The 121,896-nt window shown below is 47.9% G+C and overlaps 1 protein-coding gene across 2 annotated transcripts; it reads right to left on the bottom strand.

Annotated features, from left to right (window-relative positions):
• Nucleotides 1-460: 460 nt before the first annotated feature.
• LOC143793286 (uncharacterized) lies at nt 461-105,686 on the bottom strand. 2 transcript variants are annotated; one of them, XM_077280134.1, is made up of 4 exons: nt 105,557-105,686; nt 79,346-79,717; nt 52,540-52,581; nt 461-1,228 (listed from the first exon to the last, which is right to left on the bottom strand). In XM_077280134.1, the coding sequence occupies exons 1-4, from the start codon at nt 105,603-105,605 to the stop codon at nt 1,014-1,016; spliced, it is 678 nt and encodes a 225-aa protein (XP_077136249.1). In that variant the 5' UTR covers nt 105,606-105,686; the 3' UTR covers nt 461-1,013. The 2 variants fall into 2 exon arrangements, with proteins under 2 accessions (XP_077136249.1, XP_077136257.1); XM_077280142.1 differs by lacking the exon at nt 52,540-52,581.
• Nucleotides 105,687-121,896: the final 16,210 nt, after the last annotated feature.

The raw sequence follows: 121,896 nt of genomic DNA, 5'->3' as shown, positions 1-121,896 counted from the left end.
TGTCCTTTGACAGCTCTTTGGTCTTCACCATAGTGGAGTTTGGAGTCAGACTGTTTGAGGGTGTGCACAGGTGTCTTTTTATACTGATAACAAGTTTAAACAGGTGCCATTACTACAGGTAATGAGTGGAGGACAGAAGAGCCTCTTAAAGAAGAAGTTACAGGTCTGTGAGAGCCAGAAATCTTGATTGTTAGTTTCTGACCAAATACTTATTTTCCACCATAATATGCAAATAAAATGTTAAAAAAACAGACAATGTGATTTTCTGGATTTTTTTTTCTCAGTTTGTCTCCCATAGTTGAGGTCTACCTATGATGTAAATTACAGACGCCTCTCATCTTTTTAAGTGGTGGAACTTGCACTATTGCTAACTGACTAAATATTTTTTTGCCCCACTGTATATATATATATATATATATATATATATATATATATATATATATGTACAGCTGGTATAACCTGGGCATCTCCTGTATATAATTATATATGTACAGCTGGTATAACCTGGGCATCTCCTGTGTGTATGTGTATGTATATATATATATATATATATATATATATATATATATATATATATATATATATATATATATATATATATATATATATATACACACACAGCTGGTATAACCTGGGCATCTCATCTCCTGTATATAATTATGGCTGTACAACCGGTATAACCTGGGCATCTCCTGTGTATAATTCTGTGTATAGCTGGTATAACCTGGGCATTGCTTGGTGTACTGCTCTTTATATAGTCTATATCTTCTCTGATGTTATTACATATTGTTTCGGCTCTGGTTTTTGTGTCTGGATCAGTTAGTTGACAGCTCGGAGAGCTGCAGTGACGGCTGTAGTAGATGGTGATATATAAATATTGTACAGAAATTTAGATTATTCCACTCATTCATCTCCTTCTGGCAGAGGAGACCTCATCGTTGGCTCCGGATGGACTGTCTTTTCCATTATAGGTCTCCATTGGTGGTCCACTCCATGTAGATGCGTTCAGGCTCTCACCACCGGTGCCGGTTTGTTGGTAACGTCCTCAATGTCCTTCTCTGTGACTGATTCCTGTTCTTAAAGTGGATCCCAAACAAAACAAGGAGAGCGAGGAGAATGGAGGAGACGCGGGAACTCAACAGGATCCAGGCGGACATGGGAACCGACGCAGAGCTGCTGTTACTGGAGCAAATGCACTGGCCCTCCTGGACTGCGGTGGGGGCCGGACCTAAGAAGCAAAAAAAGAGAATGAGAAAGCGGGAAGAAGAAAGCTAAAGTCTTGTATTATAGAAAAAACACCACAGAAATACCGGCAAGTCTGTTTACCTGTCTAGGCCTCAAGTCAAATGCACTGTCATGGAGTAAAGATGACGACTACACAGGTGCGGTAATACCAATGAGGCAGCCGGCCTGCAGTCAGGGATTGGCCGCTTGGCACACCGGTGCACACACAGAGTCTGCACAGCATCGGGCGCCCTGTAATGTGTCCCGTATGAACAGACAAAGCCATCAGGGCCCAACTGCACCTCAAAAAGTTACTAATAGGCTGTGATCCCGATGCTGTGCAGACTCGGTGTGAACACTGGTGTGCCAAGGGGGCAATCCCTGACTGCAGGCTCGCAGGTACGGACTGGGGCTGATGTTCAGTCCTGGCATTTGAAATCACCCAGGCCCATGTTGTCCCCGTCCCCATGAACCAGATGGGGTATATCACTAATATTACCCTGGATGGAGGAAAGGACGATTTACTACAAGACCAACATTTCTAATAACACCCGCGGCTGCTGGGGTCAGTGACGGAGTCAGCGCCTGTGTGCTCCATCACATCTCTTATCAGTATGGGGGTCTGGAGAACACCAATTCTGTTAAAAACATTACAGACAATGCAGCCCACGACCAGACAGGCCCTTCTGGCATTTCCCAGAATTGCCACATGGCCAGGCCGGCCCGGGCAGGCTGGCTGTCTGATTGGTATTACCCCACCTGTGTAGTCGCCATCTTTACTTGGGCCCGCTCCTCCATGATAATGCATTTGATTTGAGGCCTAGACAGTAGTGATGAGCGAGTAAACTCATTGCTCGGATTTCCCAGAGAACGCTCAGGTGATCTCCGAGTATTTATGACTGCTCGGAGATTTAATTTTCATCGCCTCAGCTGAATGATTTACAGCTGCAAGCCAGCCTGAGTACATGTGGGGGTTGCCTGGTGGCTAGGGAATCCCCACATGTAATCAAGCTGGCTAACAGATGTAAAGATGTAAGATGTAAGATGATGTAAAGATGTAACTCGGAGGTCACCCGAGCAACGAGTACACTCACTCATCACTACTATACAGGTAAGCACCTTTGCCTGTTTTTCTGTGGTGTCTTTTCTAGAATAGTGGAGGCTTTTTTCCTCCGTTTTTTCCCTCCTGTTGTGAGTCTTGTATCATAATAGTTATATTCTTGTACATAGGAGCAGTATTATAGTAGTTATATTCTTGTACATAGGGGCAGTATTATAGTAGTTATATTCTTGTACATAGGAGCAGTATTATAGTAGTTATATTCTTGTACATAGGAGCAGTATTATAGCAGTTATATTCTTGTACATAGGGGCAGTATTATAGTAGTTATATTCTTGTACATGGGGGCAGTATTATAGTAGTTATATTCTTGTACATGGGGGCAGTATTATAGTAGTTATATTCTTGTACATAAGAGCAGTATTATAGTAGTTATATTCTTGTACATAGGGGCAGTATTATAGTAGTTATATTCTTGTATATAGGAGGCAGTATTATAGTAGTTATATTCTTGTACATAGGGGCAGTATTATAGTAGTTATATTCTTGTACATAGGGGCAGTATTATAGTAGTTATATTCTTGTATATAGGAGGCAGTATTATAGTAGTTATATTCTTGTACATAGGGGCAGTATTATAGTAGTTATATTCTTGTACATAGGAGCAGTATTATAGTAGTTATATTCTTCTACATAGGAGCAGTATTATAGCAGTTATATTCTTGTACATAGGGGCAGTATTATAGTAGTTATATTCTTGTATATAGGAGGCAGTATTATAGTAGTTATATTCTTGTACATAGGGGCAGTATTATAGTAGTTATATTCTTGTACATAGGGGCAGTATTATAGTAGTTATATTCTTGTACATAGGAGCAGTATTATAGTAGTTATATTCTTGTACATAGGGGCAGTATTATAGTAGTTATATTCCTGTACATAGGAGCAGTATTATAGTAGTTATATTCTTGTACATAGGAGCAGTATTATAGCAGTTATATTCTTGTACATAGGGGGCAGTATTATAGTAGTTATATTCTTGTACATAGGAGCAGTATTATAGTAGTTATATTCTTGTACATAGGAGCAGTATTATAGCAGTTATATTCTTGTACATAGGGGCAGTATTATAGTAGTTATATTCTTGTACATAGGAGCAGTATTATAGTAGTTATATTCTTGTACATAGGGGCAGTATTATAGTAGTTATATTCTTGTACATAGGGGCAGTATTATAGTAGTTATATTCTTGTACATAGGGGCAGTATTATAGTAGTTTTATTCTTTGTAGCATGGCTAAAGGGTGTGTAGTCGATGGGAGGTATGTGCCACATAAGTGCCTTGTTGCTGTAATGTAGCCCGGAGTATTTCTTTGTTGTATATAACCATGTATATATGTGTGTTCCAGGACCTGTGGTGATGTCAGACCACATGGCTAATCATGTGATGGGTTACTGGGTGTGATTAGCTCTATATTAGACAGGCTAATGCTTAACACAGGGGATATGTGTGGAGGTGAAACCCTCCTGAGTGTGTTAAGGCTACAGAACTGGGCCTGGTGGACTGGACACTTTGTTTTTCTTTTCCTGAACTTAAGGCTATTTGTTTGCTGTTATTTTTCCATGGGGTTTATGACGTAATAAACCCTGTGAACTTTAAAGGAACGTGCCTCCTGAGTGTCAGCCGTCGCACCTGAGTGAGTGAAATCCCTACAATTGGTGGTAGACGTGCGGGCAGCGTTCCCAGCGGAGACGAAAAGTCTGTTATTGTATGTCCTGGGTCAAGTCTGTTGTAAGCCAGCCGGGGAAAATGGAGGACCTGCTGAAACACTTGGTCCAGTTGCAGTCACAGCAGCAAGAGACCAACAGGCAGTCGCAGTCACAGCAGCAAGAGGCTAACAGGCTGTTTATGCAGCAGTTGCAACAGAACCAGCAAGAGACCAACAAGCTTTTGATGCAGCAAATACAACAGAGTCAGCAGGAGCAAGGCAGAGCCAGCAGGAGCAACGGCAGCAGATGCAGCTTCTGGCAATCGCCATCCAGGGCAAGACGAGTGCCCCAACCCCAGGCCTGGCTGATGACACCCACGTCCGGAAGGCGGTAAGACGCGCATTGCAGAAAATGACCCCCGGGGATGATATTGAGGCCGTCCTGACGGTGTTTGAGAGGGTCGCTGAGAGGGAAAAACTCCCACCAGAGCAGTGGGCAGAGGTACTGGCGCCATACCTGACGGGAGAACCCCAGAAGGCGTACTATGATTTGACCTTGCAGGATGCCAAAGAGTATCACAAATTGAAAGCCGAGGTTCTCGCACGTTTGGGGGTGACACTGACTGTCAGGGCACAGCGAGTTCACAGCTGGGCCTATCACCGGGACAAACCGCCTCGCTCTCAAATGTTTGAGCCAGAAATGGCTGCAGCCAGAGTCATGTACACCTGCACAGATGGTGGAACGAGTGATGATGGATCGGTTTGTGCATTCCCTCCCGAGGTCCATACAGACTTGGGTTGCCCAGGGTGATCCCCAGAATGCCGACAAACTGATCGGACTGGTCGAGAGATACCAAAGGATGGAAGGCTCCTTTGGGAGGCAGCCCGTGCCGTACTGGGGGTCCCAGAAAGCTGCTGAGTCGCAAAAAGGGGTGGCGCGTCCAAGGTCACAAAGGGCGGGGGAGGTGGTGCCCAAGGTCCCTACGGGTGATATTATTTGCTGGAGGTGCCACGGGCCAGGACATATAGCTGCCCGTTGTTCCCAGACCACTGAGCAGATGGACTGCAGCATGGGACGCCGTTGTTCATACTATGCGTATCCAGCCTGCAGTGTGAACTCTCCGCCCAACGAGGGACCTCAAGCGTGTCCCGTAAAGGTGAACGGTCGAGCAGTAACGGCACTGTTAGACTCAGGGAGCCTAGTGACCCTGGTGAGGGCCACTTTTCCTCTCCACCTGCTCCCGGGAAGGAAGGTCGGAGTGCGGTGCATACATGGTGATGCAAAGGACTACCCTTTGGCCAGGGTGGACATTGGAACGGCATGTGGCACTGAGTCCCACATAGTCGGCGTCGTGCAGGACTTGTTGCACCCTATAATTATATTGGCCGGGATTTCTGTTTGTTTTGGGATTTGTGGGGAAAAGGTTCTGAGCTCCCTAGCAAGAGTAGGGAACCAATGAACCCTGGAAGGGTGTCGCCACACCCGGAGTCAGACAGGTTTCCTTTTTGTGTTCTGGTTGGGGATGAGGAGGAAGTGTCCCCTGCATCTGACATTCTGGAGTTAGAGGTAACCGGTGAAAATTTTGGGACTGCCCAACATAGGGACCCCACTCTGAGGGAAGCCTTTAATAATGTCACAGTTATTGACGGGGTGGAACAGGAGCCGGGGGCAGACACAAGATTTCCCCATTTTCTGATGAGTGGGGAGTTGTTGTACCGGGTCACGAAAATAAGGGAGGATGTTACGGAGCTGGTGGTTAGGAACACTTGGAATGACCAGATAGGTAAACCAGAAATATAGGACAAGCTCTGGGGACGTGGGAACTTTACTGACCGCAACTCTGATCCTATCACACACACTATAGGCAGCCGTGGAGCGTACCTAACTCTCCCTAGACGCCTCTTCACTGCCTGAGAGCTAGCTACCCCTAGAGAGAAACAAAAGCCTCACTTGCCTCAGAGAAATTTCCCCAAAGTAAAGTCAGCCCCCCACAAATGACGGTGAGTTAAGAGGAAAATACAAACATAGGAATGAAAACAGGTTTTAGCAAAAGAGGCCCACTAGTACTAAATAGTATGAAGATAGCAAGGGAACTGTGCGGTCAGTATAAAATACTACAAAATATCCACGCAGAGAATACAAAAAAGACCCTCACACCGACTCACGATGTGAGGGAGCAACTCTGCTCCCCAGAACTTCCAGCTAGCAAGAAAATAGCATATAAGCAAGCTGGACTGAACTTATCATATACTGAGAAACATTTTCCAAAAGCAATGAGCAAAAATGAACTAGCATGAACTTAGCTTCTCCAGGAGGAGACAGGTCACACGTGAAGTTCCAGAGCAATCTGAACCAATACTGAATACAACGACAGCTGGCAACAAGTAAAGGTCTAGGAGTTAAATAGGCAACCAGCACTGCAGAAAACGAGGCAGCTGGAGCCCAGCTAAAGACCAGCAGTATCACTCAAAGCCACCAGAGGGAGCCCACGAACAGAACTCAACAAAGTACCATTCACGACCACAGGAGGGAGCCCGAGAACGGAATTCACAACAGTACCCCCCCCCCTTGAGGAGGGGTCACCGAACCCTCACCAGAGCCCCCAGGCCGATCAGGACGAGCCAAATGAAAGGCACGAACCAAATCGGCAGCATGGACATCAGAGGCAACAACCCAGGAATTATCCTCCTGACCATAGCCCTTCCACTTAACCAAGTACTGAAGCTTCCGTCTCGAGACACGAGAATCCAAGATCTTCTCCACCACATACTCCAATTCTCCCTCGACCAACACCGGAGCAGGAGGATCAACAGAAGGAACCACAGGCACCACATACCTCCGCAACAATGACCTATGGAACACATTATGGATGGTAAAAGATGCTGGGAGGTCCAAACGAAATGACACAGGATTGAGGATTTCAGAAATCTTATAAGGACCGATGAAACGAGGCTTAAACTTAGGAGAGGAAACCTTCATAGGAACATAACGAGAAGACAACCAAACCAAATCCCCCACACGAAGTCGGGGACCCACACAGCGACGGCGATTAGCAAAGCGCTGAGCCTTCTCCTGTGACAGTGCCAAATTGTCCACTATGTGGTTCCAAATCTGCTGCAACCTGTCCACCACAGAATACACACCAGGACAGTCAGAAGGCTCAACCTGCCCTGAGGAAAAACGAGGATGAAAACCAGAATTACAAAAAAAAGGGGAAACCAAAGTAGCAGAACTAGCCCGATTATTGAGAGCAAACTCAGCCAATGGCAAAAAAGTCACCCAATCATCCTGATCAGCAGAAACAAAACATCTCAGATAAGTTTCCAAGGTCTGATTAGTTCTTTCGGTTTGGCCATTTGTCTGAGGATGGAAAGCCGAAGAAAAAGACAAATCAATGCCCATCTTAGCAAAAAAGGACCGCCAAAATCTGGACACAAACTGGGACCCTCTGTCAGACACAATGTTCTCCGGAATACCATGCAAACGAACCACATTCTGAAAGAACAGCGGAACCAAATCAGAGGAGGAAGGTAATTTAGACAAGGACACCAAATGGACCATCTTAGAAAAACGATCACAAACCACCCAGATGACAGACATCCTCTGAGAGACCGGAAGATCCGAAATAAAATCCATGGAAATATGCGTCCAGGGCCTCTTTGGGACAGGCAAAGGCAAAAGCAATCCACTGGCACGAGAACAGCAAGGCTTGGCCAGAGCACAAATCCCACAGGACTGCACAAAACAACGCACATCTCGCGACAAGGAAGGCCACCAAAAGGACCTAGCCACCAAATCTCTGGTACCAAAAATCCCAGGATGACCCGCCAACACTGAACAATGAACCTCGGAAATAACTCTACTGGTCCATCTATCAGGGACAAACAGCCTCTCCGGTGGACAACGGTCAGGTCTATCGACCTGAAACTCCTGCAGCACCCACCGCAAATCAGGGGAGATGGCAGACAGAATCACCCCCTCTCTGAGGATACCAGCCGGTTCAGGAACTCCCGGAGAGTCAGGCACAAAACTCCTAGAAAGGGCATCAGCCTTCACATTCTTAGAGCCTGGAAGGTACGAAACCACGAAATTGAAACTGGAGAAAAACAGCGACCATCGAGCCTGTCTAGGATTTAGCCACTTGGCAGACTCGAGATAAATCAAATTCTTGTGATCCGTCAAGACCATCACACGATGCTTGGCTCCCTCAAGCCAATGTCGCCACTCCTCAAATGCCCACTTCATTGCCAACAACTCCCGATTACCAACATCATAATTACGCTCGGCAGGCGAAAACTTTCTAGAAAAGAAAGCACATGGCTTCATCACAGAGCCATCAGAGCTTCTCTGAGACAAGACAGCCCCTGCTCCACTCTCAGAAGCAACAACCTCGACCTGAAAAGGGAGAGAAACATCCGGCTGATGCAAGACAGGAGCCGAAGAAAACCGACGTTTCAGCTCCTTAAAGGCCTCAACGGCCGCAGGAGACCAATTCGTCACATCAGCACCCTTTTTGGTCAGATCAGTCAAAGGCTTAACCACACTAGAAAAATTAGTAATGAAGCGACGGTAAAAATTAGCAAAGCCCAGGAACTTCTGAAGACTCTTCACAGATGTAGGTTGAGTCCAATCATAAATGGCCTGGACTTTAACTGGATCCATCTCGATAGTAGAAGGGGAAAAAATAAAGCCCAAAAAGGAGACCTTCTGGACTCCGAAGAGACATTTAGAGCCCTTCACAAACAAAGCATTAGCACGCAGGACCTGAAATACCATTCTGACCTGCTTCACATGAGATTCCCAATCATCAGAAAAGACCAGGATATCATCCAGGTATACAATCATGAATCTATCCAGATACTCTCGGAAGATGTCGTGCATAAAGGACTGAAACACAGAAGGGGCATTAGAAAGCCCAAATGGCATCACCAAGTACTCAAAATGGCCTTCGGGCGTATTAAATGCTGTTTTCCATTCATCGCCCTGTTTTATACGCACAAGATTATACGCTCCACGAAGATCTATCTTGGTGAACCAACTAGCCCCCTTAATCCGAGCAAACAGATCGGACAGCAGAGGCAAAGGGTACTGAAATTTGACCGTGATTTTATTAAGAAGGCGATAATCAATACAGGGTCTCAAAGAACCATCCTTCTTGGCCACAAAAAAGAACCCTGCTCCCAATGGTGACGAGGACGGGCGAATATGCCCTTTCTCCAAGGACTCCTTTATATAACTCCGCATAGCGGCATGCTCTGGCACAGACAAATTGAACAGTCAACCCTTAGGGAACTTACTACCAGGAATCAAATTTATAGCACAATCACAATCCCTATGAGGAGGTAGGGCACTGGATTTGGGCTCATCAAATACATCCTGGTAATCCGACAAAAATTCAGGGACTTCAGAAGGAGCAGAAGAGGCAATTGACACCAAAGGAACATCACCATGTACCCCTTGACAACCCCAACTAGACACAGACATTGATTTCCAACCCAATACTGGATTATGAACCTGCAGCCATGGCAAACCCAACACGACAACATCATGCAAATTATGTAACACCAGAAAGCGAATATCCTCCTGATGTGCAGGAGTCATGCACATGGTCACTTGAGTCCAGTACTGAGGCTTATTCTTGGCCAATGGCGTAGCATCAATTCCCCTTAGTGGAATAGGAAACTGCAAAGGCTCCAAGAAAAAACCACAGAGCCTGGCAAATTCCAAATCCATCAAATTCAGGGCAGCGCCTGAATCCACAAAAGCCATAACTGAGTAGGATGACAGAGAGCAAATCAAAGTAACAGACAAAATAAATTTAGGCTGTACAGTACCAATGGTGACAGACCTAGCGAACCTTTTAGTGCGCTTAGGACAAACAGAGATAGCATGAGTGGAGTCACCACAGTAAAAACACAACCCATTCTGACATCTGTGATTTTGCCGTTCAATTCTGGTCAGAATCCTATCGCATTGCATAGACTCAGGCTTCTGCTCAGAGAACACCGCCAGATGGTGCACAGGTTTGCACTCCCGTAAACGCCGATCAATCTGAATGGCCAAGGACATTGAATCATTCAGACCCGCAGGCGTGGGGAACCCCACCATAACATCCTTAAGGGCTTCAGAAAGACCCTTTCTGAAAATCGCTGCCAGGGCACACTCATTCCATTGAGTGAGCACAGACCACTTCCTAAACCTCTGGCAGTAAACCTCAGCTTCATCCTGACCCTGAGACAGAGCCAGCAAAGTCTTTTCTGCCTGGTCTACTGAATTAGGCTCCTCATAGAGCAATCCAAGTGCCAGAAAAAAACGCATCTACATTTAGCAATGCCGGATCTCCTGGCGCCAGGGAGAATGCCCAATCTTGAGGGTCGCCCCGTAACAAAGAAATAATAATTTTAATTTGCGGAGCAGGGTCACCAGAGGAGCGGGGTTTCAGAGCAAGAAACAATTTGCAATTGTTTTTGAAATTCAGAAACTTAGATCTATCTCCATAAAACAAATCAGGAATTGGTATTCTAGGCTCTAACATAGGATTCTGAACTACAAAATCCTGAATGCTTTGTACCCTTGCAGTGAGATGATCCAAACTAGAGGACAGACTTTGAATGTTCATATCTGCAGCTGAGTCCTGAACCACCCAGAGATTAAGGGGAGGAGAGAAGCAAAACACACTGCAGAGAAAAAAAAATGAGCTCAGAACTTCTCTTATCCCTCTTTTGCGATGCATTAACTCTTTGGCCAGCTGTACTGTTACGAAGCTGGTGGTTAGGAACACTTGGAATGACCAGATAGGTAAACCAGAAATATAGGACAAGCTCTGGGGACGTGGGAACTTTACTGACCGCAACTCTGATCCTATCACACACACTATAGGCAGCCGTGGAGCGTACCTAACTCTCCCTAGACGCCTCTTCACAGCCTGAGAGCTAGCTACCCCTAGAGAGAAACAAAAGCCTCACTTGCCTCAGAGAAATTTCCCCAAAGTAAAGTCAGCCCCCCACAAATAATGACGGTGAGTTAAGAGGAAAATACAAACATAGGAATGAAAACAGGTTTTAGCAAAAGAGGCCCACTAGTACTAAATAGTATGAAGATAGCAAGGGAACTGTGCGGTCAGTATAAAATACTACAAAATATCCATGCAGAGAATACAAAAAAGACCCTCACACCGACTCACGATGTGAGGGAGCAACTCTGCTCCCCAGAACTTCCAGCTAGCAAGAAAATAGCATATAAGCAAGCTGGACTGAACTTATCATATACTGAGAAACATTTTCCAAAAGCAATGAGCAAAAATGAACTAGCATGAACTTAGCTTCTCCAGGAGGAGACAGGTCACACGTGAAGTCCCAGAGCAATCTGAACCAATACTGAATACAACGACAGCTGGCAACAAGTAAAGATCTAGGTGGAGTTAAATAGGCAACCAGCACTGCAGAAAACGAGGCAGCTGGAGCCCAGCTAAGACCAGCAGTATCACTCAAAGCCACCAGAGGGAGCCCACGAACAGAACTCAACAAAGTACCATTCACGACCACAGGAGGGAGCCCGAGAACGGAATTCACAACAGGAGGAGTTGGTAGAGCAGTTGGTAGTGCCGAGTCCATATAGATGGAAGGTGTTGAACATGGCCCATTCACACATCTTGGGTGGACACCTAGGGGTGGAAAAAATGCAGGAACGGGTTGTGCAGAGGTTCTATTGGCCTGGGTGTCACCGGGAAATAGTGAACTACTGCAGGTCCTGCCCTACATGTCAGCTAACTGCTCCCACTCCTCATTTCCGGAACCCCCTTGTGCCCCTGCCCATTATTGAGGTGCCGTTCGAGAGAATTGCCATGGACTTGGTCGGTCCCTTAGTTAAATCAGCCCGGGGCCATCAGTATATATTAGTCATCCTGGTCTATGCCACACGTTATCCTGACGCAATTCCTCTGAGAAATTCTTCCTCGAAGAGTATAGTCCGCGAGTTGGTCCCTGTCATTTTCCGGACAGGTCTGCCGAAGGAGATCCTGACTGACCAGGGGACACCTTTCATGAGCAAAGTGATGAGGGAGTTGTGCAAAGCCCTGAAAATCTCCCAGTTGAGGACCTCGGTGTACCATCCCCAGTCAGATGGCCTTGTTGAGAGATTTAACAAGACACTGAAGAGCATGCTGAGAAAAGCTATAGAGAAAGATGGTAGAGACTGGGATTGTCTCTAACCCTACGTGATGTTTTCCATTCGTGAAGTTCCATAGGCCTCCACAGGATTCTCACCGTTTGAGCTTCTATATGGCCGACATCCGCGAGGACTCCTGGATATAGCCAAGGAAACCTGGGAAGCCGAAGTCACGACCCACAGAAGCGTCATTGAGCATGTGGCCCTGATGCAGCAGAGGATTGCAAAGGTGATGCCTATTGTGAAAGAACACCTCCTCCAGGCACAAGAAGCTCAGGCCAGAGTCTACAACCGGTCTGCAAGAGTGAGGCAGTTCAATCCGGGAGACCGAGTTCTTGTGTTAGTTCCGACGGTGGAGAGCAAGTTCTTGGCCAAATGGCAAGGGCCATATGAGGTTGTCGAGAAACTTGGTGAAGTAAATTATAAAATTCACCAACCAGGAAGACAGAAACCATTCCAAGTATACCATGTCAACCTCATCAAGCCGTGGCAAGATAGAGAGCCGACAGTAACTCCATCGTTGTTAAGCAACCCAGAAGGTGAGGTTGGAGCGGTTACTATAGCGGAGACGCTATCGAAGTCCCAGAAACAGCAGTGCCGGGAGTTACTCCAGAAAAACAGGGACCTGTTTTCAGAGTTGCCAGGACACACGAAGGTCATAGAGCACGAGCTCCTAACAGAGCCACATGTTCGGGTGAACGTGAAGCCCTATCGTATTCCTGAGGCTCGTCGAGAAGTTATCTCCAAGGAAGTGGAGCGTATGTTGAAGCTTGGAGTCATTGAGGAATCCAAGAGCGGTTGGTCGAGCCCAATTGTCCTGGTCCCAAAACCTGATGGAGAGTGGAGGTTTTGCAACGACTATCGGAAGTTGAATGAGGTCTCCAAGTTTGACGCTTATCCCATGCCCCGCGTTGATGAGCTCATCGAAAGGCTTGGGCACGCCAGATATATATCCACCTTGGATTTGACAAAGGGGTATTGGCAGATCCCCATGGCACAGGAAGCCAAGGAGAAGACGGCCTTTTCGACACCTGATGGATGCTTCCAGTATGTCCGGATGCCGTTTGGCCTACAGGGAGCTCCGGCGACCTTCCAGAGGGCAATGGATAGAGTCCTTGCACCCCATAAGGCCTACGCTGCTGCGTACCTAGATGATATTGTCATCTTTAGCCCGGACTGGGAGAGTCATCTGGAGAAAGTCCAAGTGGTGTTTGATGCTCTAAGAGAGGCGGGGTTTTACAATAAACCCGAAGAAGTGTGCCTTGGGTAAGGAAGAAGCTAAATACCTAGGCTATATAGTGGGTCGTGGAGAAATAAAGCCCCAAATCAGGAAAGTGGAGGCAATCCAAACATGGCCGAAACCACTCTCCAAAAAGCAAGTTAAAGCCTTTCTGGGAATCGTGGGATATTACAGGAGGTTCATCCCAAACTTCGCCACAGTGGCTGCGCCTCTGACTGATCTGCTAAAGGGGACAAAATCGGTGATGGTTAAATGGTCCGAAGAGACAGAGTCAGCCTTCCAAGAGTTGAAAGGGGCTCTATGTAAGCAGCCCGTTCTGATGGCCCCAGACTTTAATAAAGAATTTATTCTTCAGACAGATGCCTCAGATGTTGGGGTAGGAGCAGTCCTTTCCCAAGAGCTACATGGGGAGGAGCATCCTGTCCTCTATCTGAGTAGAAAGCTGTCCTCATCTGAGAAGAACTACTCAGTCGTAGAAAAAGAGTGTTTGGCCATAAAGTGGGCGGTGGACACGTTACGGTACTATCTGCTGGGTCGTAAATTCAGATTGATATCTGACCATGCCCCACTAAGATGGATGAGGGAAACAAAGGGTAGAAATGCTAGGGTCACCCGTTGGTTCTTAGCCCTGCAGGACTTCAGTTTCCATGTGGAACATAGGGCCGGAAAGCTGCACGGTAATGCGGATGCCCTATCAAGAATCCCTTGTTTAGTGGGGAAAAGTGCCAAGCCCCACGACTTTAGGCAGAGGGGGAAGGTATGTAGCATGGCTAAAGGGTGTGTAGTCGACGGGAGGTATGTGCCACATAAGTGCCTTGTTGCTGTAATGTAGCCCGGAGTATTTCTTTGTTGTATATAACCATGTATATATGTGTGTTCCAGGACCTGTGGTGATGTCAGACCACATGGCTAATCATGTGATGGGTTACTGGGTGTGGTTAGCTCTATATTAGACAGGCAAATGCTTAACACAGGGGATATGTGTGGAGGTGAAACCCTCCTGAGTGTGTTAAGGCTACAGGACTGAGCCTGGTGGACGGGACACTTTGTTTTTCTTTTCCTGAACTTAAGGCTATTTGTTTGCTGTTATTTTTCCATGGGGTTTATGACGTAATAAACCCTGTGAACTTTAAAGGAACGTGCCTCCTGAGTGTCAGCCGTCGCACCTGAGTGAGTGAGTGAAATCCCTACAATTGGTGGTAGACGTGCGGGCAGCGTTCCCAGCGGAGACGAAAAGTCTGTTATTGTATGTCCTGGGTCAAGTCTGTTGTAAGCCAGCCGGGGAAAATGGAGGACCTACATCTTGTGTAGGTCCTCCATCATGTTCTCATACACTTTATGCAGTTAATAGCCTCTGTGTCTGTACTGTTACATACTTAGGCAGTTAACTGGTTCATGCAGCTTTACATGAACACCCGAGCCTTACACTATGGCTGGTCCAAATAACTAAAGCAATTGTTACCATCCACCTCTTGTGTCTCCCCTTTTCCTCATAGATTGTAAGCTTGCGAGCAGCAGGGCCCTCATTCCTCCTGGTATCTGTTTTGAACTGTGATTTCTGTTATGCTGTAATGTCTGTTGTCTGTATAAGTCCCCTCTATAAGTTGTAAAGCGCTGCGGAATATGTTGGCGCTATATAAATAAAATTATTATTATTATTATTATCTTGTACACAGGAGCAGTATTATAGTAGTTATATTCTTGTACACAGGGGCAGTATTATAGTAGTTATATTCTTGTACATAGGGGCAGTATTATAGTAGTTATATTCTTGTATATAGGGGCAGTATTATAGTAGTTATATTCTTGTACACAGGGGCAGTATTATAGTAGTTATATTCTTGTACATAGGGGCAGTATTATAGTAGTTATATTCTTGTATATAGGGGCAGTATTATAGTAGTTATATTCTTGTACATAGGAGCAGTATTATAGTAGTTATATTCTTGTACATAGGGGCAGTATTATAGCAGTTATATTCTTGTACATAGGAGCAGTATTATAGTAGTTATATTCTTGTAAATAGGAGCAGCATTATAGTAGCTATATTCTTGTACATAGGGGCAGTATTATAGTAGCTATATTCTTGTATATAGGGGCAGTATTATAGTAGTTATATTCTTGTATACAGGAGCAGTATTATAGTAGTTATATTCTTGTACACAGGAGCAGTATTATAGTAGTTATATTCTTGTACACAGGGGCAGTATTATAGTAGTTATATTCGTGTACATAGGAGCAGTATTATAGTAGTTATATTCTTGTACATAGGAGCAGTATTATAGCAGTTATATTCTTGTACATAGGAGCAGTATTATAGTGGTTATATTCTTGTTTATAGGGGCAGTATTATAGTAGTTATATTCTTGTACATAGGGGCAGTATTACAGTAGTGATATTCTTGTACATAGGAGCAGTATTATAGTAGTTATATTCTTGTAAATAGGAGCAGCATTATAGTAGCTATATTCTTGTACATAGGGGCAGTATTATAGTAGCTATATTCTTGTATATAGGGGCAGTATTATAGTAGTTATATTCTTGTATACAGGAGCAGTATTATAGTAGTTATATTCTTGTACACAGGAGCAGTATTATAGTAGTTATATTCTTGTACACAGGGGCAGTATTATAGTAGTTATATTCGTGTACATAGGAGCAGTATTATAGTAGTTATATTCTTGTACATAGGAGCAGTATTATAGCAGTTATATTCTTGTACATAGGAGCAGTATTATAGTAGTTATATTCTTGTACATAGGGGCAGTATTATAGTGGTTATATTCTTGTTTATAGGGGCAGTATTATAGTAGTTATATTCTTGTACATAGGGGGCAGTATTATAGTAGTTATATTCTTGTACATAGGAGCAGTGTTATAGTACTTATATTCTTGTACATAGTAGCAGTATTATAGTAGTTATATTCTTGTATATAGGAGCAGTATTATAGTAGTTATATTCTTGTACATAGGGAGTAGTATTATAGTAGTTATATTCTTGTACATAGGAGCAGTATTATAGTAGTTATATTCTTGTACATAGGGGCAGTATTATAGTAGTTATATTCTCGTACATAGGAGGCAGTATTATAGTAGTTATATTCTCGTAGATAGGGGCAGTATTATAGTAGTTATATTCTTGTACATAGGGGCAGTATTATAGTAGTTATATTCTCGTACATAGGAGGCAGTATTATAGTAGTTATATTCTTGTACATAGGGGCAGTATTATAGTAGTTATATTCTCATACATAGGAGGCAGTATTATAGTAGTTATATTCTTGTACATAGGGGCAGTATTATAGTAGTTATATTCTTGTACATAGGGGCAGTATTATAGTAGTTATATTCTTGTACATAGAGGGCAGTATTATAGTAGTTATATTCTTGTACATAGGGGACAGTATTATAAAAGTTATATTCTTGTACTTAGGGGCAGTATTATAGTAGATATTTTCTTGTATATAGGAGCAGTATTATAGTAGTTATATTCTTTTACTTAGGGGCAGGCTCATGGGGTCCTTCTCTGATGCCACACAATCAACAGAGCGAGGGAAGTGTGAACAATCCCAAGACCTTTATTATAGGCAAAACTAAAACAAACAATCCACCACACTGAGGATACAATTGTCCAGAACACGAATGCAGTTCAGTAACCGGATAAATGTCCAAGGAGATGAGAGTCCAATAATCCAGCAGACAGAGGATAAAAATGGTCCATATACTTCCCTTTCTCTCTGACGTGCTGTGTTCACACCATCCTCACCACACGGGATCTGACTTCCAGCTCCTGTCCTCCCCAGCCCCCTCCATATGTCCTGGGTAGTTAGACAGGTTGGCGTGGTTTTCAGGCCTCCCAGACCTGACAAGGTGCCTCGGGGATTAAGGCACTACAGGGGGTTGATCAAGAGACACTGATACAGTCAGGCTGCAGACAGTAAGTATACAAATTCAATTAGCAGCCTTTTGGAAGGTAATTGAGACTCTAGACAATATGGCGAATACACGGAATGATACAGGGCAACAAGCAGGGCCGGACTGGCCATAGGGCAGTTCTGGCAAATGCCAGAAGGGCCGATGGCAGTAGTGGGCCGCTCGAGTGTGCCGCTGTCGGCACACTCCCCATGCTGTCGCGGCACACTCCCGGCCCCGCATTCAACTATACCGGCGTCATAGACGCCGGTACAGTTGAATGCAATGATGGAGGAGAGAGCGTCTGCTGACGCCCCCTCTCCCATCATTCCCCACTCTGCCTGCTGCTGACACTGCGGGTGCGCGATGACGTCATATCATCGCGCACATGCTGTGTGACCGGGCAGGCAGACTGCATCTGCTGAGACCGGAGCCAGGAGCAGCGCGGGGCATGAGGAGAGAGGTGAGTAGAGTGTTTGTTTTTTTTAATCAATGAGTGATGACTGGATTGTGGAGCTATTGGGGGGGGGGCTGCCTGCCTGCATTACTTTCTATGGGGGCTGCCTGCCTGCATTACTTTCTATGGGGGGCTGCCTGCCTGCATTACATTCTATGGGGGGCTGCCTGCCTGCATTACATTCTATGGGGGGCTGCCTGCCTGCATTACATTCTATGGGGGGCTGCCTGCCTGCATTACATTCTATGGGGGCTGCCTGCCTGCATTACATTCTATGGGGGCTGCCTGCCTGCATTACATTCTATGGGGGCTGCCTGCCTGCATTACATTCTATGGGGGCTGCCTGCCTGCATTACATTCTATGGGGGCTGCCTGCCTTCATTACATTCTATGGGGGCTGCCTGCCTGCATTACATTCTATGGGGGCTGCCTGCCTGCATTACATTCTATGGGGGCTGGCTGCATTTCATTCCATGGGCCTGTGCTGCATTATATTCTATTGGGCTGGCTGCATTCCATTACATGGGCCTGTGCTGCATTATATTCTATGGGGCTGGCTGCATTCCATTCCATGGGCCTGTGCTGCATTACATTCTATGGGGCTGTGCTGCATTACATTCTATGGGGCTGTGCTGCATTACATTCTATGGGGGCTGCCTGCATTACATTCTATGGGGGCTGCCTGCATTACATTCTATGGGGGCTGTGCTGCATTATATTGTATGGTGGCTGCCTGCATTACATTCTATGGGGGCTGGCTGCATTCCATTCCATGGGCCTGTGCTGCATTATATTCTATGGGGCTGGCTGCATTCCATTCTATGGGCCTGTGCTGCATTATATTCTATGGGGCTGGCTGCATTACATTGTATGGTGGCTGTGCTGCATTATATTGTATGATGGCTGTGCTGCATTATATTGTATGGGGCTGTGCTGCATTATATTCTATGGGGCTGTGCTGCATTATATTCTATGGGGCTGTGCTGTATTACATTCTATGGGGCTGTGCTGCATTTAATTCTATGGGGCTGGCTGCATTACATTCTGTGGGGGCTGTGCTGCATTACATTCTATGGGGACTGTGCTGCATTAAATTCTATGGGGCTGTTCTGTATTACATTCTATGGGGCTGGCTGCATTACATTCTATGGGGGCTGTGCTGTATTACATTCTATGGGGGCTGTGCTGTATTATAGTCTATGGGGGCTGTGCTGTATTATAGTCTATGGGGGCTGTGCTGTATTACATTCTATGGGGACTGAGCTGTAATGCTGGATACAGCTGTAATTATATGTTATATAGTCGTGTTACACTCCCCTCACTTCTTGTAACCTACAAGTGTACAAAGATATTATACAGTTACCATGCGACAAGTGGGCCTGTGTGACTTCAAATGCCAGGGCTGAATTTTAGTCCCAGTCCAGCCCTGGCAACAAGAGAACACTATGAAAATCAGTAAAATATAAATATACACAAAATGATCCCCACATAACATATCACATCATCACAACCTCTCCCCCCTCATAATAAGTGAGCACACCATGAGGTCTACACAGACCTCTGGCCTGCTCACTTTAGTCCACATTGCTCAATCGTTTATAGTTCCTAGAACAGGGGCAGGGGTGGGTCGGCCTGGGGAGCCTATGGTTTTTCTTGTTGAGACAGTCCATCGGCGTCCTGGTGTTGGCTTCCCCACTTGTATTGGATGCTGAAGCTGTAGGGTTGTAAGGACAAGCTCCCCCGCAGCAATTTTCCATTGTCTCCTGATACGCGGTTCAGCCATGTGAGGGGGTTGTGGTCTGTAACAATTGTAAAGTCTCTGCCATACAAGTATGGCTGCAGTTTTTTTAGTGCCCATACGATGGCAAGGCACACCTTTTCAATAGTGGCATAGGCAACTTCCCAATCCAGTAGTTTCCAACTGGCAAAAGCAACAGGATGTTCTTCTCCAGCGGTGTTCACTTGGATAAGTACTGCCCCAATCCCAAAGGTGGATGCATCTGTCTGCACGAGGAACCTGCGCTTATAATCAGGGGCAGCCAAGACAGGAGCAGTGATGAAGGCGGTCTTTAACGCTGAAAAGGCATCCTCGCATGCAGTCGTCCACGTCACATTCCTAGGCATGTTTTTGCGGGTCAGGTCGGTTAGGGGCTTGAAATTAGAAACAAATTTTCGATAGTAACCAGCAGTTCCTAAAAATGCAAGTACCTGCTTTTTAGTCTGGGGTCTACACCAGTTGCTGATGGCTATCACCTTTGCAAGCTCAGACCTTACGGTCCCACCCCCTACTCGATGCCCGAGGTACTGCACCTCAGCCATCCCTATTTGGTATTTATCATGTCGAATGGTCAGTCCTGCAGTAAGGATACAGTCTAGCACTATGCCCAAGTGTTTAAGATGTTCCTCCCAGGTTGTGCCAAAAATGGCAATGTCATCCAAGTAAGCCAGGCAAAGTCCTGACATTGTCCTAACAGTCGATCTACCAGTCTCTGGAAAGTAGCGGGGGCATTTTTCATCCCAAAGGGCATTCCCAGGAATTCAAAAAGTCCAAATGGAGCAATGAAGGCCGAGCACTCCCGAGCGTCCTCTGCTAGGGGTATCTGCCAGTAAAACTTGCTCAAGTCTAACGTGGTCACAAATTGGGCACAAAATGGGCACTGGTCAGACGATCCAATAGATCATCAGTCCTGTGCATGGGGTAAGCATCACTCTTGGTGGCATCATTTAATCATCTGTAATCAACGCAGAATCGTGTTGTATCATCCTTCTTGGGGACCAGGACGACAGGAGAGGACCAAGAACTGTGAGATGGCTGAACAACTCCCAGTCATTTCATCTCCTCCAGTTCATTCTTTATCATGCCATGAACAGCCTCTGGAACCCGGTAGGCAGCTTGCTGGATGGGGCATTGTCCGGGGGTTTCCACATGGTGGTTGATGAGAGTAGTCTTCCTTGGCTTTGAGGAGAAAGCAGCAGCCCTCGGCCTTTAGTACGGCGAGAATATTGTCCTTTTGTATATCTGATAAATGGGAGCCCAGGGGCACTTGTTCCAGTGATCCTCCCGCTTGGGCAACCAGGAGAAGATCGGGGAGATACTCGTTGTCGGCGGTATCACTAGGGGGGTGGCAGACGGCTAGAACAGGCAGTGATCGGTCGTGGTATTCTTTCAGCATGTTAATGTGGACGGTTTTCTGTCGTTGACCACTAGAGTCCAGGGCAATAACGTAGTTATTGTCATTAATTTTCTTGACAACCTGATAAGGGCCTTGCCACACTGCTTGAAGCTTGATGGCAGGGGAAGCAGTAATCATGAGCACTTGTTGTCCTTCCATAAATTCCAGGGTCCTGGCATTACTGTCATACCAGGTTATTTGTCTGGACTGGGCCATTCGCTGATGTTCTTTAGCCAAGGTAGCTAGCCGGGCGAGACGGTCTCTGAACTCTAGAAAATAGAGAATGATGGGCATTCCGGTGTCTGAGGTATCTCCCTCCAAATGTTCTTTCAGAAGAGTGAGAGGCCCACGGACCTTCTGGCTAAACAGTAGTTCGAAGGGAGAGAACCCTGTGGACTCTTTGGGAACCTCCCGATAGGCGAAGAGGAGATGTGTCAGGTATTTTTCCCAGTCCTTTTTAACATCAGCAAAAGCACTCAGCATATTTTTTAGGGTTCCATTAAAGAGTTCTCATAGTCCGTTGGTCTGTGGGTGGTATGGGGTGGTGCGAATGGCTCAGACACCACAGGTATGCCATAGGGACTGGGCCAAATCTGACATGAACTGAGTGCCTTGATCCGATAATATTTCACTAGAAAACCCTACTCGGGTAAAGATGGTAACAAGGGCCTCAGCTACCTTTAATGCTGTAATACTGGACAGGGCCACAGCTTCAGGATACCGAGTGGCATAGTCCACTACTGTCAGGATATATTTTTTCCCCGACCAGCTGGGGTGGGCCAGAGGACCTATGATGTTGACAGCTACATGTTGAAATGGTTCTTCAATTATGGGCAGGGATTGCAGGGGTACCTTTTCTCGAGCTCCTGGATACCGCATTCGCTAGCACACATCGTAGGTGCGGCAATAATGGGCTACTGACTGCGAGAAGCCAGACCAGTAAAAACTTTGGGTGAGTCTCTTTTCAGTCCTTTTCCTCCCTTGATACCCAGCCAAGGGGATGTCATGAGCCAGTTGGACTAGCTGTGCCCTGTACTTCTGAGGGACAATGAGTTGCCTGGTCGTTGCGTCAGGGTTGCCCTTGTCACTGACCTTGATTACATGATAATACAGTCTGTTTTCTCGAGTGAAGCCATCCCCATTATCTCCCATGTGCCCAGTTTCTGCCCTTAGCCTAAGGGCTGCTAAGGTAGTGTCACCCTCTATTTCTCTCCTAAACTCCTCTCTATCCCAAGACTCTCCCAATGTAGTAGCAGCAAACGTATTGCTTACCAACTCTCATGCGGTTCGTGGTGGTTGCTCCCCGGGGAGGTCCGGATGACATAGTCCCTGAAGAGCTTGTAATCGGGTGACTGCTCCCACAAATTGGCACTGTATCTCCCAGGGCCGGACTGGGACTAAAATTCAGCCCTGGCATTTGAAGTCACACAGGCCCACTTGTCGCATGGTAACTGTATAATATCTTTGTACACTTGTAGGTTACAAGAAGTGAGGGGAGTGTAACACGACTATATAACATATAATTACAGCTGTATCCAGCATTACAGCTCAGTCCCCATAGAATGTAATACAGCACAGCCCCCATAGACTATAATACAGCACAGCCCCCATAGACTATAATACAGCACAGCCCCCATAGAATGTAATACAGCACAGCCCCCATAGAATGTAATGCAGCCAGCCCCATAGAATGTAATACAGAACAGCCCCATAGAATTTAATGCAGCACAGTCCCCATAGAATGTAATGCAGCACAGCCCCCACAGAATGTAATGCAGCCAGCCCCATAGAATTAAATGCAGCACAGCCCCATAGAATGTAATACAGCACAGCCCCATAGAATATAATGCAGCACAGCCCCATAGAATATAATGCAGCACAGCCCCATACAATATAATGCAGCACAGCCACCATACAATATAATGCAGCACAGCCACCATACAATGTAATGCAGCCAGCCCCATAGAATATAATGCAGCACAGGCCCATAGAATGGAATGCAGCCAGCCCCATAGAATATAATGCAGCACAGGCCCATGGAATGGAATGCAGCCAGCCCCCATAGAATGTAATGCAGGCAGCCACCATACAATATAATGCAGCACAGCCCCCATAGAATGTAATGCAGGCAGCCCCCATAGAATGTAATGCAGGCAGCCCCCATAGAATGTAATGCAGGCAGCCCCCATAGAATGTAATGCAGCACAGCCCCATAGAATGTAATGCAGCACAGCCCCATAGAATGTAATGCAGCACAGACCCATGGAATGGAATGCAGCCAGCCCCATAGAATATAATGCAGCACAGGCCCATGTAATGGAATGCAGCCAGCCCCATAGAATATAATGCAGCACAGGCCCATGGAATGGAATGCAGCCAGCCCCCATAGAATGTAATGCAGGCAGGCAGCCCCCATAGAATGTAATGCAGGCAGGCAGCCCCCATAGAATGTAATGAAGGCAGGCAGCCCCCATAGAATGTAATGCAGGCAGGCAGCCCCCATAGAATGTAATGCAGGCAGGCAGCCCCCATAGAATGTAATGCAGGCAGGCAGCCCCCATAGAATGTAATGCAGGCAGGCAGCCCCCATAGAATGTAATGCAGGCAGGCAGCCCCCCATAGAATGTAATGCAGGCAGGCAGCCCCCCATAGAATGTAATGCAGGCAGGCAGCCCCCCATAGAATGTAATGCAGGCAGGCAGCCCCCCATAGAAAGTAATGCAGGCAGGCAGCCCCCATAGAAAGTAATGCAGGCAGGCAGCCCCCCCCCAATAGCTCCACAATCCAGTCATCACTCATTGATTAAAAAAAACAAACACTCTACTCACCTCTCTCCTCATGCCCCGCGCTGCTCCTGGCTCCGGTCTCAGCAGATGCAGTCTGCCCGCCCGGTCACACAGCATGTGCGCGATGATATGACGTCATCGCGCACCCGCAGTGTCAGCGGCAGGCAGAGTGGGGAATGATGGGAGAGGGGGTGTCAGCAGACGCACTCTCCTCCATCATTGCATTCAACTGTACCGGCGTCTATGACGCCGGTATAGTTGAATGCGGGGCCAGGAGTGTGCCGCGACAGCATGGGGAGTGTGCCGACAGCGGCACACTCGAGCGGCCCACTACTGCCATCGGCCCTTCTGGCATTTGCCAGAACTGCCCTATGGCCAGTCCGGCCCTGGTATCTCCCCAATGTCGTTCCCAAGGAGGATGTCTGCAGGTAGTCCTCCCATAACTCCAATCCAACAGTTTTTCTCCACAACCATAACCAAACGCACAGATGCTCCCTGTATATATTTGCATGCACCCCCCGCCAAGACAATGGGAATTCCTGGACCCTGGTGAATTGCCTCGAGTCAAACCACACGGGGGTCAGCGATAGTTAAGAATGCCCCCATGTCTCTAATTCCTGACACTTTGTATCCATCAATTAAGACATCCTGCAGGTGGCGTTGCCTTTGCTCTGGGTAGCTAAAGGACAAAGGCCGGAATCTGTACACTCCAGGAGGGGTATCTATGGTGCCGTGGTCGGTGATCCAGTCTGTTGGGGCTGGTGGTAGCTGTTCCTCAGGCGGGATGGAGTGCACAAGATGCATTGGACGAGGTGAGGCTCCGTGGGGCTCCCTCCGAATCCTTGAGGGACAGCCAGACTGCAAATGTCCCGGTTGCCCACACTCATAACATCTCCTCTCTGTGATACCCCCAGGTCGTGGTCGGAACTGTTGGGGCCCAGGATTGTGGAAGGGCACATATAATCGGAGGGGGACGGGGCGTGGGATCAGGCCGTGGTTTATTGTCCAGAAGCCTCCTCCATTGTGGTTGGATAGTAAGTAGTGTTGAGCATTCCGATACCGCAAGTATCGGGTATCGGCCGATACTTGCGGTATCGGAATTCCGATACCGAGATCCGATACTTTTGTGGTATCGGGAATCGGAAGTTCCCAGTGTATGATTCCCAGGGTCTGAAGGGAAGGAAACTCTCCTTCAGGCCCTGGGATCCATATGAATGTGTAAAATAAAGAATTAAAATAAAAAATATTGATATACTCACCTGTCCGGAGGCCCCTGCACCTTACCGCTGGTAACCGGCAGCCTTATTTAAAATGAGCGCGTTCAGCACCTTCCATGACGTCACGGCTTCTGATTGGTCGCGTGCCGCTCATGTGACCGCCACGCGACCAATCACAAGCCGCGACGTCATCCCTCAGGTCCTAAATTCCCTTCTAGGAATTTAGGACCTGAGGGATAACGTCACGGCTTCTGATTGGTCGCGTGGCGGTCACATGAGCGGCACGCGACCAATCAGAAGCTGTGACGTCATGGAAGGTGCTGAACGCGCTCATTTTAAACAAAGAAGGCTGCCGGTTCACAGCGGTAAGGTCCAGGCTGCGTCGGAGAGGTGAGTATATCAATATTTTTTATTTTAATTCTTTATTTTACACATTAATATGGATCCCAGGGCCTGAAGGAGAGTTTCCTCTCCTTCAGACCCTGGGAACCATCAGGGATACCTTCCAATACTTGAGTCCCATTGACTTGTATTGGTATCGGGTATCGGTATCGGATTAGATCCGATACTTTGCCGGTATCGGCCGATACTTTCCGATACCGATACTTTCAAGTATCGGACGGTATCGCTCAACACTAATAGTAAGGGCTTCATCAGCCAGGGCTGCAGCTTTATCCACGGTACACAGCGTGTGCTCCCGGACCCAATCCCGTACCTCTGCAGGGCACTTGGCAAGAAATTGTTCTATAAGGAATGCCTGTATAACATCTTCCACAGTAAAGGCGTTTTCTGCTTCCAGCCATCTCCGACATGCCTGGGACATCTTATGTGCATACATCCTAAATGATCCCCCCGTAGTGCATGGGAGGTCTCGGAACTTGGCCCTATATGAGTCTGGGGGTGATAGCATGGTAATCCAGGATAGTCTACTTTACAATATTATAATCCCAATTCCGCTGTGAGTCAGTGGTTCGGTAAGGCTCCGCCATGTGTCCGTTCAGGAGTCCCACTAACAAACGCATCCAGCCAGAGTGGGGCACCTCCATCACAGCACACTGCTGCTCAAATTCCTTGAAGAACCCCTCCACATCTCCGGAAGCCTCATCAAATGGCTTAAACTCAGTCCGGGTGATCCGTACAGGCTCCCAGATCGTTGGGTTTACACTCCACATTGCATTACTCCCTATTTCGATGTGCATTGCTTCTTGTCTCTGCTGTGCCCAGCAGGCAGACTCCTCCTTGTACTTCTGAGAGAAGCCTGGGCCCAGAACCACCATCTCTTCTTCGTACCACATCACCCACTGGCTTTTTGGGGTGGGGATCCCTATCTCCAGTGCTTGTCCTTCAGACATCTGAGAGGAGGTGGCCAGGCTAGCACCCACCAGTAGGTCAATTAAGGCTTCTTTAGTCAGTCCCTGGTAGTTCAGGCCCAGGTCTCTGGCTCTCTCCTGTAAACTGGATACAGTCCATATTCTGTACCCACTCTGTAGGTGGTTCTCCATTGAGTAACACTCTGTTGATCCCACTGCTGCCACCTGTTGTCAAGGGGGCCTTTTCCGATACCACACAATCAACAGAGCGAGGGAAGTGTGAACAATCCCAAGACCTTTATTATAGGCAAAACTAAAACAATCCACCACACTGAGGATACAATAGTCCAGAACATGAATACAGTTCAGTAAAAGGTTAAAAGTCCAAGGAGATGAGAGTCCAATAATCCAGCAGACAGAGGATAAAAATGGTCCATATGCTTCCCTTTCTCTCTGATGTGCTGTATTCATACCATTCTCACCACACGGGATCTGACTTCCATGTCATATCCTCCCTAGCCCCCTCCTTATGTCCAGGGGTAGTCAAACAAGTTGGGGCAGTTTTCAGGCCTCCCAGACCTGACAAAGGTGCCTCGGGGATTAAGGCACTACAGGGGGTTCATCAAGAGACATACAGTATAGACCAAAAGTTTGGACACACCTTCTCATTTAAAGATTTTTCTGTATTTTCATGACTATGAAAATTGTACATTCACACTGAAGACATCAAAACTATTAATTAACACATGTGGAATTGTATACTTAATTTCAGTTGTTTCACACTTTTTTGTTATGTCTTATATTCTAGGTTCTTCAAAGTAGCCACCTTTTGCTTTGATGACTGCTTTGCACACTCTTGGCATTCTCTTGATGAGCTTCAAGAGGTACCACATTTTTTGTTCTTGATTTCTTTTATTGTTTCTTAAAGCTATAAAGTTGCCATTTGAAATGACTTTAGTTTTGTGCCATGTCTGTGATCTGCTATTGAACATCCTCCAAGGCAGCTGATTCCATAATTTTTGCCAGGGGTTGTAGAATTTCCACTTCTCTTGCAATTTCTCTGCTCTTAGAATTTTTTTTCCCCATTTTCCAGTACAATACATGGTAAACCAATCATGTATTTCAAAAGTACAACTCATCCCGCAAAAAACAAGTCCTCACATGGCCATATTGACAGAAAAATAACAAAGCTATCAAGGTGGGAAGAAGGGGAGCAAAAACACGGAGACTCAACAACGAAATACCCTTGGTCCTTACGGGGTTAATCCAAGAAACGGGAATGTCTGTGACAGTAATTATTTTTATGCAAGTCCTCTCTTCAGAGAGAATGAACTCCAGCGCCTGCTACTGGAAGCAATCATCCTTTACAGCATGTGTGCCTGGCGTATTTGTCTGGTGGATTCTGCTGTGGAAACTGCATGAAGGACCCATCAGAAAACGCCCAGAAGAAGGAACTTGCAAATCTCTTGGTAAAACACTTGCCCTTGTCACGTCCAAGTTTTTAAACCTAAGTCAATATTGACTCTTTAAAAAAGCCACAAGACTTGTAATAAAACCAGACCGGTCCCTGTGCTCCTTATAAGGGTATGTGTCCACGTTCAGGATTGCATCAGGATTTGGTCAGGATTTTTCATCAGTATTTGTAAGCCAAAACCAGGAGTGGGTGATAAATGCAGAAGTGGTGCATATGTTTCTGTTATACTTTTCCTCTAATTGTTCCACTCCTGGTTTTGGCTTACAAAAACTGATGAAAAATCCTGACCAAATCCTGATGCAATCCTGAACGTGGACACATACCCTAATGATTCCTAGTGAAGACAATAAGTTGTTAAAAGTTCTGACTGGAGTGGGCACCTTCACCAAGATTAGAGGAAGAATCAAGTGAAGGGTTAATAGGTTGTGGGATTGAAATAGCTAGTGGAGGAAGTTCTGTCCTCTGAAACTTTTCATCCCTTCCCTTCTTGGACTCACATGGTGAGAGGATCCCACTGAGCACTGGAGCTGGAGGCATCTCTCACCGTGTAGTCAGCAGGAGCTCTGGAGCCAGTGGCGTCTCTCACCATATAGTCAGCAGGAGCTCTGGAGCTGGAGGCATCTCTCACCGTGTAGTCAGCAGGAGCTCTGGAGGTGGAGGTGTCTCTCACCATGTAGTCAGCAGGAGCTCTGGAGCCGGAGGCATCTCTCACCGTGTAGTCAGCAGGAGCTCTGGAGGTGGAGGTGTCTCTCACCGTGTAGTCAGCAGGAGCTGAAGAGCCAGTGGCGTCTCTCAACGTGTAGTCAGCAGGAGCTCTGGAGCCAGAGGTGTCTCTCACCATGTAGTCAGCAGGAGCTCTGAAGCCGGAGGCATCTCTCACCGTGTAGTCAGCAGGAGCTCTGGAGCCAGTGGCATCTCTCACCATGTCAGCAGGAGCTCTGGAGCCGGAGGCATCTCTCACCGTGTAGTCATCAGGAGCTCTGGAGCCAGAGGTGTCTCTCACCATGTAGTCAGCAGGAGCTCTGGAGCCGGAGGCATCTCTGTTGTGAATTCCGTTCTTGGGCTCCCTCCGGTGGTTGTAAATGGCACTTTTGTGAATTCTGCCCTTGGGCTCCCTCGGATGGTTTTAAGTGGAACTGCTGCTCCTTGGATTTAGCTTAGCAGCTGCTTCCACTGATCATCTCTCCTGCTCTGCTATTTAGCCTGGCTCTGACCTTCAGCCAGTGCCAGCTGTCAATGTTTCTTGGTTGGATTCAGATCTCTCCTTGATAGTCGGTCCAGTTCAGCAACGATAAGTCCTTGCATGTTCATTTGTTATCCACTTGCTGTGGACTTAATCGTTCAGCTCATTTTATGTTTGCTCTAGTCCAGCTTGTCAGTATTCTATATTCAGTTAAGCTGGAAGCTCTGGGGAAGCAGATTTGCCCTCCACACTGTTAGTCAGGTGTGGAGATTTTTTGTAAACTCTGTGATGGATTTTTCTAGCTTTTAATACTGACCGCACAGTATCCTTTTCTATTCTGTCTATCTAGTTAGAAGTGGCCTCCTTTGCTAAATCCTGGTTTCATTCTGTGTATGTCATTTCCCTCTCCACTCAGTCCATATTTGTGGGGGGCTGTCTGTCCTTTGGGAATTTTCTCTGAGGCAAGATAGCTTTCCTGTTTCCATCTTTAGGGGTAGTTAGTTCTCCGGCTGTGACGAGGTGTCTAGGGAGTGACAGGAACATCCCACGGCTACTTCTAGTGTTGTGTTAGGTTCAGGAACTGCGGTCAGTAAAGATACCATCTCCTCAGAGCTCATCCCATGTTGCTCCTTAACCACCAGGTCATAACAGTACAGCTGGCCAACAATGTATTGAATGTGGAGCGCCCCCACACCGCCGCAGGGCCGAGGGGTACCCGGAGCCGGGCCTCTAGGTCTCAGTCCTGGGGTTGTCACGGTGGCTAGACCCGGTCCGTGGCCCTGTCTGTCAGTGGGGGACGTCCGGTGCAATAAGTGATGTTGTAGCGGTGCAGTTGTGGGGTGCAGGGCGCGGTAAATAACGAGGACACCAGGTTGCAGTCTCTTTACCTCTTTACTGAAGCTCTCTGGGTCCTCAGTCCGGAATACGGCTCACCAGGCTGCGCAAGTCCGGCCGGTCCAATGGCACTTCCAGAGCTCTCCTTGCAGGTGGAAATCGGTGCCTTCCTTCTAGCGCTATGTGTTGCAGTCCTTCCCTGCTGTGCTTACGGAAAGTACCCCACAACTGTTGTGTCTGTTTCTCGTGTTCCCTCACAACAACTTAATTCGCAATGATCTTCCTCGTCCCTCCAGATACTATGGTAGGAACGCACCCGTATGACGGGGAGGCTCGGAGATCTTCCGGGACTCTATCTGCGCCCCTCTCCTGTTGGTACCCCCCTTTGCCTTCCTGGGTGATGCGTGAGACAGTCCGCCTCAAGCTAACTGCCCTGCCGTAGGTCTGAGGTATGGCTTGAAACTCTTTACCTCCTCGGCGTTCCGGCCACCGGTAGTGCGCCTCAGTAAGGTGCTGCCTCTTTCAGCACAACCCTCACTGGTATCTCCTTTCGCTTGATTTCGTTTCTCACTCAGCACAATCTATCTCGCTTCTTAGTCCTTCCTTGGGCACCGCCGCTATGCTGAGCAGGCACGGTCCCTTTACGTTCTTTCCATGCCAAGCCTCTGCCAGGATCCCACCCCTGGCAGAGACCCTACAGTCTCTCCCTTCACAACACCCTCTGCCACCAGGTGTTGCTCCGTTCAATCCCGTCAGCGTTCTCTCTAACTTCCTGCCTGACCCCCAGTTTACCCACTATGGTGGGGAGTGGCCTAATGAATAGCACCCTTAGCTCCCCCCGGAGGCCCAGCTGTGAAATGTATTGGTGACTGTGATACCTGCTCAGAGAACTCCTTCCGTGCCATCGAACGCAGCATGGCCCCCCTTAGTGGCTGAACCATGCTACTGCAACGACCAGGACTCTGGGGCGCTGCACTCCCCCCTGGTTAAACACAGTACTCCGGGACTGGGAAGAAAAACAACAATACAGGTTAGCAAAAAGACATACAATTTTGTTGAGTGCAAATAACAATAAGTATACTTAAGTAGGCTTCCCTTTATGGGAGGTGAGGACACTTGTAACGTTACAAACATAATTAACCTTATAATTTACAGAGTATAAATAACTTCTGTTACCCAACCGGGTATTCTATTTAGTGCAATTTTTGAAATAATAACTTAACATTGCCTTTAAGAAACTCACACTCTTAGTCTATCAAAGGCCTTCCTATAATCACATTATAAGGCATTTCAACTTTACATTCTCCTTCTTGTGAACCTGCAGGACCGCCTGTCCCTACGGCACCAGACCTACTGCCTCTCCTTTCTTCTACAGGACCGCCCTGTTCAGCCAGGGCCTACTGCCTTTCGCTACTATACACAGTATAGACATAACATTCCTTTCGGTTGAAGAACTCTGAGCCAGCTCTACTCGGCCCCTTTAAGGACTCACTCTCTAACCCCTACGGGTCCACTCTCTGTCCTTAGCAATAAAGTAACTTTTCAATGGGGACGCAGGGTTTACCTTCTATCCTCACCCTCATTATTACTTCTCTTACTTTCAACTATGCAGACCTCTACTTCTACCCCTACGGGCTCTCTGCATCTTTCCTGTCTTCAAAACATTATTCAAATTTCACATTTTAACAAATTCAACACATATAACTCGGCATGTAAAACAGTTACATTTTCTTTTTAAGGCATCATTACCACATTACTGTTCTGTAACAGTATCGCTTTCAAGTACAATTCTTCACATCCCCTTTAAGAGGGGACCAGGTCTCTCTGAGGTAGCTCGTCTTCTCAGCCTACCAGTCTCATGCAAAGTTCCGGTCCGGTATCTTCACAAAGTGTCTTTAACTAGGACCAGTAGGAACGGTTTCTTCGCAAAGTGTCTTTTGACTAAAACCAGTAGGGAGCACCTTTAAGAAAGTGCAAACTATTTACAAGGGAAAGTTTGAATCATGCGCAGTTCATGATTTCTGTAGTTCTCTTTTTTAAAACTGTATAAACTTCAGGAAAACAACAGTGACCCCGGGTCAACAAAGGGGTCACCTTTAACCCTAGACGGGTTTAGCAGCAAACAGGAACAGTTAAAGGAATGAACAGTTAACTATTTACATTTTCATGGTATCGAGGTTTATTCTCTGTTATGGTTACCCCAATGACCATGGGAAAAAGAATACAAAACGGACTAGCTCTCGGGTGATGGAAACTAAGGTCGACCGTGACCTGAACCTGACCCAACACTTACAGTAGCCGGGGGATGTACCTACGATGCCCTAGACACCACGCGCCAGCCGGAGATCTAACTACCCCTATAAGAGGAATATACAGGCCTGCCTTACCTCCAGTGAGGAACCCCAAAAGATGATAGTAGACCCCCACAGATATTGACGGTGAGTTCAGAGGAAATGACATACGTAGGATGAACAGCAGATTTAGCACAGTGAGGTCCGCTTACTAGATAGCAGAAGTACAGGAAAGAGTTACTTCACGGTCGACCTAAAAATCACTATTCAAAAACACCATCCAGAAATTACTTTAAACTCCAGTGACAACTCATGCCACTGGAGTAGTAATTTTCTGTCCACAAGAGCTTCCAGCACTGAAGAGTCACATTGCAGATAGCTGGACAAAAATAGCAAAACAAGAAACAAAATTCAACTTAGCTGAACTGGAACTTGAGGCAGGTGAATGCAACAGAATGCTACTAGCACATTGTTGGCCGGCATGTGACTAACAGCCAAGCAGCCTTAAATAGGAAACTCCCCAAGAGGGTGGCGACAGGTAATCAGAGATGGAGGAAGGCACATAAGAGACACTACCATAACAGACCACCGGGGGAGCCCACAAACCGAATTCACAACAGTACCCCCCCCTTAAGGAGGGGGCACCGAACCCTCACCAGAACCACCAGGGCGACCTGGATGAGCACTATGAAATGCACGAACCAAATCGGGAGCATGAACATCGGATGCTGTCACCCAAGAATTATCCTCCTGGCCATAACCTTTCCACTTAACCAGATACTGAAGTCTCCGTCTGGAAACACGGGAGTCCAAGATCTTTTCCACCACATACTCCAATTCACCCTCAACCAACACAGGAGCAGGTGGATCAGCAGAAGGAACAACCGGTACCTCATACCTCCGCAATAATGACCGATGGAAAACATTATGGATATTAAAAGATGCTGGGAGGTCCAAACGAAAGGACACAGGATTAAGAACCTCCAGAATCCTATAAGGGCCGATAAACCGAGGCTTAAACTTAGGAGACGAGACCTTCATAGGAACAAATCGAGAAGACAGCCACACCAGGTCCCCAACACCAAGACGAGGACCAATACGCCGATGACGATTAGTGAACTGTTGAGTCTTCTCCTGGGACAACTTCAGATTGTCCACAACCTGTCCCCAAATCTGATGCATCCTATCAACCACAGCATCCACTCCAGGACAATCCGAAGACTCCAATTGACCGGACGAAAACCGAGGGTGAAACCCTGAATTACAAAAAAATGGAGAAACCAAAGTGGCAGAACTAGCCCGATTGTTAAGGGCAAACTCTGCCAATGGCAAAAAGTCAAGCCAATCATCCTGATCAGCGGACACAAAACACCTCAAGTAAGTCTCCAAGGTCTGATTAGTACGCTCAGTCTGGCCATTAGTCTGAGGATGGAATGCAGACGAAAAAGACAAATCGATACCCATCCTGGCACAGAACGTCCGCCAAAATCTAGACACAAACTGAGTACCCCTGTCAGACACTATATTCTCAGGAATACCATGCAAACGCACCACATTCTGAAAAAATAGAGGAACCAACTCAGAGGAGGAGGGCAATTTGGGCAAAGGTACCAAATGAACCATCTTGGAAAAACGGTCACAAATCACCCAGATGACAGACATCCTACGAGAAACCGGAAGGTCAGAAATAAAGTCCATAGAAATGTGCGTCCAAGGCCTCTTAGGAATAGGCAAGGGCAACAACAACCCACTGGCCCTAGAACAGCAGGGCTTGGCCCGAGCACAAACATCACAAGACTGCACAAACATGCGCACATCTCGAGACAAAGAAGGCCACCAGAAGGACCTAGACACCAAATCCCTGGTGCCAAAAATTCCAGGATGACCTGTCAACGCGGAAGAATGAACCTCCGAGATAACTCTACTGGTCCAATCATCAGGGACAAACAGTCTACCAGGCGGACAGCGATCAGGCCTATCCACCTGAAACTCCTGCAAAGAACGCCGCAGGTCTGGGGAGACAGCTGACAATATCACCCCATCCTTCAGGATGCCGGTAGGTTCGGAATCACCAGGCGAGTCAGGCTCAAAACTCCTAGAGAGGGCATCCGCCTTCACATTCTTGGACCCAGGCAGATATGACACCACAAAGTTAAATCGGGAGAAAAACAACGACCAGCGCGCCTGTCTAGGATTCAGACGCCTGGCCGACTCAAGATAAATTAGATTCTTGTGGTCAGTGAGGACCACCACCTGGTGTCTAGCACCCTCAAGCCAATGACGCCACTCCTCAAACGCCCACTTCATGGCCAGAAGTTCCCGATTTCCCACATCATAATTTCGCTCAGCGGGCGAAAACTTTCGGGAGAAAAACGCACATGGTCTCATTACTGAGCAGTCAGGATCTTTCTGCGACAAAACTGCACCTGCTCCGATCTCCGAAGCATCCACCTCAACCTGGAACGGAAGTAACACATCAGGTTGGCGCAACACAGGGGCGGAAGAAAAGCGGCGCTTAAGCTCTTGAAAGGCCTCCACAGCCGCAGAGGACCAATTAGCAACATCAGCACCCTTTTTGGTCAAATCAGTCAAAGGTTTAGCAATGGCAGAAAAACCCGCTATAAATCGGCGATAGAAATTAGCAAAACCCAAGAACTTTTGCAGACTCTTCAAAGAAGTAGGTTGCATCCAATCACAAATAGCCTGGACCTTGACAGGGTCCATCTCCATAGATGAAGGGGAAAAAATATATCCCAAAAAGGAAATTCTCTGAACTCCAAAACTACACTTTGAGCCCTTTACAAAAAGAGAATTAGCTCGCAAAACCTGAAAAACTCTCCTGACCTGTTGAACGTGAGATTCCCAGTCCTCCGAAAAAACAAGAATATCATCCAAATACACAATCATAAACTTATCCAGATATTCACGGAAAATATCGTGCATAAAGGACTGAAAAACGGAAGGGGCATTTGCGAGACCGAAAGGCATTACCAAATACTCAAAATGGCCTTCAGGCGTATTAAATGCGGTCTTCCACTCATCCCCCTGCTTAATCCGCACCAAATTATACGCACCACGTAGATCGATCTTAGTGAACCACTTAGCCCCCTTTATACGAGCAAACAGATCAGTAAGTAAAGGTAACGGGTACTGGTATTTAACTGTAATCTTATTCAAAAGTCGATAGTCGATACAAGGTCTCAATGAACCATCCTTTTTACCTACAAAGAAAAATCCTGCCCCTAGTGGAGACAACGAGGGGCGAATATGACCCTTTTCCAAGGATTCTCTGATATACTCCCGCATAGCAGTATGTTCGGGCACAGACAAATTAAACAAGCGACCCTTAGGAAACTTACTACCGGGGATCAATTCAATAGCGCAGTCACACTCTCTGTGGGGAGGGAGAGAATCAACTTTAGGCTCTTGAAAGACATCATAAAAATCTGACAGAAATGCTGGGATCTCAGAGGGAGTAGATGAAGAAATAGGAACCAAAGGTGCATCCCCATGAATACCCCGACATCCCCAGCTCAACACAGACATAGATTTCCAGTCCAAGACGGGATTATGAATCTGTAACCATGGTAATCCAAGCACTAAGACATCATGTAGGTTATATAATACAAGGAAACGAATAATCTCCTGATGGTCTGGGGTAAGACGCATAGTCACTTGTGTCCAATATTGTGGTTTATTGCTAGCCAAAGGTGTAGAATCAATACCCTTCAGGGGAATAGAAACTTCCAACGGCTCCAAATCAAACCCACAACGCTTGGCAAAGGACCAATCCATGAGACTCAGAGCGGCGCCAGAATCCACATAAGCATTCACAGTCACAGATGATAAGGTACAAATCAATGTCACGGACAAAAGAAATTTTGACTGCAAGGTACCTGTAGAAAAAGATTTATCAACCTTTTTATCAACCTTATTTATACGTTTAGAGCATGCTGATATAACATGAGCTGGATCTCCACAGTAGAAGCACAATCCATTTTTGCGCCTGTAATTTTGACGTTCGCCTCTAGACAAAACACGATCGCATTGCATATGCTCTAATGCCTTTTCAGAGGTCACCGCCAAATGGTGCACAGGTCTTTGCTCAGAAGACACCGCCATATGGTGCACAGGTTTTTGCTCAGAAGATACCGCCATATGGTGCACAGATTCTTCCTCAGAAGACCCCGCCATATGGTGCACAGATTTGCGCTCCCGCAAACGCCGATCAATCTGGATAGCCAATTTCATGGCATCATTCAGACCTGTAGGCACAGGGAACCCCACCATGACATCCTTCACGGCATCAGAGAGACCTTCTCTGAAATTAGCTGCTAAAGCGCACTCATTCCATTTAGTAAGCACCGACCATTTACGGAATTTCTGGCAGTATATCTCAGCTTCATCTTGCCCTTGGGAAAGAGCTATCAAGGCTTTCTCAGCCAAAATCTCCAAATTAGGTTCTTCATAAAGCAACCCCAAAGCCTGAAAAAACGCATCTACATTTAACAACGCAGGATCCCCTGGCGATAATGCAAATGCCCAACTTTGTGGGTCGCCGCGCAGTAGAGAGATAACAATTTTAACTTGTTGAGTCTGATCACCAGCAGAGTGAGATCTCAGAGACAAAAACAATTTGCAATTTTCTCTGAAACTCAAAAACCGGGATCTGTCTCCGGTAAAGTATTCAGGCAGAGGAATCTTAGGTTCAGACATTGGAGCACGTATAACAAACTCTTGTAGGTTCTGTACTTTTGTCGCAAGGTTATTCAAACCTGCAACTAAACTCTGTGGATCCATGTTTCAAATGGGTGTAACCCAAGCATTCAGAGGTTAAGAGGAGAGGAGAGAAAAAAAAAGTCTGAAGACTGCAGTTTAAGCAAGGAATACAAATGATCAAACTAAGGTGCACTTTCAAACACAGAAAAAAAAAAAAAAAAAAACCTTTTCTTCTCCTTCCTACTTTAGTGCATATTTTAACACATAGATTTTTTATAGGCCGGCCAAACTGTTATGGTTACCCCAATGACCATGGGAAAAAGAATACAAAACGGACTAGCTCTCGGGTGATGGAAACTAAGGTCGACCGTGACCTGAACCTGACCCAACACTTACAGTAGCCGGGGGATGTACCTACGATGCCCTAGACACCACGCGCCAGCCGGAGATCTAACTACCCCTATAAGAGGAATATACAGGCCTGCCTTACCTCCAGTGAGGAACCCCAAAAGATGATAGTAGACCCCCACAGATATTGACGGTGAGTTCAGAGGAAATGACATACGTAGGATGAACAGCAGATTTAGCACAGTGAGGTCCGCTTACTAGATAGCAGAAGTACAGGAAAGAGTTACTTCACGGTCGACCTAAAAATCACTATTCAAAAACACCATCCAGAAATTACTTTAAACTCCAGTGACAACTCATGCCACTGGAGTAGTAATTTTCTGTCCACAAGAGCTTCCAGCACTGAAGAGTCACATTGCAGATAGCTGGACAAAAATAGCAAAACAAGAAACAAAATTCAACTTAGCTGAACTGGAACTTGAGGCAGGTGAATGCAACAGAATGCTACTAGCACATTGTTGGCCGGCATGTGACTAACAGCCAAGCAGCCTTAAATAGGAAACTCCCCAAGAGGGTGGCGACAGGTAATCAGAGATGGAGGAAGGCACATAAGAGACACTACCATAACAGACCACCGGGGGAGCCCACAAACCGAATTCACAACAATTCTCCTTCCGGTGGCTTTGGTTCCTGGACCCCGGCCACTGTGACACGGATTCCAGCGGCAAGCTCCACAGGGGCCACCAGGTCACTCGGCGTCTGGATTTGAAGACTAACCTGGCGGGCAAGCTCGGGAGCTACTACAAAGCGCACCGTGGAGATAGTAACGAGATCCGGCAATTCTGGATCACCCGTAATTGGGGCCACAGGTGAGACTCTCTCAGGCTCACATCGCCGCACCTTCCGGGCACGCCATCCTTGCGCATTCTGGTGGCGGGTGTACGTCACTTGATCTCCCTCCCGTAGCGGCTCGCCCTCCCGATCACAGCAGGGGGTGTCCACGTCGTAGCCAGCAACGAAGATGCCAGTAGGTAAACCTGATTCCCAAATGGAGCCCCACCCTTTCTTGGGGTAGAAGGCCGATACAATTCCTCGTCTTACTGCGTCCTTTCCACCATATATAAACTTCTTACTTTGCATCTCCTGTTTTTCAACTTCTTCGCGCTGCTTCCAGTGTTGGAGTATGCATTGTTTGTACTGTTCCCAGGTAAACACCGCAATAGTGAGACCATCCACTGGAACCCCGTCCTGCTCGACCCAGGGGGTATCCCATCGAAACATCACTCCTCCCGGGTCCATCTCTATGGGTTCCCCCCACTTGGTGGGTAATGATGGTAACAGTTTCCCCATCGCGCCAGGGGTGAGGATCGCCCGGTCAATTGTGAAGGAAGGGCTACTGTTGCGGGGGAAATCGGTCGCGGGAGCGGGATCGAGTGCGGGGGCAGGGGCGCCTTTCGTACCTGCTCCTAGTGTGGTCCCACCGTGGTCGATCCGGTCCGCCGACAAGGGCGCTGGAGTCGGCGGCAGCCCGGACCGTGGCTCCTCCAATGGGATTCTCGGATTCGGCTCCGCTTGCTGTGGTTCCTCCTCCTCCAACTCCGAGGTCGGGATTGGTGGAGGTAATTCCGCTGTCAGCTTCACAGGCTCCCGGTCCGTCGCTGGTGAAGGATGGTAGGCCGGGATCGCTTCTTCCTCGCTCAGGCACTTGCTGCTCGTCATCGCCGCCTGATAGTCGCCGGCAATGCATGCACCTAACTCCGCCATTTCTCCGAGGTCGGGCTTCTCCGTCGCCTGCTTCCCGCCGTTGCATCTCAGGGGATTGTCTTCTGTTTTGGGGCAGGTCATCTCTTTGCAGCCAGAAGTGCAGGGGGCGGTAGCCATTTCTCGCGCCACACTGGGAGTCTCCGCCCATAACACACCCTCCTTCTCCTGGGGTGTAGCAATGGCGGCGCCTTTTGGCGGGAACTTCTGGTGGCCAATGGCGCAGCACAATCTTGCAATAAAGTACAGTAAATCACAGTCTCTAGGCACACATGACCTGATTCTTCAGGCTTAAGTAGATCCTGTTCGTTATGCCAAGTTGGAGCGCCCCCACACCGCCGCAGGGCCGAGGGGTACCCGGAGCCGGGCCTCTAGGTCTCAGTCCTGGGGTTGTCACGGTGGCTAGACCCGGTCCGTGGCCCTGTCTGTCAGTGGGGGACGTCCGGTGCAATAAGTGATGTTGTAGCGGTGCAGTTGTGGGGTGCAGGGCGCGGTAAATAACGAGGACACCAGGTTGCAGTCTCTTTACCTCTTTACTGAAGCTCTCTGGGTCCTCAGTCCGGAATACGGCTCACCAGGCTGCGCAAGTCCGGCCGGTCCAATGGCACTTCCAGAGCTCTCCTTGCAGGTGGAAATCGGTGCCTTCCTTCTAGCGCTATGTGTTGCAGTCCTTCCCTGCTGTGCTTACGGAAAGTACCCCACAACTGTTGTGTCTGTTTCTCGTGTTCCCTCACAACAACTTAATTCGCAATGATCTTCCTCGTCCCTCCAGATACTATGGTAGGAACGCACCCGTATGACGGGGAGGCTCGGAGATCTTCCGGGACTCTATCTGCGCCCCTCTCCTGTTGGTACCCCCCTTTGCCTTCCTGGGTGATGCGTGAGACAGTCCGCCTCAAGCTAACTGCCCTGCCATAGGTCTGAGGTATGGCTTGAAACTCTTTACCTCCTCGGCGTTCCGGCCACCGGTAGTGCGCCTCAGTAAGGTGCTGCCTCTTTCAGCACAACCCTCACTGGTATCTCCTTTCGCTTGATTTCGTTTCTCACTCAGCACAATCTATCTCGCTTCTTAGTCCTTCCTTGGGCACCGCCGCTATGCTGAGCAGGCACGGTCCCTTTACGTTCTTTCCATGCCAAGCCTCTGCCAGGATCCCACCCCTGGCAGAGACCCTACAGTCTCTCCCTTCACAACACCCTCTGCCACCAGGTGTTGCTCCGTTCAATCCCGTCAGCGTTCTCTCTAACTTCCTGCCTGACCCCCAGTTTACCCACTATGGTGGGGAGTGGCCTAATGAATAGCACCCTTAGCTCCCCCCGGAGGCCCAGCTGTGAAATGTATTGGTGACTGTGATACCTGCTCAGAGAACTCCTTCCGTGCCATCGAACGCAGCATGGCCCCCCTTAGTGGCTGAACCATGCTACTGCAACGACCAGGACTCTGGGGCGCTGCAAATGCATCTCAAAAGAGGGGAAAAAAAAGTTCTGAACCATTTTTTTTTTCTCTGCAGCCTGTTTTGTCTTTTTTTTTTCCCTTAATCTCTGGGTGGTTCAGGATTTTGGCGCTGACATGGATGTTCAGGGTTTGTTCTCTCGTGTGGATCAACTTGCTGTAAGGGTACACAGTATCCAAGATTATGTTGTTCAGACTCCGGTTTTGGAGCCTAGAATTCCTACTCCTGTTTTTTTTGGGGGGGATAGATCTAAGTTCTTGAACTTTAAAAATAACTGCAGATTGTTTTTTGCTTTGAGACCCCGTTCCTCTGGTGACCCCATTCAGCAGGTGAAAATTGTCATCTCTGCTGCGTGGAGACCCTCAGGATTGGGCATTCTCCCTTGAGTCAGGGGATCCGGCATTACTTAATGTAGACGCATTTTTTCAAGCGCTTGGATTACTGTATGATGAACCTAATTCTGTGGATCAGGCAGAAAAAACCTTGTTGGCCCTGTGTCAGGGTCAGGAAGCGGCAGAATTATACTGCGAGAAATTTAGAAAGTGGTCTGTGCTCACTAAATGGAATGAAGATGCTCTGGCTGCAATTTTCAGAAAGGGTCTTTCTGAAGCCCTTAAAGATGTTATGGTGGGGTTCCCCACGCCTGTTGGTTTGAACGAATCTATGTCTCTAGCCATTCAGATTGATCGGCGCCTGCGCGAGCGCAAGGTTGTGCACCATATGGCAGTGTCCTCTGAGCAGAGTCCTGAGCCTATGCAATGTGATAGGATTTGGACTAGAGCAGAACGGCAGGAATTCAGACGTCAGAATAGGCTGTGTTTTTACTGTGGTGATTCTGCTCATGCTATTTCTGATTGCCCTAAGCGTACTAAGAGGGTCGCTAGGTCTGTTACCATTAGTACTGTGCAGCCTAAATTTCTCTTGTCTGTTACCCTGAGTTGCTCATTATCGTCCTTTTCTGTCATGGCATTTGTGGATTCAGGCGCTGCCCTGAACTTAATGGACTTAGAGTTCGCCAGACGCTGTGGTTTTTCCTTACAGCCTTTGCAAAGCCCTATTCCCTTAAGGGGCATTGATGCTACACCATTGGCCAAGAATAAACCTCAGTACTGGACTCAGCTGACCATGTGCATGGCTCCAGCACATCAGGAAGATTGTCGTTTTCTGGTGTTGCATAATTTGCATGATGTGGTTGTACTGGGTTTTCCATGGTTACAGGTACATAATCCAGTGCTGGATTGGAAATCTATGTCTGTGACTAGTTGGGATTGTCAAGGGGTACATAGTGACGTTCCTTTGATGTCAATTTCCTCTCCCCCCTCTTCTGAAGTTCCTGAGTTTTTGTCGGATTTCCAGGATGTGTTTGATGAGCCCAAGTCCAGTTCCCTTCCTCCTCATAGGGACTGTGATTGTGCTATTAACTTGATTCCTGGCTGTAAGTTCCCTAAGGGCCGACTTTTCAATCTGTCTGTGCCAGAGCATGCCGCCATGCGGAGTTATGTTAAGGAGTCTTTGGAGAAGGGGCATATTCGGCCCTCTTCGTCACCGTTGGGAGCGGGATTCTTCTTTGTTGCCAAGAAGGATGGCTCCTTGAGACCCTGTATTGATTATCGCCTTCTTAATAAGATCACGGTCAAATTCCAATACCCTTTACCTTTGCTTTCTGATTTGTTTGCCCGGATTAAGGGGGCTAGTTGGTTTATTAAGATTGACCTTCGAGGGGCGTATAATCTTGTTCGTATTAAACAGGGTGACGAATGGAAAACTGCATTTAATACGCCCGAAGGCCATTTTGAATACCTTGTGATGCCATTCGGGCTCTCTAATGCCCCATCTGTGGTTCAGTCCTTCATGCATGATATCTTCCGGAATTATCTTAATAAATTCATGATTGTATATTTGGATGATATTTAGATTTTTTCCGACGATTGGGAGTCTCATGTGAAACAGGTCAGGATGGTATTTCAGATCCTTCGTGCTTATACTATACTTGTGAAGGGGTCTAAATGCCTATTTGGAGTTCAGAAGGTTTCTTTTTTGGGCTTTATTTTTTCTCCCTCGGCTTGACGAAGAAGGGCGCGGATGTGATGAATTGGTCCTCTGCGGCTGTTGAGGCCTTTCAGGAGCTTAAACGTCAATTTACTTCTGCCCCTGTGTTGCGTCAGCCGGATGTTTCTCTTCCTTTTCAGGTTGAGGTTGACGCTTCTGAGATTGGGGCAGGGGCCGTTTTGTCTCAGAGAAGTTCTGATGGTTCTTTGATGAAACCGTGTGCCTTCTTCTCCAGAAAGTTTTCGCCTGCGGAGCGTAATTATGATGTCGGCAATCGGGAGTTGTTGGCTATGAAGTGGGCATTTGAGGAGTGGCGACATTGGCTTGAGGGAGCCAAGCACCGCATTGTGGTCTTGAGCGATCATAAGAATCTGATTTACCTCGAGTTTGCCAAGCGGTTGAATCCTAGACAGGCTCGATGGTCCCTGTTTTTCTCCCGTTTTGATTTTGTGGTCTCGTATCTTCCAGGATCTAAGAATGTTAAGTCTGATGCCCCCTCTAGGAGTTTTTTGCCTGATTCTCCGGGAGTCTTTGAGCCGGTTGGTATTCTCAAGGAGGGGGTGATTCTTTCTGCCATCTCCCCTGATTTACGGCGGGTGCTTCAGGAATTTCAGGCTGATAAACCTGACCGCTGTCCAGTGGGGAGACTGTTTGTTCCTGATAGATGGACTTGTAAGGTAATTTCTGAGGTTCATTGTTCGGTGTTGGCTGGTCATCCTGGGATTTTTGGTACTAGAGATTTGGTTGCTATGTCCTTTTGGTGGCCTTCCTTGTCGCGGGATGTGCGTTCTTTTGTGCAGTCCTGTGGGTCTTGTGCCCGGGCCAAGCCTTGCTGTTCCCGCGCTAGTGGGTTGCTTTTGCCTTTACCGGTCCCTGAGAGGCCCTGGACACATATTTCCATTGATTTTATTTTGGATCTTCCTGTTTCCCAGAAGATGTCTGTTATCTGGGTGGTTTGTGACCGGTTTTCTAAGATGGTCCATTTGGTACCTTTGCCTAAATTGCCTTCCTCCTCTGATTTGGTTCCATTGTTTTTTCAGCATGTGGTTCGTTTGCATGGCATTCCAGAGAATATTGTGTCTGACAGAGGTTCTCAGTTTGTTTCTAGGTTTTGGCGGTCCTTTTGTGCTAGGACGGGCATTGATTTGTCTTTTTCTTCGGCGTTTCATCCTCAGACAAATGGCCAAACTGAGCGAACCAATCAGACCTTGGAAACCTATTTGAGATGCTTTGTGTCTGCTGATCAGGATGATTGGGTGGCCTTCTTGCCGTTGGCCGAGTTTGCCCTTAATAATCGGGCTAGTTCGGCTACTTTGGTTTCGCCTTTTTTTTGTAATTTTGGTTTTCATCCTCGTTTTCCTTCAGGGCAGGTTGCGCCTTCTGATTGTCCTGGTGTGGATGCAGATTTGGACTCATGTGGTGGACAATTTGACGTTGTCTCAGGAAAAGGCTCAACGTTTTGCTAACCGCCATCGGTGTGTTGGTCCCCGGCTTCGTGTTGGGGATTTAGTTTGGTTATCTTCTCGTCATGTTCCTATGAAGGTTTCTTCCCCTAAGTTCAAGCCTCGCTTTATTGGTCCCTATAAGATTTCTGAGATTATCAATCCGGTATCTTTTCGTTTGGCCCTTCCTGCCTCTTTTGCCATCCATAATGTTTTCCATAGATCTTTGTTGCGGAGATATGTGGTACCTGTTGTTCCCTCTGTTGATCCTCCTGCCCCTGTGTTGGTTGAGGGGGAGTTGGAATATGTGGTGGAGAAGATTTTGGATTCTTGTTTTTCGAGGCGGAGGCTTCAGTATCTTGTCAAGTGGAAGGGTTATGGCCAGGAGGATAATTCTTGGGTTGTTGCCTCCGATGTCCATGCCGCCGATTTGGTTCGTGCTTTTCACTTGGCTCGTCCTGATCGGCCTGGGGGCTCTGGTGAGGGTTCGGTGACCCCTGCTCAAGGGGGGGGTACTGTTGTGAATTCTGCCCTTGGGCTCCCTCCGGTGGTTTTAAGTGGGACTGCTGCTCCTTGGATTTAGCTTAGCAGCTGCTTCCACTGATCGTCTCTCCTGCTCTGCTATTTAGCCTGGCTCTGACCTTCAGCCAGTGACAGCTGTCAATGTTTCTTGGTTGGATTCAGATCTCTCCTTGGATTTCCTTGATAGTCGGTCCAGTTCAGCAAAGATAAGTCCTTGCATGTTCATTTGTTGTCCACTTGCTGTGGACTTAATCGTTCAGCTCTTTTTATGTTTGCTCTAGTCCAGCTTATCAGTATTCTATATTCAGTTAAGCTGGAAGCTCTGGGGAAGCAGATTTGCCCTCCACACCGATAGTCAGGTGTGGAGATTTTTTGTAAACTCTGTGATGGATTTTTCTAGCTTTTAATACTGACCGCACAGTATCCTTTCCTATTCTGTCTATCTAGTTAGAAGTGGCCTCCTTTGCTAAATCCTGGTTTCATTCTGTGTATGTCATTTCCCTCTCCACTCAGTCCATATTTGTGGGGAGCTGTCTGTCCTTTGGGAATTTTCTCTGAGGCAAGATAGCTTTCCTGTTTCCATCTTTAGGGGTAGTTAGTTCTCCGGCTGTGACGAGGTGTCTAGGGAGTGACCGGAACATCCAACGGCTACTTCTAGTGTTGTGTTAGGTTCAGGAACTGCAGTCAGTAAAGATACCATCTCCTCAGAGCTCTTCCCATGTTGCTCCTTAACCACCAGGTCATAACACATCTCTCACCGTGTAGTCAGCAGGAGCTCTGGAGGTGGAGGTGTCTCTCAACCTGTAGTCAGCAGGAGCTCTGGAGCCTGAGGTGTCTCTCACCATGTAGTCAGCAGGAGCTCTGGAGGTGGAGGCGTCTCTCACCATGTAGTCAGCAGGAGCTCTGGAGGTGGACGTGTCTCTCACCGTGTAGTCAGCAGGAGCTCTGGAGCCAGAGGTAACTCTCACCATGTACTCAGCAGGAGCTGTAGAGCCAGTGGCGTCTCTCAACGTGTAGTCAGTAGGAGCTCTGGAGCCGGAGGTGTCTCTCAACGTGTAGTCAGCAGGAGCTCTGGACACCTTCTATGGATCTGCAACAACCTCTGACAGCTCCAGCGTCTCCTCCTACAGACTGGGGTCCTTCAGGGGCCCCTTACTCAACAAGTGGCAGAATTTGCTGTGCAGTAGTCTTTGCTGGGTAATGAGGCGCGGTCCTCAGGATTACAGAATATCTATATGTCTTCCTTCATTAGTTTTTGTGGAAGGAGCCTCCATATCGGACTTCATTCCTCAACAATCTAAACTGCAACAATCCCCACCATCAGAAATGACCCCAAACATCTCAAACTATCTAAGGTGGAAATGACAACCTCCATATATCAGGCCTGAAATATTTTAGGCTTTTTTAATCTAAGGATTTAGTTATTTTGATCTATGGAGACCTCTTTTCTTTGTAAGCTTTGGACCTGATTTGTTATATACTGTCATATCGTCCCTTCCATCATCAGAGTAAGGCGTACGAGGATTATATCAGATTGACATGGTGTCAGACAGAAACGTCCGCCTGCCCAGATACATGCATTTATGTATGATATGATACATACATATAATATCTATAACTCTGTATGTAACCCCTTTCTCGTGTACAGCACCATGGAATTAATGGTGCTATATAAATAAATAATAATAGTATAACACAAGATTCAGAAACCCTTTCTGTGACCGATCCTCCACCGGTGGCCACCATCATGGTGGTACATGTGACCCCCGACAAGCCCCCACCTCTACATATAATAGGATCTGTTAATAATCAGTGCAGTCCAGCGGATCAGTGACCTATATCACCAATAGGCTCGGCGGCATTGGGACGAGCATCACTCATACAATCTGTAGGATAACGCAGACTTTAATTCCATCAAATGCACTCGCCAGATGTTCTATGACCCATGGCAGACGTAAACAGGAGTTATATACATAACGAGCGATTAGACTAAATGGAGTAGATAAGCTGCTGAAAAGTTCCTGCTGCTCACCGATGTAGCAGAGCTGAATGTGCCTCTAAACCTTTTTCTCCTGCTGTCACTTTATCAGATTGATATGATTGAAAAGTCAAGGATGAGAAGCGTCAGATTCAGGGAAACTTATGGAGCAGCCCCCAGACGCAGGACGGCGGGGTACTCGGTACCGGGTCTATCGGTTCTGAGGATGTCACGGTGGCCCGACCCGGTCCGTGGCCCTGCTAAGGGGCGCCCAATTAAAGATGTAGGTGACGGTGTAGGTCGCAGCAAATAACGAGGACACAGGGTTGCAATCTCTTTACCTCTTTACTGTAGACTTCAGCATCCACAATCCAGAGCACTGCTAACAGGGCTGGCTGAGACCGGCCGGTCCGAAGGCACATCCAGAGTTCCCTTTGAAGGTGGAAATCAGCAGCCTTCCTACTAGCGCCTGGGTGTTGTAGTACCTCCCTGCTGAGCACCACGGGATAGTCCTCACAACTGTCGTGTCTGTTTCTGTTCTTTCTCTCCGTCCCCCAGATGATATGGACAGGACACACCCGTATGACGGGGTAGGCCTGGAGTTATTTTATAGGGACCCTAGAGACGCCCCTCTCCCACAATTGCCTCCGTTGTCTTCATTAGGTGATTTAGGTGAGACAGCCAACCTATAATTAACTGCCCTGCCGTTGGTTTGAAGTAATGCGTAGAGCCCAATACTTCCTCGGCGTTCCGGCCTCCGGCTACGCGCCTCAGTAGGATGTTGCCGATCTCGGGGCACGACTCCTTCTGGTTCTATCTCCTTTGTGCTGTGATCTCGTTTCCCACTTCTCCACAATATACTTCGCTTCGTGTCCTTTCTTAGGATGCCGCCGCAATGAAGTGCAGGCGCGGCTCCGTAATGATCTGTCCTGTTCGCTAGGCCACTGTCAGGATCCCACCCCTGACAGAGACCCCCCTGAATCTTCCCAAGCAACGCTCTTCTCTCACTAGATGTTACCTGGGCAAAACCCAGTCAGCTTCTCTCTAACTTCCTATCCAACCCCCAGTTTTACCCGAGTGTGAGGAGTGGCCTAATATATAGAACCCTTTGCTCCCCCTGGTGGCCGGAGTGTGAAGTGTAAAGTGTGACTGTGATACCTGGTCAGGTGAACTCCTTTAGTGCCATCAGACGTACCATCACTCCCCTTAGTGGCGGAGCGACAGTACTGCAATGACCAGGACTCTGGGGCGCTGCACTTAGACCTACTATGCTCTTCCGTGGTGAGGGTCTCATGGCTGTATTGCCCCCTCGGCTGCACAACCGACAGCAGACTATTCTCATACATGTCTACAAGTGACACGGACCATGCTCTCAGCGGAGGCATAAGTTCATACACAGAAAACATTTCACCACTGCCCCCAGCACAGCATCAAAGGGGGAGTCAAGGGTTTTGATCTGGACTGCTCATTTCATCCCTTTCTACTGGACTGGTTTACTGCCATCTTTAGTGTCATTGCTGTGCTTCAGTCTGGAATATCTCCACCACCACCATGCTTTACACTGTTGGCACCTCTGACATCCCTTTCCAGACCTCATAGATCAGCTCCGGCAGAGGGAAGTCACCTGAGTATTCGGGAAGTTACCACCCATACTGCTGCTGTGCGCTGGTTTGTTTTCGAATCTATTACTACTTGACTCTGCAATGGACTCTGTGACAAAGCAAGCTCTGCTACATTAATGGGTCATAGAAGTAAAAAATAATTTGTGCTGCTTTGGTCCAGTATCAAGTCTGGTCCTCAATGGCAACTTTAGAAGGGTAGTCTACACTTCGGCGTGAGGTCTAGTCACTAAGACTCGCCACAATGTCATGGTTTGTAGGCTTAGAAAGCTCAATGGGCAGCCAGGATACCGGGCCAAGGATGCCAGTCATACAAGTAAAAATTGCCCTGGTGTGGTTGCTGTGGAGGACAGGACACCAAATCAAGGCTTTGTAAATCACTCAACTCTAATGGATAACCTTATTTTATGACTCGGCCTTGGACTGTATGACAAACCCAGCTCTGCTATATAAATTATTCCAGGACAGTCTATGAAATTGTTTAACCAGTTGTGCATTGGACTGTCTGCCAAACTCGGCTCTGCCACATCCCTGAGTCAGTTCTGCTATAACACTATGCCAACGTTCTACAAACCTCCACTTTAAGCGCAGATCTACTTCATCACAGAGATAAATCTGCTCAGTGTGTACCTTTACCATGTGAACCCTGGCCATCAGCCATTCTGGCGCCATTGTTGATTGTTTAACTCTACTGCAATGGACCGTGCATGTATCAATTCTTTTTTAAGACTGAACTTGAAATGATTATTTTGCACAAAAAAAATCATGTAAAAAGGAACTCCATCCTAGTCAAGCGACCAACGTCCCCTGAGCAGTGGGTGCAGTCTCCTCCACTACAATACCACAGGGGTCCATCTGGAGGTCCAGTTGTGCCCCACGAGTTTATGGATAATCTTTAATCCTTCTCTTACATTCCTCCTGGATATTTATGGTCTCCTCAATGCACCCACCCCCATAGAGATGTTATATGTTTTATAGCCGTCTTCTGCGATGACATTTCATTTTAGGGAACAGTTTCCTGTTGGTCCTAGCAGGGGTGGACAACTGGACATGTCATTTGGTGCAATCTGTATAGCCATCAGGGGTGCAAGAGGTCACCGGATCCAGTTTCACCTCCAAAACAGGTGGAATTGTATGATATGATCAGCTATTGGACTCCACAGGGCCCATTTATTATTGTGGTACAAGGGCCCTTTTTCTGCCTTTTTCCACCAGCGGAGCCTACCATGAAGATCCCTATTCATACAGACATCCTCTAGCATCTTGCGTTGTACTGCACACCTTGGATAGTGGTGATCCCCTGCCAGCAGCCCTCCATATAGTTGTCACGTGTAATTTTACACAAAGCAGGTTGTATGGATGATAATAGTCCATTTTTGGAACAAAAAAAAATTGGTCAATTGTAGCAGGCCAAGTGGTTTTCACAAATTTTAACCCTTTAGTGACCACCAATATGTCTTTTCACTGACCTACGATTTAAGAGACTCCTAACATCCCCATACAGGGGACAATGCTGCAGCTGTCGACTGTACAATATAGCTGACAACTTGCTTCATCAGCCATGATCAGTGTTGGAACTGGCTATGGCCATTTAACCCCTTAACTGCTGCTGTCAATAGTGACCATGGTATCTACATGGTTAACAGGGTGTGGGGGGCTCCCTCTTTAATCCCACTAGCACCCTGAGATCTTGATCATGTGGTCCTGATGTTTGCCATGGCAAGTCAAGGCCAATTAATAGCCTTAAGGCCCCGTCTCACATAGCGAGATCGCTAGCGAGATCGCTGCTGAGTCACAAGTTTTGTGACGCAACAGCGACCTCAGTAGCGATCTCACTATGTGTGACACGTATCAGCGATCAGGCCCCTGCTGCGAGATCGCTGGTCGTGTCGGAATGGCCTGGACCTTTTTTTGGTCGTTGAGGTCCCGCTGACATCGCTGAATCGGTGTGTGTGACACCGATCCAGCGATGTCTTCACTGGTAACCAGGGTAAACATCGGGTTACTAAGCGCAGGGCCGCGCTTAGTAACCCGATGTTTACCCTGGTTACCAGCGTAAATGTAAAAAAAAACAAACAGTACATACTCGCCTTCTGATGTCCGTCAGGTCCCTTGCCGTCTGCTTCCTGCTCTCACTGAGCCGCCGTACAGTGAGAAGTGAGAGCACAGCAGTGACGTCACCGCTGCGCTCTGCTCTCACTGTACGGTGGCTCAGTCAGAGCAGGAAGCAGACGGCAAGGGACCTGACGGACACCGAAAGGCGAGTATGTAGTGTTTGTTTTTTTTGGTAACCAGGGTAAACATCGGGTTACTAAGCGCGGCCCTGCACTTAGTAACCCGATGTTTACCCTGGTTACCCGGGTGCTGCAGGGGGACTTCGGCATCGTTGAAGACAGTTTCAACGATGCCGAAGTCGTTCCCCTGATCGTTGGTCGCTGGAGAGAGCGGTCTGTGTGACAGCTCCCCAGCGACCACACAGCGACTTACCAACGATCACGGCCAGGTCATATCGCTGATCGTGATCGTTGGTAAATCGCTTAGTGAGACGGGGCCTTTAGAGTCTTCCGACTTTAGTGACCTATTCAAAAGTTATCAAAATTTAGGTGGTAAAAAAAAATGTTCATTCCTGTCATGTGACTTTGCATTAATTCCTGAAAAGCACCTGAAGGGTTAATGAAGAACCCGAAAGCAATTTTTAATACATTGAGGGGTGCCGTTTTTAAAATGGTATCAGTTTTGGAGGTTTCCCAATATATAGGACCCTCAAAGTCACTTCAAAACTGAACAGGTAACTAAAAAAAATATGTTTTGTAAATTTCCTTGAAAAAATAAAAAATGACTGCTACATTTATAAATCTTGTAAAATGCTAACAAAATAAAACAACATTTTACAAATGGTGCAGATGTAAATCAGACATGAGGGAAAAGTTATTTATTAATGTTTTTCTACGGTCTGAAGATCTGGATTAAAAGGGAGAATCATTCAAAAGTTTGAAAATTGCTAATTTTTGGTCAAATTTCTGATATTTTTATAAATAAATGCAAAACATATCAGCCTAAATTTACCATTACCATAAAGTATAATGTGTCACCAAAAGACTCTCAAAATCAGTGGGATATATTGAAGCATTGCGTAGTTATTACTACATAAAGGAACACTGGTCGCATTTTTTTAAAAATGACCCGGTAACTAAGGGGTTAAACCGTCATGATTTTACACTAACCATGTTAAACTGTATGGATGACTAATTGAATCCAGAAAAAAAATTTTTACTTTTTTTTTAAGTTTTATATACCACCTGAATGTAACACTAAGCACTAGTGATGAGCGAGTATACTCGTTGCTTGGGTGGTCTCCGAGTATTTGTAACTGCCCGGAGATTTAGTTTTTGTTGACTCAGCTGCATGATTTGCGGCTACTAGACAGTTTGATTACATGTGGGAATTCCCTAGCAACCAGGCAACCCCCACATGTACTCAGCCTGTCTAATAGCTGTAAATCATTCAGCTGAATTGATGAAAACTAAATCTCCAAACACTAACAAATACTCGGAGGTCAGCTGAGCAACGAGTACACTCGCTCATCACTACTAAGCATGTTAAACTGTATGGATAACAATATAGTCAATTTATTAGCTAAAAAAAGAAGAATGTGGTCACTTGCAGCAGCTATATATTTAGCAACAGTCTGCAAAGCCCTAAGCCCGGCCTAGAGGCTGTTTTCTGCCATACTCCCTGCCTCTGTAACTGTCTCTAGACTAAATGCAGAATGTATGTGATACAAACCGCAAACAAAGGGTTAGCCCCTAGGGGGACTGTTAGTATGATGGTTCAGCATCAGCACCAGTGTCAACATTGCAGGACTCTGAGTAGTTATAATGTGCACACACAGGCCTGGATGACTGCTCTCTCCCTCCAATCAGAATTGTCCCAGAGCTGTGCAATGGGGTCAATGTGCCGAGCATGGGGGCGCGTGTCCTTTTATAACCTCTGATGAGGTAATGCGGTCCACCACTAACAGAAATGCCAATACCAAGATGGCTACGACATTACAGAGATTGGCAGGTTTAAAATTCAAATCTAAGCCCCAGCCAATGCTCGTCGAGGGCCAAGCACATCCGAGCACCCAGATACTCAAGTGATATCTGAGTATCAACGAGAATGTGCGCTCATCCCTAGTGCTGAACAAAGAAAGATCCCAGAGTGAGTAAATGACGAAACACCAAACAAAAGAATAAATCAAGTTCTGTTAACAAATATACTGAAACTTCCTAAAGGTAAGCAAAAGATGGGTGCAAAGTTTAGAAAAGGTACAGCAAAGCGAAAAGCTGGAAGCTCACAGACTGGCACCAAACATCAGTAGAATATAAGAACATCCAAAAACATCTATCACCAGCAGGAAATGCCAGCAGGGAGTCAGAATATAAAGCTGCACTCAAAAGGTGATAGGTGAACAAATGAAAACACTCGTGTTAAGCTAAGCAGACTAGCCAGTAAAGCAGAGACCACACATCCAGAGACAAGGTGTCTCCTGTAGCTCAGCAGAGAGATAAGCAGACCACAAAACACAACCTCAAGGGATCAAATCCAGGATGTCCTAGTGTAAGGACTTACCCTCTGGTTGAGCAGTAGAGATGGTGATCGTTTCGACAAAATCTAAGGAAAGAGATAAGAATGGAAGATTGTGGGCTATCAAGGACAAAGTAGTAAAATCCATAATATAGACTTATGGTTTTGTCTTTTCTTCTTCAAATGAAACTTATCCTAAAGTCAAAGGTCCTATCTAACAATTGTAGGTTGTCCTTAGAAGAGAAACCATTTAAGAGGTAAGCATAACTTTTCACGATGTAAAATTGTTAGTTTTTTTCTCCAGAATTTAGGACTCACTTTGACCTAGGACTCTTATCTTCTTAACATTTGTTCGTGTTCTCCAAACTCCTCTGTCTCTGTCCATCTCCAAACCTGTTTCTGTACCTTACTCCAGATATGTCTGTCTTCCTCCAGACATGGTTTCTCCTCTAGACAGCCCTGTATTCCTCCTCCAAACTCCTATGACCTCCTCCCTCCATGCTCCTCTGTCCTCCCCTTTCAGATTTCCACTGTCCTCCCCTCCAGACTCTTCTGACCTCCTGCATCCTTGTTCATCCATTTCCTTCCTACTCCTCTGTCCTCCTCCAGACCCCTCTGTCCTCCTCCTCCTCCAGACTTCTGTCCAGGGTGGCCTGGCTGACAGGTGCTTTATCAGTGTGTATCTTTTAAACCACCATGTGTAACCAGGCACCTAACGACTGGGCGGCCATAAACAGTTACTATGATAATAATTGTTTAAAGCCGCTGGTTGCCAAGGGCTTTAGCAGCACTGTACCTCCAAATCTGCGGCCACACTCACATAACAGCATAGTGTGCATGTCTGCTGAAGACGCTTCTTCCTACCCACTGGAGAGGAGTGCTGGACTCTGAAGGACTGAGGAGCGATGTACTGTAGGATGGGGCTGTGTCTGGTGGGGTTGATTAGCAATGTACTGTAGGATGGAGCGGTGTCTGAAGGTGCTGAGGAGCGATGTACTGTAGAATGGAGCGGTGTCTGAAGGTGCTGAGGAACGATGTACTGCAGGATGGAGCTGTGTCTGGTGGGGTTGAGGAGCGATGTACTTGTGGCGCCCCTAGGGGTATTTGCCACAAAAATAGTTATTGACACCAAATACAAATATTAAAATAGCAAGACTGCACTACCATCTCTGTTATGGACCTGGTGGTTAGGAGCACCCGGAATGACCTGATGGTTAAACTATCACACAGGACAAGCTCTGGGAAGTGGGAGCTCTGCTGACCGCAAGCCCTAATCCTATCACACACACACTAGAAATAGCCGTGGAGCGTACCTAACTCTGCCTAGACGCCTCTTCACAGCCTAAGAGCTAACTACCCCTAAAGATAGAAAATTAAGCCTACCTTGCCTCAGAGAAATTCCCCAAAGGAAAAGGCAGCCCCCCACAAATATTGACTGTGAGTTAAGATGGAAGTCACAAACACAGGAATGAAACAGGTTTCAGCAAAGGAGGCCAGACTTCACTAAACAGACTGAGGATAGAAAAGGTATCTTTGTGGACAGCACAAGAAACTACAAAAAGCCACCCAGAGTGTGCAAAAAGACCCCCGCACCGACTCACGGTGCGGAGGTGCCACTCTGCATCCCAGAGCTTCCAGCTAGCAAGGCAATATCATGATAGCAAGCTGGACAAGAAAACAAGATCAACAAATAAACTAGCAGGGACTTAGCTTCTGCTGGAGTAGACAGGTCATCAGAAAGATCCAAGAAAGATCTGAACCAATACTAGGACATTGACAGCTGGCATAAAGTAACGATCTGAGTGGAGTTAAATAGGGCAGCCAGCCTAGGACTAAACGAGGTCAGCTGAGGAAGGAATCTCAGAACCAGCAGCTCCACTCACAGCCACCAGAGGGAGTCCATGGACAGAACTCGCCGAAGTACCATTCATGACCACAGGAGGGAGTTCGAGAACAGAATTCACAACAGTAACCCCCCCTTGAGGAGGGGTCACCGAACCCTCACAGAGCCCCCAGGCCGATCAGGACGAGCCAAATGAAAGGCACGAACTAGATCGGCAGCATGAGCATCAGAGGCAACAACCCAGGAATTATCTTCCTGACCATAACCCTTCCACTTGACCAGGTACTGAAGTTTCCGTCTCGAAATACGAGAATCTAAAATCTTCTCCACCACATACTCCAACTCCCCCTCAACCAACACCGGGGCAGGAGGGTCAACGGAGGGAACCATAGGCGCCACATATCTCCGCAACAACGACCTATGGAACACATTATGGATGGCAAAAGAAGCTGGAAGGGCCAAACGAAATGACACAGGATTGAGAATTTCAGAAATCTTATAAGGACCAATGAAACGAGGCTTAAACTTAGGAGAAGAAACCTTCATAGGAACATAACGAGACAACAACCAAACCAAATCCCCAACACGAAGTCGGGGACCAACACAGCGACGGCGGTTAGCGAAACGTTGAGCCTTCTCCTGGGACAATATCAAATTGTCCACTACGTGAGTCCAAATTTGCTGCAACCTGCCCACCACAGAATCTACACCAGGACAGTCCGAAGGCTCAACCTGCCCTGAAGAAAAACGAGGATGGAAACCAGAATTACAGAAAAAAGGCGAAACCAAAGTAGCCGAGCTGGCCCGATTATTAAGGGCGAACTCAGCCAAAGGCGAGAAGGACACCCAATCATCCTGATCAGCAGAAACAAAGCATCTCAGATATGTTTCCAAAGTCTGATTGGTTCGTTCAATTTGGCCATTTGTCTGAGGATGGAAAGCTGAAGAAAAAGACAAATCAATGCCCATCTTAGCACAAAAGGACCGCCAAAACCTTGAAACAAACTGGGAACCTCTGTCCGACACGATGTTCTCCGGAATGCCATGCAAACAAACCACATGCTGGAAAAACAATGGAACCAAATCAGAGGAGGAAGGCAATTTAGGCAAGGGTACCAAATGGACCATCTTAGAGAAGCGATGACAAACCACCCAGATGACCGACATTCTTTGAGAGACAGGGAGATCTGAAATAAAATCCATGGAAATATGCGTCCAGGGCCTTTTCGGGACCGGCAAGGGCAAAAGCAACCCACTGGCATGAGAACAGCAGGGCTTAGCCCGAGCACAAGTCCCACAAGACTGCACAAAAGAACGCACATCCCGTGACAAGGAAGGCCACCAAAAGGATCTAGCCACCAAATCTCTGGTACCAAAGATTCCGGGTTGACCAGCCAACACCGAACAATGAACCTCAGAGATAACTCTACTAGTCCATCTATCAGGGACAAACAGTTTCTCCGCTGGACAACGGTCAGGTCTATCAGCCTGAAACTCCTGCAGCACCCGCCGCAAATCAGGGGAGATGGCAGACAAAATTACCCCTTCTTTGAGAATACCAGCTGGCTCAGGAACTCCCGGAGAATCAGGCACAAAACTCCTTGAAAGGGCATCAGCCTTCACATTCTTAGAACCCGGAAGGTATGAAACCACGAAATCGAAACGGGAGAAAAACAGCGACCATCGAGCCTGTCTAGGATTCAACCGCTTGGCAGACTCGAGATAAGTCAGATTCTTGTGATCCGTCAAGACCACCACGCGATGCTTGGCTCCTTCCAGCCAATGTCGCCACTCCTCAAATGCCCACTTCATAGCCAACAACTCTCGATTGCCCACATCATAATTGCGCTCAGCAGGCGAAAACTTTCTAGAAAAGAAAGCACATGGTTTCATCACTGAGCCATCAGAACTTCTTTGAGACAAAACAGCCCCTGCTCCAATCTCGGAAGCATCAACCTCGACCTGAAACGGGAGCGAAACATCTGGCTGACACAACACAGGGGCAGAAGAAAAACGACGCTTCAACTCCTGAAAAGCCTCAACGGCCGCAGAGGACCAATTGACCACATCTGCACCTTTCTTGGTCAAATCAGTCAATGGTTTAACAACACTAGAAAAATTAGCGATGAAGCGACGATAAAAATTAGCAAAGCCCAGGAATTTCTGAAGGCTCTTCACAGAAGTAGGCTGAGTCCAATCATAAATGGCCTGAACTTTAACAGGGTCCATCTCGATAGTAGAAGGGGAAAAAATGAAGCCCAAAAATGAAACCTTCTGAACTCCAAAGAGACATTTAGACTCCTTCACAAACAAGGAATTAGCACGAAGGACCTGGAACACCATTCTAACCTGCTTCACATGAGACTCCCAATCATCCGAAAAGACCAAAATATCATCCAAATATACAATCATGAATCTATCCAGGTACTTTCGGAAGATGTCATGCATAAAGGACTGAAACACAGATGGAGCATTAGAAAGCCCGAATGGCACCACCAGGTACTCAAAATGGCCCTCGGGCGTATTAAATGCTGTTTTCCATTCATCGCCCTGTTTAATACGCACAAGATTATACGCCCCTCGAAGATCTATCTTGGTGAACCAACTAGCCCCCTTAATCTGAGCAAACAAATCAGACAGTAGCGGCAAAGGGTACTGAAATTTGACCGTGATTTTATTGAGAAGGGGGTAATCTATACAAGGTCTCAGAGAACCATCCTTCTTGGCCACAAAAAAGAACCCTGCTCCCAACGGTGACGACGACGGGCGAATATGCCCTTTCTCCAAGGACTCCTTTATATAACTCTGCATAGCGGCGTGTTCTGGCACAGACAAATTGAACAGTCGGTCCTTAGGAAACTTACTACCAGGAATCAAATTAATAGCACAATCGCAATCCCTATGAGGAGGTAGGGCACTGGATTTGGGCTCATCAAATACATCCCGGTAATCCGACAAAAACTCAGGGACTTCAGAAGGAGTGGAAGACGAAATTGACAACAATGGAACATCACCATGTACCCCTTGACAACCCCAACTGGACACAGACATTGATTTCCAATCCAATACTGGATTATGGCCCTGTAGCCATGGCAAACCCAAAACGACCACATCATGCAGATTATGCAACACCAAAAAGCAAATATCCTCCTGATGTGCAGGAGCCATGCACATGGTCAATTGAGTCCAGTACTGAGGCTTATTCTTGGCCAAAGGCGTAGAATCAATTCCTCTCAATGGAATAGGATACTGCAAGGGCTTTAAGAAAAAACCACAGCGCCTGGCAAACTCCAAGTCCATCAAATTCAGGGCAGCGCCTGAATCCACAAATGCCATAACAGAATAGGATGACAAAGAGCAAATCAGAGTAACGGACAAAAGAAATTTAGGCTGTACCGTACCAATGGTGGCAGACCTAGCGAACCGCTTAGTGCGCTTAGGACAATCAGAGATAGCATGAGTGGAGTCACCACAGTAAAAACACAGCCCATTCTGACGTCTGTGTTCTTGCCGTTCAGCTCTGGTTAAAGTCCTATCACATTGCATAGGCTCAGGCCTCTGCTCAGAAGATACCGCCAAATGGTGCACAGCTTTGCGCTCACGCAAACGTCGATCGATCTGAATGGCCAAAAACATAGACTCATTCAGACCAGCAGGCGTGGGAAATCCCACCATAACATCCTTAAGGGCTTCAGAAAGACCCTTTCTGAAAATTGCCGCCAGGGCACACTCATTCCACTGAGTAAGCACAGACCACTTTCTAAACTTCTGACAATATACCTCCGCTTCATCCTGACCCTGACACAAAGCCAGCAAGATTTTCTCTGCCTGATCCACTGAATTCGGTTCATCATAAAGCAATCCAAGCGCCAGAAAAAACGCATCTACATTACGCAATGCAGGATCTCCTGGCGCAAGGGAAAATGCCCAGTCTTGAGGGTGACCACGTAACAAAGAAATAATGATTTTTACTTGCTGAATGGGGTCACCAGAGGAGCGGGGTTTCAAAGCAAAAAACAGTCTACAATTATTTTTGAAATTCAGGAACTTAGATCTATCCCCAGAAAACAAATCAGGAATTGGATTTCTAGGCTCTAACATCGGATTCTGAACTACATAATCTTGAATGCTTTGTACCCTTGCAGTGAGTTGATCCATACAAGAGGACAGACCTTGAATGTCCATATCTACACCTGTGTCCTGAACGACCCAGAGATTAAGGGGAAAAGAAAGACAAAACACACTGCAGAGAAAAAAAAATGGTCTCAGAACTTCTCTTATCCCTCTATTGAGATGCATTAACACTTTACGGGCCAGCTGTACTGTTATGGACCTGGTGGTTAGGAGCACCCGAAATGACCTGATGGTTAAACTATCACACAGGACAAGCTCTGGGAAGTGGGAGCTCTGCTGACCGCAAGCCCTTATCCTATCACACACACACACTAGAAATAGCCGTGGAGCGTACCTAACTCTGCCTAGACGCCTCTTCACAGCCTAAGAGCTAACTACCCCTAAAGATAGAAAATTAAGCCTACCTTGCCTCAGAGAAATTCCCCAAAGGAAAAGGCAGCCCCCCACAAATATTGACTGTGAGTTAAGATGGAAGTCACAAACACAGGAATGAAACAGGTTTCAGCAAAGGAGGCCAGACTTCACTAAACAGACTGAGGATAGAAAAGGTATCTTTGCGGTCAGCACAAGAAACTACAAAAAGCCACGCAGAGTGTGCAAAAAGACCCCCGCACTGACTCACAGTGCGGAGGTGCCACTCTGCATCCCAGAGCTTCCAGCTAGCAAGGCAATATCATGATAGCAAGCTGGACAAGAAAACAAGATCAACAAATAAACTAGCAGGGACTTAGCTTCTCCTGGAGTAGACAGGTCATCAGAAAGATCCAAGAGAGATCTGGACCAATACTAGGACATTGACAGCTGGCATAAAGTAACGATCTGAGTGGAGTTAAATAGGGCAGCCAGCCTAGGACTAAACGAGGTCAGCTGAGGAAGGAATCTCAGAACCAGCAGCTCCACTCACAGCCACCAGAGGGAGTCCATGGACAGAACTCGCCGAAGTACCATTCATGACCACAGGAGGGAGTTCGAGAACAGAATTCACAACACATCTCCGGCCAGAAGGGGGAGCTCCAGAGACTCCCCTTGATCTATTCTGGTCTGAGAAAAGGACTGGCAGTTGGGTTGAGGATCTGAAAGTGAGAGGTCGTATAACTGAACTCCTAACAGCCCTATGACGGATTATAGGCCCGTAATATCCATAGTAGGAAAAGAGGAATAGAGAAAAAGGACATTGTGAGAACTGGGTAGCAATAACCTCTACCCAGAATAGGCGCAGAGATGGATACCGGATCCGTGGCTATATTCATTATACATAATACAGCAACCGGAAGGAAGTGAGGTGATATCAGCTTCACTAGGGTAAGACGCAGCAACAGACACAGAGTTCAGCGGTACTCCCAGAGGGGGTAAGCCGACAAAAAAAGGACTCGGGTTGTCCGTCGGACCAGAGCACAGAAGAGACAGATTGGGTCGGCAGCCGGGTCACATACAGCAGCAGGACCATACAGAAACTGCGCATAATAAGAGGTGGAAATCCTGACAGGGTCAAAGTAATTCAGAGTTTTTAAACAGACTCCTGTGACAGTATTGGTTGCAAATCCCTTTTTTTGTTAAAGTAAACTGGTTAAACGTTTCAGCGCCTCAGTCTTTCATTTGGACAATAGCCATCGATCCAGGATCGGGGTCATCACAGCTGAGAGGACCTGCTGCTGATCAAGTAAGTGTCTGTTCCTTCATGATATCCCTTACATTGTGCATCGCCTGAGGCCACAGCACCGGGTCAAGCCACTAGTGACATCCCCCTCAAGAGACGGACCTCATTGATCTGGTGCTGGGTACCTCGGTCTCTCGGGCGTCATAACTGGCGTCACGAACAGGATTGGGCCAGCCCGTACACCGGGTATTGTGTGCTGTAATTGGAGTCTGAAACTGTGAAAATTTGGATGAAAAATCTTGGAAATTGACTTTGTTAAAGAAAAACCCGTTCCCCAGTGAAAACTATTGAAAGTGACTTTTCTCCATTGGTTATAATGGGGTAAAAATGGCCGCCATCCCCTGATGTGATCGTGATAACCATTAGGCACAAAACTGTTAATCGAGCTACGTCATTACCCAAGCCCCAGTCTAACTGAAAAACTTCAAAATCCACCATCACAGAGCGTGCGGCAGTTAGAGGCAGCAGGGGGCGCGTCATTGTCATCCTGCTGCACAGAGGAACGAATCTACATTATCTAGACAGAAGCTGGGACCGGAGGGGTCTGGATTAACTAAGGGGGTACAGTATGTCACAGCACGGAGACGCCGCAGCACCCGGCGACGCTAATGCAGCTGAAAGACAGCGTCGATAGAGAGCCTGGCAGCGCAGGAGTGGCGCCCATCATGCCGGTGTTGATGCCATTTACCCCGGGTGGCCCGTGGCTTCCAATGTATGAAGGTGAACCTAATACCCTTGACGGTTTCAGGGAAAAGATGCTGGCTCATTTTGATATGTTCCCCGTGGGTGAAGCTCAGCGTGTTAGTCTCCTGATGATGCAGTTAAGTGGCCATGCTAAGCGAGAAGTCACGGCATGGGCAACTGATCTAAAAGGTACTGTTGAACGCATATTTGCTGGATTAAAAGCTACATTTGAAACCACTGCCAGCAGCAAAGCTAAAGTATGATTCTTTAATTGCAAACAAAAAGCTAATGAGGGCGTGAGAGATTTTGCCTTAAACCTGCAGGAAGCCCTTAAATCACTTACACTGGCTGAACCCATTTTTAACACAGGAGCCGATAAACTGCTAAGAGATCAATTTAGTGAGGGACTCTACACCCCTTCTCACCGGGGGCATGTGAGTATGCTTGTTTTTAAGAACCCTGAATTGACATTTGCCCAATTAATGGAGAGCGCTATACGTCTCCAGCTGGCAGAGGCACCTCGGGATCAGGATCTCACACAACCCATGGCAGATGCACTTCAGCAACGGGGAATGCCAGTGACATCAGCTACGTCCGGTGCCAGTGCTAAGTCCCTGGGGCCCATTACTAATGAAGCCCTTCAGCAAAAGCTTGACTCTTTAACTGATGTTGTTGCTTCAATGGCTAAAACCATGCAGGAGATGAGAGAACCCAAGATGGAGTTGGTAAACCGTAGAGAGGATGTTCCATGGATGAGGTCCCGGAGATACCCGACATGGAGAGGACGACCCCGTGACCGCTACCATCCGGATGGACAGCCCATTTGCCGCCGTTGCCAGCAGCCAGGCCACTTTGCACGAAATTGTGATTTAAACGGAAATCCCCTGGGAATGCGGGCGCTTCGCAGGAATGAATTTTCACGGCCCAACACCCTGGCACGACAGGTACATCGGAGGACGACCCATCATCCCTATCGTGCTGGACGGAATTCCACTCAACGCTTTGCTCGATACAGGTTCCCAGATTTCATCTATACCATATATCCTTTATAAGAGGTACTGGGCTGAGGTAGATATTGATAAAGGACCCTCTGATGTTGAACTAGATATATGGGCCAGTAATGGTAAGTTGGTACCGAAACTAGGATTCAGGGAGATGACCATAAAGATTGGTAAAGCAGAATTGAAGAAACAGGGTATAATTGTCGTTGATGTTGACCGACAGAACTGTGAACCAACTGTATTGATAAGAATGAATGTGTTAGAGAACTGCTTTTCCGAAGTTATTTCTGTCTTACAACAAATTGCTGAAACTGCCCGATCCTGCCAGCAGAGAGTTCTCCAGAGGGAAATAAAAGTATTAATGTTAAGGCAACAGATAGAAGTTGCAGGTGGAGAAATCGGCAGTGTGAGGGTGAGTGATCCTACGTCTATTGTAATCCCACCAAAAACAGAAATGCTGGTATGGTGTAGAGCGGCCATTGGTACTAAAGGACGAGACTATCAAGCCTTAATAGAACCAGCGTACACCGACAGCAGGCCCACTATACTCACGGCACGAGGGGTGGTCGAGGTACACCGGGGACGGGTGCCGGTACGACTTTTGAACTGTGGAGAGGAAGAGGTCACTTTGCCAAGGTACGCTACAGTGGCAAAGTTATATACTGTTGACAACAATGCCATCACAACCGTTGAGCCCTTAGAATCGACCTGTCAGGTGGAAAATAACGGCTCAGATGAAGAATCGGAGGATTGGTGCCAACAGCTAGACGTGGGTGTAGATTCAACACCTACCCATCAAAGACAAGGGGTGTATAGATTAGTGACGGAATATAAACAGGTCTTCAGTAAACACCCATTGGACTTCGAACGGATAGAAGGGGTGGAACATACAATCCCCACCGGTGACCATCCCCCGATAAAAGAAAGATATAGACCCATACCGCCCGCTCACTATCAATGCGCGAAGGACATGCTGAGAGAGATGAAACAGGCCGGGGTAATAAGAGATAGTTGTAGCCCTTGGGCGGCCCCTCTGGTGATTGTCAAAAAATAGGACGGAACCATGAGAATGTGCGTAGACTACCGGCGGATTAATAACATCACCCATAAAGACGCCTATCCCTTGCCTAGGATAGAAGAGTCCTTGACTGCTTTGAAATCTGCTAATTATTTTTGCACCTTAGACTTAACAAGCGGGTATTGGCAAGTCCCTGTGGCTGAGAGAGATAAAGAAAAAACGGCATTCACCACACCAATGGGTCTAAGCGAATTTAATGGCATGCCGTTCGGACTCTGCAATGCATCCGGTACTTTCCAGCGACTGATGGAATGTTGCCTCGGACACAAGAACTTCGAGACCGTCCTCCTGTACCTAGATGATGTGATCGTCTACTCAAAGACTTACGAACAGCACTTAACAGACTTGGCAGAAGTGTTCGAAGCCTTATCCAAGTATGGTATGAAAATCAAACTATCCAAATGTCACCTTCTCAAGCCAAAGGTACAATACTTAGGGCACATCGTGAGTTCGGAGGGAGTAGCACCGGATCCCGATAAAATAACTGCCATAAGGGATTGGCCAAGACCTACCAACGCAAAAGAAGTGAGGCAATTCTTGGGATTAGTGGGTTACTATCGTAGATTTATAAAAGGATTTACCAAATTGGCAGCGCCCTTGCAAGATACTTTGATAGGGCAGACGAAGAAACCTTCAAACCGAAACCCTCCTTTTCAGTGGAACGACGAAAGAGAAGACTCCTTTGAACAACTAAAGAAGGCACTAACCGGAGAAGAAGTTCTGGCGTACCCGGATTACCATCAACCTTTCATCCTCTACACCGATGCCAGTAATGTGGGATTGGGAGCGGTGCTGTCACAAAAGCAGGAAGGTCGGGAGAAAGTCATCGCCTTTGCAAGTAGAAAACTCCGGCCTACTGAAAGAAATTCAGAAAATTATAGCTCCTTCAAATTGGAGCTACTGGCAGTAGTTTGGGCTGTGACTGAACGTTTCAAACACTATTTGACCGGTGCAGAATTTATTGTCTATACTGACAACAATCCGTTGACCCATCTAGACACGGCTAAATTAGGTGCGTTAGAACAGCGATGGATAGCCCGGTTATCTAATTACAACTTCGTGATCAAGTATCGAGCAGGTCGCAAGAATGGAAATGCCGATGCCCTATCCCGGATGCCACACTTGAGAGATGTAGAAGAAGAAACGGGGGAGCTTGAAAAAATTGAACTACCAGCCTTTCATCAGCCCAAGGTAAAACATCATCAGTCAAATACCTATCAGAAACAACAAGAAGTGAATTTTAATCCGTTAGCACACCATAGATGGGCTGACACTCAAGATAGCAATCCGGCTGTGAAGCTAGTGAAGGAACTATTGACTGAGCAAAGTGCATATCCCTATAAGGATGCCCCAGAAGAGACGTATCAACTCTGGAAAGAGAGAGGCAAAATGTTCCTGTATCAAGGGAAACTCTGTAGAAGATACACCAATCCGAAAACACATGAATTGGTTTGGCAGATTATCGTGCCTAAACAAGATGTGAGGATGGTCCTCAAAGCTTACCACAATGGTGCTGGTCACTTTGGTTGGAAAAAGCTAGAAGTACTTCTGAGAGAAAGATTTTATTGGGTCGGGATGAGAAAATCAATCGAACAGTGGTGTAGAAACTGTGGCCCGTGCAACCTCAGAAGGAACGATCAAAAGAGCCAAAGGGCACCACTGCAGCCCATAATCACCAAACAACCACTTGAACTGGTAGCCATGGACCACGTGAAGTTGACACCGAGCCGGTCCGGTTACTTCTATGCCTTGACCATCGTGGACCATTATTCGCGCTTCTTGGTAGTAGTACCTGTAAAAGATCTTACTGCAAAAACAGCAGCCAAAGCGTTCCAAACGTACTTTTGTAGACCCCATGGATATCCGGAACAGGTTCTCACTGACCAGGGTACAGCTTTTGAATCAGAGATCTTCAGAGAATTCTGTAATATGTATGGTTGCAAAAAGATCCGGACGACGGCCTATCATCCGCAAACAAACGGCTTATGTGAGAAGATGAACCATATTGTGATAGACCTACTAAAGACTTTACCTGAAACGGAAAGGAATCAATGGCCAGAGAAATTGCCTGACTTGGTGGATCTGTATAATCATGTCCCGGTGAGCTCTACCAACTGCACCCCAGCTTATCTTATGCGTGCAAGACCCGGCCAATTGCCAATCGATCTAGAAATGGGAATTCTGAAACCAGACGCAGAAGTTCAAGACTCCAATTGGGATGTCGTACGGCAAAAGCAGTATCGCCAAGTGCAAGAGAGTGTGGAAAGAAGCCTCCAGCAAACCAGAGAAAGACAAGAGCGAACTTTCAACCAGAATGCTCTAGCAACTCCATTAAGACCGGGTGACCAAGTACTCAGGAGTAGTGTTGAGCATTCCGATACCGCAAGTATCGGGTATCGGCCGATACTTGCGGTATCGGAATTCCGATACCGGGATTCCGATACTTGCCGCGTATCGGATACCGGATTCGGAAGTTCCCAGATTCAAAATGCACAAATTCAGCCAATGAGAATGATTTCAAGTGTGGGCACATCCTGTTCAGCATGGAGGGCATGAAACTACTGGCATGGCTGTGATTGGCTGCTGAAATGATGTCATGATGCAGTTTAAAAGTCGCTGGCGCCATTTTGCGATCACTCTGCTGTGAATTCAGTTAGTGACAGGACGCTGTTTGCTGACTGAGGGACAGTTTAGAGATAGCGATTTGCTTCTTTGTGCTTTCCAAAGGCTAATTTAGCAACCGCTGTGTTCACCTACTATTCACCTTGCTTTTGCCTTGTAGCGCTGTTTTCACAGCGATCTGCAAGGTCTGTGTGTGTGTGTGTGTGAGTGCAGCCCACTCTCTAGTCTGAGTGCAGCCACATAGGCCATCCATAGCTGGTTTTATTCAGTTCAGGGAGGGTGGTTCATTGCCTCATACTGTTCTTTTTTTTTTTTTTTTCCAAGTAGTGTAGTCTGCTGCTAAGTTTTAACAAAAAATCCTATTAGTGTCTTTCCACCCGTCTCCAGCTAATTTGTGGAAAAACACTACATAGGATAACGTAGAGGAGGGTTTTTGGGCCTTGCAGCGCCGTTTACGGCTGTCTGCACGGTCTCCGTGTGACTGCAGCTCGCCTTGTAGTCTGTGAGCAGCCATAGCCTGGTTGTCTCCAGCTCAGGGTTGTTCACTGCGTCATACCGCCAAATCAATTTTCATTTTGTTTTAAGTAGTGCAGGCTGCTGCACATTTTTTCAAAAAATTCCTATTAGTGTCTTTCCACCCGTCTCCAGCTAATTTGTGGAAAAACACTACATAGGATAACGTAGAGGAGGGTTTTTGGGCCTTGCAGCGCCGTTTACGGCTGTCTGCACGGTCTCCGTGTGACTGCAGCTCGCCCTGTAGTCTGTGAGCAGCCATAGCCTGGTTGTCTCCAGCTCAGGGTTGTTCACTGCGTCATACCGCCAAATCAATTTTCATTTTGTCTTAAGTAGTGCAGGCTGCTGCACATTTTTTCAAAAAATTCCTATTAGTGTCTTTCCACCCGTCTCCAGCTAATTTGTGGAAAAACACTACATAGGATAACGTAGAGGAGGGTTTTTGGGCCTTGCAGCGCCGTTTACGGCTGTCTGCACGGTCTCCGTGTGACTGCAGCTCTATCTGTTGTCAGTTCAGCCCCCAAAAAAGAAATAAATAATAAAGTTCACCAAACACACCAGTTACACCACTTTACATTTCTGTAGGCCACATTAGCTCATATTAAAGTCTAGTCCACACTTTAGAAAATTAGTGTTTCTTATACCTGTTAGGAGGAGTTGTTCAGGAATAAGCACACAAAGCCGTTAGTACTTTTCTGCTTATCTTTATCAGTCACCCGAGATGAAGAAGGCAGTGAGTAAGGCACGTGGGCGTGGGCGCGGAGCAGGGAGGGGACGTGGGGATTCTGTGCCCGCTGCGGGCACCAGTGACTCATCGGCACCCACTTTCACAAGGGAACAGTCATTCATGCGCAGCTTTGTCGCAGAGCGCCGTACACCGCTGCTGCGTGAAGACCAAATAGAAGCCGTTGTCGGATGGATGGCAGCTAATGCATCAACTTCAATTAGTGCCACATCCTCTCAGACACAGAGCACTGGAGAGCAGCCATCTGTCTCTTCACCACCTGCCAAATTGCCCAGGCAGACAGATAGCCCAGGACAGGAGCCGTCTCTACTTCTGTTCTCTGAATCTCTTGGCTTGGAAACAGGGGGCCAGCCAAGCAGCATTGGAGAAATGGAAGAAGAGGCAGGGTGCAGTGATGCCCAACAGCTTTTTCTCTCTTCCTCTGAAGAGGCGGGTGGCCCAGTGGCTCCGGTCACCACATCGCAGGCCGCATCCGCTGATGATGACACTCAGGTGCCACTTACTGGTGCGTGCTCTGCTGCTGAGACTACCCAGGAGGAGCAGTTGGGGGCAGAGGGTAGTGTAGATGATGAGGTCCTTGACCCATCTTGGCGTGAGGGACAGGAAGGTGGTGGGAGCAGCTCTGAGGAAGAGATTCCCCGTACGGCCCAAAGAGGGAGAGGGAGGGGGAAGACTGCGGATCCTGCAGCCTCCGCTTTGGCACCCGTTAGGAGCATGTCTCTTCCAAAAGCCAAAAAGGGCGCTCCCAAGACTTGCAGTGCCTGGGCCTTTTTTGACACAGTTGCAGATGACATTTGCTATGTCAAATGCAAGGTGTGTCATCAGAAAGTCAAAAGAGGTCGAAATGTCAGCAGCCTCAATACCTCCAACATGTGGAAACATGTGCGCAACAGGCACGCGGCGTTGTTAGAAAAACACACTGAAGAGCTAGGCCAACCAACAGCGGCAGCTACCACCTCTTCAGCTCGTGTTGCCTCTTCCTCCAGCTCACACGCAGCTGGTTCGGCTTCCTCCCAGGATCGCCGTGGAAGAACCTCTGGCCCTGTTGTCCAGAGACCCGCTGTAATTCCACCCGCAGCACCACTTTCCCAGTCATCCACACACTCCCAGCCCAGTCTACAGCCATCGGTAGTACAGGCATGGGAGAAAAGGCGGCCTTTCTCGTCAAACCACCCACGAGCACAGGCTCTGACTGCAGGCATTGCCAAACTTCTGTCACTGGAAATGCTGTCATTCAGGCTGGTGGAGACTGACAGCTTCCGTGACTTGATGTCATTGGCAGTCCCCCAGTACAATGTGCCCAGCCGCTTTTACTTCAGCAGGCAAGCCGTCCCTGCCCTGCACAAGCATGTGGAGGGACACATAAAACACGCGCTACTGAACGCCGTCAGTAGCAAGGTCCACCTCACCACCGATGCGTGGACCAGTCACCATGGACAGGGGTGATACCTTTCCCTCACTGCCCATTGGGTTAATGTCGTTGAGCCGGGTACAGACCGTGCGAGTGGCGCAGGACGTGTCCTGCCCACTTCAAGGATTGCAGGAATCCATTCTGTACGCATTGACTCCTCCTCCTACACCAGTTCCTCAGAATCATCGCTGCAGGAGCCGTCACAGTCCACCTCCACATGGACCCGTGATGAACGTGTACCTGTTACGACCGACATGAGCACAGCCGTGGCCAAACGTCAACAGGCCGTCTTGAAATTAATTTCTTTGGGGAATCGAAGCCACACAGCGCAGGAGCTCTGGAATGCCATCAAGCAGGAGAGCGATGTGTGGTTTGTGCCAGCGAATCTCCAGCCAGGCATGGTAGTGTGTGATAATGGCCGAAATCTGGTGGCAGCTCTGGGCCTCGGCAACCTCACTCACATCCCATGTCTGGCACATGTGCTCAATTTGGTCGTGCAGAGTTTTCTGAGGGACTATCCGGATCTTGATGCACTGCTGCACAAGGTCCGCCTAGAGTGTGCTCACTTGCGGCGTTCCAGCACGGCAAAAGCGCGCATTGCGGCTCTGCAGCGCCGACATCACCTGCCGGAACATCGCATCATATGTGACCTACCTACCAGGTGGAATTCCACGTTACATATGTTGGAGCGGTTGTGTGAGCAGCAGCAAGCAGTAATGGAGTACCAGCTGCTTCAGGCGCAAAGAAGTCGCAGTCAGCGCCGTACAGACTTCACAACCACAGAGTGGGCCACTATGAATGACGTCTGCCAGGTTTTGCGTCCCTTTGATTATTCCACGCGGATGGCGAGTGCAGATGATGCACTAGTCAGCATGACTGTCCCCCTTATCTGCCTGCTTGAAAAATCACTGCAAGCGCTAAGGGATGATGTTGTGGAAGAGGTGGAGGATGAGGATTCAGCATTTCCATCATCTTCTGGACAGTCAGCGCCACGTGGTTCCTCACAAACGCGTAGGCAGGGGACAGTTTGTGAGGAGGATGAGGAGGAGTCAATGGAGGAGGAAGACATCCGTCCAGAGGAGGGAGTTACCGAATTGTCCAGTACTCAGTGTGTACAGCGAGGGTGGGGTGATGATGAGCGGGCAGAGATCACGCCTCCAGCAGGGGACAGCGTTTCTTGGGCAGTTGGCAGTCTGCAGCACATGGTGGATTACATGCTGCAGTGCCTGAGAAACGACCGCCGCATCGCCCACATTCTCAACATGTCTGATTATTGGGTGTTCACCCTCCTCGATCCTCGCTACCGGGACAACGTAGAAAGCCTCATCACACCGTTAAACCGGGAGCGAAAAATGCGGGAGTACCAAGACACACTGGTGAATTCCATCATCTTCTCCATTCCAAGTGAGAGAAGTGCTGCTAGTGCATTCCAAAGCAGCTCAGTGCGTCCAGGCAGTGGTGGAGGCTCTGCACAAAGAGGGAGCAGAAGCAATGCCTCTGCCCAAGGCAAGAGCAGTATGGCCCAACTGTGGCACAGTTTTCTGTGCCCGCCACAAAAGTCTACACCATCACAGACGGCTCCAGTCAGCAGGAGGCAACGGTTCCGTCAGATGGTGACAGACTACATGTCTTGCCCTCTTGCTGTACTCCCAGACGGCTCTTCCCCTTTCAAGTTTTGGGTCTCAAAGCTGGATACATGGCCAGAGCTAAGCCAGTATGCATTGGAGGTGCTGTCTTGCCCTGCGGCCAGTGTATTATCGGAACGTGTCTTTAGTGCTGCAGGTGGTGTACTAACTGACCGCCGCATGCGACTATCCTCCGATAACGTTGACCGGCTTACTTTCCTGAAAATGAACAAGGCCTGGATCTCGCAGGAATTTGCCACTCCTCTTCCTGATTAAATAATTAGGTGACTGTCTACAGTATCCAGGTCTCCTGTTGTGTTCATCTTTCTACCACCTGAACTTAAATTCCTGGGCTCCAACACCGCCAGTTGAGGCTCAGAAGTGCCGTCTGCACAGTCAAAACATACGACCCTGTGTTATTGGGTTTCAGTAACGTCAGCTGATCCCCAGCTGTGTAGCCGGCAATGTGTCCTGCGACCGCCACGCTGACACAACAACTGAAATGTAAGGGAACCTGTCCCCCCCCCCCCAAGGCGTTTGTTACTGAAAGAGCCACCTTGTACAGCAGTAATGCTGCACAAGGAAAAGGTAGCTATTTTTGTTTAGCTCCTTGCACACGCAGAACTTAACACTTATAAAATGTGTCCACTGATACCGTAAAACCGTCCCGGAGGTGGGACTTTCCTTCGTAATATGACGCAGCACAGCCGTCATTCCTACCCCCTTGGCGCCGTGCCCCGGCTCCTCAGCGTTGTTTGATTCCGTCCCGGAGCCTGCGCTGTTATGTTATCCCTTGGCCAGGCACACTTAGCGCTGCCCGTCTTCTGACATCATTTGGTGTCAGGATGGCTGCGCCTGTGCGGCCGCGCTGGCCGAGAGCCCGCCTCGCAGTGTCTTCTGATTTCATCCCACTGGGGGCCTGAGATCCATGGACATGCGCAGTGCATATCTGAACCTCCACCTCTCACTCATCTCCCTACGGCTTCTTCAGACTGTGCGGTGTCAGCTGGTCCCTAATAGCATGCCACGGCCGTGACACCGCACAGTCTTAAGAAGCCGTAGGGAGGGGAGTGAGAGGCGAGGATATGCACTGCGCATGGCCACGGATCCCAGGCCAGCGGTGGGATTACATTAGACGACACTGTGAGGCGGGCTCTCGGCCAGCGCGGCCGCACAGGCGCAGCCAGCCTGACACCAAATGATGTCAGAAGATGGGCAGCGCTAAGTGTGCCTGGCCAAGGGATAACATAACAGTGCAGGCTCCGGGACGGAATCAAACAACGCTGAGGAGCCGGGGCACGGCGCCAAGGGGGTAGGAATGACGGCTGTGCTGCGTCATATTACGAAGGAAAGTCCCACCTCCGGGACGGTCACACGGTATCAGGGGACACATTTTATAAGTGTTTAGTTCTGTGTTTGCAAGGAGCATCATGAAAAGAGCCACCTTTTCCTTTTGCATCTTTTTTGCTGCACAAGCTGGCTCTTTCAGCTACAAATGCCTTGGGGGGGGGGGTTAAAGGTTCCCTTTCGACTTTCTCCAATCAGGCTTCGGCCTACATTGTGTTCCTCTGCTTCTCCTCCTGTCCCTGGGCTCCAACACCGCTAGTTGTTGCCTGGTAGTGCTGTACGCACAGTCAACAGTCCCTCCTCTGTTATTGGGGTTCAGTAACGTCAGCTGTTCCCCTGCTGTGTGTGTGGCAATCCCTCCTACCTCCTCCACCTCCTCCTCCTCCTCCACCTGTCCCTGGGCTCCAACACCGCTAGTTGTTGCCTGGTAGTGCTGTACGCGCAGTCCCGACAGTCCCTCCTCTGTTATTGGGGTTCAGTAACGTCAGCTGTTCCCCTGCTGTGTGTGTGGCAATCCCTCCTATCTCCTCCACCTCCTCCTCCTCCACCTGTCCCTGGGCTCCAACACCGCTAGTTGTTGCCTGGTAGTGCTGTACGCGCAGTCCCGACAGTCCCTCCTCTGTTATTGGGGTTCAGTAACGTCAGCTGTTCCCCTGCTGTGTGTGTGGCAATCCCTCCTACCTCCTCCACCTCCTCCTCCTCCACCTGTCCCTGGGCTCCAACACCGCTAGTTGTTGCCTGGTAGTGCTGTACGCACAGTCAACAGTCCCTCCTCTGTTATTGGGGTTCAGTAACGTCAGCTGTTCCCCTGCTGTGTGTGTGGCAATCCCTCCTACCTTCTCCACCTCCTCCTCCTCCACCTGTCCCTGGGCTCCAACACCGCTAGTTGCCGTCCAGAAGTGCTGTCCGCACAGAGCCAAACACCTCGCCAATGTGTTAGTGGGGTTCAGTAACGTCAGCTGTTCCCCTGCTGTGTATACGGCAACGTGTACTGCGACCGCCACGCAGGCACAACAAGTTAAATTTAAGGGAACCTGTCCCCCCCCCCCAGGCGTTTGTTACTGAAGGAGCCACCTTGTGCAGCAGTAATGATGCAAAGGGAAAAAGTGCCTCTTTTCGTGGTGCTCCTTGCACATGCTGAACCTAACACTTATGAAAAGTGTCCCCTCCTACCGTGATACCGTCCGGTAGGTGGAACTTTCCTTTGTGATGTGACGCAGCACAGCCGTCATTCTTACCCCCTTGGCGCCGTGCGCCGCCTCCTCAGCGTTGTTTGAATCAGTCCCGGAGCCTGCGCTGTTAGGTTAGCCCTTGGCCATGCACACATTTTGCGCTGCCCGTCTTCTGACATCATTTGGTGTCAGGCTGGCTGCGCCTGTGCGGCCGCGCTGGCCGAGATCCCGCCTCGTACTGTCTTCTGATTTCATCCCACTGGGGGCCTGAGATCCATGGACATGCGCAGTGCATATCTGAACCTCCACCTCTCACTCATCTCCCTACGGCTTCTTCAAACTGTGCGGTGTCAGCTGGTCCCTAATAGCATGCCACGGCCGTGACACCGCACAGTCTGAAGAAGCCGTAGGGAGGGGAGTGAGAGGCGAGGATATGCACTGCGCATGGCCACGGATCTCAGGCCCCCAGTGGGATTAAATCAGAAGACAGTACGAGGCGGGATCTCGGCCAGCGCGGCCGCACAGGCGCAGCCAGCCTGACACCAAATGATGTCAGAAGACGGGCAGCGCAAAATGTGTGCATGGCCAAGGGCTAACCTAACAGCGCAGGCTCCGGGACTGATTCAAACAACGCTGAGGAGGCGGCGCACGGCGCCAAGGGGGTAAAAATGACGGCTGTGCTGCGTCACATCACAAAGGAAAGTTCCACCTACCGGACGGTATCACGGTAGGAGGGGACACTTTTCATAAGTGTTAGGTTCAGCATGTGCAAGGACCATAATTAAAAGAGCTAAGTTTACCTTTTCCAGCATTAGTGCTGTACACGATGGCTCTTTCAGCTACAAACGCCTGGGGGGGGTTAAAGTTTCCCTTTCAACTTGCTCCAGTGCAGGCTTCGGCCTACACTCTGCTCCCTCTCCTCCTCCTGCTGACCCTGGGCTCCAACACCGCCAGTTGGGGCCCGGTACTGCTAGCTGCACAGAGAAAAACACCAGCCAATGTGTCAGTGGGGTTCAGCACCGCCAGCTGTTCCCCTGCTGTGCAGCCGGCAATGTGTCCTGCGACCGCCACGCAGGCACAACAGACCCAAAGCTGCCGCCAGTGCAGGCTTCGGCCTACACTCTGCTCCATCTCCTCCTCCTGCTGACCCTGGGCTCTAACACCGCCAGTTGGGGCCCGGTACTGCTAGCTGCACAGAGAAAAACACCAGCCAATGTGTCAGTGGGGTCCAGCACCGCCAGCTGTTCCCCTGCTGTGTAGCCGGCATCGTGTCCTGCAAAAGCCACGCAGACACAAGAACTGAAATTGAAGGAAACCTGTCCCCCCTCCCCCAGGTGTTTCTACGTTTTACAGCCACCTTGTACGACAGTAATGCTGCATGTGTGCAAGGTGGCTCAGAAACTTATTCTCCTTGCCCATGGGGAACTGAACACGTCTAAAATGAGTCCTCTGCGACCATTAAAACGTCCCTCAGGTGTGATTTTCCTTTGTATTGACACACAACAAGCTCCTTGGTAGCGCTGCCCGTCTTCTGGCATCATTGTTTGGCTGCCTGCGCCTCTGCGGCCGCCTTGCCCCACACAACGCCCCTCGGTGTCTTATTTATTTGGACTGCGAGGGTGTGATTGATGGGCATGAACGGTGCATTTCTTCGCCTGTCCCTCATCTCCTTCCGCCTTCTTCGGACTGTGCGGCTTCATGGCCGTGGCATGCGATAAGGGATCAGCTGACGCCGCACAGTCTGAAGCGGGTGTAAGGACCCGAGTGTGAGAGGCGAACATATGTGCTGCGCCAGGCAATGAATCCCAGACCCGCAGTGTTTTAACAATGTTAAGACACTGCGGGGCTGGGATTCATGGTCATCGCGAACCGCACAGGCCGACATTACATGATGTCAGAAGATGGGCTGCGCTAACAGCGCTAGGCCAGGGGATAACACGACAGCGCAGACTCCTGTACAGCAAATAACGCTCAGGAGGCTGCACCCAGCACCAAGGTGGGATTCTTGACATCTGTGCTGCGTCTCATTACGAAGGGAACTCGCGCCTCCAACACAGTTTGACTGTATAAAGGGCTAAATGTTATACGTGTTTCATTTGGCGTGTGCAAGGAGAAAAATTAAAAGAGCAACCTTTGACTTGTGCGGCACTACTGCTGCATAAGCTGTGGCTCTTCTAGTTTGTAACCCCTGAGGGGGGGTTAAAGGTTTACTTTAAAATTGGTTCAATTAGGCTTCGGCCTACACTCTGCTCCCCCTGCAGAGCCCGGGCTCCAACACCGCCAGTTGGGGCCCGGTACTGCTAGCTGCACAGAGAAAAACACCAGCCAAAGTGTCAGTGGGGTTCAGCACCGCCAGCTGTTCCCCTGCTGTGTAGCCGGCAACGTGTCCTGCGACCGCCACGCAGGCACAACAGACCCAAAGCTGCCGCCAGTGCAGGCTTCGGCCTACACTCCCCTCCCCCTGCTCCTCCTTCTGCTGACCCTGGGCTCTAACACCGCCAGTTGAGGCTCTAGGAAGACAAGCTTGAATAGGTCCCCATCCTGGTTCCAGTACCGTCAGCTGGTTCCGGGCAGAGCCTTTGGCTTAGGTGCCTCCCTCTGGGTATCCGAGTTCCACCAACGTCAGGTGGTCCTTGGTAGTGCTTTCAGGCACGGGTACCTCCTGCTTAGTAACCGGGTTCCAGTAACGTCAGCTGGTCCTCGGTAGTTCCATTGGCTCTTGGACCTTCGGCTACCCATCCGGGTTCCAGTACCGTCAGCTGGTTCTCGGCAGTGTCTTTTGCTCTTGTACCTTCTGCTCCCCATCCTGGTTCCAGTACCGTCAGCTGGTTCCGGGCAGAGCCTTTGGCTTAGGTGCCTCCCTCTGAGTATCCGAGTTCCACCAACGTCAGGTGGTCCTTGGTAGTGCTTTCAGGCACGGGTACCTCCTGCTTAGTAACCGGGTTCCAGTAACGTCAGCTGGTCCTCGGTAGTTCCATTGGCTCTTGGACCTTCGGCTACCCATCCGGGTTCCAGTACCGTCAGCTGGTTCTCGGCAGTGTCTTTTGCTCTTGTACCTTCTGCTCCCCATCCTGGTTCCAGTACCGTCAGCTGGTTCCGGGCAGAGCCTTTGGCTTAGGTGCCTCCCTCTGGGTATCCGAGTTCCACCAACGTCAGGTGGTCCTTGGTAGTGCTTTCAGGCACGGGTACCTCCTGCTTAGTAACCGGGTTCCAGTAACGTCAGCTGGTCCACGGTAGTTCCATTGGCTCTTGGACCTTCGGGTAGCCATCCGAGTTCCAGATCCATCAGCTGTTTCTCGGCATTTTCTCAGCCTTCTTGTACCTTCTGCTACATTTCCAAGTTCAAGACCCTAAAGACGATGACCCGGAAGACCACCCCTAAGATGATGACGACACCAGAGACGACAACCACCGAGATGACGACGACCCTGGAGACGATGACCCTGAAGACGACCCCGATGACGACGACCCCGGAGACGACGACCCTGGAGACGACGACGACATGGGAGACCGAGAAGCAGAAGAACAAGAGGCTGCAGAACAAAGAGCAGAAGAACATTAAGCATAAGACTAAATATCAGAGCAAAAGATATTATCTAAATTATAAGCAGAAGAAGACTAAGCAGTGTATGGGGGTGAGTCCGTTCCTCCTCGTGGTGCCCCTGGATAAAGCCTGATGCTGCAGGCCAAACTGAACGCGGACAAATGTAACTCTTTTGTGACAGGCAGAACGGAAGGTGTAATCTTCAAACTTTTATAGATAACAACTACGGGAATGCCTGTCACAAATAAGAATATGATGAAGAAGTTGAATATGAAAAAGATAATAGTTAAATAAAAAGAATATGAACAATGTAAAAAAAAAAAATTAGAGGTAGAAGAAGATGAATAAGGTGAAGATAGTTGATGTCAAAGAAGCTGATGATGAGGATAATGAAGAAGAAAGTGTGGGAGAAGTAAAAAAGAAGGTGAAGGACGTGGAAGTAGTGAAACATCAATATCTGACAAAATAAAAAATAAAAAATAGTCAAAATCTTTCTAACGCCGACCGTCATAAAAAAAAACAAAAAAACCTGCTATTCTATTTGTTTGGGCTAAACCTCTGTGCCTTTAATGTCTCCGCCACCTCCCCCAATACATCCTACATTATTCTTAGCTGTTTTCCTTCATGTAGAATGAACCTACAAGGAAAGAAAGGGTTTATTTTAATTCCGATATTTTCGTCCCATTGACTTGCATTGGGATCGGGTATCGGTATCGGATTAGATCCGATACTTTGACGGTATCGGCCGATACTTTCCGATACCGATACTTTCCGATATCGGAAGGTATCGCTCAACACTACTCAGGAGGAATCGTCGAACCAATAAACTGGATAATCAATGGGAAGCCGTACCCTACACAGTTTTACCAACAAGAATGGATAATCCTAAAATGTGTCTCATTAGCAAAAACGGAGGTTTAACATCTGTACTAGTGTCAAGAGACAATCTTAAATTATGACCGGAAACGTTGAAAGAGCTAGAAGTTGTCCAGCCAGAATCAGAAGTTATTCAACCTAAACAGGTTCAACCAGTAAAGGAAAAAGAGGAGGAAATGTATCACTCCTGTATAGGAGACTTTCCCAAAACCCTACTAACATACCATGGTGCAGTAGTGGTTCCCATGGTGGCCTTTTATCCAACACCGAATCCAATATTAGAAGTCCCAAGACAGGAAGAGGCTGACCCCGTACTACAAGAGGTTCCAGGTCAGGGAGAACAGATTCCTGATCAGAGTGATCCCATTCACGGTGGACTTGCCAACCCCATAGTGGTGGAATTATCTTTAGCAGAGAGGACAGATAATATATCTGCAGTAGACAGTAGTACACCACATAAAGAGACACCGCTATTACGTAGATCCCAGCGTAGTACCCAGGGTCAATTACCGGCCAGGTATGCGGATTACCAACTATAAGACTATAGTCATTGTTATCGTTCTGTAACGTTTAAGCCCAGTACCTACAGAGACTTACCTGTATGAACTTCTTGCATATTCTTGAAGAAAGGCTGCCGGAAAGAAGCCGAGGGTGAGTATATTCCTATTAGGTATATACTCACCCTCGGACGCACCGTGCTTCTTTCCGGCAGCCTTCCTTCTTAAGAATTAGCGCGTGAAGGGCCTTAGATGACGTCACGGCTTTGTGATTGGTCGCGGCGGCCCACGTGACCACTCAGCGACCAATCACAAGCCGTGACGTAATTCTCATGGCCTAAATTCCTAGAATGAGGAATTTAGGACCTGAGAATTATGTCACGGCTTGTTGTGATTGGTCGCTCAGCGGTCACGTGGGCCGCTGCGACCAATCACAAGCCGTGAAGCATTCGAAAGGTCTTTCAAGCGCCATTCTTAGGAACGGAAGATGCCGGTTAGTACCAGGGCGCGTCAGAGGGTGAGTATATCAATATTTTTTATTTTAATTCTTTATTTTACACTTAAATGTGGATTCCGATACTGAGTTCCGATATCGCAAACATATCGGAACTCGGTATCGGAATTCCGATACCAGATTCAGAAGATCGCCGACCTCATGGCCGACCCCACACAGGGGTCGGGTCGGGTTTCATGAAACCCGACTTTGCCAAAAGTCGGCGACTTCTGAAAATGGCCGACCCGTTTCGCTCAACCCTAATAGAGACAAAGGACATTGTGAGAACCGGGTAGCAATAACCTCTACCCAGAATAGGCGCAGAGACGGATACCGGATCCGTGGCTATATTCATTATACATAATACAGCAACCGGAAGGAAGTGAGGTGATATCAGCTTCACTAGGGTAAGACGCAGCAACAGACACAGAGTTCAGCGGTACTCCCAGAGGGGGTAAGCCGACAAAAAAAGGACTCGGGTTGTCCGTCGGACCAGAGCACAGAAGAGACAGATTGGGTCGGCAGCCGGGTCACATACAGCAGCAGGACCATACAGAAACTGCGCATAATAAGAGGTGGAAATCCTGACAGGGTCAAAGTAATTCAGAGTTTTTAAACAGACTCCGGTGACAGTATTGGTTGCAAATCCCTTTTTTTGTTGAAGTAAACTGGTTAAACGTTTCAGCGCCTCAGTCTTTCATTTGGACAATAGCCATCGATCCAGGATCGGGGTCATCACAGCTAAGAGGACCTGCTGCTGATCAAGTAAGTGTCTGTTCCTTCATGATATCCCTTACATTGTGCATCGCCTGAGGCCACAGCACCGGGTCAAGCCACTAGTGACATCCCCCTCAAGAGACGGACCTCATTGATCTGGTGCTGGGTACCTCGGTCTCTCGGGCGTCACATACTGTAGGATGGGGCTGTGTCTGAAGGGGCTAAGGAGCGATGTACTGTAGGATGGAGCTGTATCTGGGGGGACTGAGGAGCGATGTACTGCAGGATGGGGCTGTGTCTAGTGGGGTTGAGGAGCGATGTACTGTAGGATGGGGCTGTGTCTGAAGGGGCTGAGGAACGATGTATTGCAAGATGGAACTGTGTCTGAAGGGGCTGAGGAGCGATGTACTGCAGGATGGGGCTGTGTCTGAAGGGGCTGAGGAGCGATGTACTGTAGGATGGAGCTGTATCTGGAGGGACTGAGGAGCGATGTACTGCAGGATGGGACTGTGTCTGGTGGGGTTGAGGAGTGATGTACTGTAGGATGGGGCTGTGTCTGAAGGGGCTGAGGAACGATGTATTGCAAGATGGAACTGTGTCTGAAGGGGCTGAGGAGCGATGTACTGTAGGATGGAGCTGTATCTGGAGGGACTGAGGAGCGATGTACTGCAGGATGGAGCTGTGTCTGGTGGGATTGAGCAATGTACTGCAGGATAGAGCAGTATTTGGAGGTGTTGAGGAGCGGTGAACTGTATGATGGAACTGTATCTGGAGGGACTGAAAAGCGATGTGCTGCAGTATGGAGCTGTGTCTGGTGGGGTTGAGGAGGGATGAACTGCAGGATGGAGCTGTATCTGGATCGAATCCAGGATGTCCTAGTGTAAGGACTTACCCTCAGTTTGGGCAGGTAGGACGGTGACATTGATCAGAATCCAATTTTCATGTTCATTATCCAGAACAGACACTTTGTATATTCCGCTATCCTCCATCTTCAAGTGTTTAATAATCAGTGAACCACTCGCCGGGTCAATAGTCATCCGACTTTCATATCCATTTTCTGGGAACATTTTAGAGCTGGAGATGTTTTCCAATCGTATGGTGCAAAGGATCAAATGCAAGGGTTTTGGGTGGATGATGTTCCATCTAATCTGGAGCCAGTCTGTACTTTTTGATGTTTGGTAGGAAACGGCCAGAACATTGGAGACATTTTCATATCCAGTCACTTCTGGTTGAGCAGTAGAGATGGTGATCGTTTCGACAAAACCTAAGGAAAGAGATAAGAATGGAAGATTGTGGGCTATCAAGGACAAAGTAGTAAAATCCATAATATAGACTTATGGTTTTGTCTTTTCTTCTTCAAATGAAACTTATCCCAAAGTCAAAGGTCCTATCTAACAATTGTAGGTTGTCCTTAGAAGAGAAACCATTTAAGAGATAAGCATATCTGTTCACGATGTAAAATTGTTAGTTTTTTTTCCAGAATTTAGAACTCACTTTGACCTAGGACTCTTATCTTCTTGACATTTGTTTGTGTTCTCCAAACTCCTCTGTCTCTGTCCATCTCCAAACCTGTTTCTGTACCTTACTCCAGATATGTCTGTCTTCCTCCAGACATGGTTTCTCCTCTAGACAGCCCTGTATTCCTCCTCCAAACTCCTATGTCCTCCTCCCTCCATGCTCCTCTGTCCTCCCCTTTGATTTCCACTGTCCTCCCCTCCAGACTCTTCTGACCTCCTGCATCCTTGTTCATCCATTTCCTTCCTACTCCTCTGTCCTCCTCCAGACCCCTCTGTCCTCCTCCTCCTCCAGACTTCTGTCCAGGGTGGCCTGGCTGACAGGTGCTTTATCAGTGTGTATCTTTTAAATCACCATGTGTAACCAGGCACCTAACGACTGGGCGGCCATAAACAGTTACTAGGATAATAATTGTTTAAAGCCGCTGGTTGCCAAGGGCTTTAGCAGCACTGTACCTCCAAATCTGTGGCCACACTCACATAACAGCATAGTGTGCATGTCTGCTGAAGACACTTCTTCCTACCCACTGGAGAGGAGTGCTGGACTCTGAAGGACTGAGGAGCGATGTACTGTAGGATGGGGCTGTGTCTAGTGGGGTTGATTAGCAATGTACTGTAGGATGGAGCGGTGTTTAAAGGTGCTGAGGAGCGATGTACTGTAGGATGGAGCGGTGTCTGAAGGGGCTGAGGAACAATGTATTGCAAGATGGAATTGTGTCTGAAGGGGTTGAGGAGCAATGTACTGCAGGATGGAGCTGTGTCTGAAGGGGCTGAGGAATGATGTATTGCAAGATGGAGCTGTGCCTGAAGGGGCTGAGGAGCGATGTACTACAGGATGGGGCAGTGTCTGAAGGTGCTGAGGAGCGATGTACTGTAGGATGGAGCGGTGTCTGAAGGGGCTGAGGAACAATGTATTGCAAGATGGAATTGTGTCTGAAGGGGTTGAGGAGCAATGTACTGCAGGATGGAGCTGTGTCTGAAGGGGCTGAGGAATGATGTATTGCAAGATGGAGCTGTGCCTGAAGGGGCTGAGGAGCGATGTACTACAGGATGGGGCTGTGTCTGAAGGTGCTGAGGAGCGATGTACTGTAGGATGGAGCGGTGTCTGAAGGGGCTGAGGAACAATGTATTGCAAGATGGAATTGTGTCTGAAGGGGTTGAGGAGCAATGTACTGCAGGATGGAGCTGTGTCTGAAGGGGCTGAGGAATGATGTATTGCAAGATGGAGCTGTGCCTGAAGGGGCTGAGGAGCGATGTACTACAGGATGGGGCTGTGTCTGAAGGGGCTGAGGAGCGATGTACTGTAGGATGGAGCTGTATCTGGAGGGACTGAGGAACAATGTATTGCAAGATGGAATTGTGTCTGAAGGGGTTGAGGAGCAATGTACTGCAGGATGGAGCTGTGTCTGAAGGGGCTGAGGAATGATGTATTGCAAGATGGAGCTGTGCCTGAAGGGGCTGAGGAGCGATGTACTACAGGATGGGGCTGTGTCTGAAGGTGCTGAGGAGCGATGTACTGTAGGATGGAGCGGTGTCTGAAGGGGCTGAGGAACAATGTATTGCAAGATGGAATTGTGTCTGAAGGGGTTGAGGAGCAATGTACTGCAGGATGGAGCTGTGTCTGAAGGGGCTGAGGAATGATGTATTGCAAGATGGAGCTGTGCCTGAAGGGGCTGAGGAGCGATGTACTACAGGATGGGGCTGTGTCTGAAGGTGCTGAGGAGCGATGTACTGTAGGATGGAGCGGTGTCTGAAGGGGCTGAGGAACAATGTATTGCAAGATGGAATTGTGTCTGACGGGGTTGAGGAGCAATGTACTGCAGGATGGAGCTGTGTCTGAAGGGGCTGAGGAATGATGTATTGCAAGATGGAGCTGTGCCTGAAGGGGCTGAGGAGCGATGTACTACAGGATGGGGCTGTGTCTGAAGGTGCTGAGGAGCGATGTACTGTAGGATGGAGCGGTGTCTGAAGGGGCTGAGGAACAATGTATTGCAAGATGGAATTGTGTCTGAAGGGGTTGAGGAGCAATGTACTGCAGGATGGAGCTGTGTCTGAAGGGGCTGAGGAATGATGTATTGCAAGATGGAGCTGTGCCTGAAGGGGCTGAGGAGCGATGTACTACAGGATGGGGCTGTGTCTGAAGGGGCTGAGGAGCGATGTACTGTAGGATGGAGCTGTATCTGGAGGGACTGAGGAGCGATGTACTGCAGGATGGGGCTGTGTCTGAAGGGGCTGAGGAATGATGTATTGCAAGATGGAACTGTGTCTGAAGAGGCTGAGGAGCGATGTACTGCAGGATGGGGCTGTGTCTGAAGGGGCTGAGGAGCGATGTACTGTAGGATGGAGCTGTATCTGGAGGGACTGAGGAGCGATGTACTGCAGGATGGGGCTGTGTCTGAAGGGGCTGAGGAATGATGTATTGCAAGATGGAACTGTGTCTGAAGAGGCTGAGGAGCGATGTACTGCAGGATGGGGCTGTGTCTGAAGGGGCTGAGGAGCGATGTACTGTAGGATGGAGCTGTATCTGGAGGGACTGAGGAGCGATGTACTGCAGGATGGGGCTGTGTCTGGTGGGGTTGAGGAGCGATGTACTGTAGGATGGGGCTGTGTTTGAAGGGGCTGAGGAGCGATGTACTGCAGGATGGGGCTGTGTCTGGTGGGGTTGAGGAGCGATGTACTGTAGGATGGGGCTGTGTCTGAAGGGGCTGAGGAACGATGTATTGCAAGATGGAACTGTGTCTGAAGGGGCTGAGGAGCAATGTACTGCAGGATGGGGCTGTGTCTGAAGGGGCTGAGGAGCGATGTACTATAGGATGGAGCTGTATCTGGAGGGACTGAGGAGCGATGTACTGTAGGATGGAGCTGTGTCTGAAGGGGCTGAGGAGCGATGTACTGTAGGATGGGGCTGTGTCTGAAGGGGCTGAGGAACGATGTACTGTAGGATGGAGCTGTGTCTGAAGGGGCTGAGGAGTGATGTACTGTAGGATGGAGCTGTCTGAAGGGGCCGAGGAGTGATGTACTGTAGGATGGAGCTGTCTGAAGGGGCTGAGGAACAATGTATTGCAAGATGGAACTGTGTCTGAAGGGGCTGAGGAGCGATGTACTGCAGGATGGGGCTGTGTCTGAAGGGGCTGAGGAGCGATGTACTGTAGGATGGAGCTGTATCTGGAGGGACTGAGGAGCGATGTACTGCAGGATGGAGCTGTATCTGGTGGGGCTGAGCAATATACTGCAGGATAGAGCAGTATTTGGAGGTGTTGAGGAGCGATGAACTGCATGATGGAACTGTATCTGGAGGGACTGAGGAGCGATGTACTGCAGTATGGAGCTGTGTCTGGTGGGGTTGAGGAGGGATGAACTGCAGGATGGAGCTGTATCTGGAGGGGCCGAAAAGCGATGCACTGCAGGATGGGGCTGTGTCGTAAGGGGCTGATAGAAGAGATGTAGAGGCAGATTCATCTCTGCATTTCTGCTTGTTTTGTTTGGTGTGAACACATCTAATCAGTGATTTTTTGATTTGCAATAAATTCATCAACCAATTTGCGCCTTTTTTCAAGTTGTCTTTTGTGGACTATTTAGTTTCTGATTTTTACATCAATATGGCTTTTCTGAATGAGTAAGTCTACGTTCACATTAGCGTTTGGCGCCGCAGCGTCGGGCGCCGCAGCGTCGCCGCATGCGTCATGCGCCCCTATATTTAACATGGGGGCGCATGGACATGCGTTGTGCTGCGTTTTGCGACGCATGGCCGCAAGCATTGGGCGCAGAGAACGTAACAAGTTGCATTTTTTTTGCGTCCAACTTTCGGCCAAAAAGGACGCATGCGTCGCAAAACGCAGCGTTTTGTTGCGGTTTTGTTTGCGTTGTGCGTTGCGTCGCCGACGCTGTGGCGCACAACGCAAATGTGAACGTAGCCTTAGACAGATTAATGAGATATAAGTTTTTTAAAAAGTTGCAAAATGTTGTGCAGCTTTACTCCAGTCAATAACAGCACCTTCACCCCTGAGTGATTTCATGTACATCAGCTATTTTCATGCATTTTTGTGACAATATGCTGAATGTGCCACTTTTACCACTAAAAAGTCACAAAACCATTTCAAGACAGACAAACAGAAAGTCTTGGACTTTGAACAAAAATTCATGGTTCGCAATAAACCATTTGGATTAATTTGGTGCAAAAACCGTCAGTGAAAACTACAAGTCAAAAAAGAAAAGGGACATAAAAAAACTAAAAATGATAATACGGGTCCATCCTGTACGATGGGTTGCATTATGGGGCTGTACTTGAAGGTGACAAGAAGGGATGTGCTGCAGGATGGGGCTATATGTGGACAGGTTGAGAAGAGAAATATTCTGTAGAATAGGCTGAATGATGGGGCTGTACATCGAGGGGCTGAGGAGTGATGGACTGCAGGATTGAGCTGCATGTGGATGGGCTGAGAGGAGCAATATTCTGTTGAATGGGCTGAATAATGGGGCTGTACATGCAGAGGGGCTGAGGAGATGGGGCTGTATCTGTTTCGGCTGAGAGGATCAATATTCAGTAGAATGATGGGGATGATGATGTACTGCAGGATTAAATTGCATCTAACCAGGTTAAGAGCAATATTCTGTAGAATGAGCTGAAAGATGGGGCTGTACGTGAAGAGGCTGATAAGTAATGGACTGCAGAATGGGGCTGTATCTGGATGGGCTGAGAGGAGCAACATTCTGTAGAATAAGCTGAATGATGGGGCTGTACATGGAGGGGCTGAGGAGTGATGTATTGCAGGATGGGGCTGTATCTGGATGGGCTGAGAGGAGCAACATTCTGTAGAATGGGCTGAATGATGGGGCTGTACATGGAGGGGCTGAGGAGTGATGTATTGCAGGATGGGGCTGTATCTGGATGGGCTGAGAGGAGAAACATTCTGTAGAATGGGCTGAATGATGGGGCTGTATATGGAGGGGCTGAGGAGTGATGTATTGCAGGATGGGGCTGTATCTGGATGGGCTGAGAGGAGCAACATTCTGTAGAATAAGCTGAATGATGGGGCTGTACATGAAGGAGCTGAGGAGTGATGTACTGCAGGATTGGGCTGTATCTGTATGAGCTGAGAGGAGCAACATTCTGTAGAATGGGCTGAATGATGGGGCTGTACATGGAGGGGCTGAGGAGTGATGTATTGCAGGAAGGGGCTGTATCTGGATGGGCTGAGAGGAGTTATATTCTGTAGGATGGGCTGAATGGTGGGCTATACATGGAGGGGCTGAGGAGTGATGTACTGCAGGATGGGGCTGTATCTGGATGGGCTGAGAGGAGCAACATTCTGTAGAATGGGCTGAATGATGTGGCTGTATATGGAGGGGCTGAGGAGTGATGTACTGCAGGATGCGGCTGTATCTGGATGGGGTGAAAGGAGCGATATTCTGTAGAATAAGCTGAATGATGGGGCAGTACATGGAGGGGCTGAGAAGTGATGTACTGCAGTATGGGGCTGTATCTGGATGGGCTGAGGAGCAATATTCTGTAGAATGGGCTGAATGATGGGGCTGTATATGGAGGGGCTGAGGAGTGATATACTGCAGGATGGGGCTGTATCTGGATGGGCTGAGAGGAGCGATATTCTGTAGAATGGGCTGAATGATGGGCTGTATATGGAAGGGCTGAGGAGTGATGGACTGCAGGATGCGGCTGTATCTGGATGGGCTGAGAGGAGCGATATTCTGTAGAATGGGCTGAATGATGGGGCTGTACATGAAGGGGCTGAAGAGCGATATACTGCAGGATGGGGCTGTATCTGGATGGGCTGAGAGGAGCAATATTCTGTAGAATGGGATGAATGATGGGGCTGTACATGGAGGGGCTGAGGAGCGATATACTGCAGGATGGGGCTGTATCTGGATGGGCTGAGAGGAGCGATATTCTGTAGAATGGGCTGAATGATGGGGCTGTACATGGAGGGGCTGAGGAGTGATGTACTGTAGGATGGGGCTGTATCTGGATGGGCTGAGAGGAGCGAAATTCTGTAGAATGGGCTGAATGATGGGGCTGTACATGGAGGGGCTGAGGAGTGATGTACTACAGAATGGGGCTGTATCTGGATGTGCTGAGAGGAGCAACATTCTGTAGAATAAGCTGAATGATGGGGCTGCACATGTAGGGGCTGAGGGGTGATGTACTGCAGGATGGGGCTGTATCTGGATGGCCTGAGAGGAGCGATATTCTGTAGAATGGGCTGAATGATGGGGCAGTACATGGAGGGGCTGAGAAGTGATGTACTGCAGTATGGGGCTGTATCTGGATGGGCTGAGGAGCAATATTCTGTAGAATGGGCTGAATGATGGGGCTGTATATGGAGGGGCTGAGGAGTGATATACTGCAGGATGGGGCTGTATCTGGATGGCCTGAGAGGAGCGATATTCTGTAGAATGGGCTGAATGATGGGGCAGTACATGGAGGGGCTGAGAAGTGATGTACTGCAGTATGGGGCTGTATCTGGATGGGCTGAGCAATATTCTGTAGAATGGGCTGAACGATGGGGCAGTACATGGAGGAGCTGAGGAGCGATATACTGCAGGATGGGGCTGTATCTGGATGGGCTGAGAGGAGCGATATTCTGTAGAATGGGCTGACTGATGGGGCTGTACATGGAGGGGCTGAGGAGTGATGTACTGTAGGATGGGGCTGTATCTGGATGGGCTGAGAGGAGCGAAATTCTGTAGAATGGGCTGAATGATGGGGCTGTACATGGAGGGGCTGAGGAGTGATGTACTACAGAATGGGGCTGTATCTGGATGTGCTGAGAGGAGCAACATTCTGTAGAATAAGCTGAATGATGGGGCTGCACATGTAGGGGCTGAGGGGTGATGTACTGCAGGATGGGGCTGTATCTGGATGGCCTGAGAGGAGCGATATTCTGTAGAATGGGCTGAATGATGGGCTGTACATGGAGGAGCTGAGGAGTTATGTTTATCTGGATGAGTTGAGAGAAATGATGTACTGCAGGGTGGGCTGCATGATGGGGCTAAATTATCTGCGAAGGCATCACAAGACACGTTCATGCAGCAGGACTCCTCTTCATTCTGCCTACCGGAGTCAACTGCTGACGAGAATGCTGGAGTACACCATTGTCTATGGCTATGACACTAGATGAGATTGATCACTCATACAGTAGTAATTAGGGTGTTGAGCGCTGCTGTCAATCGCCACTGGTTTCTGTGTCACACTGGTGGCAACGCAACTGCTGATATATTTAGAGATGCTATTTTCTCCTGCGGTCGGGGGTGGAAGGGATATAAAAGGGTTATTGATGAAAAGTGAATTTGCCTCCAATCCTGCTGGTTTCAAAACCACTTGATCAAACTGCAAATCAAAGCTCTTGCCACCTCCTGTCGCTGCCAACGCAAACATTTAAAAAAATAATAAAAGCCATGCAAAATGCGCGTTGTGAATAACTTTGGCCCTTTCTTATACATAAGTGACTGGTTAACGATAATGACGTGCGCTCAGGATTCACTTATTTGGCCTCTTTTGTAAATGTCTAAATACATTCAATCTATAGAATTCGATTCTGAATCTGGGATCCGTGGAGCTGGATCCTGTGCGTGATGCCGTTACATACAGGCGTGAGCGCTGGATTATGGTCTGCCATGGTGAAGATAGTTAGATCCGTGAATGTAATCACGTCATCCGCTGTGTTCTCCTTTTACTCTATAAGTTCTCGATTATTTGTGATTATTGTAATCATTGATTTAATAAGATCAAACGCAAATAACGTAAAGACGTTTGGTGGATTGCAGAACAATGAATGTATCTTCTGTTGCTGACACTCAGGCATTTCTATCAAATTCTGTGGGGTGTAACCGGTCTGGACTCAGCGGACCCCTATTACCTGGAGCTTCTGAGGAGGGGGCTCCATAAAGAGGACATGCACCGAGCTGCTATGGTGGGGGGCAATGTTCAGCTTCTTCTGCAGGGTGGACTCGCGGTTTTGGAGACGCTGAAGAACGAATTCTACTATTTCACTTTCACAAACCTTCAATGGAAAACACCTAAAACCACATCCTGACAAAGCCCCCCAGACACCACGACCGCCCCTCACCCAGCATTGCAAAACAAGACCTGGTTCAGTTTCTGAAAAACAGCTATCAGCTCAGGAGGTCTGTAGGTGTGACGGAAAGCATGAATAATATGTGTCTACAGAGAGCGGGCTATATACCACACGTTATCTATGTATACAGTAGGGTTCTCAATACTCTCCGTCCAATATCAGTGACACAATTCACCAGAAACCACCGGACTCCGCATTCATCATCTTCAGGTTTTTGAGTCTCTGGATTAGAATAAATTAATTGAAAGGGGGGTGCTCCCAATAATAGCAGCGTGGAGGTCCAACCAACAACTGAGGTTATGCAGTGGTCAGCCCAATCCCCGGACCTTAATCTGATAGAACACTCGTGGGGGAATGTAAAAATGCCATCTCTGAGGCAAAGACAACAAATGCCCAAAAATTGTGAGATGTCACCCGACCATCCTGGGCTGGAATAACAGGTGAGGCCAGAAGGTGGTGACTCCATGCAACATGGATGTGAAGCCGTTCTAAAAAAAACTGTGCGGAACAACTAAATATCAGGTCAATGATTCACAGGAAGGATAAATCCACAAAAATCAGTAAAGACAAGAACGAGGAGAAAGATTGTAAGGCCGGAGTCACATTCAACGTATATAAAAAAAAAAAATCGGACCAATTTTGACGGCCAAGAATCGCACCAATGTTCTCTGTATGGTGATCCATATAGTGGTTTTTCTCCACTTTGTTGGGTTTATAATCTGAGAGATTAATGTATGTGGGGGAGACAGGGCAAAAGCTTAGAACAAGAATGAATTCTCACGGCCACACAATAAGAGAAAAAAGAATGGATCTACCTGTGACAATACATTTTTGTCTCCCAAATCATAGCATTATGGACATGAAATTACTTGTGTTAAAAGGTAACTTCAAATCTCAGAGAGACAGAAGAGTCTGCGAATAAAAACTGATGACGACTTTGACAGTCTCACTGCAGGAATGAATGTGTCACATGGATTTATGTCTTTTTACATCAACTAAGGAACTTGACCCTTAGACTATGTGGGGTCATCACAACAGAACCAGACCCCAATCAAAGGACAATAAAACATTCCTTATCTAAGAATTGGCCCAATATTTATGGACGTAACTGTTTATCACTCATGGTAATTCTGCTTCATGTCACCTAGCTTATCCATGGTTTTTTCCCTTTTTTTTCTGTGCTATGTTGTGCATAAATATGTGATTCTTCAGAATTTCTTTTAGTCTTTGCCTGATGAAGAGACCTGTGTAGTCTCGAAAGCTTGCAATTTTCAGTTAGCCATTAAAAGGTATCAACCACTGAGGACTCTCAATTCTAAATATTTTGGTGATCCATATGTAATCCGTATGCAATACGATTTTAACATGAGCTTTTACTGTCACGAGTCCTGGAGTGGATCCACTGAATCGCGGGGCCGACTGATTCCGGGCAAGCAGACCAGATGAGACCACCTCCTATACAGGGAGCGTTAGAAGCAGGCCCGGGGGAAGGTATATTGCAATAGCTAATACCAGGGACTGTCTCATAGGAGACAGAGAAACCAAGACGATGCAGACTGCACTCTGGGAAATGCACAGGGGTCCAGAGAGAAGCAGAGCGCACACTGGGTAGTGTTCGGGAGACCAGGGCAAAGCATTGAGGACCTGCAGTGATGTCATGATCACATGACCAGTGCATGTGATGTAACCTCACCTGTGGGTGTAGTTACAGGCTACCTAATTGAGGTGTGTTTGGCACACGTGAGAGAGTGTTTGTGAGTCTGTCAGTGTGGACAGATTTCTATGTGTCCCGGCTGGACACTACAGAGTGGCCTGTGTGTTGGACAGTTCCAAGCGGTGACGGACATCTTAAACAGCACACAGAGAGACCGTGTTTAGGCTGTAGAGCCTGCGTGCTGGACATGGCACAGCCTGTGTTCCCACAGACCTGAGAGAGCGGAGCTCTACTATGGACATTGAGGATTCGTCCGTCTGATGTAAGGCTATGTGCACACTTTGCGGATTGGGGTGCAGAATGTTCTGCACAAAATCAGCATCTCCTGGCAGAAAACGCATGGGCAGATTTGATGCGTTTTTGTTGCGGATTTTGTGCAGATTTCATGCATTTTTTACCACTGTGGATTTCTGTAATGGAAGGGTGCAGAAACGCTGCAGATCCGCACAATGGAAGTGACATGCTACTTCTTTTGTTCCGCAGTGTTTTTCATGCGGAATTTTCCGCACCATTAGCACAGCATTTTTTTTTTCTATTGATTTACATTGTACTGTAAATCACTTTGCGGATCTGCAGCGTTTCTACGTGGGAAAAAACGATCCGCACTAAATCCGCATCGTGTGCACATTGCCTAAGACTGTTTGCCTTTTGTTCATGTTTCTATGGTTTATGGAGAAAATAAACCACATAGACTGTTTTAAGTGAAAGATCATTCCTGTGTACCTATCACAGCCAAGCAAGTGTTCCCCAAACCCAGTAGTGAGCGCTATCTTACAATATATGCAGTACAGGCCAAAAGTTTGGACACACCTTCTCATTTAAACATTTTTCTGTATTTTCATGACTATGAAAATTGTACATTCACACTGAAGGCATCAAAACTATGAATTAACACATGTGGAATTATATACTTAACAACAAAGTGTGAAACAACTGAAATTATGTCTTATATTCTAGGTTCTTCACAGTAGCCACCTTTTGCTTTGATGACTGCTTTGCGCACTCTTGGCATTCTCTTGATGAGCTTCAATAGGTAGTCACCGGGAATGGTTTTTACTTCACAGGTGGGCCCTGTCAGGTTTAATAAGTGGGATTTCTTGCCTTATAAATGGGCTTGGGACCATCAGTTGTGTTGTGCAGAAGTCTGGTGGATACACAGCTGATAGTCCTACTGAATAGACTGTTAGAATTTGTATTATGGCAAGAAAAAAGCAGCTAAGTAAAGAAAAACGAGTGGCCATCGTTACTTTAAGAAATGAAGGTCAGTCAGTCCGAAAAATTGGGAAAACATTCAAAGTGTCCCCAAGTGCAGTGGCAAAAACCATCAAGCGCTACAAAGAAACTGGCTCACATGAGGACCACCCCAGGAAAGGAAGATCAAGAGTCACCTCTGCTTCTGAGGATAAGTTTATCCGAGTCACCAGCCTCAGAAATCGCAGGTTAACAGCAGCTCAGATTAGAGACCAGGTCAATACCACACAGAGTTCTAGCAGCAGACACATCTCTACAACAACTGTTAAGAGGAGACTTTGTGCAGCAGGCCTTCATGGTAAAATAGCTGCTAGGAAACCACTGCTAAGGACAGGCAACAAGCGGAAGAGACTTGTTTGGGTTAAAGAACACAAGGAATGGACATTAGACCAGTGGAAATCTGTGCTTTGGTCTGATGAGTCCAAATTTGAGATCTTTGGTTCCAACCACCGTGTCTTTGTGCGACACAGAAAAGGTGAACGGATGGACTCTACATGCCTGGTTCCCACCGTGAAGCATGGAGGAGGAGGTGTGATGGTGTGGGGGTGCTTTGCTGGTGACACTGTTGGGGATTTATTCAAAATTGAAGGCATACTGAACCAGCATGGCTACCACAGCATCTTGCAGCGGCATGCTATTACATCTGGTTGCATTTAGTTGGACCATCATTTATTTTCCAACAGGACAATGACCCCAAACACACCTCCAGCTTGTGTAAGGGCTATTTGACCAAGAAGGAGAGTGATAGAGTGCTACGTCAGATGACCTGGCCTCCACAGTCACCAGACCTGATGGTTTGGGGTGAGCTGGACCGCAGAGTGAAGGCAAAAGGGCCAACAAGTGCTAATCATCTCTGGGAACTCCTTCAAGACGGTGGAAGACCATTCCCGGAGACTACCTCTTGAAGCTCATCAAGAGAATGCTAAGAGTGAATGCTTAATACATGATCAACAAGATTTTAGTTTCTAAACACAAAGTATGATGCTGCCCTTAGGGGTTAAGTGGCTAGTGGTGCTTAACTAAATGACTGTGCACCACAAACGATGGATTGGTGGCAGAGACAGATTGAGCAAGTTCCCCTTGTTAGTTGTACTACTGCATATATTATTATAAAGATCAGCGCTTACCCTGTCTGTTATGAACGTGCGTCCTGTGGATCAGGATGCCCCGGGGTAGCGTGGCCGGTCGGCGTTGAGTATGTGGGGAGAGGGGGTTGGAAGTTTGTAGCTTCTGCTGTCTGCTGCTGGTGAGTATCGAGGGCAGGGAGCGCGGAGGCGTGTCACAGCTTGCGTAACACCAGGGAGCCTCGGCCGAAGACGTCCCTGGTTACAGCTGGAGGAAGATGGCTGCCGGTACCTGCTCGCGCATGCCTACATGTGACGTCACACTGCTACGGAGCGGCGTTATTACCAGAAAGAGGAGGGTAACCAACGCGGTTCGAAGACAAAAGACCTTCTTCATGATGACCATAGGACGCACGTTCATAAGAGACAGGGTAAGTGCTGATCTTTATAATTATATATGCAGTAGTACAACTAACAAGGGGAACTTGCCCAATCTGTCTCTGCCACCAATCCATCGTTTGCGGTGCACAGTCATTTAGTTAAGCACCACTAGCCACTTAACCCCTAAGCACAGCATCATACCTTGTGTTTAGTATTTATCATATATATATACTGTATACAGGATAGGAGTAAAAGAGAAAAATGTTCCAGCTTCGTTGATAAAATGTAAAACTTTAATCCATCATATAAAATAGTAGAGGACACACTCCTGGGACAATGCCATATCACAAGTGAAGAAAGCTAAGCTGGCTTTTTTTCTTTCTTTATACAGGATAGGCACAGATCCAGTTTTTGATCCCAGCAGCTAGGGGTTGGTACTTCTCATCCTCTCTTAGGGGAGGCAGCTGTCCAACCTGTGGCGAGCGCCAGTGTGATCTATTGTCGCAAGATTTTAGTTTCATAAAAGGTAGATTCAGGCTACACAATAGTAAGTACATGATTTTTATACATTAATATTTATCATTCTATTTCGTTTGTCAAAATCAAACTAGGTTTGCTGCATTTGTTAATTCATAGTTTTGATGCCTTCAGTGTGAATGTACAATTTTCATAGTTATGAAAATACAGAAAGATCTTTAAATGAGGTGTGTCCAAACTTTTGGTCTGTACTGTATATATATATATATATATATATATATATATATATATATATATATATATATATATATATATATCTAATATATAAAGCTGAATGTGTGTATGTGTGTATGTATGTGTGTGTATGTCCGGGATTGGCATCTGCACAGTCACACGTCTGGACCCCGAGAGTGTCATAGGCTATGTTGTGAGGCGAAATTTTAACCCCACATGTTCCAATTCACCAAACGATTTTGCCCCTATCTACATAATGGGGAAAAGTGAAAGGAAAAGTGTTGGAGGCAAATTGACAGCTGCCAGATGTGAACACGGGGGACTTAAAGAATGAGAGCGATGGCGCCAATGAGTATATACCGTATAGTTACTAAGGTGGGGCCCCGACATGGGATACTCACCACACACGGGGATATGAACACAAACACAAAATGCGCCACACACTACCACGTGCTTGAACACATATACCACCCTCAGCACACATTTCACCACACATACACCAACCTCGCCACATAAAAGTCGAAACACAAAAGTCGCCACTCAAAACTCGCCACGCGCAAAACTCTCCACATGAAAAACTCACCACACGTGCAAAACTCACCTCATGGAAAACTCGCCACGCGCAAAACTCGCCACATGCAAAACTCGCCACATGCAAAACTAGGCTCAGGCAAAACTCAAAACACGTGCAAATCTCACCTCATGGAAAACTCACCACGCGCAAAACTCGCCACATGCAAAACTAGGCTCACGCAAAACTCGCCACACGTGCAAAACTCATCTCATGGAAAACTCGCCACACGCAAAACTTGCACACGCAGAAAAATTGCCACATGCACAAAAGTTGTAACATATGCAAAAGTTGCCTCACACAAAACTTGTACATACTCAAAACGCACCACGCATAAAACTCGCCACGCACAAAACTCACCATGCGCAAAACTTGCTGCACAAAACTTGCTACACTAACCTGTCACATGCAACTCGACACACAAAAAGTTGCTACACGCATGTCGCCACACAAAACTCATCTCACAAAAGTCGCTACATGCATGTCGCCACACGCAACTCAACACACACAACGTGACACATGAAACTCGCCCTAAAACACACACAAGTCTGGTATTATCCTTCAAAAATAAAAATCTGATTAATAAGCAGACAAACTACAAGAGCAACAAATGTACCATATAGGAAATACGGCAGCTGTCAGTCACATGACCTGTCTATTATGTGTATGTGTGAGCTAATATATACTGCCAGGGGGTGGGCTTACTGTTGGCTGGGGATTTATCAGGCTGCCAATTTAGCTTACAAATACTGAGGCAAAAATACTGAGCAAATAACGTGAGAACGAGGGCTAATATAGGAGGAGATGACACACAGGTATATACTATATACAGGGGGAGATGACACACAGGTATATACTATATACAGGGGGGAGATGACACACAGGTATATACTATATACAGGAGGAGATGACACACAGGTATATACTATATACAGGAGGAGATGACATACAGGTACATACTATATACAGGAGGAGATGACACACAGGTATATACTATATACAGGAGAGATGACACACAGATATATACTATATACAGGAGGAGATGACACACAGGTATATACTATATACAGGAGATGACACACAGATATATACTATATACAGGAGATGACATACAGATATATACTATATACAGGAGGAGATGACACACAGGTATATACTATATACTGGAGATGACATACAGGTATATACTATACATAGGAGATGACACACAGGTATATAGTATATACAGGAGGAAATGACACACAGATATATACTATATACAGGAGCAGATGACACACAGGTATATACTATAGACAGGAGGATATGACATACAGGTATATACTATATATAGGAGATGACACACAGGTATATACTATATACAGGAGCAGATGACACACAGGTATATACTATATACAGGAGCAGATGACACAGGTATATTCTATATACAGGAGATAACTTACAGGTATATACTATATACTGGAGATGACATACAGGTATATACTATATATAGGGGAGAGGACACACAGGTATATATGTACTATATACAGGAGATGACTTACAGGTTAATCTATATATTTAATTGTCTAAGGGTTTTTCCGTCTGTCTGTCTGTCCTGGAAATCCCGCGTCTCTGATTGGTCATCAGCGCCGGGCACAGCATGGCGACGATGATGTCATAAAGGTAGCTTCGACCAATCAGCGACGGGCACAGTCTGCCGCGAATTCGCCTCGACCAATCAGCGACGGGCACAGTATCTACGTAGATGTCATAATGGTTGCCATGGCGATGTTGATGTCATAAAGGTTGCCTCGACCAATCAGCGACGGGCACAGTCTGCCGCGAATTCTGGAATCATCATTGTCCATATACTACGGGGACATGCATATTCTAGAATACCCAATGCATTAGAATCGGGCCACAATCTAGTATATATATAAAAGAGGAGATGGCACATAGGTATATAGAGGAGGAGATGACATACAGCAGGTATATACAATTTACAGGGGAGATGACATACAGGTATATACTATATACAGGAGATGACATACAGGTGTATACTATATATAAGGGAGATGACAAACATGTATATACTGAGGGGAAAATGAGAGGTGTGAGGAGAAAATGAAAAGGTGTGAGTGCAAAATGAGAGGAGTGAGGGAAAATAGTGGAGTGATCGGAAAATGACAGATGTGAGGTCGAAATGACAAGTGTTAGTGGGGAATGAGAGGAGTGAGGGGGAAAATAAGAGGAGTGAGGGGGAAAATGAGAGATGAGAGGGGGAAAATGAGAGGCATGATGGGAAAATAAGAGAAGTGAGGTGCTATAAGTAACCACAGATATTTACTATGCCCAGGGAACGCCGGGCTCTTCAGCTAGTATATATATATAAGTATATAGGTAAAAAAAGAAAAAAAATGTTTCGGATTTGATATCCTTTCTCAACCAGTGAGCACATTAGTGAAACAGACTTTTATAGGGTACACATACACTCACTGGCCACTTTATTAGGTACACCTGTCCAACTTCTTGTTAACACTTAATTTCTAATCAGCCAATCACATGGCGGCAACTCAGTGCATTTAGGCATGTAGACATGGTCAAGACAATCTCCTGCAGTTCAAACCGAGCATCAGTATGGGGAAGAAAGGTGATTTGAGTGCCTTTGAACGTGGCATGGTTGTTGGTGCCAGAAGGGCTGGTCTGAGTATTTCAGAAACTGCTGATCTACTGGGATTTTCACGCACAACCATCTCTAGGGTTTACAGAGAATGGTCCGAAAAAGAAAAAAATCCAGTGAGCGGCAGTTCTGTGGGCGGAAATGCCTTGTTGATGCCAGAGGTCAGAGGAGAATGGGCAGACTGGTTCGAGCTGATAGAAAGGCAACAGTGACTCAAATCGCCACCCGTTACAACCAAGGTAGGCCTAAGAGCATCTCTGAACGCACAGTGCGTCGAACTTTGAGGCAGATGGGCTACAGCAGCAGAAGACCACACCGGGTACCACTCCTTTCAGCTAAGAACAGGAAACTGAGGCTACAATTTGTACAAGCTCATCGAAATTGGACAGTAGAAGATTGGAAAAACGTTGCTTGGTCTGATGAGTCTCGATTTCTGCTGCGACATTCGGATGGTAGGGTCAGAATTTGGCGTAAACAACATGAAAGCATGGATCCATCCTGCCTTGTATGGAGCATCTTTGGGATGTGCAGCCGACAAATCTGCGGCAACTGTGTGATGCCATCATGTCAATATGGACCAAAATCTCTGAGGAATGCTTCCAGCACCTTGTTGAATCTATGCCACGAAGAATTGAGGCAGTTCTGAAGGCAAAAGGGGTCCAACCCGTTACTAGCATGGTGTACCTAATAAAGTGGCCGGTGAGTGTATATTTCTCATTAATAAATTGATTAAAAACAATCATAGAAAACATAAGAATAGTGCGCTCATAACAGGTTACTGTTACAGTGCATAAGTGCATATTTAGATCATCTTTTCAAATTCATTGTTGATATTAAACATTTCGTGCAGCGTGATTTATGGTTAAAAAATACTAAATAATCAATTTAACTAATTCAGGAGTCCCAGTCCCATGAAATATGATTAAAGCGCACTCACGATTGTATACTTTTCCTGCACGCCAGGTCTTCAGCGTCCTCATGCGCCACGACTGCGCAGAGCCGCTCTGAAGGTCACGGCGCCATGTTTATTAAGGTAATCAGCTGTATTGCTGACATGAAAGTATGAATGAAAATTACACGAATCGCAGCATCACCATATAACAGAACTCATGAGATTAAGAAAGACTCATTTATAAGTCAGTGGCTTTTAAGTGAAGATGGTATAAAGTATCATTGGTCAAATGAAGAGCGCACTGCGGTTCTCTTAAGGAACAGATATAAATGTGCTGCAGAAACAAAGGGTCAGGACATAGGCCCAAGATAGTATCACTAGGTCTGGGCATCCCATTCCTAGCTATGGACACAGAGACCTTAAGGGGCGGCTCATCCCCCGTGTTTCTCTTATCCATTACCTGTGACACAAAATGACCACAAATCTTCGGCCCCGTTATCTGAGTTCCTTTTAGGCCATGTGCACACGTTGCGGATTTCTTGCAGAAATTTCCTGAAGAAAACCGGAAATTTTCTGCAAGAAATCCGCATTTTTTTTTTTCCGTTTTTTTCGCGTTTTTTTAGCATTCTGCAAGCGTAATTAGCTTGCAGAATGCTAAAGTTTTCCCTGCGATCTGTAGCATCACTTGGAAAACTGACTGACAAGTTGGTCACACTTGTCAAACATAGCGTTTGACAAGTGTGACCAACTTGTTACTATAGATGCTGCTTATGCAGCATCTATAGTAAAAGATAGAATGTTTAAAAATAATAAAAAAAATAAAAAAATGCTTATACTCACCCAGACATCTCATCAGCAGCGTCCGTTCGTCTTCCTATAGCTGGTCTGTGCGCACAGGGCCTTCCGTGACGTCACGGTCACGTGAGCGGTCACATGACCGCTCACGACCAATCACAGGACAGTGACGTCATCGGCAAGGTCCTTCGCCGCACACCAGCTACAGGAACCGAACGGCAGCGTGCAGCGGTGAGGCGGGAACACTGCGCGGGACATCGAGGGTGAGTATAGGACTATTTTTTATTTTATTTCTTATTTTTGACCACTTATATGGTGCCCAGTGCGTGGAGGAGAGTCTCCTCTCCTCCACCCTGGGTACCAACCGCACATGATCTGCTTACTTCCCGCATGGTGTGCACAGCCCCGTGCGGGAAGTAAGCAGATCAATGGACTCCTAGGTGTGCGGAATCCCTGCAATTCCGCATTTTTAATGAACATGTTGCTTTTTTTTCCGCTATGCGATTTTTTCGCGGAAAAAAATCGCAACATTTGCACAAAAAATGCGGAATACCTTGTAAATAATAGGAGGCATATGTTAGCGTTTTTTTCGCGTTTTTATCACGTTTTTATAGCGAAAAAACGCGAAAAAAACGCTAAAAATCCTGAACGTGTGCACATGGCCTTAGTGTCTGCTTAGTAAATACAAGACCAAGATACTTTTGTTTCTTTTTAATTTATTTTTTTTAATCTTATTTAGTTCCATCAAATAAACCAAGTGATGCATGATCTTATGAGAAGGCACCAGTCAGCACAGTGAAAAAGATATAATAAACTAAAGAAAAAAATATTTTCCAAAAACTTTTTTTAAAGAAACAATTTTTTTTAACTGTTTAAGAGGGTGGGACACCTGGAATGAAAGGAAAGAAAGTTATTTCTTATCCAAAAATAACGAGATTTTTTTATATAAAAAAAACCCTTTAATATATGACGTGAGAAAGAATGTCATAATCACTGTATTTTAAATAACCTGATTCAATTTGAAGTCTACGTTAAGACCATATGGTTTCAGGGTGTTCAGACGAGTCTCCACCATCAGTGATGGTTTGGGGAGCCATGTCATCTGCTGGTGTAGGTCCACTGTGTTTTATCAAGTCCAAAGTCAGCGCAGCCGTCTATCAGGACATTGTAGGGCCCTTCATGTTTCCCTCTACTGACAAGCTTTTAGGAGATGGAAATGTCATTCTCCAGCAGGACTTGGCCCCTGTCCACACTGCCAAAAGTACCAATACCTGGTGTAAACACAACAGTATCACTGGGCTTGATTGGCAGCAAACTCTCCTGACCTTAAGCCCATAGAGAATCTATGGAGTATTGTCAAGAGGAAGATGAGACACCAGACCCAACAATGCAGACGAGCTGAAGGCTGCTATCAAAGCAACCTGGGCTTCCATAACCCCTCAGCAGCACCACAGGCTGATCGCCTCCATGCCACGCCGCATTGATGCAGTAATTGATGAACAAGTATCCCGACCAAGTACTGAGGGCATTTACTGAACAGACATTTCAGTAGGACGACATTTCGGATGTTAAAATCATTTTTTCAAGCTGGTGTTATAAAGTATTCTAATTTACTGAGAGATAATGACTTTTGGGTCTTCATTGGCTGTAAGCCATAATCATCAACATTAACAGAAATAAACACGTGAAATAGATCACTCTGTAATGACTCAACAGAATGTACGAGATTCACTTTTGTATTGAAGACCTTAAATAAATTAACTTTTTGATGATATTCTAATGTTGTGAGATGCATATATCTATCTATCTATATATATAATTGTCTAAGGGTTTTTCCGTCTGTCTGTCTGTCTTTCTGTCTGTCTGTCTGTCTGTCCTGGAAATCCCGCGTCCCTGATTGGTCGAGCTCGACCAATCAGCGACGGGCACAGTATCGACGTAGATGTCATAATGGTTGCCATGGCGACTATGATGTCATAAAGGTTGCCTCGACCAATCAGCGACGGGCACAGTCTGCCACGAATTCTGGAATCATCATTGTCCATATACTACGGGGACACGCATATTCTAGAATACCCGATGCGTTAGAATCGGGCCACAATCTAGTATATATATAATTGTCTAAGGGTTTTTCCGTCTGTCTGTCTGTCTGTCTTTCTGTCTGTCCTGGAAATCCCGCGTCTCTGATTGGTCGAGGCCGCCAGGCCTCAACCAATCAGCAACGGGCACAGCATGGCGACGATGATGTCATAAAGGTTGCCTCGACCAATCAGCGACGGGCACAGTCTGCCGCGAATTTGCCTCAACCAATCAGCGATGGGCACAGTATCGACGTAGATGTCATAATGGTTGCCATGGCGACGATGATGTCATAAAGGTTGCCTTGACCAATCAGCGACGGGCACAGTCTGTCGCGAATTCTGGAATCATCATTGTCCATATACTACGGGGACATGCATATTCTAGAATACCCGATGCGTTAGAATCGGGCCACAATTTATTATTATTATTATTATTATTATTATTATTGTTATTATTTATTTCTATAGCACCATTGATTCCATGGTGCTGTACATGAGAAGGGGTTACATCAAAATACAAATATCACTTACAGTAAACAAAACTAACAATGACAGACTGGTACAGAGGGGCGAGGACCCTGCCCTTGCGGGCTTACATTCTACAGGATGGTGGGGAAGAGACAGTAGGTCGAGGGTTGCAGTAGCTCCATTGGTGTTGAGGTGGCCGTGTGGTCTTTACAGGCTGTAAGCTTCTTTGAAGAGATGGGTTTTCAGGTTTCTTTTGAAGGATCCATTTAGTATTTAGTATATATATATATAATTGTCTAAGGGTCACTTCCGTCGGTCCTTCTGTCTGTCTGTCTGTCACGGATATTCATTGGTCGCGGCCTCTGTCTGTCACGGAAATCCCGCGTCGCTGTCTGGTCTCACCAGCTGCCTGTCATGGCTGCCGCGACCAATCAGCGACAGGCACAGTCCGATTAGTCCCTCCCTACTCCCCTGCAATTAGTGCCCGGCGCCCGCTCCATACTCGCCGCAGTCACGGCTCACACAGGGTTAATGCCAGCGGTAACGGACCGCGTTATGCCGCGGGTAACTCACTCTGTTAGCGCAGCTATTAACCCTGTGTGACCAAGTTTTTACTATTGACGCAGCCTATGCAGCCTCAATAGTAAAAACATCTAATGTTAAAAATAATTAAAAAAATAAAAAATAATTATATACACTCACCTTCTGCCGCCTTTCCCGCTCCTCACGACGCTCCGGTGACCGGTCCATGCAAGCGGCAGGTTCCGGTGGCAAGGATGGTCTGCGAGAAGGACCTGCCATGACATCACGGTCATGTGACCGTGACATCATCACACCCTGGGACCGGAAGCTGCCGCCTGCACCGCACACAGGCGACAGGACTACAAGGGGCCCTCGGAAGGTGAGTATATGTTTATTTTTTAACCTGTGACATACGTGGCTGTGCAATATACTATGTGGCTCTGTGCTGTATACTACGTCACTGGGCAATATACTACGTCGCTGTGCAATATACTACGTCACTGTGCAATATACTACGTGGCTGGGCAATATACTACGTCGCTGTGCAATATACTACGTCACTGTGCAATATACTACGTGGCTGGGCAATATACTACGTCACTGTGCAATATACTACGTGACTGGGCAATATACTACATCACTGGGCAATATACTACGTGGCTGGGCAATATACTACGTGGCTGGGCAATATACTACATAACTGGGCAATATACTACGTCACTGGGCAATATACTACGTCAATGGGCAATATACTACGTAACTGAGCAATATCCTACGTCACTGGGCAATATACTACGTAACTGGGCAATATACTACGTCACTGGGCAATATACTACGTCACTGGGCAATATACTACGTCACTGGGCAATATACTACGTCACTGGGCAATATACTACGTGGCTGGGCAATATACTACGTCACTGGGCAATATACTACATCACTGTGCAATATACTACGTGGCTGGGCAATATACTACGTCACTGGGCAATATACTACATAACTGGGCAATATACTACATCACTGGGCAATATACTACATCACTGGGCAATATACTACGTGGCTGGGCAATATACTACGTAACTGGGCAATATGCTACGTCACTGGGCAATATACTACGTGGCTGGGCAATATACTATGTAACTGGGCAATATACTACGTCACTGGGCAATATACTATGTGGCTGGGCAATATACTACATGGCTGGGCAATATACTACGTCACTGTGCAATATACTACGTGGCTGGGCAATATACTACGTGACTGGGCAATATACTACGTCGCTGTGCAATATACTACGTCACTGTGCAATATACTACGTGGCTGGGCAATATACTACGTGACTGGGCAATATACTACGTCGCTGTGCAATATACTACGTGACTGGCCAATATACTACGTCACTGTGCAATATACTACGTAACTGGGCAATATACTACGTCGCTGGGCAATATACTACGTTGCTGGGCAATATACCACGTTGCTGGGCAATATACTACGTGGCTGGGCAATATACTACGTGGCTCTGTGCTGTATACTACGTCACTGGGCAATATACTACATCACTGGGCAATATACTACGTCACTGGGCAATATACTACGTCACTAGGCAATATACTACATAAATGGGCAATATACTACGTCACTGGGCAATATACTACGTCGCTGTGCAATATACTACGTCACTGTGCAATATACTACGTGGCTGGGCAATATACTACGTGACTGGGCAATATACTACGTCGCTGTGCAATATACTACGTGACTGGCCAATATACTACGTCACTGTGCAATATACTACGTAACTGGGCAATATACTACGTCGCTGGGCAATATACTACGTTGCTGGGCAATATACCACGTTGCTGGGCAATATACTACGTGGCTGGGCAATATACTACGTGGCTCTGTGCTGTATACTACGTCACTGGGCAATATACTACATCACTGGGCAATATACTACGTCACTGGGCAATATACTACGTCACTAGGCAATATACTACATAAATGGGCAATATACTACGTCACTGGGCAATATACTACGTCACTAGGCAATATACTATATAAATGGGCAATATACTACGTGGCTGGGCAATATACTACGCCACTGGGCAATATACTACGTCACTGGGCAAAATACTATGTCACTGGGCAATATACTACGTCACTGGGCAATATACTACGTCACTGGGCAATATACTACGTGGCTGGGCAATATACTACGTGGCTGGGCAATATACTACGTGGCTGGGCAATATACTACGTGGCTGGGCAATATACTACGTCACTGGGCAATATACTACATGGCTGGGCAATATACTACGTCGCTGTGCAATATACTACGTCACTGGGCAATATACTACGTGGCTGGGCAATATGCTACGTCGCTGGGCAATATACTACGTGGCTGGGCAATATGCTACGTCACTGGGCAATATACTACGGCGCTGAGCAATATACTACGTCACTGGGCAATATACTACGTCGTTGTGCAATATACTACGTGGCTGGGCAATATACTACGTGGCTGGGCAATATACTACGTGGCTGGGCAATATACTACGTAACTGGGCAATATACTACGTGGCTGGGCAATATGCTACGTCACTGGGCAATATACTACGTGGCTGGGCAATATGCTACGTCACTGGGCAATATACTACGTGGCTGGGCACGCCCCCTGAGGAAGCGGCAACGTTCAAACGCGAAACGCGCGTTGGGGTATGTGACTGGGTGCCGGACGAGACCTCTACATCATCCCACATGGGTAATTAACTGATTTTACTTATTCTGTGTGCATTGCAGCTCCCGGCTATTGTTTATAGCACGTTTGCACTTTATAGCATTACTTTATTTCCTTGCTGGGCTGCCGGTTTCTGGCATTTAGCTGTCAGCACACATGACTGTGAAAATATACGAACCTTATATATGTATATACCTTAGGACTTTTTAGGTGTCGTACTGGTGTTCTCAGCTCACCATTGTATCCACGGATGTAGTCACTGTGTCACTTTATTATAAGTGGTAATATTTTATTCATTATCTGATTGTACCTTTAATAAAGTTTGTACTATTTGATTTAAATACGTTTGGCAACCCTTTTTTGACTCATGGTTCTCCAATTAGTTTTATTTTTGTGGCTGGGCAATATGCTACGTCACTGGGCAATATACTACGTGGCTGGGCAATATACTACGTGGCTGGGCAATATACTACGTGGCTGGGCAATATACTACGTGGCTGGGCAATATACTACGTGGCTGGGCAATATACTACGTGACTGGGCAATATACTACGTCACTGGGCAATATACTACGTCGCTGGGCAACATACTACGTCACTGGGCAATATACTACGTGGCTGGGCAATATACTACGTCACTGGGCAATATACTACGTGGCTGGGCAATATACTACGTGGCTGGGCAATATACTACGTTACTGGGCAATATACTACGTCACTGGGCAATATACTACGTCACTGGGCAATATACTACACTGGGCAATATACTACGTGGCTGGGCAATATACTACGTCACTGGGCAATATACTACACTGGGCAATATACTATGTCACTGGGCAATATACTACGTGGCTGGGCAATATACTACGTGGCTGGGCAATATACTACATGGCTGGGCAATATACTACGTCACTGGGCAATATACTACACTGGGCAATATACTACGTGACTGGGCAATATACTACGTGGACATGCATATTCTAGAATACCCGATGCGTTAGAATCGGGCCACCATCTAATATATATATATATATATATATATATATATATATATATATATATATATACACACACACATATACATATATGACAACATGTCTCTGAATTTCCAAGCAATAGATTTTGTATTTTTTTCTGAAAAGGAGAAGTGGTCAAATTACAAAAAACCCAGTGCTTTCTGACCTCAAATGATGCTATGAAAGCAAGTTCAAAATCATTTAGAAACAACAATACTAATGTTTTACCTCAGGAAGAGTTCAGAAATCAATATTTTGTGGAATAACCATGATCATTGATTGTTAATCACAACTTTCATGCGTCTTGGCAGCTTTCCACCAGTCTTTCACACTGCTTCTGGCGCAAAAATGTAAGCAGTCCTTCTTTGTTTGATGGCTTGTGACTATCCATCATTCTCTTAATTACATTCCAGAGGTTTTCAATGGGGTTCAGGTCTGGAGATTGGGCGGCCATGACAGGGGTTTGATGTGGTGGTCTCTTAATTTTTGCCAGAGCTATGTATGTAGATAGATAGATAGATAGATAGATAGATAGATAGATAGATAGATAGATAGATAGATAGATAGATAGAGATACAGTATATATATATACACACACACATTGCACAGCACCACATTTATCTCCATGTACTTACCTGTGATGGTGAGGACCCCCAGGACGGACAGCACCAAGACTAGGCTCATGGTGATGGTGGCGGTCAGGGTGTGTGATATCGGAGCTCTCCTGTTCTGTAACTTCGCACCAGGGCAGTGGTGGGTAACGAGACGTCCTCACCACATCCTCTATCGATACGTAATAGAGAGACTGAGACAATCTATGTTCTCCCCGCCCCACAGATGAAAAGTGACAGCCTGAAAATAGGGGACTAAGATTTACAAAAGAAACTAGCCTGAAGCTCCACCAGAAAAACGGAGAGCGGGACCGAGGAAAAAGCAACGAGGATCCGTAACAGCCTCAGCAGAGGCGCCCGAGTCATAGGATGTCATGTTGTATCACATAGATATAGATATATATATATATATACTAGATGTTTCCAGCCAGCTAACGCTCGGCACGCTCATTGCTATCTAATTAACGCTGCTGGTGATTAAACTAAAGTAAATAATGACAACATTCAATAGCGCTTACGCAGGTGGTAAATTAACTTATAATGAAGTTAATAACAATAATATCTCTCTCTGTCCTTATCAATGTGCTCAGGTGTTCGTTGTTGATAATCAATCCTACGATTTAGTCGATATTGTTGTTGTCGATCAGCTACTGCATCATTGTCCAGATTTTCCTGCGGCCTGTGAAATGGACCTGGCGACTCTTCTTGGATCATTTTGTTTGGGAGAATGCGGATGCAATTAAATGTACATTTACCTTGGCTGAAGTGGTGGAATTACATAGAACGGAAGTGCTGCGTGTGGTAATGTGTGGTTACAGAGCCTCGTGTGGTAATGTGTGGGGACAGAGCCTCGTATGGTAATGTGGAGGGACGGAGCCTCGTATGGTAATGTGTGGGGACGGAGCCTCGTATGGTAATGTGGAGGGACGGAGCCTCGTATGGTAATGTGTGGGGACGGAGCCTCGTGTGGTAATGTGTGGGGACGGAGCCTCGTATGGTAATGTGGAGGGACGGAGCCTCGTATGGTAATGTGTGGGGACGGAGCCTCGTGTGGTAATGTGTGAGGACGGAGTCTCGTATGGTAATGTGTGGGGACAGAGCCTCGTGTGGTAATGTGTGGGGACAGAGCCTCGTATGGTAATGTGGAGGGACGGAGCCTCGTATGGTAATGTGTGGGGACGGAGCCTCGTATGGTAATGTGTGAGGACGGAGCCTCGTGTGGTAATGTGTGAGGAGGGAGTCTCGTATGGTAATGTGTGAGGACGGAGCCTCGTGTGGTAATGTGTGGGGACGGAGCCTCGTATGGTAATGTGTGAGGACGGAGCCTCGTGTGGTAATGTGGGGGGACGGAGCCTCGTGTGGTAATGTGTGGGGACAGAGCCTCGTGTGGTAATGTGTGGGGACGGAGCCTCGTATGGTAATGTGGAGGGACGGAGCCTCGTATGGTAATGTGTGGGGACGGAGCCTCGTATGGTAATGTGTGAGGACGGAGTCTCGTATGGTAATGTGTGGGGACAGAGCCTCGTGTGGTAATGTGTGGGGACAGAGCCTCGTATGGTAATGTGGAGGGACGGAGCCTCGTATGGTAATGTGTGGGGACGGAGCCTCGTGTGCAGAGGCGTAGCTAGGGTTTCAACTTAGGGGGAGGGGCGAAACATCTGAGTGGGCCCCTAACCAGCTAACCCTGATTACAGCTACGGTTGTGAACTCTAATTGTGAATATAGATGAACCTCAGAATATGACCCTACTGTTATTGAAAATAAATCTATATACAAAAACGAACATTGATTTTACCGCCATATTGTGACCAATACAATTGTGCAACTTTGATGGTCACAATACTCCCCTATAACAATAATGCTTAAGGCTATGTGCACACTTTGCGGGGTTCTCCCGCAGCGGATTTGATAAATCTGCAGGGCAAAACCACTGCGGTTATCCCTGCAGATTTATCGCGGTTTGTTCCGCGGTTTCCACTGCGGGTTTACTCCGATACTATTGATGCTGCATATGCAGCAATATGCAGCGTCAATAGTAATGTTAAAAATAATTAAAAAAATGGTTTATACTCACCCTCCGATGTCCCGATCTCCTCGGCGCTGCACGCGGCGGTCCGGTTCCAAAGATGCTGTGCGAGAAGGACCTTAGTGATGTCACGGTCATGTGACCTTGACGTCATCTCAGGCCCTGCTCGCACAGCAACCCTGCGACCGGACGGCCGCGTGCAGCGCTGAGAGGTGAGTATATCATTATTTTTTATTTTAATTCTTTTTTTTTTTACACTAATATGGTTCCCAGGGCCTGCAGGAGAGTCTCCTCTCCTCCACCCCGGGTACCATCTGCACATTATCCGCTTACTTCCCGCATCGTGGGCACAGCCCCATGCGGGAAGTTAGCGGATCAATGCATTCCTATGGGTGCAGAATTGCAGCGATTCTGCACAAAAGAAGTGACATGCTGCGGAATGTAAACCGCTGCGTTTCTGTGCGTTTTTTCCCGCAGCATGTGCACAGCGGATTGCGGTTTCCATAGGTTTACATGTAACTGTAAACGCAATGGAAACTGCTGCGGACCCGCAGCTGCAGAAACGCTGTGGTTCCATGGTAAAAACCACTATGTGTGCACATAGCCTAAGTGCCCACTTAACATTTAATAATGTCCCCTAAGTTCCCCCATGTACTGCTCCATTATACACAGTCTAAGGCCCCCACAGCGCCCCTGTACACAGTATGATGATTCTATAACTCCCCTATACACAGTATGATCCCACTGCTCCCCTATAGATAGTATGAGCCCAATGCTCCCCTATACACAGTATAATGCTGACAGAACTCCACTATAGAAAGTACAATGCCACCCAGAGCTCTGCTATATACAGAGTAATGGGCCAACAGCTCCCATATGCACAATATGCCTTCACAGTTCCCTATACACAGTATGATGGGCCCGCAGTTCCCTATACACAGTATGATGGGCCCGCAGCTCCCTTATACACAGTATGATGGGCCCGCAGCTCCCTTATACACAGTATGATGGGCCCGCAGCTCCCTTATACACAGTATGATGGGCCCGCAGCTTCCTTATACACAGTATGATGGGCCCGCAGCTCCCTTATACACAGTATGATGGGCCCGCAGCTTCCTTATACACAGTATGATGGGCCCGCAGCTTCCTTATACACAGTATGATGGGCCCGCAGCTCCCTTATACACAGTATGATGGGCCCACAGCTCCCTTATACACAGTATGATGGGCCCATAGCTCCCTTATACACAGTATGATGGGTCCGCAGCTCCCTTATACACAGTATGATGGGCCCGCAGCTCCCGTATACACAGTATGGTGGGTCCACAACTCCCTTATACACAGTATGATGGGCCCGCAGCTCCCTTATACACAGTATGATGGGCCCGCAGCTTCCTTATACACAGTATGATGGGCCCACAGCTCCCTTATACACAGTATGATGGGCCCGCAGCTCCCTTATACACAGTATGATGGGCCCACAGCTCCCTTATACACAGTATGGTGCTGTCACGATTCACACCGTGACTGTCACCAATTGTCACGATCCCTTAGCCGTGGCCCGCAGTTTGTCACGAAAATCCACAGGGATTCCTGACCACTGCCACCATTAGGTCACGGATTGGGATGACTTTAGACCAGCAGACGGCTATCACATGTGCAGGGGGGCTTATCCTCATTATCCCTCTACTGCCACAATGTGATAAAAAAACACACACAATGCTATTGACCTCTTAGTTTACAGCAGGGGCTTATTTTAGGTATCCCACTGCTCTTCAATATACCATGAACTGCAGAGATTTGTGTATCCCGCTTACAGTTCCACTTAACACTTGCAGCTCTCTGGCACCCCCCTTACTTTCCGGTCAGATTAGGTACTGCACCTAGGGTAATTAGTCGCCAGAAAGGCTGCCTGCTATGTACTGGCTATTGGGCGCGCTGCAGCGACGCGATAACTACTCCCACGCAGGCAGGAACAATAATTATCAAGCTGCAGTCGCTGAAACAACACCCCAAAAGTCTGCACACGGTAAGCTGCCACCAGCTCCGATCAAACGGGTCCGGAGCTAACCCAAAACAGTAGCGTAATTTCCCTTCAAGAGACAGGGTACGTTTTTAGAGCAGGGAGGAAGAACTAGCATTAAATATTATACTCCAGAAAGGTTAGGCAGTGCTTTATCAAAATTATACAAAGATGTTACAAATGAGACAATTGCAAATATGTACAAGGTAATTATGAAAATAAAAGGATTAAAGGAAGAAAAGATAACTCACATCTTCTTAGTTCATATCAGTTCAGGCAAACACCATGCTAGTGGGAGGGGCTCCCAAAAATCCCAATGCATGAGGTACAGCTCTTCAGGTCAGACCCACATGTTCTTCCAGCAACAGACTGACTGCTGGGGTCTGGCCAAAACAGTTATAGCTTAGCTTGGTGACATCACCAAAAAGGCTGGCTATCCCAGACCCTCCTACCTTTTCCAACTGACTAAGTGTGCATTAAATATATCTGATGCCCGTAACTTCGCTACAGGACATGTAATAATCATACCACACCCAGCATTCATCTCGTACTATCGCTAGCATTCTAGGGAGATCAAATATGTCCTATTATTTACAGAGCAATCCCTACTTATTCACCCGATGGAGTTAGACGCTGATGCTTAGAGTGATGGGTAGATCCTCCGAGTGTGATTATGACGATATAGTTTTGTGTTCGTATTTTAAATCGTTTGCCTAATATCTTACAAAAATGGAACAAAGGACCGCATGGTTCTAGAGACTTAGAATCCAGTTCTTGCTGGAGGAAGCTTCTACTTGGTCGTAAACATTCCTTTAGGCAATAAAACGCTCTTCCCCCATGTACATTGGCAAGGCAAGCTCAACTCTGAAGTTAAAGAGAAGGGGGGTTTCTTAGCCCACATCCTGGGCTGACAAGAGAAACTAAACTTATATGATATTTCATACCATATCGTGACACCTCCCCCTTTTAGCGTGCGCTACGGCAGCAGAACCTCTCGGTATGCCTCCATGCGCACCTCCGTGGGTTCACCCTGGCGGGAGAGTCCATCTGCATTCCCATGCTCTTTGCCCGCTTTGTGTTTAATGGTGAAGTCAAATTGCTGAAGGGCAAGGCTCCAGCGTAGCAACCTGCCATTGGTTCCACACATGGTGCTTAGCCAGCACAGAGGGTCGTGGTCAGTCACCACAGTGAAGGTGCGACCATACAAGTAGGGCTGCAAGCGCTGCAGGGCCCAGACTATGGCCAGGCACTCCTTCTCAATGGTGGAGTAGGCCACTTCCCTCGGCAAAAGTTTCCGGCTCAGGTACAACACGGGGTGCTCTTGGTCCTCCGAGTCAACCTGGCTGAGCACAGCACCAAGGCCAAACTCGCTGGCGTCGGTCTGTACCAAGAACGGTCGACTGCTGTCGACTGCTTTCAACACAGGGGCGTTGCACAGTGCTGTTTTCAACGCCTGGAAGGCCCCCTCACAGCCATCTGTCCAGTTGACGATGTGGGGTAGCTTCTTCCTGGTGAGGTTCGTCAAAGGTTTTGCCAGGCTACTATAGTGCTGCACAAAGCGCCTATAGTACCCTGCAGTGCCCAGGAAGGACATCACCTGTTTCTTGGTCCCGGGAGTGGGCCAGTTCACGATCGCGCCCACTTTCTCAGGCTCCGGTTTCAGGGTGCCTCCACCTACCCGGTGCCCCAGGTAGTGGCCCTCCCTCATGCCCATCTGGCACTTTCCCGGCTTGATAGTCAGTCCTGCTCGGTGAATTTGCCCGAGCACCTCCTCGAGATGCTGCAGGTGTTCATCCCAGGAGGGACTGAAGATGGCAATGTCATCTAAGTACGCCACAGCGTACTTCTCCAGTCTCTGAAGCAGGAGATTGACCATCTGCTGGAAAGTGGCAGGGGCATTCTTCATGCCGAAGGGCATGACCGTGGACTCGTACAGTCCAAAGGGTGTGATAAAGGCGGACTTCTCCTGCGCCTCGGGGCTCAGGGGAATCTGCCAGTATCCGCGACTCAGATCCATTATTGTCAGGTATTTTGCGCCAGCTAACTTCTCAAGCAGCTCCTCGATGCGCGGCATTGGGTGCGCGTCAGAGGCTGTAATGGCGTTGAGCCCCCTGTAGTCCACGCAGAACCGGGTGGTCCGGTCCTTCTTTGGCACGAGAACTACAGGTGAGGCCCACGCGCTCTTTGACCGTCGAATCACCCCCAGAAGTAGCATCTCATCGATCTCCTGGCGCATAATCTGCTGCACCTGGTCAGAGATTCGATAGGGTGTTCGCCGTAGTGGGGCGTGATTCCCGGTGTCCACCTCGTGGACCGCTCAGTCCTTCCAGGCCGGTTGGAGAACACGACCCAGAAGGGTTCCAGTGTGGTTTGCAACTGCAACCGCTGTGGTTCATCTAGCGAGGCGCTTACCTCCACGTCCTCAATGGACCCACAGGCCTTGGCTTGGGCCAGCATGTCCAGGAGGGCGTCTTCCTCCCCGTCTTCGGGTGCGCTGCAGACCGGTAGGACGAAAGGTTCACGTTCGTGATGAGCCTTCATCATGTTGACGTGAAAGGCCTTTCGCCTACCCCGAGTGTGGTCAAGCGTGACCACGAAGGTGACCGGGTTGAGCTGTTGGTGGACGACGTACGGGCCCTCCCAGGCTGCCTGAAGCTTATCCGTTGGTACAGGAACCAGCACCCACACCTTTTGACCCACGTGGTAGGTCCGCTCCCGGGCGTTCTGGTCGTACCAGTGCTTCTGATCAGCCTGAGCCTGCATCATGTTGTCATGCACCAACTGCGTCAAGGTCTGCATCTTGTCACGGAAGCGCATGACATACTCCACTATGGACACTTCAGAAGGGTTCGGCTCCTCTTCCCAGGATTCTCTTACCAACCCAAGGGGTCCCCGGACTCGCCTGCCGTACAGGAGCTCGAAGGGGGAGAACCCCGTCGAGGCCTGCGGAACCTCTCGGTAAGCGAATAGCAGGTGTGGGAGGTACCGCTCCCAGTCACGCCCTTGTGTCTCAACCAGCATGCGTAGCATCTGTTTGAGGGTACCATTGAAGCGTTCACACAAGCCATTGGTCTGTGGGTGATACGCACTCGATACCAGGTGCTTCACCTGCATTTTCTTACAGAGAGCCTCCATTAGGTGAGACATAAATTGGGTCCCTTGATCAGTAAGCATTTCCCTGGGAAATCCTACACGTGAAAAGATGGCCAACAGGGCATCCGCCACCTTATCTGCCCTAGTTGACGACAGAGCTACTGCCTCTGGGTACCGGGTAGCGTAGTCTACCACAGTAAGAATATATCGCTATCCAGGGCTGCTGGGGACGGCCAGCGGGCCCACAATGTCCACCGCAATCCTCTGGAAAGGCTCCTCTATCACTGGCAAAGGGATCAGGGGAGCCTTAAGAGCAGGCCCCACCTTCCCCACTCTTTGACAGGTGACACAGGAGCGGCAGTAGTTTGACACATCTGTCCCCATCTTAGGCCAATAGAAGTGTTGAGACAGCCGGGCCTTAGTTTTGCTGATCCCCAAGTGTCCAGCTAGCAGGATCTCATGGGCAATCCACAACAACTCACCCCGGAATTGCTGTGGGACGACCAGCTGTCTTTCCCTCAACCACTCCTTTTGTGATTCTCCGGGTACTGTCTCCCGGAACAACCTTCCTCCTTCCCAGAACACCTTCTCCTTATCAGTCTCGGAGAATGACGTCCCGGCGAGTTGTCTCAAACTCTCTAGGCTCGCATCTGTGTGCAGAGCGGCCTGAAACTCCTGGCTAGGGGAAGCCAGAAGCGACGTCAGGGTCCCTTCCCCACGGGAGCCCTCTGGGACCTGCTCTGGGTCCACCTCTGGTTCAGTCATACTGATGACTGAGGAGGGTCCGGGAGGCAGACAGTTATCTGCGTTCCGGGCACTCTGACTGCGGGTGACAGCAGCTACGTAGGCTGTCTCCCCGGGGGTTTCTACAGACCCATCAGCCGACGCTGCTATGGGCTCTACCTCCCCATCCACCCCCATTACCTCAGGAGCATTGCTACTTATGGGCCAGTTACCTTCCTCGGTGGCACTGGTCAATTGCATGGCATCACCTTGCTCACGGTTCCCATGTATCTCCCCATTTCCGGTAGCACCGACACTTACCCCTGCTAGGGGTTCCTCAGCCGTCTCACTCCGCAGAGCGACGTGGCTGAGCACTCCTGTACCTAACAACACATCAACTTTCATAGAAACATCATTATCAGGTACAGTTGGCACAGGTACAACATTTTCACCATCAATCCTAGGGAAAAAAGGGTTAACAGATGCATCATTACAAGATAAAGCATGGTCAGGTAACACATGCGATTTCCCATCATCATCATCATCATCAGGGTTAACGTTACCCTTATTAGCAGATTGGGGAGGGGTGTCAGGGACGTAGTATGCAAACAACCTCCCCAAATCAGTCCCCAACAAAACATCAGTGGGCAAATTATCAGACAGCCCCACTTCCTTCACCCCGCTCCCGGCACCCCAATCAATATAAACCCGGGCCATCGGTAAGGGACAGCTGATGCCCCCAATCCCAGTGACAGTTAGGGTTTTCCCCGGAATGATTTCTTCAGGGGCCGCCAGTTCGGGTCGGATGAGGGTTCGTTCAGCCCCGGTGTCCTTGAGGCCTGTAGCAACATGACCTCCCACAATGACATGCTGTACGTTATCACACCCCCTCCCAGCCACACCACCCACCAAAAGAACTGCTGCATTAGGCCCTGGGGCCTTGGATGAGGGGTTCTTCTGCTTGGCTGGACATTGGTGACTGAGGTGTCCAGTCTGCCTGCAGTGGTAACACTGGCGAAGTTCGGTGGTAGGTCTGGTGCTGTTGGCCACGGGGACAGGACCTCTGGTAGGTTGGCTGGCAGGGGTACTGGCGTTGGATGCAGGCTTACCCCCTTTCCAGCTGGTGGTGACTGGCTTCCGCACTTCCGATCTACGGTTGGCCTCATAGGCATCGGCAATCTGCGCTGCTTTCGTCACGTCTTTGGGTTCTCTGTCCATCACGAACTGTCGCACCTCAGTTGGGCAAAGATGGAAGAACTGGTCTTTGATCATCAGGTCTCGCAGCTGTGCAAATGTGGTCACTGACAGTCCTTGGGTCCACTGGTCAAAGTGGGTCCACAGTCCATGCACCACATCACTGTAACTGTCGTGTGGGCCACGTTGGAGGGTCCGAAACTTTTTACGGTACACCTCGGTTGTAAGCTGGTACTTGGCTATCAGAGCCTGCTTGATGGCCTCATAGTCACAATCTTGTTCTTGAGGGAGGGCAGAAAACGCATCCAGAGCTTTTCCTCTCAGCCCTGGTGTCAGGTATCGTGCCCATTCTTGTGTAGGCAGCTGGTACTGTCTGCAGGCTTTCTCAAAGGCCCGCAGAAAAGTGTCCAAGTCCCCATCCTTTTCCATAACAGGAAAGTGGTCGGGCCGGGGCTTCGGTATCTGAGCGCTGCTAGGCTCACGGCTGGACTGGGACAACCTCTGCATTTGCAGTTGGGCCATCTGCAGCCGGTACTCCCGCTCCGCTTGGGCCTCCCGCTCGGCTCGGGCCTCGGCTCGCTCCTGGTATTGCTGGATCAGCTGGCGACGTCCCTCATGGTCGTCAGTGGGAAATTCTTTCAAGGCCGCCTGCAGGTGGGGGTCCAATTCGCCCGGATTCCTAACAAGGCGAGCATTCAGTGGTTGGACCTCTGCTGCAGCACCATGTTCGCTGGTGCTGGCATCTGCGGCTTCTGGGCTCTGTGAGTGGTCTAGAGCGGCTTCCCATTGCATCAGGGCTGCGACCAGTTCGCTTTTGTTTTTGCTTGCATAGTCAATGTGCTGTGACTTGCATAAGGCAACAAGGGTGTCTCTAGCCTGCTGTTCATAAAAGGCTTCTCCCAGCCCAACCATGGTTGCCAAATAAAAGATAGGATAGAAAAACGAAGAAAAAGGGAGGGGATAATTACCAGTACACAATTGTCTCACAACTAATAAGCACTGAGTTCGTTCTCCCAAACTTATTTGCGCAGAGTTCTCGCAAGAACTTTCTGCAAGTTTTTAGTGAGAGGAATGATTGCTCAAACCAAATCACTAATGCTCTAATATCCCACCGCCTTGCCACCAATTGTCACGATTCACACCGTGACTGTCACCAATTGTCACGATCCCTTAGCCGTGGCCCACAGTTTGTCACGAAAATCCACAGGGATTCCTGACCACTGCCACCATTAGGTCACGGATTGGGGTGACTTTAGACCAGCAGACGGCTATCACATGTGCAGGGGGGCTTATCCTCGTTATCCCTCTACTGCCACAATGTGATAAAAAAAAACACACACAATGCTATTGACCTCTTAGTTTACAGCAGGGGCTTATTTTAGGTATCCCACTGCTCTTCAATATACCATGAACTGCAGGGATTTGTGTATCCCGCTTACAGTTCCACTTAACACTTGCAGCTCTCTGGCGCCCCCCTTACTCTCAGGTCAGATTAGGTACTGCACCTAGGGTAATTAGTTGCCAGAAAGGCTGCCTGCTATGTACTGGCTATTGGGCGCGCTGCAGCGACGCGATAACTACTCCCACGCAGGCAGGAACAATAATTATCAAGCTGCAGTCGCTGAAACAACACCCCAAAAGTCTGCACACGGTAAGCTGCCACCAGCTCCGATCAAACGGGTCCGGAGCTAACCCAAAACAGTAGCGTAATTTCCCTTCAAGAGACAGGGTACGTTTTTAGAGCATAAAGAACGAACTAGTATTAAATATTATACTCCAGAACGGTTAGGCAGTGCTTTATCAAAATTATACAAAGATGTTACAAATGAGACAATTGCAAATATGTACAAGGTAATTATGAAAATAAAAGGATTAAAGGAAGAAAAGATAACTCACATCTTCTTAGTTCATATCAGTTCAGGCAAACACCATGCTAGTGGGAGGGGCTCTCAAAAATCCCAATGCATGAGGTACAGCTCTTCAGGTCAGACTCCCATTTTCTTCCAGCAACAGACTGACTGCTCACTGCTGGGATCTGGCCAAAACAGTTATAGCTTAGCTTGGTGACATCACCAAGAAGGCTGGCTATCCCAGACCCTCCTACCTTTTCCAACTGACTAAGTGTGCATTAAATATATCTGATGCCCGTAACTTCGCTACAGGACATGTAATAATCATACCACACCCAGCATTCATCTCGTATTATCGCTAGCATTCTAGGGAGATCAAATATGTCCTATTATTTACAGAGCAATCCCTACTTCTTCACCCGATAGAGTTAGACGCTGATGCTTAGAGTGATGGGTAGATCCTCCGAGTGTGATTATGACGATATAGTTTTGTGTTCGTATTTTAAATCGTTTGCCTAATATCTTACAAAAATGGAACAAAGGACCGCATGGTTCTAGAGACTTAAAATCCAGTTCTTGCTGGAGGAAGCTTCTACTTGGTCGTAAACATTCCTTTAGGCAATAAAACGCTCTTCCCCCATGTACATTGGCAAGGCAAGCTCAACTCTGAAGTAAAAGAGAAGGGGGGTTTCTTAGCCCACATCCTGGGCTGACAAGAGAAACTAAACTTATATGATATTTCATACCATATCGTGACAGGTGGGTCCACAGCTCCCTTATACACAGTATGATGGGCCCGCCGCTCCCTTATACACAGTATGATGGGCCCGCAGCTCCCTTATACACAGTATGATGGGCCCGCAGCTCCCTTATACACAGTATGATGGGCCCGCAGCTCCCTTAAACACAGTATGATGGGCCCACAGCTCCCTTATACACAGTATGGTGGGTCCACAGCTCCCTTATACACAGTATGATGGGCCCGCAGCTCCCTTATACACAGTATGATGGGCCCATAGCTCCCTTATACACAGTATGATGGGCCCGCAGCTCCCTTATACACAGTATGATGGGCCCACAGCTCCCTTCTACACAGTATGATGGACTCACAGCTCCCTTATACACAGTATGATGGGCCCATAGCTCCCTTATACACAGTATGATGGGCCCGCAGCTCCCTTATACACAGTATGATGGGCCCACAGCTCCCTTATACACAGTATGATGGGCCCACAGCTCCCTTATACACAGTATGATGGGCCCGCAGCTCCCTTATACACAGTATGATGGGCCCGCAGCTCCCTTATACACAGTATGATGGACTCACAGCTCCCTTATACACAGTATGATGGGCCCATAGCTCCCTTATACACAGTATGATGGGCCCGCAGCTCCCTTATACACAGTATGATGGGCCCACAGCTCCCTTATACACAGTATGATGGGCCCACAGCTCCCTTATACACAGTATGATGGGCCCACAGCTCCCTTATACACAGTATGATGGGCCCACAGCTCCCTTATACACAGTATGATGGGCCCACAGCTCCCTTATACACAGTATGATGGGCCCGCAGCTCCCTTATACACAGTATGATGGGCCCACAGCTCCCGTATACACAGTATGATGGGCCCGCAGCTCCCTTATACACAGTATGATGGGCCCACAGCTCCCGTATACACAGTATGATGGGCCCGCAGCTCTCTTATACACAGTATGATGGGCCCGCAGCTCCCTTATACACAGTATGATGGACCCACAGCTCCCTTATACACAGTATGAGGGGCCCACAGCTCCCTTATACACAGTATGATGGGCCCGCAGCTCCCTTATACACAGTATGATGGACCCACAGCTCCCTTATACACAGTATGAGGGGCCACAGCTCCCTTATACACAGTATGATGGACCCACAGCTCCCTTATACACAGTATGAGGGGCCCACAGCTCCCTTATACACAGTATGATGGGCCCGCAGCTCCCTTATACACAGTATGATGGGCCCACAGCTCCCGTATACACAGTATGATGGGCCCGCAGCTCCCTTATACACAGTATGATGGGCCTGCAGCTCTCTTATACACAGTATGATGGGCCCGCAGCTTCCTTATACACAGTATGATGGGCCCGCAGCTTCCTTATACACAGTATGATGGGCCCGCAGCTCCCTTATACACAGTATGATGGGCCAACAGCTCCCTTATACACAGTATGATGGGCCACAGCTCCCTTATACACAGTATGATGGGCCCGCAGCTCCCTTATACACAGTATGATGGACTCACAGCTCCCTTATACACAGTATGATTGGCCCGCAGCTCCCTTATACACAGTGTGATGGGCCCACAGCTCCCTTATACACAGTATGATGGGCCCGCAGCTCCCTTATACACAGTATGATGGACCCACAGCTCCCTTATACACAGTATGATGGGCCCACAGCTCCCTTATACACAGTATGATGGGCCCGCAGCTCCCTTATACACAGTATGATGGGCCCGCAGCTCCCTTATACACAGTATGATGGGCCCGCAGCTCCCTTATACACAGTATGATGGGCCCGCAGCTCCCTTATACACAGTATGATTGGTCCGCAGCTCCCTTATACACAGTATAATGGGCCCGTAGCTCCCTTATACACAGTGTGATGGACCCACAGCTCACTTATACACAGTATGATGGACCCGAAGCTCCCTTATACACAGTACGATAGGACCACAGCTCCCTTATACACAGTATGATGGACTCACAGCTCCCTTATACACAGTATGATGGGCCCGCAGCTCCCTTATACACAGTATGATGGGCCCACAGCTCCCTTATACAGAGTATGATGGGCCCGCAGCTCCCTTATACATAGTATGATGGGCCCGCAGCTCCCTTATACACAGTATGATGGGCCCGCAGCTCCCTTATACACAGTATGATGGGCCCGCAGCTCCCTTATACACAGTATGATGGGCCCGCAGCTCCCTTATACAGAGTATGATGGGCCCGCAGCTCCCTTATACATAGTATGATGGGCCCGCAGCTCCCTTATACACAGTATGATGGGCCCGCAGCTCCCTTATACACAGTATGATGGGCCCACAGCTCCCTTATACACAGTATGATGGACTCACATCTTCCTTATACACAGTATGATGGGCCCACAGCTCCTTTATACACAGTATGATGGGCCCGCAGCTCCCTTATACACAGTATGATGGGCTCGCAGCTCCCTTATACACAGTATGATGGGCCACAGCTTCCTTATACACAGAATGATGGGCCCGCAGCTCCCTTATACACAGTATGATGGACCCACAGCTCCCTTATACACAGTATGATGGGCCCGCAGCTCCCTTATACACAGTATGATGGGCCCACAGCTCCCTTATACACAGTATGATGGGCCCGCAGCTCCCTTATACACAGTATGATGGGCCCGCAGCTCCCGTATACACAGTATGATGGGCCCACAGCTCCCTTATACACAGTATGATGGACCCACAGCTCCCTTATACACAGTACGATGGGTCCACAGCTTCATTATACACAGTATGATGGGCCCACAGCTCCCTGTCATGATTTTGTAGTCTGCAGTCTCATAAACTGACTGCAGACATTTATTCCAAGCCTTTATCAACTTTATAGTAATAAATTTGTTATTATTAAATTATTAAAGCACCACTCTAGCAGGGTTTTTTTTTCCACCGCTGGAGTGGTGCTTTAAGCTCAAGTCCCCGTCCCTGGTCATTTACTCATCCTCCGGCGTATTCACTATTTTGGGGCACTGCTGCAGTCCCACGGCTCAAACTTGTGAGCGCAGCTTCTGACTGGCCAGAAGTTAGAAGCCATGTCACAAGCGCTCAATATAAGACTATGAGGCTATGTGCACTTGTTGTTGATTTGTGCGGATTTACCGCGGATTTCCTGTGTTTTTTGTGCAGATTTCACCTGCGTTTTACCACCTGCGGAATCCTATACAGCAGCAGATGTAAAACGCTGCGGAATCCGCAAAAAGAATTGACATAATGCGGAAAATACAACAAAGCGTTTCCGTGCTGCATTTTCCGCAGCATGTGCACTGCGGATTTGGTTTTCCATAGGTTTACATGGTACTGTACACCGCATGGAAAACTGCTGTGAATCCGCACCGTGTGCACACAGCCTGAGAGTGAGGAAGAGGCCAGAACGAGGCTCCCACAGACGCACACTGATTAGTGACCTCTGCGCTGCTCCATGAAACACTGGAGCCTCGGACAGGACACAAACTGCAGGAGACGGAGCCGAGCGGAGAAACAAATGAAGACGCCAGAAGGTGAGGATCAGACAGGGGGCAGGGGACGGGGAATGTCAGCACCGCTCCAGCAATGAAATAAATAATAATGCTGCAGTGGTGCTGTAAATGTGAGGCAGCTCCTGGTTACTGTATGCGGCTCCTTATACTAATACTCATAAAGACCCAGGTGGTACGTATCAAAAGCCCCCGACCCTCCATCTCCAGCCTCCCCAGACAGCAAATATTACATGTGATGGAGCACATGTAATATCATAACAAAACATTATAATATTCAGCCCTCAGTGCCCTGTCTGCCCTCCCCCACTTCAGCCCCAATACCCCCATCATCTCACTTCCACCCCTCAGTGCCCTGTCCCCCCTCACTCACCTTCTGCCCTCACAACACGCCCATGGTCTCACATTCACCCCCCAGTGCCGTCTCCCCTCACCCACAATACCCCCATGGTCTCACATTCACCCCCCAGTACCCTGTCCCCCCTCCCTCACAACACCCCCATGGTCTCACATTCACCCCCCAGTACCCTGTCCCCCCTCCCCCACAATACCCCCATGGTCTCACATTCACCCCCCAGTACCCTGTCCCCCCTCCCTCACAACACCCCCATGGTCTCACATTCACCCCCCAGTACCCTGTCCCCCCTCCCCCACAATACCCCCATGGTCTCACATTCACCCCCCAGTACCCTGTCCCCCCTCCCCCACAATACCCCCATGGTCTCACATTCACCCCCCAGTACCCTGTCCCCCCTCCCTCACAACACCCCCATGGTCTCACATTCACCCCCCAGTACCCTGTCCCCCCTCCCCCACAATACCCCCATGGTCTCACATTCACCCCCCAGTACCCTGTCCCCCCTCCCCCACAATACCCCCATGGTCTCACATTCACCCCCCAGTACCCTGTCCCCCCTCCCCCACAATACCCCCATGGTCTCACATTCACCCCCCAGTACCCTGTCCCCCCTCCCCCACAATACCCCCATGGTCTCACATTCACCCCCCAGTACCCTGTCCCCCCTCCCCCACAGTACCCCCATGGTCTCACATTCACACCCCAGTACCCTGTCCCCCCTCCCCCACAATACCCCCATGGTCTCACATTCACCCCCCAGTGTCCTGTCCCCCCTCCCCCACAATACCCCCATGGTCTCACATTCACCCCCCAGTAC

The sequence above is a fragment of the Ranitomeya variabilis genome, chromosome 1 (genome assembly GCF_051348905.1).
Source record: "Ranitomeya variabilis isolate aRanVar5 chromosome 1, aRanVar5.hap1, whole genome shotgun sequence".
NCBI classification, from domain to species: Eukaryota; Metazoa; Chordata; class Amphibia; order Anura; family Dendrobatidae; genus Ranitomeya; species Ranitomeya variabilis.
This window is presented reverse-complemented; position numbering and strand designations above follow the sequence as displayed.

What these genes read in the sequence shown, in the direction of transcription:
- LOC143793286 (XM_077280134.1), bottom strand. Translation starts at nt 105,605, where the DNA reads ATGAGCCTAGTCTTGGTGCTGTCCGTCCTGGGGGTCCTCACCATCACA. An exon ending in CCTACCTGCCCAAACTGAGG is followed by an intron (nt 52,582 to 79,345) that starts GTAAGTCCTTAC and finishes CTCTTTCCTTAG; the next exon opens with ATTTTGTCGAAACGATCACC. An exon ending in CTCTACTGCTCAACCAGAGG is followed by an intron (nt 1,229 to 52,539) that starts GTAAGTCCTTAC and finishes TTTGCTTCTTAG; the next exon opens with GTCCGGCCCCCACCGCAGTC.